Source organism: Arabidopsis lyrata (assembly GCF_000004255.2).
Source record: "Arabidopsis lyrata subsp. lyrata unplaced genomic scaffold ARALYscaffold_7, whole genome shotgun sequence".
Classification (NCBI taxonomy): domain Eukaryota; kingdom Viridiplantae; phylum Streptophyta; class Magnoliopsida; order Brassicales; family Brassicaceae; genus Arabidopsis; species Arabidopsis lyrata.
The window spans coordinates 23,404,104-23,546,770 of NW_003302549.1; the positions used below are offsets into that span (position 1 = coordinate 23,404,104).

A 142,667-nucleotide genomic window follows, 5' to 3' on the forward strand; every position below is an offset into this window, starting at 1 on the left:
TCTCAATATTTGTACTTGCAGTTTTTGTGAATGGTAAGTTCTGCAAGGATCCGAAGCAAGCGAAGGCAGAAGATTTCTTCTACTCAGGCCTCAACCAGGCAGGGACCACTAATAATAGAGTCAAATCCAACGTGACAACGGTCAATGTCGACCAGATTCCAGGGTTAAACACTTTGGGAATATCCTTGGTCCGCATAGACTATGCACCTTATGGACAAAACCCACCTCACACGCACCCTCGTGCCACTGAGATCCTTGTTCTTGTCGAGGGAACATTATATGTTGGTTTTGTTTCTTCCAATCAAGACAATAACCGTTTATTCGCCAAAGTGCTGAACCCCGGCGACGTGTTCGTGTTCCCCATAGGAATGATCCATTTTCAAGTGAATATCGGGAAGACCCCAGCAGTGGCTTTTGCTGGACTAAGTAGTCAGAACGCTGGTGTTATCACGATCGCAGACACTGTGTTCGGGTCAACGCCCCCGATTAATCCAGATATTCTCGCTCAGGCGTTTCAGTTAGATGTCAATGTTGTCAAGGATCTTGAAGCGAAGTTTAAAAACTAAATCTAGTCACCAACAATACGAGTGTTTATTGTTTTAACACTTAAGTAATGATGTATCACGAATTAAAGATTTATGCTTAATAAAATAAAAAGGTGTTTATCACCTGATTTGATATTTAATATTAAATTTCCTTTTCCTATATATGATTCTGTCTTACAACTTTTTAAATGTCGGGGTATTAAAATTTTCTTGGATATTCAATAAGTCTTTAAGAGTTGTTAGAATAATTAAAAATAAAAAAAATGTACAAGCCATCAGATTATCTATATTTCTTATATAATAAAGTAAAGTTTCTTGAAAATGAGTTTTAAGAAGCTCACATTTGGCGCTTGTTTCATATTCACTATATATATTTCTAGACAGTCGCCTAAATATTTATCATTATTTGCAAAATTTTAATAAAAAACAAATTGAAAAAATATTATTTGACATTATCTATATGCAATCAAAATCACAATAAAGTAAAAAGCCTCCATGAATTATTTAACATTATAAATTAATCATAAATTATTTTGATTTTGGATTCCTCCTTTCTTATATAATAAAGTAAGGTTTCTTGAACTGAGCTTTAAAAAGCTGACATTTGGTACTCTATTCTTTTGACACGTGTCTTTTTAATAATTTTAGTGTAAGAGATCTATTCAATAAATTATTTTACAAAACTTTATTGTTTCATATTCACTATATATACTTCTACACAGTCACCTAAATAATTATCATTATTTGCAAAATATTAGTAGAAAAACAAATCGAAAAAATATTATTTGACATTAACTATATGCAATTAAAATCACAATAAAGTAAAAAGCCTCCATGAATTATTTAACATTATAAATTAACCATAAATAATTTTGATTTTGGATTCCGCCTTTATAAAAGTTAAGATAACTCGATACAATAGTAAAAAGTTATATAAAAAATATATGGTTCTACTGATAGCATAAATAAACAATTATTAAATTTATACAAATAGTTAACATAATTTATTGATATATATATATATATATATATATATATATATATATATATATATATATATATATAGATTGATATATGCTTCTAATGTTGTTTGCCTTTTCTTATATATTATTTTCTTAATTTTGTTTTACTGTATTACACATTTTGTAGTGTTTTTTTTTTTTTTTTTTTTTTTGCTCAAAACATTTTGTAGTGTTATGTTTTCAAATTGTCCAAACAATAGTAAATAGTTTTAGGCACTCTAATTATTTTTCACTCATATAATATAAGAAACTATTAATATATTGTTTATGATAATTGAGATTACTAATCATATTCATCACCGTAAATTTGTGAATGTCAGTTTAAGAATTTAACTCATCTAAAAGTAACATTGCATTAACAAAACAAATTTTGTACTAACGAGTTTTTTTGTTATTGTCTTTTCCTGTACATGTCTAGGGTTAGGATCCGAATACAACACAAGTAATTGTCTTTTGTCTTCTTCTTTTGTTTTAGGTATGCCCTTCTCATTACCGAGCTCCTTGGCTCTACAAGGAAGGGTGTTCACTTGTGGAGTGTTCTCTTTCGAGATTCGATCATAGAGGCTATTGCTCTGTGAATCACAGAGAATTAGCTACAGTCTTTTCACATCAAGGTAGGCTACATCGCTGCTTTTTATTTAACCATTTGCATCTTTTACTTTTTGTATTCACCAAATATATATTTTGTGCCTCATAAGATGGGTGTTTTATATTTTTTTTGTGTCTACTTTCAATATTAAAGGTAGATATGAGAATAAAAATGGTTAAATACAAAAATTTGTGAACAATTTTATATAAGACAATAATAAATACTACATAAATATGAATTTTTTTGTAACATCTAATTCATACATGTGTTGACACTAACTAAATGACAGTAATTAATTCATTCAAACATATATGTAACATCAATAATTTACAATAAATTCAAAACCATTTAACCTAAATCTACTTCTATATATATTTAAAAACTTTCCTTCTCTTGATCAAACTCAAACTAAACTAAACAAACTAAAAATTTCACCACCACAAGTCTCATATATTTTATTGTATATAATAAACTAAGGTTTTTGAAAATAAGCTTTAAAAAGCTGACATTTGGCACTCTATTCTTTTGACATGTGTCTTATATAATTTTAGTGTAAGAAATATATTCAATTAATTTTTGAGATCAATAATCAAATCATTCCATGATCAAAGAAATAATTAAAAGCTATTTTTAATTTTGTATTATTTTGAATTTTGTAGGATTAATTTGCATTTTTTGAAGATGAATGGTAAAGTTGCAAAAATGGGCGAGTTGGAGGGTTTTTTTTTTTGCACAAAACCCTTGTGTGTATATATATATATATATATATATAGATAGATAGGGCAATTTTCAAAAATACCATGCTTAACTTTTTGTTTTCTATAGATACTACTTAAGTTTTAGTTTTTCAAAAATACCACTTAAGCTTTAATTTTTCAAAAATACTATAAAATAAACTAAAATTTAACTTTCAACTTTCAAAATTAAAACTTAAACATTAAACCCTACACTTTAAAAATTATACTATTTTTGGAATACCAACACTTTCGGTGGTATTTTTTGGAACAACAAACTAATAGTTATATTTTCTTAAACAAAACTTGAAAGTATGGTATTTTTAAGAATTTCAAGGTATAATAGGATGTAAAGATAAATCATGCAATTGATACAAATTTGATGTACATAAATCAAAGTATCATTTTGATAGAAGCATGAGTTTTTTAAAGCGCGCCTTGTTGGAAAATAATACACAAATTATAATAGTTAATTTTTATGTGACCTTCTCACTGACATGATGGAAATTTGGTCCTTGATTTTGTCCTTGTTGCAATGGTTCAAGTCTAAGATTTATACCAACTACTAGATTTTAATCCGCGGTACACTGCGGAATGATTTATTTTTAAAGTTAGTATAAAAATATTTTGAAATTATATCTTCTTATAAAATATCTATTTATATTATAGTTTACAATTTTTATTAAGTATCGGTATACCACGAGTCCACAAGACAATAGATAATAAACTGAGGATTTAACCCGTATTAAACGGCATGTTAATGATATTTATAAATATTGATTCAAATTCGTCCGCCATATAAACTCGTTCCGAAATATAACCCGTTTCCTAATTTCTTAACCCGTCCCGTGATTTGTTTTTATTTTAAAATTTAATGATTATTTATTATATATAAAATTTTACAAATCATATCATTCTCTAAGAAATTTATATTTTAATAAACCGGAGATTTAATCTGTATTAAAGCGGCATGTTAATGATATTTTAAAATTTTATAAATATTGATTCAAACTCGTCCTCCATATAACTTCGTTCTGAAATATAACCCGTCCTGTAACATCTTAACTCGTCCCGTGATTTTTTTTCTAAAAGTAGTAATTTTAAAAATTTAAAGATTATTTATTATATATAAAAGTTTGAAAATTATATCATTTTCTAAGATATTTATATTTTATAGTTTACAATTGTTATTAAGTAACATTATACCACGGGAATTTTTTTGGTTTTATACAATATTTTCTAAATGAGACTGATTTAATATGTCTAATATTGGTGGTATTAAAAAAAAAACTTAAGGATTTAATCCGTATTGAAGCGGCGGATTAATGATATTTTAATCTTTTATTATTGTTGATTCAAAAACCTGTCCCGCCAAACTCGTCCGGCCAAAAAAATCATTTATTTTATTAATGTATCTTATTTATGATATGATTCTGAATCATTGTCTAAATATTTTAATCGATGTAGAACGTGGAACACACATTTTCGTTAATTAGATAATATATGTCCGTTTTTAAAATTTCGAATCATAATATATGCAGAAAAAAATTGATTTTTGTTTTTACTTTATGTATTATATGATGATTCAAAACAGTTAAAAACAAATCAAACAAAGATGATAGGAGAATAATAATTCTAAATCTTAATCAAATCTTCTAAATATATAATTATTAAATATGGAATATCTGGTGTATGAGCTGAGTTAAATATAAGCCGACCCAACAAATTTTTTATGACCAAAATTTGTAAACGGGTCGGGTATCCAAATAACCCGTGAATATTTTTACCCACCCGTCACCAAAATGACTGCAAAAATACTAGTATAGATATTCGCTTAATTTGATATTTTACTGTTAACATTACTTTTGGTACATTGAATTACCCTTTTTTCCCCAACAAACAACATTGAATTAGTCTTTACATTTTATAAGTTAAAACTATTCCAAAAGACCAAGGAAATTCGAAAATAACCAACACTGTACACGTAAAAAAATTATATTATCTAGCTATAGCAATCGATTTAAAATAAAAACAGAAGTTTACATAGAAGACTTGTTCGTGTTTGTTGTAATTTTTTTAATATCAAGGCTGATTAAGCAAGTCTTCCGATAAACATAAACTTGACGCAGTCATAAATACCTTACATAAAGTATGCTCTAATTTTACTTACGTCATAACAGACTTGCATATGTTGTATTTTTATTAGGGCTGGGCCGGATTCGGATATCCGGCTTTTTTAGGGTATCCAGATCCGGATCCGGATCCGGCCGGATCCGCCTTTTCATTATCCGGATCCGGATCCGTTCCACCCGGATATCCGGATTTCGGATATCTGTAAAAAGAGCCTGATATCCGCCGGATATCCGGATCCGGATTTTTTTTATATAATTTTTTTATTAATATAAAATTTCAAGAAAAATATTTAAAAACAAATAATTTAATATAAATAATTAAAAATATTATTAAAAAAATATTATTCTTATATAAAATAATAGAATTTATTAATAAAATTTAAATAATAGTAATAAAATATTAAAAATATTATTATTATATAAAATATCCCGGATCCGGATATCCGGCTTTAAATTTTCTATTATCCGGATCCGGATCCGGCCGGATCCGCTTTTTCATTATCCGGATCCGGATCCGCCCCACCCGGATATCCTATTTTTCGGAGCGGATCGGAGCGGATCCCGGATAATTGGTCTCACCCCTAATTTTTATCTATGATATATCTAGAAGACAAAGATATAAATCTGTCATAAATCTGCTAAACTATATTTTGTAAAAGCTTTATCTTTTTTTCTTCTGAAAAATGAAACATTTGTTTGGCTTCATGTATATAATGTTTGGATGGCAGTTTTGTAGATACTGACAAGTTGACTAATAATAGTTTTAGTTTGTCAAAAAATGTTATTAGAAAAAATAGTAAAAAATAAGACATTATTTTTTTTTTTGCCATGAAGTTCGAACCTAGATAGTAATCGTGGACCCAAAAATAGTCTTTAGGACTTGATTGGTTCTCCTGCTAGCACCCTGCTAGCGGTTGCTAGCGGTCGGTTGCAGTTGTTAGCAGTTTGGTAACAATCATAGAAATCGTTCCGTACCGTTTCGAACTGCTCGAAATCGCTGAATTTTAAAAGGTTCTTCCCGCAAGCATTTGCGGTTGTGGGCGGTAGCGGTTGAATTTTAAAAAAATTAAAAAAAATAAAAAATTAAACGTTTACTTATAATTATTATAATATATATTAATCCTAGAGTAAATTTGGGAAAATCCCTTTTTTTTGTTTACACTTTTGAAAAATACATTTTCTTTAATTTCTTTTAAAAACTATTTTAAAATATGTAAAGTTACTAAAATTTATTTAAACTTAATAACAATTAATCAAAATATCTATATTTTAAATAGAACATCAATTTATTGATAATAATTAAAATTAATTTTTACAAAAATTTTATATAACTAACAATTCCGAAAATTTACTATCATAAATTATTTTTTAAACAATAATAAATAACAACATTCTACCGATATTAAGTCATGATTTTTGTGAAGTCATATGGTATTGTTTTGATGTAGAAAACATATAAAATACTTTATTTCACACAAAAAAAATCAAAGAGAATCATTGAATTGAAGCAAAGTTTTGTGATATGTTAAGTTGAAAAATGTGCTTGGAGTGTTGGAGATTATTTTACTTTATATAACATGAAAAATATTTAGTGAAAGATTTTATAATATTTTAGATGTTATCTTGTTAAATTTAAATATATAAAATTAATTAACCATCTTTGTGTTAAAAATATATATAATTCGTATTAATATTGAATTTTTTTTCTCTAAATTTTGAATTTAGTTTTGATTTATTAAAAATGTAGCTTTAAATTTAAGTTAATACCAAACTATCATTTTTATATATAAAAGATTGTAGTTTTCATTAAAAATAGGAAAAAGGGGTATTTTCAAAGTATAACTCAAAAACATGGTATTTTTCAAAATGACCCTTAATCCTATATATATCTTTCATCTTTGCATCACGTTCTCATCAGAAACCCTAATCAATATTATGAAACCCTATTCGCTCAACGTCTTCCACCCAAACTGATGAAAATCAAGAACCAAACGTAAGTATCATATATCCTTTTATTCATTCATCACCTCATGTGTAACTCTTTGAATATTTTTCATGACATCGTTTTTTTGCTTTTCATTATGTATTGTTTTATTTTTTGATTGAATATATGTTTCGATTTATTTTCTCGAATAGAAACTCACTTGCTTTTTTATTGAATTCAACGTTATTTACAGTTTGTCCCATTACTTGATGCAATTTTTGATGTTAAACAAGATGCATAAAGTACTATCTTGTTACAAAATTTCTTTATTTTTGAATAATTATTTAGTACTTTATTTATGATTTTAATTATTAAGTATGTTTAATTTTTCTAATATTATCATAATAATATACTGGTGTTTTTATTTTATTTTTTGTAATATTTTTTATTTAGTTTGGTCATTTTTCATTTAACTGCTACCGCACCCGCTGGTTTACTAGTCATAAAACTCCCGCAAATGTATCTATTTTCAAACGCTAAACCAGTCGTTCAAAACGTTTGGTAATGCTTGAAGCCGCAACCGTCCGCTTCCGCAAACTCCCGCAACCGCAACCGCAACAGCTGCGTTTAAACCAGTCAGGCCATAGTTTATTTCTTTCGGAAATATTCCTTTTCGCAAGTGAAGTGATACTAGGATTTTTTTTTCTCTTACGGAAACCACTAGATCAAGAACCAGTTTGGTGCATTTATAACGATAGCATAACAGCTGCAAATTATCGTACTTTGTCACCATTCACATATACTAGTGTAGGCGATCGAACACCCTAGATGATGAAAATGCCCTTTGATCAAACTAGAAGAAAAATGATGAGAGGAGAAGGAGATGTTCAAGTTTGTTATGTTTGAGATGTTTCACTTTCACTCATAGCACAAAAGATAATTTTCGTTTCACTACTAAAAGAATTTTTTTTACTTTTTTTAGAACTATCATATATTGACAAGTTTTTTGAACTAAATAATTCTTGTAGAAAAAACCTTGTTTATTACTCAAAGTACTAAAAAAATTAGCACATCTTTGTTAGTCATTATGAATCAGTAGAAGCTTAAAAAGCCTATATTTAGTAGTATTATTGAGATCCATGTCAGCCATTCCATGTTATAAGTTTTTGAATGTAACTATGAGTTCTCTGATTTGGGGAAAATATGGCTTCTTTGACATTTTAATTAAACTACCATTTGTTGTAGTGGAAATAGTCGTGTCTCGTATCTAGGAAACTTCTTGACTCTAGAAGGTGATTCAAAGATAACACTATTATAAATCAATATAATCTATGGGTATGGTTTTGCGTATATAGTCATGCAAATCCAATTTTAATTAAAGATAGATTAAGTTATCGATAGACTTGTTAAACGATTTTGAACTACCTCTTTGAAACATGCGGCGAATTACAAATTTATAGAATATCTTTGGACCACGTCAAATATGACATGCGCTTTTGTCCTATAAATACTGAGCTCAAATGCTTCACAATTCACAAGCAACACACACATTTATAAAAATCTTTAAAAAGCATTAGCATTAGCTTTTCTTTGAAAATGAGGGTTCCCATGTCTCTCGTCTTGATTACCATATCGGCTTTGGTCATTTCCTTTGGCGAAGCTTCTGATCCAAGTCCACTTCAAGACTTCTGTGTGGCCATTAGTGACCTCAAAAATGGTGGTAAGTTTAAAACTCGAATTCTTGAACTCTCAACTAATTATTATTCTCCTTTATTATTTTGTAAATTGGAAGTTGTAATAAAAAGTTTTTCTAATTAATTTTTCTACTTGCAGTTTTTGTGAATGGTAAGTTCTGCAAGGATCCGAAGCAAGCGAAGGCAGAAGATTTCTTCTACTCAGGCCTCAACCAGGCAGGGACCACTAATAATAGAGTCAAATCCAACGTGACAACGGTCAATGTCGACCAGATTCCAGGGTTAAACACTTTGGGAATATCCTTGGTCCGCATAGACTATGCACCTTATGGACAAAACCCACCTCACACGCACCCTCGTGCCACTGAGATCCTTGTTCTTGTCGAGGGAACATTATATGTTGGTTTTGTCTCTTCCAATCAAGACAATAACCGTTTATTCACCAAAGTGCTGAACCCCGGCGACGTGTTCGTGTTCCCCATAGGAATGATCCATTTTCAAGTGAATATCGGGAAGACCCCAGCAGTGGCTTTTGCTGGACTAAGTAGTCAGAACGCTGGTGTTATCACGATCGCAGACACTGTGTTCGGGTCAACGCCCCCGATTAATCCAGATATTCTCGCTCAGGCGTTTCAGTTAGATGTCAATGTTGTCAAGGATCTTGAAGCCAAGTTTAAAAACTAAATCTAGTCACCAACAATACGAGTGTTTATCGTTTTAATTCTTAAGTAATGATGTATCACGAATTAAAGGTTTATGCTTAATAAAATAAAAAGGTGTTTATTACCTGATTTGATATTTAATATTAAATTTCTTTTTCTTATATATAACTCTGTCTTACAACTTTTTAAATGTTGGGGTATTAAAATTTTCTTGGATATTCAATAAGTCTTTAAGAGTTGTTAGAATGATTAAAAAAAAAAAATGTACAAGCCATCAGATTATATATAGATAGGGTAATTATCAAAAATAACACGCTTAACTTTTTGTTTTCTATAAATACCACTTAAGTTTTTGTATTTCAAAAATACCACTTAAATTTTGTTTTTTCAAAAATACCATAAAATAACTAAAATTTAACTTTCAAAATTCAAAATTAAAACTTAAACATTAAACCCTACACTTTTAAAATTATACTATTTTTGGAATACAACCACTTTCGTCGGTATTTTTGAAACATCAAACTAATAGTTATATTTTCTGAAACAAAACTTGAAGGTATGGTATTTTTAAGAATTGCAAGGTATAATAGGATGTAAAGATAAACCATGCAATTGATACAAATTGGATGTAAATAAATTATAAGATAGAAGCATGAGTTTTATAAAGTGTGTCTTGTTGGAAAAATATACACACTAATAATAATAGTTGATTTTTCAATCATCAGTTTTCTATTTTCGTTGATTTAAAGCATGAACTCTGCACATGATGATTAAAATGCTTAATTTTATGTTGATTTTCAATTTAATCATGAATTTTCGTTGACAAAAGCCAATTAAAGCACAAAATCGAAATCGAAAAAAAAATCTTGATGAGAAACTAAGATTAAATCGGGATTTGTGAAAAAATCCAGAAGATTAAAGAGGAAATCGAGAGAATTTTTAATTTGAAAATTCTAATTTTGATATCAATTTTCTTATTTCGATACCGATATTGTGCCTCAATTGGCTTTGTCAACGAAAATTCGTGATTAAATTGAAAGTCAACATAAAATTAAGCATTTTAATCACCAGGTACAGAATTCATGCTTTAAATCAACGAAATTGAACAACTTATGATTTAAATGACATTTTTCCCATTGATTTTTATGTGACCTTCTCACAGACAAGATGGAAATTTGGTCCTTGATTTTGTCCTTGTTTCACTGGTTCAAGACTAAGATTTATACCAACAATATTCGCTTAATTTGATATTTTACTATTAACATTACTTTAGGTACATTGAATTACCCTTTTTTACCCAACAAACAATATTGAATTAGTCTTTACATTTTATTTTTTTTGTCAAACAGTCTTTACATTTTATAAGTTAAATCTATTCCAAAAGACCAAGGAAATTCGAAAATAACCAACACTGTACACGTAAAAAAGAAATATATTTTCTAGATATAGCAGTCAATCTAAAATAAACGCAAACGTTTACATAGAAGACTTGTTCGTGTTTGTTGTGATTTTTAATATCAAGGCTAATTAAGCAAGTCTTCCAGTAAACGTAAACTTGACGTAGTCATAAATACCTTACATAAAGTATGCTCTAATTTTACCTACGTCATAACAGATTTGCAAAAGATGTTGTATCTCTCTCTATCTAAGAGATATCTAGAAGACAAAGATATAAATATCTGACATAAATCTGCTAAAATATCTTTTATATAAGATTAATTTCTTTTTTTTCAGAAAATAAAATATTTGTTTGGCTTCATGTATATAATGTTTGGATGGCGGTTTTGTAGATACTGACAAGTTGACTAATAATAATTTTAGTTATTGTCAAAATAAAAAGTTATTAGAAAATAGTGAAAAACAAGACATCTTTTAATTTTTTTGTCATGAAGTTCGAACCTAGACTCTAGTATTCGTGGATCCAAAAATAGTCTTTAGTCTATCTTTCGGAAATATTCCTTTTCGCAAGTGAACTCATACTAGGATTCTTTTCTCTTACGGAAACCACTAGATCAAGAACCAACCAGTTTGGTGCCTTTATAACGATGGCATAACGGCTGCAAATTATCGTACTTTGTCACCATTCACATATACTAGTGTAGGCGATCGAACACCCTAGATTTACTATGTTTGAGATGTTTCTATTAGGAATGTGGCCTAATTTAATTCAAATGCTAGCTCAAGAGTTAAGGATTGCTACATCCTATATATATTGCCCAAATATCTTAATCCCAAGCAATGTGGGACATTCTAATAGGCCTCCTCGAGATGTGGGTAGGAAACGGTCCAACGGAAAACAGCCCAAGCCCAACATCTCGGAAATACAACAAGACATGCCACTTATATGGGCCACATAGGTGGAAAAACATTTTGCTTAGATTAAGATCTTTGGGTAGTATATAAAGGATGTGACAATCCTTAACTCTTGAGCTAGCTTTTAGGTTAAGTTAGGTTATATTCCTAATAGTTTCACTTTCACTCATAGCACAAAAGATAATTTTCGTTTCACTACTAAAAGAAAAAATTTAACTTTTTTTTAGAACTATCGTACATTGACAAGTTTTATTTAACTAAACAATTCTTGTCGAAAAAACCTTGTTTATTACTCAAAGTACTAAAAAAACTAGCACATGTTTGTTAGTCATTATGAATCAATAGAAGCTTAACAAGCCTATATATTTAGTAGTATTATTGAGATCCATGTCAGCCATTCCATGTTAACTTTTTGAATGTAACTATGAGTTCTCTGATTTGGGAAAAATACGGCTTCTAAGCCTTGTTAATTAAACTACCATTTGTTGCAGTGGAAATAGTCGTGTCTCGTATGTAGGAAACTTCTTGACTCTAGAAGTTGATTTAAAGATAACACTATTATAAATCAATATAAGCTATGGCTATGGTTTTGACTTTTGCGTATGAAGTCATGCATGCAAATCCAATTTTAAATTAAAGATATATAGATTAAGTTATCGATAGACTTGTTAAACGTTTTTGAACTGCCACTTTGAAACATGCGAATTACAAATTTATAGAAATATCTTTGGACCACGTCAAATATGACATGCGCTTTTGTCCTATAAATACTGAGCTCAAATGCTTCACAATTCACAACCAACACACACAATTATAAAAGTCTTTTAAAAGCATTAGCATAACCTTTTCTTTGAAAATGAGGGTTCCCATGTCTCTCGTCTTGATTACCATATCAGCTTTGGTCATTTCCTTTGCCGAAGCTTCTGATCCAAGTCCACTTCAAGACTTCTGCGTGGCCATTGGTGACCTCAAAAATGGTGGTAAGTATAAAACTCAAATTCTTGAACTCTCAACTAATTATTATTCTCCTTTATTATTTTGTAAGTTCGATTCTCTTCAACTAAATTATTACTCTCAATATTTGTACTTGCAGTTTTTGTGAATGGTAAGTTCTGTAAGGATCCGAAGCAAGCGAAGGCAGAAGATTTCTTCTTTGCAGGCCTCAACAAGGCAGGAAACACTACCAATAGAGTCAAATCCAACGTGACAACGGTCAATGTCGACCAGATTCCCGGGTTAAACACATTGGGAATATCCTTGGTCCGCATAGACTATGCGCCTTATGGACAAAACCCGCCTCACACGCACCCTCGTGCCACTGAGATCCTTGTTCTTGTCGAGGGAACATTATATGTAGGTTTTGTCTCTTCCAATCAAGACAATAACCGTTTATTCGCCAAAGTGCTGAACCCCGGCGACGTGTTCGTGTTCCCCATTGGAATGATCCATTTCCAAGTGAATATCGGGAAGACCCCCGCAGTGGCCTTTGCTGGACTAAGTAGTCAGAACGCTGGTGTTATCATGATCGCAGACACTGTGTTCGGGTCAACGCCCCCAATTAATCCAGATATTCTCGCTCAGGCATTTCAGCTAGATGTCAACGTTGTCAAGGATCTTGAAGCCAAGTTTAAAAACTAAATCTAGTCACCAACAATACGAGTATTTATTGTTTTAACACTTAATGATGTATCACGAATTAAAGGTTTATGCTTAATAAAATAAAAAGGTGTTTATTACCTGATTTGATATTTAATATTAAATTTCCCTTTCCTATATATAACTCTGTCTTACAACTTTTTAAATGTTGGGGTATTAAAATTTTCTTGGATATTCAATAAGTCTTTAAGAGTTGTTAGAATGATAAAAAAAAAAAAATGTACAAGCCATCAGATTATATATAGATAGGGTAATTATCAAAAATAACACACTTAACTTTTTGTTTTCTATAAATACCACTTAAGTTTTGGTTTTTCAAAAATACCACTTACATTTTACTTTTTCAAAAATACCATAAAATTAACTAAAATTTAAGTTTCAACTTTCAAAATAAAAACTTAAACATTAAGCCCTACACTTTAAAAATTATACTATTTTTGGAATACCAACACTTTCGTTGGTATTTTTGGAACATCAAATTGATAGTTATATTTTATGAAACAAAACTTGAAAGTATGGTATTTTTAAGAATTTCAAGTTATAATAGGATGTAAAGATAAATCATGCAATTGATACAAATTGGATGTACATAAATCAAAGTATCATTTTGATAGAGGCTTGAGTGTTATAAAGCGTGTCTTGTTGGAAAAATATATACACAAATTATAATAGTTGATTTTTATGTGACCTTCTCACAGACATGATGGAAATTTGGTCCTTGATTTTGTCCTTGTTGCACTGGTTCAAGTCAAGACTAAGATATATACCAACTATATTTGCTTAATTTGATATTTTACTATTAACATTACTTTTGGTACATTGAATTACCGTTTTTCCCCAACAAACAACATTGAATTATTCTTTACATTTGATAAGTTAAATCTATTCCAAAAGACCAAGGAAATTGGAAAATAACCAACACAGTACACGTAAAAAAATTATATTATCTAAGCTATAGCAGTCGATCAAAAATAAAAGCAGACGTTTACATAGAAGTAGGCCTGGGCAATCGGTTTTATCGGTTTGTTCGGTTCGGTTTATTCGGTTTTTCGGGTTTTTCGGTTTTTAAAATTTCTGCCGAATTGAACCAAATAAAAATTCGGTTCGGTTCGGTCGGTACTCGGTTTGTTCGGTTCGGTTATAGGCCAAAAAATCAATTCCGAAATAAACCGAAATTTTTTCCAATTCGGTTAATTCGAACCGAATTAGACCAAAATAAAGATAATGGGCTTTTAATAAGCAAAATTTTACGGTTACAAACGAGTAAAATAATGGGCCATGACTAATTACAGAGTTAAGCCCAAATAAAACTAAAACCCAAGTTCAAAAAAAAAATTAGGGTTGATAGACTCGCCGCTACTCTCTTCCTCCGCTGTGACAGTGACGGCGACGAGATGGCGGTGTCATCAAACAATGCGATCTCTCCGAATAAACCCTCAACGAAAGCTATCATACCATCGTCAAAATCACATGCAGTAAGAATCCAATATCTAAAATTGAGAAAATAGGAAAAGAAAAACAAAATTGAAAATCGATTAGATCTGAAGTTTTACATGCCGTGTGTTTGGTGACGAGGAGGAGCGTAACGGCGACGCCAGCGATAAACGGCCAAAACATTTCGAATCTGAACCACAGACTCGATGTCGGAGAGAATGATTCAAAATAGCCATGGGTTAGGATGATATGGCCAACAACGTTTCAAATCTCTCTTGAATAACACTTGCCATGGATTGATGTCGAGGCTGAGAAAGAAGAAGAGAAGAAAAGAGATGGAGAAGAAGAAGAAGAAGCTATAAAGTTAATGAAGGAATGAGAAGAGATCGAAGGAGAAAAGAAGAAAGGAGATGGACATGAAGAAGCTATAGAAAATAGATCTAGGGTTTTTGTTTTTTATATGGGTGTCTATTAACCGATAAAACCGATCGGTTATCGTCTGTCGAACCGAACCGAACCGAGAACCGAAGTCTAATTATAATTCTGCCGATCGGTTTAGCCTTTCCTTCCTTATCAGTGGCGAAAACCGAAAAAATCGGTTTGTTCGGTTCGGTTAATTCGGTTTATTCCGATTGCCCAGGCCTACATAGAAGACTTGTTCGTGTTTGTTGTAATTTTTTAATACCAAAGCGCTGATTAAGCAAGTCTTCCGGTAAACATAAACTTGACGTAGTCATAAATAACTTACATAAAAGTATGCTCTAATTTTACCTACGTCATAACAGATTTGCAAAAGATGTTGTATCTCTATCTAAGATATATTCCCTCCGTTTCATTTTACTTGTCGTTTTAGAGTTAAAATTTTGTTTCATAATAGTTGTCGTTTTAGGTTTTCGATACAAATGTTTGGTGAAAATTCCAGTTTTATCCCTACTGTTTTAATGTTTCGGCCAATGAATTCTTTTATAAAATATATTAATAAAGGGTAAAACAGAAAATTTAATGTTTTTCTTAATTTGTGTGAGAAAACCTTAAACGACAACTAAAACAAAACGGAGGGAGTATCTAGAAGACAAAGATATAAATCTGCTAAAATATCTTTTATATAAGATTAATTTCTTTTTTTGGAAAATGAAATATTTGTTTGGCTTCATCTATATAATGTTTGGATGGCGGTTTTGTAGATACTCACAAGTTGACTAATAATTTTAGTTATCGTCAAAATAATAAGTTATTAGAAAAATGAAAAATACTTGGTCTACCCTAGGGGGGTGAACATTTATATTCACCCCTTTTATTTTATCCAATCAGAATCTGCCACCTAATAATAATAATTTTTTTTAACTATAAAATCTAATTTGCCACTAAAATGAATGAAATTATGTATCGATTTGGATTTATTACAAAAGATTAGGATTTAGATTTTATGATTAAACAAATATCGGTTTGGGTTTATAAACGGATTTAGATTTTACAATTAAACAAGGTTAAATGTCGGTTTGGGTTTAGAAAGTACGAATTAGGGTTTAGATTTTTTACGATTAAACGAGTTTAAATGGCAGTTTGGGTTTACAAAGGAAAATTAGGGTTTAGATTTTTTACGATTAAACGAGTTTAAATGGCGGTTTGGGTTTACAAAAGAGAATTAGGGTTTAGATTTTGTAATTAAACGAGATTATATATCGGTTTGAGGTTACAAAAGAGTGGTTATGGATTAGATTTAATAATTAAATGAGTTTAATTTTTTATTATGTGGCGAATTCTGATTGGTTAAGATAAAAGGGATTCTCCCTAGGAGTGAACCCAAGTATTGCTAAAAAAAAAAAGCGAAAAACAAGACATCTTTTAATTTTTTTTTGCCATGAAGTTCGAACCTAGACTCTAGTATTCGTGGACCCAAAAATAGTCTTTAGTCTTTCGGAAATACTCCTTTTCGCAAGTGAACTCATACTAGGATTCGTTTCTCTTACGGAAACCACTAGTTCAAGAACCAGTTTGGTGCATTTTTAAAGATGGCATGACAACAGCTGCAAATTACCGGACTTTGTCACCATTCACATATAGTATAAGCGAACACCGTATATTACTATGTTTGAGATGTTTAACTTTAATTCACTCGTAGCACAACAGATAATTTTCGTTTCACTACTAAAAGAAAAAGTTTTAAAATATTTTAGAACTATCGTATATTGACAAGTTTTATTGAACTAAACAATTCTTGCCGAAAAAACCTTGTTTATCACTCAAAGTACTAAGAAAAATAGCATATGTTTGTTAGTCATTGAAAATCAATAGAAGCTTAACAAGCATAAATTTATATTAGTAGTCTTATTAAGATCCATGTCAGCCATTCCATGTTAACTTTTTGAATGTAACTATGAATTCTCTGATTTGGGGAAAATATGGCTTATTTGCCTTGTTAATTAAACTACCATTTGTTGCAGTGGAAATAGTCGTGTCTGGTATCTAGGAAACTTCTTGACTCTAGAAGCTGATTTAAAGATAACACTATTATAAATCAATACTATGGGTATGGTTTTGCGTATATAGTCAGGCAAATCCAATTTTAATTAAACATAGATTTAAGTTATCGATAGACTTGTTAAACGTTTTTGAACTGCCACTTTGAAACATGCGGCGAATTACAAATTAATAGAATATCTTTGGACCACGTCAAATATGACATGCGCTTTTGTCCTATAAATACTGAGCTCCAATGCTTCACAATTCACAAGCAACACACACATTTATAAAAGTCTTTAAAAAGCATTAGCATAACCTTTCGTTTGAAAATGAGGTTTTCCAAGTCTCTCGTCCTGATTACCTTATCGGCTTTGGTCCACTTCAAGACTTCTGCGTGGCCATTAGTGACCTCAAAAATGGTGGTAAGTATAAAACTCAAATTCTTGAACTCTCAATTAACTAATTATTATTCTCCTTTATTATTTTGTAATTTGGAAATTGAAATAAAAGGTTTTTCTAATTAATATTTCTACTTGCAGTTTTTGTGAATGGTAAGTTCTGCAAGTATCCGAAGCAAGCGAAGGCAAAAGATTTCTTCTACTCAGGCCTCAACCAGGCAGGGACCACTAATAATAGAGTCAAATCCAACGTGACAACGGTCAATGTCGACCAGATTCCAGGGTTAAACACTTTGGGAATATCCTTGGTCCGCATAGACTATGCGCCTTATGGACAAAACCCACCTCACACGCACCCGCGTGCTACTGAGATCCTTGTTCTTGTCGAGGGAACTTTGTATGTAGGTTTTGTCTCTTCCAATCAAGACAATAACCGTTTATTCGCCAAAGTGCTGAACCCCGGCGACGTGTTCGTGTTTCCTATTGGAATGATCTATTTTCAAGTGAATATCGGAAAGACCCCGCAGTGGCCTTTGTTGGACTAAGTAGTCAAAACGCTGGTGTTATCACGATCGCAGATACTGTGTTTGGATCAACACCTCCGATTAATCCAGAGATTCTGGCTCAAGCATTTCAGTTAGATGTGAATGTTGTCAAGGACCTTGAAGCCAAGTTTAAAAACTAAATCTAGTCATTACGACACGAGGTTAAACTTCCGATATATAATATTCAATTTATCCAAATTTCAGCTCAAGCAGGAATCCAAAATCCATCTAAGGAATGTTAAACTTCCGATACTTTTACACGATCGATCAAATGATTATCTACATTGCAGAATGATTTTTTTTCTTTCTAAGAAACCTATAACCTGTAAAAACTAGAGAAAGGATCTAGCATGTAATAACAATTACTATAGCATATACAAATGTTACAACAAAACAATATGCAACACTGAACCAATGCTATAATAATAAAGCAATATATTAGCATTAATACAAAAAGCTATGGTAAGACAGACCAAATAATAGCATGTAATAACAATGCTATCATAAAACTTATATAGCGTCAAAATAAATTGCTATTAAAGATGGTAAAATATCATAGCAAGTGCAAATCAACGCTACTATAGATGAAAAATATCGTAGCATTATCTAACCGCTCTAATAAGGATGCGACCTATTATAGCTGCGACGAACACAGCATTTGATAATGAGCTATTAATCACTTTTAATAGCGTTAATCGTATGCTAACAATATTAATATTTCTTGTAGTGGGATTAAACCTACAAAAAAAATAATTTTTGACTCCAATAAAAGACACAACAAAAATAAAAGAACGGTAAAACGTAGTACATCACTCTAGCATTGAAGATTGCATGTTCTTGTTCTTCTCCATCCGAGTAAATTAGACTATTGCAAGATGACACACTGTATGAGAAAAATTAAAAGTACTTAACTCAATAAGGTTATATAAATAACCCAAACCATTATCTCACTGGTTTATATTATCGATGTCGATGTGTCACAATCTAAATTTAAACTCACTAGTTACTATAAGCAGGGCCGGTCCGGTTAAATCCGGGGCCAAATACGAAAAAAAAATTTGGAACATTTTTAAGAGATAAAAAATGCTAAAACATTTTTTCGCCAATTATGGGGTATTAATAATTTTTATTTAATAATTTTTCTTTTTTTTGGACATTGTTTGCTAATTATAGGATTTTTTTGCTAATGATGGGGTATTTTTTTGCTATTTATGAGACATTTTTGCTAATGTTAGAATTTTTGTTTGCCAATTATGAGGCCTATTTTACAAATTATGAGGTGATTTAGCTAATTTTGAGGTTTATTTTACTATTTGTGGGTTTTTTTTAAAAAAAAAAAAAAAAAACTTTCCCACAAAATGGGCCTCAAATTTTTGAGGCCCAACACAAATGTATCGTACAAATCTGTCAAGGGCCGGGCCTGACTATAAGAAAGTAGATCTTTATGATATAGTTTTTCATGCATGGATACCTAATCAGGTGATAAAAGTTGGTATAAAAGATAAAACTACTCTTTGTCCAAAAAAAATAAGAAGATAAAACTGCTCAAATAAAAGAATCAAATAAGTTGCGAAAACAAACCATAAAATATTAATATTTAATTTATTTTTCGCAAATATAAAATAAGGTTGCATCTGTTTGCTGATAAATCACATCTAAAGTCATAAATATTAATCTTTTTAAATAAAAAATTGTATAAGGAAAATTTCACCATTGAAATTTTTTTCTTCTTCATAACTTTAATCTATCTGGGTAAACAAACTAACTAACTTCAATCTCTTAAAACGAGCCAAAAACCACGTAAATCATGCTATTGATTTTTTTTTTTAATAAACAGGATATAAAGATAAAGCATGCGATTGATACGAAATGGATGTAGATAAATCAAAGTATCATTTTGATACAAGCATGAGTTTTATAAAGTGTGACTTGTTGGAAAAAAATATACACAAATTATAATGGTTGATATTTGTGAGACCTTCTCATATACATGGTGGAAATTTGGTGTTTGATTTTGTTCTTGTTGCAGTGGTTCAAGACTAATATTTACCAACTAAATTCTCTTAATTTTATTTTTAACATAAATTTTCCTACATTGAATTAGTCTCTTTTTTTTCGGATACTCAACATTGAATTAGTCTTTACATTTTAAAAGTTAAACCTATTCCAATAGACCATTAATGAATTTCGAAAATAACCAACATAGTGGATGTAAAAGTTATTATATTATTCTAGCTATAGCAGTCTATCCATAGAAGACTTGTTCGTGTTTGTTGTAAATATGCTTATCAAGGTTGATTAAGCAAGTCTTCCGGTAAACGTAAACTTGACGTAGTCATAGATAACTTACATAAAGTATGCTCTAATTTCATCTAAGTCATAGCAGATTTGCAAACTTTGTTGTATTTCTATCTTAGATATATCTAGAAGACAAAGATAGAAATCTGTCATAGATCTGCTTTCGTCACAGACTTGCATGGTCTACAAATATTTCATTTTCCAAATTTTTGGATGGCGGTTTTGTAGTTACTGACAAGTTGACTAATAATAATTTTATTTATTCAAAAAATAAATTTTATTAGAAAAAAATAGTGAAGCCATCTTTTTTTTTTTGCCATGATGTTTAGACCTACACTCTAATCATTGTGGATCCGGAAATCGTTTTTAGTCTATTGAAATACTCTTCTTTGCAAGTGGATAGACTTGAACTAGGATTCTCCAATTTTACGGAAAAAACTCGATTACTAACCATTTTGTGCGTTTATTACAGTTAGTTAGGATTGCATAACTGCAAATTACCGTACTTTGTCACCATTACCATATTCTAGTTTAGGTAAACATCCTGGATTTACTACGTTTGAGATATCTTGCTCGTAACACAACGGATAATTGCCGTTTCACTATTTAAAGAACAAGATTAAAAGTTGGGAAATTGTTAAAAATATCCCTTTTGGTGTGCCTCTTTTCAAAAATGCCCCTTTTAGATGTCCATTTTAAAAAATGCCCCTTTTTAAATCTGAAATTTTTATAAAGTTTTATTAGGTTTATAAGATACTTATAGATTGTAACTACTACTTGAAGACTCGATCCAAGTATTTATAAGGTTTTATAAGGTGTTTTTAAAGGTTTTACAAGTTATTTTAAAGAATTTTTAAGTTTTTTCAAAGGTTTTACAAGATATTTTAAAGGTTTTTAAAGGTATTTAAAATGCATTTATAAGGTATTTATAAAGTATTAATAAGATTTTAGATACATAGAAATGTAGTTTGTGTATATTTTAATAATATTACATACATATTTGGGTAAATCTTATATTTTTAAGAGCATTTTTTATAAGGTTTTAAAAAAGGGGTATTTTTGAAAAGTGGCATTGAAAAAGTGGCATTTTTGCAAAAGCCCCACAAGTTTAAGAACATTTGTATTGACAAGTTTTGTTGATCTTATAAACAATGCTTGCCAAGAAAACATTGTTTATAAGTCCAAGTACTAGAAAAATTAGCTGATGTTTGTTAGTCACCATTCAACAAAAATTCTATTGAACTAAGTAGTAGTGGTCTAGTGGTTTCCACTTGAGGAAGAGTTGTCTTGTAGGTCCAGACAAGAAATCAATGTCGCTCAAGCGCAAAATTTATTAAATCACTCTATTTGGCATGTCAAAGTGGTATCATCATACTCTAGACCTATTAGAAAATCCGGTAAATGAGCGACTTGACAGCCAGAACCGTCCAAGAGAACAAGCAAAAGATGCTTGTGTTTGCGGCCTTCTCTTATATAAATAATCGGCCGCTAACCCATAATTTTCGTAAGGTTATGGGTTCGAAACACAAATCATTAAATTTTCAGTTTTCCCGGTACACTCATTCCGATCGTTGTATAGTTACACTACGTCCGCTCAGTTAATTTCATACATTACTATGAGCTTACTGTTTTCAGCTTACATTGTGCCTATATATAGCATGCGGTTATGTATTCATATTTATTTGCTAATAATTACACACTCATCTTCTATTATTTATATTTAAACGAAAATACGCATCGTCTAGAATACTTGAATCTAGAAGGTGATACAAGAATAACACTAGTATAAATCAATATAAGCTTAACAAGCCTATATTTGGTGGTCTTATTGAGTCCTTGGCTCGTTTATAACTAACCAAGCACTTCCATGTTAACTTTTAATTGGAATGTAACTACAACACGGCTTCTTGGGCACCTTTCTATTCAAGTCATGGTAATCTCCAAGACTTGATCAAATTACTTGTTAAACTACTAGGGAACTCCTGGAATCTAGAAGGTGATTGAAGGATAATTACTAGTATAATCAATATAAGCTGTGGCTATGGTTTCATGTATACAGTAATGCAAATCCAATTTTAAGTAAAGATTAGATTAAGTTATCAATAGACTTGTTAAACGTTTTTGAACTGCCACTTTAAAACAATGTATAAAATTATCTTTGGACCACGTCAAATATGACATGCGCTTTTGTCCTATAAATACTGAGCTCAAATGCTTAACCATTCACAAACAACACACAAATATATAAGTCTTTAAAAAGCATTAGCATAACCTTTTGTTTGAAAATCATGAGGTTTTCCAAGTCTCTTATCCTGATTACCTTATCGGCTTTGGTCATTTCCTTTGCCGAAGCTTCTGATCCAAGTCCACTTCAAGACTTCTGTGTGGCCATCGATGACCTCAACAATGGTGGTGCGTATAAAAATCGAATTCTTTAACTCTCTACTAATTACTGTTCTTCTTTATTATGATTAAATTTGAACTTGTAATATATAAAACATTTTTCGAATCAATATTTGTAATTGCAGTTTTTGTGAATGGTAAGTTCTGTAAGGATCCGAAGCAAGCCAAGGCAGAAGATTTCTTCTTCTCAGGCCTCAACCAGGCAGGAAACACTGATAATAAAGTCAGATCCAACGTGACAACGGTCAATGTCGATCAGATTCCAGGGTTAAACACTTTGGGAATATCCTTGGTCCGCATAGACTATGCGCCGTATGGACAAAACCCGCCTCACACGCACCCGCGTGCTACTGAGATCCTTGTTCTTGTCGAGGGAACGTTATATGTCGGGTTTGTCTCTTCCAATCAAGACAATAACCGTTTATTCGCCAAAGTGCTGAACCCCGGCGACGTGTTCGTGTTCCCCATAGGAATGATCCATTTTCAAGTGAATATCGGGAAGACCCCCGCAATGGCCTTTGCTGGATTGAGTAGTCAGAACGCTGGTGTTATCACGATCGCAGATACTGTGTTTGGGTCAACGCCTCCGATTAATCCATATATTCTAGCTCAGGCATTTCAGTTAGATGTCAATGTTGTCAAGGACCTTGAGGCCAAGTTTAAAAACTAAATCTAGTCACCATAATATAGTGTTTATCGTTGTAACACTACAGTAATGATGTAACAAGTATTAAAGATTTATGCTGAATATAATAAAGAAAGGTGTTGTTCACCTAATTTGATATTTGATTCAGTCATCCATTCTTTTATTGTCAGGGTATTACCATAGTTTGGATATTTAAACAAGTCTTTAAGAGTTGTTAAAAGGATATTAAAAAAAAAGGTTAGGAAACACAGGCCATGAAATAAGAAGCGATTAGATATAAATAGCATTAGTTTGCTACTAAATTACATAAAACATCATAGTTTTTTAACGAATTTTTAAAATTTTACAAAAATTGTCGTGAGAGTTTTTTTTTTTTTTTCGGAATGTCAAGAGAGTTCTTACAGCAAAAGTTTGATTAAAATAAAATATTAATAACAAAATAAAATATTATTAAACCAAAAGTTTGATTATTTGGTAAATAGCATATGATGCAAACAATAATTGGCAATCATTTGTACAAAAATAAATAGAAATTATGCAAATAATTTTAATAAAAAAATTATATGCATATTAGTCTCCAACCATAATAGTGTCATTGGTTTTAAACACTAAAAATAACATGATCTTAATCTCCATCCATAATAATGTCATTGTATTTCAAACTTTTTGTAAATGGCTAGTGCTAATTGTTCTTTTGAAATGTTAACATTTTGTTGTAACCCCAATATTTTATTTTCAAAAAATTCAATCTGTTTTAAATCCGTCGTCGTTTCCTCAATTTCTTTTTGATTAAAAGCGTTTGATTCCACTTGAAATTTGATACAAAGATTACTTATCTCATCTTTTCATTGTGAGATATATACTATATTTTTGCCCCGGTAGATGCTAAAGATAAGAAATCGATGCGGCCACCCAAAAGCTTATATACAATTCAAACAAGATGAAAAAAAAAAAAACAAATACAATAAAAATTTTATTGATACTTGTAAAAAATTGAACAGTTTAGAGGATTCACAGAAAATGAAAACGAAATCCGAGATCTAAACCTAGTCCAAGAGAGAGCTTATCTCTCAATCCAAGACTCCAAGTCCGCGAATTTTTTTTGTTAAATATATAATATTATGTTTTAATGTTATATTACGTTACTTCTCTTTTTTGAAAATTTAATTGACTCGTTTTTTTATTTTGCCTGTTACATAAGTCAGATTTTGTTTTTCTAGTACTTATGAAAATTTAATGCATGAGTTAGTTTCAATGTTAAATTGATGTTACTTCTTTTCCTTTTTGTTTGTAAATTTTTCTTCCACTAGCCCACCACCTCTGGTTTTGTTTTATAAATTGAATTGACCGTTACATAAGTTAGAGTTTTTCTTGTTAGTAAAGAAAATTGAATACATAAGTTATAAAACAATTAATGTGCCTAGTTTTGTTGAATTGAAGTTTTTTTTTTTTTTTTTTTTTTGTTTCTCTACTAATACGTTATAAACAATTGTGGAGAAGTCTTCTAGTTCCATGCAAAAAAAGTGAAAAAAAAAAAAACTATCCTAACTAGGACCGTAGGACCATTAGTTTCAACACGGCATATAAAGTCATGAAAAGCTTTCGAACTCTCTTCCAAAATGAAGGAGATCGTATCTCTTCATGTGGTGATCAGGAAAATATATGTTTTTGCATGAAAATTCAATAGACACGCTTGATAGTGTGTCTAACAACAAAACACAGACTTTGAACATTCATAACTAAACAGCAATTCGGAGATCACTTCCAATTCAAACAAAGAACAGCAAAAAAAAAACAAATGCTAACAATGACGACGAAGAAAAGATTGAAAGAGATCATGTGTATGTGAGTGAGCTAGAGAAATCGAAGATGAGGGATTCGATTAGGTTAGATCGAAGCAGTGGCGGAGGTAGCATAGAAACATGGGGGTCAACTGACCCCGGTGAATTTTCAAAATCAAACTAATACTATGGCATATTTAAACAAATACATAGATATTTGATTAAATTCTTATAAATTGACCCCATTGCCGAATATGAAAACTACTCTTTTGACCCCTTAAACCATAACTTTTTTAATATTAACCATTAATTGTTATATATAAGTTTCTTTGTTTTTAATTTTATGAACAATGTTTTCATGTAATTTAATAGCATATTACTTTTTTCTTTAATTATTATAAATCTAATTACATGTATTTCACTATATCGTTTACTTTTATTATTTTTGCTTTTATCTATTTTAAGTTTTCTCCCATTTATAGTTATGTATATTAATTATCATGTTTTAGACAAACCAAATTTTTTTAGAAATATCCGAATATTATTTTTGTAAATGTAATAAAAAAAACATAAGCTATATGCAATATAATTTGAAGAAAAAAAACAACCACATCTATTTTATTAAAATAATTTTTTATATTTTGACCCCGGTAAATTTAAATTCTAGCTCCGCCACTGGATCGAAGATGAGAGATTCAGTCGACAATAGACGACAATGAGAGTGAGATATACTAGTTTGGTTGAATTAGGTTAGATTCAATTTATTAAATGTGGTTAACACTATTGATTACAGTTTGCACATTTAATTCAGATGATTATAGATTAGGCTTGGTTCAGTTTCTTAAAACAAAATTTATGGTTAAATAAGTGACTTGTCAAAAAAAAAAAATTAACCCAACTCATTAGACTCATTTACTCATTTGGCCCATAAACTCAGTTATAAGATCCAAATTTCTAAGTCATTAGGGTTCATGTATTGGGTTCACCAATGAGCTTGGACCCATTTTGACACATCTAGAAGGAGACTAGGTCTTAAAAAATCCTCTTAAGTTTTCGAAATTAAGCCGCTAAAAACCACACAACGATGAGTCTTGGCGACCACTTGTTAGATGTTTTTTTCTGTGTTATTGTTGTCTGAAATGTTGATATTGATATGCATACTGATACTAGTGTATACGCATGTTGAACTTAAGAAAAAATAGATTGAGTATCAAGAACAAGAAATTAATAAAAGAAATTAATAAATGGATGATAATGTGTGTGAATATGCATGATTCTATATACATGTGGATGTGTAGAAAATGTTGGAAAGCGATTGATAATTGAGAAAGAGGTGATAGAAATGTAGTAATTGATGGTAACTTATGAATTAGTGAAAATGATAAGATACAGAGAGTGTACCTCAAGAGAAAGAAGACAGGTAGGAAAGAGACAGGTGCAGAGAAGGATTGAAAAGAGAACATATAACAAATTGTAAAAGAAATATATTTTTTTAGTAGTAGAAGCCCTGTTCTAAAAATCTCCGCCTAACCCGATTACTCCTCGCTTAATCGCTAGGTCTATCCTATCCGCGTCGATTAATGACTAACCCCTGAAGAAATCAGTTACCCGGTTACTCTCCGCCTAATCCGATTACTTTCCGCCTAATCCGTTTACTCTCCGCCTAATCTTACATATCCCGATTATTTTTAGATTCCAAGTATAAAAAAACTTTTAATTTTTGTTATTCAATCATTTAAATTGGGAATTTGTGATGTTTTACAATAACTTATGTTCAAACTTTAATAAAAATCATAAAAAATTTGTCTCAAAAATACAGTTTTATGTGTTTACTGTAATTATGAAACAATATTGGATTAATATGTTTTAAAAATACTAGGCCAATACCCGCACAACGTGCGGGTTTTTTCATCCATAATTTATTAGTTATAATAATTTACATCGACTGAATTAGTTTGATAAATAATCTTTTAGATATTTTTTTTTCTAATAATCATTTTGATAAATAATTCATTCATTTATTTTAGTTAAATTATTTAACACTTATGTACAATTACTTACCTTGAAAAAATATCTTTCAAGTATTCTTAAATAAACGAAAAAATAGTATTGATTTAGTATTTTATATTTGCCTTAAAATAAACCGTAAATTCAACTAATTTTCATTGTTACTAATCCTATATATATTATGAAAACATGAAATAAATTCTAATATCATACTATTTAATTTTTTTACTTTAATAAAATTATAAATTTTAATTAAACTTCCATTGATTTTATTTTTATGCATAAATTTATACAATTTATATAGTTAAATTTAAATAAGTTAATTATATATGAGTTTGATATACTTTAGTAGCTAACTAAATTAAATTACTTAATTAATAAGTGAAAACATGTAATTTTTTCATATAAACAAGAACAAATGCATAATTTAAAATTTAAATTAAATTAAATAAAATCATAAATGTAATATGTTGATGTGACACGTGGCACTCTCTCCACTGCTGACGTGGCGGAACGATGGAGAGAGTTGGCCAACTTTCATATATATTATTAAAATAACCCTAAAACTAATCTCGATTAATCTCCGATTTTAATCCGATTTTCCGATTAATCGCTAGGCCTATACCGAGCGCCCGACTAGCGCCTAGCGATTTTTCAAACAAGGAGTAGAAGTAGTTGTGGAAGTCGAAACTAACACAATCGAGATTTGTCTAGGGTTTTAATTTAGGGATACGATTCGCGAAAATTCTCAAAGAACGACAGAATCAATTGATACCAAAGATGGTGTTCTTGATATTATTAAGAAAAAGATGACTTTGATCGTACAAGAGTTTGATCGTAAAAGAAAAAGAATGTTTGTGCTGTGAGAGCTTTGCGTAGAGTAAATTCTAGAGCGATATTGCATCTCCTTCTGCTTGAGCCTTGAGTCTCTTTATATAGGGGTAATAAACCGCCTCTCCAGCGATATTCTCGGAAGATTTCCATTTATCTCGAAGTCGGTTTAGAATATCGCGGATTTAGGATAGTTTCCTTATTCTTCGGAGTTTCTTGGGAGATTTCCTGATTTGAGTTGATCCTTCGAGATTCTTCCTTATCATTTCCGGTTTTATCGGAAATGATCCTTCGGAAATGATCCTTCGGAAATGACGCCTTGCTTGGAAATGGTACTTTGAAGACGAATATTTACTAAGTCTTTGCCTCGGGTGATGATGAAGACTTCGCCTCGGAGAACTTGTGCAATCGGCTCGGGTATCCAGGAGAGACTAGCTCGGGTACCCTGAGATGTCTTGTTCGGGTACCCCCGAGGTGATGGGCTCGGGCACTCCGAGGCGATTGGGTGCGGGTACCCCCAATGTCTTGTCCGGGTACTCCCGAGGCGATGGGCCGGGTACCCCCGATGTCTTGTTCGGGTACCCCGAGGCGATGGGTTCGGGTACCCCGAGGCGACCGGGCTCGGATACTACAAGATGATGGACTCGGGTACCCTAGACTGATTAGGTGGATAACCCGAGGTGGATGACGCGATTTCCCGAGGTAATCACTGAAAAACTCCCGAGGTGTTCTAAGTCTGGCTCGGCGCCAAAGGATGGAATCCGATCCCAACAGTTAGCCCCCCAGCTTGTTAGTTTGGAAAACCTAGCGTGACGAGCTTTATGACAATTAGGCCGAGCCGTTTAATTCGGACAGTTCGGTCCCTTTAGAGTTTTTGGCGATTCGAATTCCTCTGTCGTTTCATCTTCTCTTGGCGTGTGACGGTTGGGATTCTTTCTCGAGAAGTGGAAAGGTCCTTTCGCTGATTCCCGAGATTCGTGCGGATGTAAAGTATCCTATTAAATTCATGCGTGCCCGACGCGCCTTAGACGCGGACCCGATGTGTTTTATTTGGCTCGTTCGTACCCGACGCGCCCTAAATCTCTATAAATGTTAAGTCTCCGACTCATTTTTTCATTTCGCAACTGCAAAGGAAAATTTTCAAGGTTCATTCTCTTCTCTCTCTGATCTTGAGCTCTTGCATTTTATACTTTTTCCGTTATACTTCCGTCGTAGCGCCACCGTTATTAGATCTAGATTGATTTCTCCGATCTGCCAAGCTTTGTTCTTCCGATCAACTTCTTCAATTGCCCGAGGCAGAAAATGTCTCTCTCTGATTCCAGTGATTCGCCCCGAGGCGACACTCTTCTTCCTGTTTACAAGAGAAAGATGGTCTGGAGTTCTTCAAGTGATCCCGAGGCGGACACCACGGACCGTCAGATCGAGTTGTACCGTGGTAGTGATGCAGAGTCGGCCTCACGGGAAGAAGACCCGAGCCGTTTCATGGCTCGGGAAGACACGATTGCAGATGTAGCTCGGGATCAGGATTTGCCTGATGATCCCGAGGCGATTTTAAGTAGGAGGAGGATCCATCCACCGGCAGTTGGTGAAGCTGGAGTCTCGTGCTGGCGAAATGCCCCCGAGGCGCCTCTACTTCCTATTAAGGCCGAGGAGGTTCATTATGATTCTGACGAGGCGGCTAGGTTGCTCCAAGCTAAATTTCAAGCAGCCAAGGGTCAACAGAAGAGAAAACGAGCCAAGAAAGCTAAGAAACCCGATCCCCCGGGTTCCACTTTATGCACGGAGGATTCCCTTCGGGATCTCAAGGCTCGATTCGGTTTTAGCAAGGGGATTGAACTGAGACTTCCAACTCCGAATGAGCGAGCAGATGATCCACCCGAGGGGTTTTTCACCCTTTACGAGGGGTTCTTTCACCATTGCTACCTCTGGCTTCCGATTCCGAGGCCTATATTGGCATTTCTATGGTCGTACAAGATCGCTTTGTCTCAGATCACAACCCGAGGCTTGCGCCATCTTATAGGGATTCTAGTCCGGAGTATTGAGACGGTCAACCTTGTCGACCATAGCCACTTAAGGAATCTCCTAGAGATCCGGCGCATACCAGGCCCTGTTGAGAGATTTTACATATCTCCGAGGCCAAATAGGAGGGTTATCGGTGGTTTCCCGAGCAAGGATGAGAAGTACACCGATCATTCTTCTACGTAGCCTTGAATGAGTATAGTGTCCACGAGGACTACTTAGGGAAAGTTGTTGGAAAGTGGAGGAAAATTGGTACTATGCCCGAAGCCGTATTTGCTGTTTTGTTTTGCTTTAAACTTTTCACTGAACGTTTTCTTGTTTACGCAGATCGGAACCCGTCATTTCTCGAAGACGTTCCCGAAGGCTTTCTAAATCTACACGACGAACTAATAGCTCGGAAGTGCGATTGGACGAAACACTTCTCCCAAGAAAGAATCGAGAGAGCCCTGCGTCTACTGCACGGAGCTCCTTGCCAATCCTCTTCTGAATCGTCCGATCATCGCTTAGATCATCTTATCGAGATGCAGGGCGCTGCGCAGTCTCTGAGAGCCAGGAAAGCTACCGAAAAGAAGGCGGCTAAGGAAAAAGCTGTTTTGGAGGCAAACTTCAGACCTCCTACTCCTCCCGAGGCCAGCCTTGAGGTCGTCGTTGGTGCCGAGGCGACTGATGAAGCTCGGGATATGGCTTCGATCGTGCCCGAGGTGGCCGGGCATATCTCCCCTACGATCGATGTCCCCGAGGTGGTAGGGGCTCTGGTTATTGCTGCTCCAACCGCCGAGACGAAATCCAAAACTAGGGGAAAAAGACCCCGAGGTGATGGCTCGGGAGTTTCTAGGAAGGAGAAGAGGAGTCGTAGTGAAACTCCATTATATAAGGATAAGATCGCTTCGGCGAATCTTGTCGCTTCTTGCTCGGGTCCACCACTGTCTGCTCCCGAGGCCTTGTTGGAGGCTCAGAACTACCGCAAAACCGCTGCTGGATTCTGAAGGTATCGATCTGTCCCTGACGTGTTTTACTATCGTTTCCATATTTGTTTGCTAATGATTGTCGTTCAATTTCAGGTCTTCCACTCGATGAACTCCATGGTTCGGGCCTATGATTTTGGAGCTCGGAAGTCCGAACTGGCCCGTGAGAGATCGGAGATGTCCCGAGTTGAGGTCGAGGCTAGGTTTTCCGAGGCGATCACGGCTAAACAAGAAGCTGAGGCATTGGCCAAGGCCGAGAAGGTGGAGCGGTTGAAAGCTTCTGAGGATAGCCTGCGGACTCAGAGAAAGCTCGAGGCCGAGATTGCACGCCTCCATCGGTTATTTACCGAAGAGAAGGCTCTCCGGGAGAAGGAGATTATCAGAGAGCGGAGAGCAGCCAAAAGGGAGTTTGCCGAGAATGTCAAGGCTATCGAGGCGAAGATGGACCAGTACGGGAAGGTATCCACACGCTATATGTACTTGGTGCAAGCGCGGGCCAATGCCGAGCTGATAGCCGAGCTGGAGGAAGGGAAAAAGGTGGAGGATGAGAAGGCCGAGGTCCTTCAATGGACGGCTGAGTATGGGGACGCCGAGGATGAGTACGTCTGTCTCGGGACCGAGCTGCGAGAGGACTTGAAGCTTCCTCCGGTTTCCCCGGACTCTGTCGACGATAGCTTCGGGAACCGTTCGATCGAGGGTGCCGCGGCTGCGATAGGTGTTGCCGACCAGTCGGGTTCGAACCGAGGTACCGAGGTAGCTCAAGTTTCACCGGTTAACCAAGATTCGATCTGATCCCGAGATGTCTTTTTATCCTCTCTTTTGCCTTTTTTGTAAGACATGCCTGGACGGCTTTATCCACTGAATATTATGTTAAGTATTTTTTTTTTTTTTTATCTAAAAAATTTTCCGAACTGAATCCAATAATAATGTCAAATAGCTGGGTTTAACTTTCGAGCCAAAATCGAAAAGAATCGTGCACCAGTGTTGAGTTAACTGGGTTTATGATTTGCTCGTTGAGAAGTTAAATTCAAACGTTTTAACTCCCGAGCCAAAAGCGAAAAGAATCGCGCACCAGTGTTAAGTCAACTGGGTTTATGATTTGCTCGTTGAGAAGTTAAATCCAAACGTTTTAACTTTCGAGCCGAGGAAAAGAAATATGCGCCAATGTCAATGCTGATGAGTAGCGTACCAGTGTTAAAGTAACTGGGTTTTGATCACGTGGGACTAATCTTTATCGGTTGCGACCCGAGCTGATATAGTCGATGCCAGTGTTTAGAAGCGAACCAGTATCGAAGTTAACTGGGTTTTCTGAAGACAATTTCTTTGGCAAGATATCTCCGACCGAATTGTCTTGAATGCTTATATAGCGCGCTGTAACCGAAGCGGTGAAGTGGGCTCTTTGTTCGTAGGACATGGCCATCGTCTGAACGAACTGTCGGCTTTGTGGGTCGATAAGAAGACCTTAAAGGTTCCCGAGATGAGTTTCGGGATAGATGTCGAGGTGGATAAAATTGAAAATCCGAAGAGTAAAACTTAGAGAATTTAAGAAGTTCAGTGGGAGTATATGTATACGGACCCACTATCCCCCTTTATTAATTAGGGGGGGTAGCTGAACTCGTCCGAGGACGAGCTGCCTACGTACCCTTTTCAGGGATCAAGCCACCCCGTAGTTCAAGTACATGCGTACCTTAGGTTCTTAGCGATAATATTTCATTAGATGCATTGCGTTCCAGGATCTGGGTACCGCTTTGCCGTTCATGTTGATGAGTTCGTAGACGCCGGGACGGATCACCTTTGCAATCGTGTCAGGTCCTTCCCAATTCGCGCCGAGCTTACCAGCGTTCTGTTCGGCGGTATTCTGGAAAACTTTGCGCAGTACGAGATCTCCCTCGTGGAAACGGCGATGCTTCACATGAGAATTGTAGTACCGAGCTGTAGCATTCTGATAGTTCTGCATACGGACCAAAGCCAAATCTCTTCTTTCGTCAATTAAGTCTAGTTCGTCCAGCATCATCTGAGTGTTGGAATTTTCCTGCTCGGGGAGCATACGCCTTCTTATTCCCGGGATCTCGGCTTCAGTGGGAATTACACACTCCGTGCCATAAACGAGGGCGAAAGGTGTTTCTCCTGTGGCACGCCGCGGCGTTGTTCTGTGCGACCATAATACTCCTTCCAATTCATCGGCCCAGCGGCCCTTCTTCGCGTCGAGGCGCTTTTTTATTCCGTCGAGAATCGTTTTGTTTGCCGCTTCGGCCTGTCCGTTTCCCTGAGGGTAACGAGGCGTAGACTTGCTGAGGCGAATTCCCCATTTCTCACAAAATCCTTCGAATCGAGCCGAAATGAACTGCGATCCGTTGTCTGTAACGATCTCGTAAGGTATCCCGTGACGGCATATGATGTTCTTCCAGACGAAGTTCTTGACCTGCGTGTCTTTGATGCTGGCATAGGAGTCCGCCTCGATCCATTTGGAGAAATAGTCTGTTAGTACGAGGACGAGTTTCTTCTGCTTGGAGTTGTGTAGGGGTCCGATAATGTCCATGGACCAGCGCATGAAGGGGTAAGGCGAGGTGATGGAAGAGAGGAGCTCGGCGGGTTGATGAATGGTTGGTGCGTGTCTCTGGCATTTTTCGCACCGTTGAGAAAACTTCTCGCAGTCCTTGACCATCGTCGGCCAAAAATACCCGTGGCGCTGGATCTTTATGGCTAGGGCTCTACCGCCAGAGTGATTCCCGAAAGATCCACCGTGTACTTCTTCCATGACTCTCCGAGCTTCGTTTCCTTCGACACAGATGAGGAGGGGTCCGGAGAATCGCCATTTAAAGAGTTCTCTGTCGATCAGAGTATACCGCGCTGCTTTTGCCTTAAGCTTCCGAGCTGCCCATTTTTCAGCAGGAACTTCTCCATCGGCTATGTAACTTCAGATGGCTCCGATCCATTTGGCATCTCTTCTATATTCAGGCTCGGTTGCGTCTGTAGTTTGCTGGTCTAGCAGTTCGATGTCTATTTCTTCCGGTTCTTCCGTCTCCCGAGCTGCTAGAACTTGATCCTTGCTATTGTCCTCAATGCTCGGCTTTTCGATGAATTCAACCGGTATGATTCTCTTCAGATTCGGGTCGGAAGTTGAAGCTAGAGCCGCTAAGGCGTCGGCTGACGTGTTCTCGCCTCACGGGATTCTGGTTAATTCGAACTCTTCGAACTGTTTCGCCAAGTCTTGCGTGAGGGCAAGAAATGCTCCCATTCGTTCGTCACGAGCCACGTATTCTCCATTGAATTGATTGGCCACGAGCTGGGAGTCGCAAAAAGCTAGCAGCTTATTGATCTTAAGTCCCCGAGCCAGCTTAAGTCCTGCTATCAGTGCTTCATACTCTGCCACGTTGTTAGTCGCGTCGAAATTTAGCCGAAAAGATTGTTCAAGGATTTCACCCTCTGGTGATGCTAAGCGGATTCCGACGCCAGAACCTTGTTTCGAGGATGAGCCGTCGACGTGGAGGATCTAAACAGCGTCGGGCGACTCTTCTCGAGCGTTTTCCGTCGGCAGTTCGATGAGAAAATCGGCGAGGACCTGAGATTTTGCGCATGTTTTGTTCCTGTATTCGATGTCGTACTCACTGACTTTTACTGCCCACTTGGCCAGGCGTCCGGACTGGCTCGGACTGTGCAGGACAGTTCGGAGTGACACGGGCGCCATGACGACGATTGAGTGCGACTGGAAATACGGTCGTAACTTCCGAGCTGACATTACTACGGCAAGAGCAAGCTTTTCTATTTGCGGGTAACGTGTTTCTGCGTCGGTGAAAGTTTGCGAGACATAGAATATTGGCTTCTGCTCGCCTCTGTCTTCTCTGACTATGACTCCACTAATTGTTGTATCCGAGACTGCGATGTACAAGAATAATGGCTCGCCCAGGACTGGTTTTGCCAATACCGGTGGATTAGCCAGGTACTTCTTCAGTTCCTGGAAAGCCTCTTCGCAGCGATCGGTCCATTCGAATTTCTTGTTTCCGCGCAGAGTATCGTAGAAAGCCAGGCATTTGTCAGTGGACCGAGAGATGAATCGGTTCAAGGTTGCGACTCTCTCGGTGAGACGTTGGACTTCGCGCTTGTTCTGTGGTGAGGGCATGTTCAGTAGAGCATCGATTTGCTTCGGGTTTGCTTCGATGCCTCGGTGAGTTACGAAATATCCCAAGAATTCACCCGATTTTACCGCGAAACGACATTTTGCCGGGTTGAGCTTCATGTTGTGCTTGTTGAGCTGGCGAAAACAGTCGCGTAGATGGGCTATGTGATCTTTTTCTTCAAGGGATTTGACTAGCATGTCGTCGATGTAAACTTCCATCGTTTTCCCGAGCTGCTCGGAGAACATCCTATTGACGAGCCGTTGGTACGTTGCGCCTGCGTTCTTGAGTCCGAAGGGCATGACTTTGTAGCAGTAGATACCTCGGTCTGTGATGAAGGCTGTCTTCTCGCGGTCGTCGGGGTGCATGAGAATCTGGTTGTATCCCGCAAAAGCGTCCATGAACGATAGTAACTTATTTCCTGTAGTTGCTTCTACTAAACGATCGATGTGTGGGAGCGGAAAACTATCTTTGGGACAAGCTTTGTTCAGATCGGTGAAGTCGACGCAAACTCTCCACTTGCCGTTCTTCTTTTTAACCACGACAGGATTCGCTAACCAGTCTGGATATCTTGCTTCGGAGATTGAAACGATCTTCAGAAGATGGGTCAACATTCAGCTCGTGGCAGATTACGTCGATGCTTACTCCAGGTAGATCTTCAGCCGACCAGGCGAAGGTGTCAATGTTTTCCTTAAGGAATGAGATGAGCTCGGTCTTGATCTCCTCGGTTAAGTTGCTGCCGATTTCCACGCACCGTTCAGGCCGTTCCTCATCGAGGCTAATGGAGATTACAGGATTCGAGGTAGGCTTCTTCTCCTCGCGTGCCTCCTCGATCTGTAATTGCTATAACTGTTTAGATATAGCCTTCTCTTCGCTCCGGCCGAGTTTCGATTTTTTGTGGTCAGATTCGGCCTTGGCTTCAGTGACCGGGTTTCGGAGCTTGTGTGCTGCCATGAAGCACATCCGTGAATTTTTCTGACTTCCCCAAATCGTTTTCACGCCATTGGGGGTCGGGAATTTGACGCAGAGATGATACGTTGATGCGACAGCTCGCATTAGATTTAGCCACGGCATCCCCATTATGACGTTGTAGATGGTAGGTTGATCGGTGACCGAGAAGTTGACTATTTTTGTTACCCCGCCGGCTCGGACTGGTAATTGGATGGTTCCAAACGTCATTAAAGTTTCTCCTGAAAACCCGAGGACTGGCCTCGGGGTCGGAGTTACCTGTGACATATCGATGTTCATTTGCCGGAGCGTTTCGCGAAAGATCACGTCGATGGTGCTGCCGGTGTCAATTAATACTCGGTATATATCATAGTCTCCTATCGCTAATGTGACGACGATTGGATCGTTATGAGGCATGTCGAGCCCGTTTGTCTCGCTTTCTTCGAATGTGATCACGTCGTTAGGTCGATCAAAGCGTTTTGTCCAGTTGCTAGGCGTCTCGGCTCGGTGTTGATAAGCTTTGATTGCCGCTACGGTGTCAGGACAGTATGGCGATCCACCAATTATGGTGAGAACCTTCTGCCACATACCATCTCGGTCTACGTCTTCCGTTCCCCGGGTTCTTTTCTGAGACTCCTGGTTCCTTGGTTCGGGGTCTCTTCCCGGGTTGGTCTACTCGGGCTCTGGCTCTGGCTCGAGGTCCTTAAGAGTGACGTTCGTCCCGAGCTCTCCAGCTAGGAATTTGGTTGCTAACTTAGCGCCGAGGCTTCGACATCTCGAGGTATGATGGCCGAAAATTTTGTGGTGTTCGCAATATTCTTGATCATTGCTCGGTGGCTGATCCCTTGTCCAGGTGAAAGACTCTCTTCCTCGCCCACGGCCTTGGCCTCTGCCGCGGCCTCGACCTTGGGGCGTGTCAATCTGGTAGTTATGGTATCCTGAGAAATTGCGCCCTTCGTGATGCGTATACGTACCGCTCTCACGCGTCTTCTTCTGGACCGGAGGTGTCGCTTGGGCTTTCTCGGTTTTCTCGGCTCGGGGCACCTGCTTCGTTGGCTCATGCCTCTTTGCTAGCAACGCCATCTCTTCTTCGTGGGCGACGAAATCCGAGGCTCGATGCAGCGCGTCGCGAATTGTTATCGGTTTAGACAGGTTCAACTCTTTCCTGAATTCTGACTTGTACCAAAGAGCTTTCTTCAAAGCCGAAAGAGCGGCTACAGTGTCGACAGCTCGTCGAAACTGTCAATCGAGTTTCGTTCCAATCTTGAAAACCACTCTAATGATGGTCCTTTGAGGTGTTCCACGAATAGTAAGCATAGACCTGCATCCTTCTCCCCGGGCTTGAACCTGGCTCGGGCCACGGATATCACGAACGATTTAATGTGACACTTCGGGTCGGTTGATCCGTTGTAAGAGTCGATTTTGAACTTCCCCAGATTGGACATCGTCGTTTCGGAAATTCTTTTGGTGAAAGGCGTATTCCAAGATTCTTCCAAAATTCGGTCGATGTTAGGTGCAGAGGATGAAACGCTATGTATCTGGGTTTTGACGAGCTTCATATCGGCTTCCGCCTTGGCTAGGGAGGCTTGGATCTTGCTAAGCTCGTCCTCTCTTTCGGATTCTTCGGCCCATCTTATGTTTTCCTCAGTTTCTTCATCGTCGGTGAGATCCGTTCGCTCGGCGGAGTTAGCTCCGGCTCGGGTGCGCTCGTCTTGCAAATCATCTGGCTCGTCTGTCAAGTCCACTGCGTCTGGCTCGGTGGGATCATCTTGGTTCTCGCGTCTGGCAGGGTCGGCTCGGGTTGCAACTCTGGTGTTGTCGGTTGGTGTCGCGAACGTGAGTCTTGTTGGGTTGATGCCAGGCAAGTCCCTCCGAGCTCGTGGCGGCCGAGTCTGGAAACGCGTGGTTTTTGGTTGCCTACGTGTTGCGATTTCGTCGACTCGCTGCGCCAAGGTTTTGTTAGCTTTCTCTTGGTCGTCAGCTTTCTTCTGGAATTTAACCATCAGGTCTTTCAGTTCGGCTAGGGTCGCTATAATCGTCGGATCGGCTTGAGGATTTTGAGGGTTCGGAGGGTTAGGGTTCCCTCCTCCGGCTGGTGGTGTCTGACGACCGTCTTCGTTCATCGTCCTTTTCGGTAATCGAGTTCTGCGTCTTAGGGTAAGAGAATTCCCTAGTAATCCCCACAGACGGCGCCAAACTGTGGAAGTCGAAACTAACACAATCGAGATTTGTCTAGGGTTTTAATTTAGGGATACGATTCGCGAGAATTCTCAAAGAACGACAGAATCAATTGATACCAAAGATGGTGTTCTTGATATTATTAAGAAAAAGATGACTTTGATCGTACAAGAGTTTGATCGTAAAAGAAAAAGAATGTTTGTGCTGTGAGAGCTTTGCGTAGAGTAAATTCTAGAGCGATATTGCCTCTCCTTCTGCTTGAGCCTTGAGTCTCTTTATATAGGGGTAATAAACCGCCTCTCCAGCGATATTCTCGGAAGATTTCCATTTATCTCGAAGTCGGCTTAGAATATCGCGGATTTAGGATAGTTTCCTTATTCTTCGGAGTTTCTTGGGAGATTTCCTGATTTGAGTTGATCCTTCGAGATTCTTCCTTATCATTTCCGGTTTTATCGGAAATGATCCTTCGGAAATGACGCCTTGCTTGGAAATGGTACTTTGAAGATGAATATTTACTAAGTCTTTGCCTCGGGTGATGATGAAGACTTCGCCTCGGAGAACTTGTGCAATCGGCTCGGGTATCCAGGAGAGACTAGCTCGGGTACCCCCGAGGTGATGGGCTCGGGCACTCCGAGGCGATTGGGTGCGGTTACCCCCAATGTCTTGTCCGGGTACTCCCGAGGCGATGGGCTCGGGTACCCCCGATGTCTTGTTCGGGTACCCCGAGGCGATGGGTTCGGGTACCCCGAGGTGACCGGGCTCGGATACTACAAGATGATGGGCTCGGGTACCCTAGACTGATTAGGTGGATAATCCGAGGTGGATGACGCGATATCCCGAGGTAATCACTGAAAAACTCCCGAGGTGTTCTAAGTCTGGCTCGGCGCCAAAGGATGGAATCCGACCCCAACAGTAGTGTCTGACTAACGAGTGGCCCTAGTTTAGTCCGGATCCCACTATTCAAATCCATGCAGCTATCATTAACGAGTACTAGTGATAGTGATTAATTAAACCTAGAACTTATGAAATATTATTCGTAACATAAGAGCATGTGCAATGAGAGTATCTCATGTAAAAAAATAATAATAAACTAATAAAAATATTATTTAATTGTGAGAGTCTTTAAAAAAGTAGCAAGAGACTTTGAGAGATTTTCTCTACTTTTTTTAGAGACTCTTATAATTATATAATACTTCTTATTGTTTTATTATTTCTCTTTACACGAGAGACTTGGGTGAGAGATTGGTTACTGCACATGCTCTAAGAATGATCTAAAAGCCTAATCACTTAGGCCTTTTTTAAATAATGAAAGAAAAATGTGCATCTCACTCTTCTTCAAGCATACTTCCATCTCCATACCACCTTGCTCATCCCTTCTCTCCGACATAGAGAATGCTTCATTGCGGTCAATAGACACAACCCCGGTCTTAGCGGGTCTGCCCCACCCAAAATCTGATCCGTACAGCCCAAATTGGGGAGACCATGCAACTGACCCTATCTGTGCATCTGGTATCATGTCCTTCGATCCCTCCACAAAATCCTCACAGATGGACTTTATCCCTCGTGAACTCAAACTTTTGACTGAATCGCTTAGGATCTCGACAAGTTTAACAAAACCATCTTTTTCCAAAAATGTCCTCGCTTGGTATTCGAACCAACTTATCAGAAACACATAGTTCCCGAAGTATCTAGCTGGAACTTGCGGGTCTAACTGATGCCTAAAATCAGCTGCATATAAAAATGTACTGGTCTGTTCGCGTTTCCTCCACGCGCTTTCACCATGCATTTCCATGCATGAGCGTACGAGATGATAAACGTTGACAAGTGAAGCTCGAGGGGAGAGCGAGCTGATTCGTTCTTGACTCGTTCCCGCAATTTCTGAATGTTTTTTGGAGTTAACTCAAGCGTGGCACGAACGACGTCTGAGCTGATATCTTTGATGGGAGGAAGCTTCAAGCTTCTTAAGTCGTCAATGTCCTTTGAGAGATACAACAACAGTTCCAACATCTTTGTCTCAAGTCCGGACACAACGTTGATGACCGTACGATCAAAACATGGAATTAGATCGTCCGGTAGAAGAGGAAACTCCGTGGTTTTATTATGTTCTTGTAAACTGCAAATATGAGCCCAAGATTTTATAAACATTGTTAACGTTTTACCGTCTAAGACAGCATGGTGGGATGCAATACCGATGCAGAATCCTTGATTCGGAAATAACGTGATTTGCAAGGAAAGCACGGCCGCTGAGTCCTTAGAGCTTGATAACTCGGGTACAAGAGGATGTAAATAGGTGGCGGGACGTAGTCCATTGCCCGATACAAAAGAGAAGTCTGAGCTGGTCTCTGCAATGGTAAGGGATACTGTGTCATGCTTGGAGACAACAATGCATGGCTTTGGATCATGTGGCTTCCACAGGAGGCAACCAGCGAGTGGGAGGTAATGGTGGAGGACAATGGAGAGAGAGCGCTCAAGTTTTGGGAGGATTAGAGAGTGGAAGGACTCGCGTGATGATGATTCGGCGAGTTTGTAGAAAATGATTTGTTGAGTAGGAAGGGATTTCATAAAGTGTAAGTCAAAGAAGGTTAGAGGGAGATTGGGGATGTTGAATGAGCCATTGGACAAGTTTGTAACAGGGGATACACAAACGGTCTTGATCACGTTTAGCTCCATTGGTAGCTAACAACATTCTCTTTTCCTATTAGTAAATAATCTCATTCTCATTAATTGAAGTAAAATGTACAATTGTGAAAATGTACAATTGTGGGTTTATATACAATTGACCAGGCCTAAACCAAAGCCTCTAAACCAGACTTAACCATCCTATACAGACTCCAATTAAGCTAAGTAAAGCGTAACATATATAAAACTCTATACTAATGAACTATATACATTAATAGTCCCCCTCAAGATGGGGCAAAGATATTAAGGAGACCCATCTTGCTTAGCATTTGTCTGAAGAGGGATGGATAAAGGGGTTTTGTGAAAGAATCTGCAAGTTGAAGATGAGTATTGATGTGAAGCAATTTAAACAAACCTGCAACCAACCTTTCACGCACACTGTGACAGTCGGATTCTATGTGTTTGGTGCGTTCGTGAAACACAGAATTATTGGCAATGTGGATGGCAGCAGTGTTGTCACAGAATAGCAGAGTTGGCTTACTGAGTGGTATGCGGAGTTCTTTGAAGAAATGATTAAGCCATACCAATTCATCTGTTGCAAAAGACAAGGCTCTGTATTCAGCTTCTGCAGAAGACTTGGAGACCACTTGCTGCTTCTTAGATTTCCAAGAAATGAGAGAAGAGCCCAAGAACATGCAGTAACCATTGGTAGAGCGTCTTGTATCTAGGCAAGATTCCCAATCTGCATCTGCAAATACTTGAAGTTGAAGTTCAGCTTTAGAAGAGTAAAACAAACCTTGGCCAATAGTCCCTTTGATATAGTGTAAAATCTTGTAGACTGCCTTTTGGTGAGCATGTCTAGGAGCTTCAGAGAACTGACTGAGTTTGTTGACTGCAAAGGCGATGTCAGGCCGTGTGATTTGGAGATACATCAGTCTACCAATAAGACGTCTGTAAGACTTAGCATCAACAAGATCTCCACCAGAATCTTTGGAAAGCTTGACACTAGGATCCATGGGTATACTTGAAGGTTTGCATCCCAATAGACCTGTTTCATCCAAAAGATCCAAAGCATATTTTCTTTGACAAACATGAATGCCAGCAGCGGATCTAGCAATTTCAAGACCAAGAAAATATTTGAGAGGACCAAGATCACGGAGCTTGAAACAGTTCTTGAGCTGAGACTTCAAATTATCTACTGCAGCATCATTATTGCTAGCAATAATAATGTCGTCAACATACACCAAAACACACAAGAAGAGTTCAGTGGTGATTTTGAGAAAACATGTATGATCAGAATGGGATTGAATGAAACCCAAACCAGTAAGAGTGACAGAGAACTTTAAGAACCACTGTCGAGAGGCTTGCTTCAAGCCATATAAAGATTTCTTCAATCTGCAAACAGCATTGGGTGGAAGAGAGTCCCCCTGTTTTGCTGCATATCCAGGAGGAAGCTTCATATATATTTCCTCATCAAGGTCCCCATCAAAAAAGCATTAGAGATATCTAATTGATGGAGAGTAAACCCATAAATGGCAGAAACAGCAAGGATGAGCTTCACAGATGTAAGTTTGCAGACTGGTGAAAAGGTATCATTAAAGTCAATTCCTTCTTGTTGAGTGTAGCCTTTAGCAACCAACCTAGCCTTATACCTCTCTATGCTTCCATCAGAGTTGTATTTGATCTTAAAAATCCACTTACAACCAATTGGCTTTTTATTAGGAGGTAGGCTGCAGATTTCCCATGTATGGGTAGTTTCCAAAGCACCAACTTCATCATCCATAGCTCTACACCACACAAGAATTTCTTTTGCTTCAGTGTAGGTAGAGGGTTCTTTTGTTTTGTCTATGGAAACCAAGAATGAAAGATAAAGCGCTGACACTTTATCATAAGAAAGGAATTCAGCAATTTCATGGATGGTTGAAGATCCTACTGAATGACAGTAGTAATCTTGAAGGTAAGCTGGTTTTTTAATTCTCCTATGCGATGTTTGAACAGAAGGTTCATGGACATCTATAGAACTAGCAGAAGGCATAGTGTCTATGGAAGATGAGGATATAGAAGTATCCTCAGCAGATATAATAGGAGACATAGGAGAAGTACTAAGGAGGTCAGGAAAGAAATTTTTAGATTCCTGTGAAAGACCAAACTTAGCAAAAGGAAAGAGCTCCTCATGAAAAACTACATGTCTGGAAATGAAAATATCATTAGTTTCCAAGTCAAGTAGCTTATATCCTTTGTATCCGGAAGGATAACCAAGGAAAACACATGCACGAGCTCGGGGATCAAACTTAAGTCTATTCTTGGGAGAGGTTGATGCATAACAAAGACATCCTAGAACTCTCAATTCATCATAGTTAGGAGTTTTCTTTGTTAAAACCTCAAAAGGACTGATATCCTCTAGCACAGGAGCCGGGAGACGATTAATGAGATGCACAGCAGAAAGAATACAATCTCCCCAATAAGAGAGAGGGAGATGTGACTGAAATAGAAGAGATCTAGCAACATTAAGAATGTGCTGATGCTTTCTTTCTACAACAGAATTCTGCTGTGGGGTTTCAGGACATGAATGATAAGAAATGATGCCTTTAGATTGGTATAACTGAGTGAAATTGAATTCGTGAGCATTGTCAGATGTAACCCCCTTAACTCTAGTCTCAAATTGAGTTTCTACCATGCTAAGGAAAGCAGGAAATAAGTGTAAGACATCAGATTTATTTTTCATTAGATACACCCAAGTAGCCCTAGAATGATCATCAACAATGGTTAAGAAATACTTAAAACCATCATGAGTGGGAGTAGAGAAGGGACCCCAAGTATCTATATGAACTAATTCAAAAGGAGTCTTACAAATATTTTGATGAGAAATAAAAGGAATATGTTTTTGTTTAGCCAAATGGCAAGTTTTACAATGAAAATCTTTTTGGATTTTTGGTTCTTTTTTAAACTGTAAAAGAGTAGAAAGAGACTGAAGTTTATAAAAAGAAGGGTGACCTAACCGTTTGTGCCAGAGATCATGAGAAATGACAGAGGCTGCTACCATAGAATCCTTATTTATAGGCAGATCAATGGATTGAATATCCAGAAAATAGAGATTAGCCACCTGTCTACCCAAGCCAATCATTAAGTCCCGAGAAGGATCCTGAAGGACACAAGAAGTTTCATCAAACCAGATTTTACAACCCATAGACTTAGTTAGACAACTGACACTAAGAAGATTGAATTTGAATTGGGGAATGAAAAGAACATCATGAAGCACTAAATGTCTACCCAAATGAACAGTTCCTATTCCAACAATGCTCACTAGACCACCATTAGGAAGATTGACATTGGTGTTTTGAATAGTTTTGAAAGTGGAGAAGGAAGATTTATCATGGCAGATATGGTTAGTGGCTCCTGTGTCTATAACCCAAGCATTAATAGCTATGATATTGCTATTTGTAGAACAAGTATAAGGCCTATCAACACTGGTAAAAGAACAAATGATAGAAGGATAAAAGGTACCAGGTGTTGGGCTAGTGGAAGAGGAAGAAGGCAAGGAAGACACTGAAACAACATGAACTTCAGGTGTGATAGTAGAGCTATGGATTTTGGTGTTGAGAAAGGAAACTATCTTCTGCATTTGTTCTGTGGAAAGATCTTCACTCAGCTTGACATTATCAGCAACTGCAGAAACCTTAACAATACCATCAGCTGTGACGTTTGCTGCAGAAGGAGATCTTGAGAACTTAAAACGAGGATGACCAACTGGATATCCATTCTTTTTGTAGCATTTGTCCATGACATGTCCTGTCTTACCACAGAAAGTACAGATAGGTTTATCTTTTCTCTGAAATTGATAATTACCAGAAGGAAAGCTCTGAGTAGACTGCTGTGAGACTTGAAAAGCTGACGAATCTAGAGCACCAGTAGGAACACAGGCTGACCTCTGAGAGTCATCTTGGTCTAGCAGATTATAAACCTCAGACAGAGTAGGCAGACTCTTCTTCATCAAAATTTGACTTCGAACTGTGTCATAGGTATTATTGAGTCCCATAAGGAAATCAATAACACGATTGGTTTCTCTTTCAGCTAACAAATCTTCAACACTCCTTGCAGTAACCTGAAGACTGGAGAGTTCTTCCCATAGAGACTGAGTCTTAGTATGATATGTAGACAAATCCATACTACCTTGACGAAGTGAATGAATCTGTTGACGCAATTTGTAAAGCCGTGGAAGATTTGATTTGTGAAATCGAGTGTGTAGATCTTTCTAGATTTCTGTTGCAGTCGCAAAGTACAAAATGCTAGAGTAGATCTGCTTCGATACACTATTCAGCAACCATGACTTAACCATGCTATTACATCTCTTCCAAATAAAGTAATAAGGAACATCTTCAGCAGGTCGAACAATAGATCCATCCACAAATCCAAACTTATTCTTAGCTTCGATACTAGTCGTTATCGCTACAATCCAAGTTCCATAGTTGGTTCCATCTAAGAGATCAGGAACGAGAACTAAACCTGGATGATCGGAGCTATGAAGATGAAAAGGACTGTGAATGTTATCCGGAGAGTCCGAAACTGTAAACGGAGTAGAGGAAGACCGAGATCGAGTAGCGATTGGCTGATGTGTGGATCCAGAGGCAACACGCATCGGCGATGAGCTACGAGTCTTGGTATTGGAGATCGGAGAGCTAATTTCCGGCGGATCTGGTGTAGATGCGCGATACTTCGAGGTCGTCTTTCGTTTTCCCATTAGAGCCAACAACGAGCTGAAAAAGAGCAAAGGAAGCTAAAATCGAGCTCGATCTGACGAGGAATCGGAAGAGAGGAAGTCGCAAAAGGTCTACAGCGAAGATCGGAATCGGAATTGAGCAGAAGCGACGGAGAACAAACTTTTCCGGCGAAAATGGCCGTGGAAAGTTGTTAGAGAGAGATTTGTTTACGCTCTGATACCATATTAGTAAATAATCTCATTCTCATTAATTGAAGTAAAATGTACAATTGTGAAAATGTACAATTGTGGGTTTATATACAATTGACCAGGCCTAAACCAAAGCCTCTAAACCAGACTTAACCATCCTATACAGACTCCAATTAAGCTAAGTAAAGCGTAACATATATAAAACTCTATACTAATGAACTATATACATTAATATTTCCTGAATATATAGCAGCCGGAAAATGTTGGTTGGCTTAAGAAAAACAAACTTTTTTTTCCCGCTGAAAAACAAAGTTGATAAGGTTGAGAATATGATTGGTTTTATTTTGGAATCTAGTAGCGAATGTGATAAGGTTGAAATCGATTGGTATTAAACGGTCCTAAACAATGGTCCTGTAACACTCCCATTTTTGTTTCGTTATGTTAAGGAGTTAACGAATGTTACTCCATAGAGAAAGTGACTAACGAAACAATGCTAAGGATATAACGAAGGTCACTCCATAGAGAAAGTGACTATCGCTGAGTGGAAAACAATCTGTTGCTTTTTCCAGCGACTAAAAAAATGGTCGCAGCATCACCGTAATCACTAACAGTGGCATGCTCCCCACATTCTTGGGTCACAAAACCCTTGTGTTTACAGCTTATTTCCGGTCGCTTATTTGGGTCGTTAGCGACGTCTGAACACCGAACATGCCCAATATCTACCATAGAGCGATATATATTCCTTTCCAGCTGGAGAACACGAACCTTTTCTTTGTTTCTCAGTCTTCCACTTGACATAAGACTCACCAAACATCAATACGAAACCACTTAAATACCGCATGTATTTTCTCAAACTTGGTTACTGTTGAATTTCATTAAAAAAAACTTTTTCGATTATCACTTTGGAAAAATCTGCAAATTGTAAATAACTTTTACAACAACAAAAATAACAAAAAAAAAAAGGAAAACCAAAAGAAAAAATAAAGCAGAAAAGAAAATAAGGATGGGTATTTAAAACACACGAACCAAATTGATGAATACAAGCAAACAAGAGAAACAACACTGGATCAATTTTGATTTTCTTCCAATATTTTATTTGATTCCTTTATGAAGCAAATCAATCAAAACATTCATTTCTTCTTTCTTGAGGGAGAAGCCAATCTCAACACCTCCACTTCCATCTCTACTCTCAGCCATTGATATCTTTCCTCTTTGATCAATCGACACCAACAACGACTTAAAAGGTTTTCCCCACCCAAAATCCAACCCGTACATACCGAACCGGGTTGACCCGGCAACCGACACAAATTGTGACTCCACTGGAGCATTCTCACACGTTTCCAAAAGCTCTGGAATCTTCCAAGCCACATTTGAATCCAATTCCTCAACCGAATCACTGATCAATCTCGCAGCCGCCACAAATCCTTGTTCACCAAGAAACAACCCCGCCATTAGCGGGATTTTCACAGCAGAGTAAACACAGTTTCCGAAATAAGTTAACGGAATCGGTGGATCATCGATAAGTCTTCGACAATCCACCGCGAATCTATACCCGACGGGTCTATCCGGATCATCGCCTCCGGATCCGATTAAACACGTGAAAATGTACGAAAACGTAATCACAAACGTTGACAATCTAAGCGAGGAGGAAGAAGAAGACTCTCTCTTGAGTCTTTCACGAAGCTTTTCGATATCTTCACGAGTGAGTTCGTATGTGTATCGAACGACGTCGGAATCTATCTCCGGTTTCGGTAACAGCTTCAAGCTTTTTGGTTTATCAATAGAGTGCCAAATTTTCAAGACTTTAGTATCAATCTCCGGTGGACCTTTAATGACCGTACGATCGTAGAACGGGATTAGATCCTCCGGTAGAGAAGAATCTTGATGTTTACATAAGTGAGCCCAAGATTTGAGAAAAGTGGTTGTCGTTTTTCCATCGGAAACGGCATGGTGTGCGGTGACACCGATGCAAAACCCTTGGTTTGGAAATAACGTGACTTGAAACGACATGACGGAAGCCGAGTCGTCGGAGTTTTGTAACTCGGGGACTAATGGGTGCAACTCGGTGGAGGAGAATGGTTCTTTGCCTGTTAAACGAGAGAAATCGGCGTTGGACTCGGCGACGGTGAATGAAACGGTATCGTTTGGTGAGTAGACGATGTTTGGTTTTGGATCAAGTGACTCCCAGAGGATTTGGCCGGCGAGTGGGAGATAGTGAGAGAGGGATGAGGAGAGAGAGGATTTGAGGTTGGGGACGATGACTAATTCGAAGAAAGGACGAGTTACGTCGGTGAGTTTGTAGAAGATGACTCGTTCGACGGCTTTGTGTTTGAGCCATAGAAGGTCAAAGAAGGTGAGCGGGAGAGTGAGTGACTCGGACGAGTTAGAGTTTGAAGGAGCGACTCGTGACACGTGGATCATGTTTAGTGATGGACTCATTTTTTGGTGAGATATGATTATTTTCTCGGGGACCATACGATCATTGTATAGCGAGACAGAGAATTAACTATTTTTTGATATTTTTTCATTTATTTACGTCAAGTTGGAATTAATGGTCAATTATTTTTTATTAGATTTAATCAATTTTCTCAGAGAAAATTAAGAACAAGTCTTAAAATAATGAGAAACAAGGGAGGAAACATATAATATCGAGAATATATCGTTTTTGTTGTTATTTTTGGATCGATAAAATTTGATCTAAAAAATTTAGAATAAACTTTCTCAAGTTTAGATTACGTATTTATATATTTTTTTACGAAATTTAGACGGTGTATTCTAGAGACTCTACATGGTCTACGAAATCTAAAATTCATTTATGTTCTACGATTTTTTATCTAGAAGTCATTTATGTTCTACAAGTTTAAGAATTCAAATTTTTAGGAAAATTAGAATTAGTATTCTATATTTAACTCTATTGTCTACGAATGTTAGAAAACGTTGCCTAACCTTTACTCTACGTTCTGTATTCGTATGTTATCCTCCATATTCTACAGCAATTAGAAACTAAATTCTGTGTAATTTAGAATTTCTTAATAAGGAAAGTTAATATAATTGATTTGATACCTAACTCAACCAAAAATATGACCAGAATTTCATACAATAACACAACACACAAGTAGCTTCCGACCAACAGTATAAATTTTCGGTTTTTTTACTCTCGGATCTGTATAAAGCGTTTAGTTAAAATAGGAAGTTACCATTTTATTTGAAGGAAAAGCAATTACATTTTTAGTCCGTTATGGAGCAAATCAATGAGAACATCCATTTCTTGTTTCTTCAGCGAGAAACCAATCTCCACACCACCATTCCCATATCTACTCTCCGCCAAGGAAATCGCTTCGCCTTGATCAATTGACACAATCACCACTTTTTCCGGTCTGCCCCACTCGAAATCCAACCCGTATACTCCAAACTTGGTCGACCCGGCAACAGAAACAATCTGTGTACCTAGTGGAAGTTGTGTCCAAAATGCTACAAAATCTGGGATCTTCCACACCACACTCTCGTTCAGTTCCTCAACCGAATCGCTCACCAACCTCGTAGAAGCCAAAAACCCTTCTTTAGCCATAAACGTTTCTGCTCGTAATGGCACTTTAAAAGTACCGGTGGCGCAATTGCCGAAATAACTCGATGGGATTGGCGGATTGACTAGTTTTCGACTATCCGCAACAAAACCAAACCCGGTAAGTCTATTTGGATCTCCGCCTCGAGCTCTGATTAAGCACGTCAAAGCATAAGAAAACGTTATCACAAACGTTGACAAACGAAGTTCCTTTGGTGAGTCTCTCTTGAGTCTCTCTCGAAGCATTTGGATATCTTCGCGAGTGAGCTCAAGAGTGTATCGTAAGACGTCTGGATCAATCACCGGCGATGGAGGAAACTTCAAACTCTTGGGGTTTTGTGGTTCTTTACCGCCGGAGAACATTTTGGCTAAAGAGTGCCATGAGTTCAAAAGTTTTATATCACTATTCGGTGGATTTTTTATGACCGTACGATCGTAAAACGGAATCAGATCCTCCGGTAGAGAAGAATCTTGGTGTTTACAGAAGTGAGCCCAAGATTTGAGAAAAGTGGTTGTCGTTTTTCCATCGGAAACGGCATGGTGTGCGGTTACGCCGATGGAAAACCCTTGGTTTGGAAATAACGTGACTTGAAATGACATGACGGAAGCCGAGTCGTCGGAGTTTTGTAACTCGGGGACTAATGGGTGCAACTCGGTGGCGGAGAATGGTTCTTTTCCGGTTAAGCGGGAGAAATCAGCGTTTGACTCGGCGACGGTGAATGAAACGGCGTCGTTTGGGGTGTATACAATGATTGGTTTGGGTTCAAATGGTTTCCAGATGAGTTTTCCGGCGAGTGGGAGATAGTGAGAGAGGGATAAGGAGAGTGAGGTTTTGAGATTGGGGACGATGACTGAGTCGAAGAAAGAGCGAGTTGCGTCATTGAGTCTGTAGAAGATGACTCGTTCCACGGCGTGAATCTTGAACCAGAGGAGGTCGAAGAAGGTTAGTGAGAGAGTGAGTGACTCGGTCGAGTCAGAGTTTGAAGGGGTGACTCGTGCAACGTCGATGATGTTAAGTGATGAAACCATTTCTTTTTGGTAATATTGATTCTTGTGGTGAGAGATATTATCGTCTATTTTTGTGTTAAAGGAGATACAATCGTTTATACGAGAGATGTAGAGAGGTTGAAAAATAGAGGCTAGCGAGCCACATATTAATGTTGAAAAATAGAGGAGTATGAATTCAAAGCTGGTCAACGTTTACAATTTTCAAAATTAGTAATAAGTATTTTGCTCTCCTAGTTTCTAGCCTCTACTCTCTAGCGCCATAGCTGCTGCTAGGCTTATCCGTTATCCGCGAATATCCGTATCCGGTTTTTGATACAAAAAAATAGATATCCGGTCAAACGGATACGGATACCAAAATGACGGATATCCGGAGTATGTCTAAGTATTAAAGCCCCAAAAAAATTGTAAGCCCAAATTTTTTAATTGTTTTTATTTTATTTTTCAATGTTAATAAATAAATAATATGACAAAAAATAAAAATAATTTCTAAAATACTAAAAAAGTTGATTAATGTCTTTTATTTTTATTTTCAAAACATCACTTAAATCGTTTGAACTTTTTGATACTTTAATAAATTTCTTGTTTTTGTAATGTTTTTTTATGTTGAATCAATTTAACTACTTTATGAAATTTTTAAGCTTTTTATATATGATATTAATGAATTTAGGATTTGAAAACTTTATTTCTGGATATTCGCATATATCCGCGGATATCCAAAATTTCCGAATCCAGATACGGATACGGATATTAAATTGGCGGATAATACAGATACGAATAGCCTAAAAAACTGGATATCCGCTCCGTTTACAGGCCTAATTGCAGTATATATAGCCTATATAAAAGAAAGAGAAACCTAAAAAAGAAGTTAAAAAGCTATCCATGAAAAATAACAGAATTATATTACTAGTAATGAGAAAAAAATTTATAATTCAAACTCTAACACTATCATAAAACATTTCTGTGATAAAGGACAAAACGAACAAAAAGAAATAGAGACAAGTTTTTATCCATTTATTAACTAAAATTTAATATTAGAAAAATTGTATACAAATTCATCAAGAATTGAAGTTTCCAAATACATTTGGAAAACTTTATTTAGCTCACACAGCATTAAAAACACTGGTCTAAACTTTTTTAATAACTCACTACTGTATTTTGATAGAATGCATGGACTTTTAAAGAAAAATAAAGTTACACGTTTTGTCTGTAGAATACGCATGCCTGAGGAAGAAATCTTTAAAGGGGGTAGCTTCTACACTTCTGCTTTTAGACACTCGGCACTCGGCACTCGGCACTCGGCACGTTGAAGTTATGATTGAATGAATACTCAAAGTATTTGAGTTGGGTCCTTGACATAACATACTCAATGTATTTTTCTTGATAGGGACAGTATGGCTGGGCATTTGGTACGCGGGTCGGCTTCGGGTAAAACCTGATCGGGTAGAGGAGTTTAGGATCCAATAGGGTAAATAAAAAAATCGGTTCGGTTTTGGTTCATGTCTTTTCGGGAGTGGATCGGTTCGGGTATAGATATTCAGAATTGCTAAATACCCGCTATATAAATGTTCGCGTAAATTCTCGGATTTTCGAGTAAATACCGAGTTTTCGGTTAAAAATCGGGTTTCAGGTAAAAATTCAAATTTCGGGTAAAATTTTGGGTTTTCGAATAAAAAATTCTGGTATTTACGCGTTCAGGTTTAGGTCGGATTCGGGTTCGGGTTTTCGGATATATGAGTTTAGGATCCAATAAGGTAAATCTAAATTTTCGGATTCGGATTCGGGTCGCTTCTAATTCGGATACTCGGTTTTGGTTTTTTTTTGCCCAGCCCTAGGGGACGGGGAGACAATTATTATAGAAAAAAGAACAAACTATTCGCGGATATGTCTTGGAAACGCCATTCCTCGACCATCATCCTGACAAGCTCCTCCACAAACGTCGGAGCCAACTCTAACAAATAAAAGCCTAATGGCAAAGTCGATGTGGGACGTCGAACACATACCTTTTTCATTAATTGAGTAATAGATTTAAAATTTGATTCACATGCAGAAAAAAAAATTGAGAAATTTTCTTAAGATTATGTATTATATGATGATTCAAAACAGTAAAAAAAAAATCAAACAAAGATGATAGAATAATCATAATTTTATATCTTAAGCAAATCTTCTTAATATTTTTATTATTAAATATAAAATATTATATGGATATCCAGTTCACAATTGCGGATATGCTTTGACCCGATCCAAGTACAAAGTGTACTTCAAAAATATTAATATAACTTTCTTATTGATTTGCTTGCTTTGTTTATTGAATGAATGACATTAAAACTATAAGAACCTTTATTACAAGCCCAAATATTGTCCCATAAGAAGCCAATCATCCTATGACATTTGGGTTGTCTAGTACTCTTAGTTTCATATATATATATATATGATATTATAAGAATTAATGTAAGTAATTTTGAGAGTTGTCTCAAAAACAACTCTCCTTATCTATCTTTATAAAAGTATCAACCTTAAATCATTGTATTCCTCGTGACAACAAAATAATCTTTGGGTGTGACTGGGAGTATTTAGAAGAAAAATGAAGAAAATAAATGAGAAGAATTCAGAAGAAAAGAAAAATGAAAGTTGAAAGAAAAAAAATTTCTATCATGTATTTATTGGTGAATCTTTTCACTTGTTTCTACTAAAAGTCGAGGAACTGAGAAGAATTTGGTGGACAATAAATTCTTTTTGACTCGTGAAGAAGTAGACTAACTGAGAATATTTTGTTTTCTTCTCATTTTTTTTCCTCTATCTAAGCTAACCAGTCATACCCTTTCTCTTTTAGTTTCTTTGCATGATAAAGCTATTAATGAGCTATCTAATTTCAGTTTTACATTTCTATAAATAAGCTCATTTGAGCATAAATCTTCTTGCTTTAGATATCTATTCAAAAACATATGCATTGCATAATCCTACCTAAAAAAAAAAACATGCATTCCATCAATAAACAATTTATTGTATACATATTTATGTTTTGATTTTGTGATATTAGTTATTTCCATACATAAGTTGAGCTACATTTTCTTATATAGACTGTATATACATCAATTTTTTAAAAAAATACCAAATCCGTCTTGACAGGCCAACGAAGGAATGGTGCAAGCTTGTGTGGTTTTCGCAGGAAAATATCCTCGATTCTCTTTTATATGTACATTGGTTTCAACATTCAACACCCTCCACATCATATCTCTCTCTTCCACATCATCTTCTCTCTCTTCCACCTAATTATTCAACATTCACTAAAATTTTATACCCTACAATGGTTTGTTTAATAAAATTCAACACCCTACCCCACTTCTTTTTATTTCATTATTTTTAATTTCTTTTATGTTTTAGTTTTTTCGATTGGGTATTAATAACGATTATCGCTTAAATTTTAATTAGCGTAATTAAGAGTTAAATATTTTTTTATTTTTAGTTTATTTAAATTTTATGTTTTTAACTAAAAATGTAAATAAGAAAAACGAAAATAGAGAGAGAGTCATTATTAAAACAAATAAAATTACGAAAAATTCAAAACGACAACATGTATTCTTATCTATATTTTTATCTAAACGCAATTTTTTCACCCAATTAATGAATGCCACGTGTCATAATTTTATCCTCTCTTGTACAATTCAACAAGTCGAAATAATTGAACCAAATAATTTTTATCTAAACGCAATTTATTTTATTTTATAAATAATAAAAATGAGAAATACAAATAGTCGTTAATAAAACACATACATTGATGAGAAACTTAAAATGCAATACAATAAGCACACAATACAAGTAAGGAAATACTCATAACTTAATTAGTATAATAATCTCAACTCACAAACTTATAAATCTCATTCACCACCGAACATTCCCCTCTGTGCCCATATGTGTTTGACTAGATCTGCTTGAAGTTCGTGATGTACATTTGAATCACGCAAATCGGATCTAGCACGCACATGATTTGCAAATACGGGTAGCACTTCGGTCGAAAATGGTTGTTGTGTACTAGACCCACTTGCCTCAGATTGATCATAATCATTCCAATGTTGAGCATATGTCTCTCGTTCATCCTCAACAATCATATTATGCAATATGATACATGACCTCATTGTTGGTGTCGGATCCCGCACCAGAAGTCCGAGACCAACCAAAGATTGCCACGAAGACAAGATAATGGCCCATAAAGGATAAAGCCCATTGGACCCGTGAGCCGAAGGAACGGTCGAAGTGGTTATCACCACTTCGAGAATCCGAAGTGATTGCGCTTCAACATGAGTTCGGTGTAGAAGACACGGGTAAGTCGGTTCAAGGACACTTGGGCCAAAAGGCGAGGCCCATAAAGACCAGAGTCAACTCAAATTCAAACGTTGAGCATTAAAGTCAAGGAATCAAAACAGACACATTTAAGAGAGAATAATTGTACTTAATTATTCACTTTAAATGTCGTTTCTCTATGTATAAATATGAAGGCCAATGGCCATGTAAAGGGGATCTTCCTCTCGAGCAAGAAATACGATAGCAATTTTTTGTATTCATAAGCCTTTTTACGTTCTTATTTTTTGTCCCTCAAGAATAATCTTTCCTACTAATAAAAATACTTGAGTGTGTGAATCCGACATCCACATTTTGGCGCCGTCTGTGGGGATAGAAGTTTCTTGAGTGGTCAGATTTTTTCTTTATTACACTTCCGAGATAAGCAACAATGTCCGGAGGAGACGCCGTTGAGACATCATTGGCCGAAACCCTCAAAGCTATGCAGCAAACCATGTCGGACATATCACAAAAGTTCTCGGATGTGGAAAAGGCCGTCGATACGTTGCAAACATCCCAGGTATCTCTTAGTCAAAACGTCAATACTATACAAACTCGTGTTCGCTCTTTAAGTGCAGGAAACCTTGTGGGAGTCAGAAGAGGGATATTCAACTCGCCAAGTTCCGCTGCACGAAATGAAACCAGCGGACAAACAACTCCCGGTGCTAATAATAATGTAGCTCAGACGTTGGAAGAGGAGACACAGCTCGGAGATGAAGAACAACTTGCAGCTTAATACGAGCAGGAGAACCTCGACCAGTTCGAGACCATGAGGAAGGTTAGCCAGGAATTAAAAGAAATGAAATCAAAATTTCATCAAGCTACAAGTTCGGAGCCAGACATCAATCGAGTCATTGAAGAAGCTAGGCGAACACCTTTCATCTCGCGAATTGTAAGTTTGAGGATCAAAGATTCCCGGAAACTCAAGTTGGACCCTTACAGCGGATTGGAGGATCCAAAAAGCTATATCGCAGCTTTCCTGATAGCTGCTGGTCGAGTCGAATTGGATGAAGCCGATGAGGACGCAGGTTACTGCAAGCTTTTCTCGGAAAATCTATGTGGCCAAGCTCTAATGTGGTTCACCCAATTAGAGCCGGGTTCAATCAGCAATTTCGACGAACTATCAGCCGTATTCTTAAAGCAATATTCCATCCTTATGGATAAAAGCGTTTCGGATGCTGATCTTTGGAACTTATCGCAAGGGTCAAATGAGTCACTTCGAGTTTTCATCACCAAGTTCAAAGGAGTGCTGTCAAAGCTCCCAAGAATCTCACAGCAATCAGCTTTATCTGCCCTACGAAAAGGATTGCGACATGATTCAAGGTTTAAAGAAGACTTAATACTTCATAAGCCAGACACAATTCAAGATGCACTCTTCCGTGCAAACAATTGGATGGAAGTAGAGGACGAGAAAGAAAATTTTGCCAAAAGAAATAAGCAAGAAAAGCTGGCAATTACCGTCCCTACCAAGAAGTTCAAACCTAGGGAGAGCAAAGGACCAAGAAAATTCGGATCGCAACCCTTCAACAGTACTGTCGGAAAGCAATTCCAAGGAAAAGGAAGGTCGAACACTTGGGTCCGCGATGAAAGTTTATATTGCGATATTCATAAAGTAACTGGACATTTAACCAAGGATTGTAGTGTCCTTAAAAGGCACCTTGCGGAGCTTTGGGCCAGTGGAGATCTTTCCAAATTCGATATTAAAGATTTTGTGAAGGAATACCACGAAGCAAAGGAAAACTCCAAAGATCAAGATTCCAAAAGACCAAGGTTATCCAACGAAGAAGAACCAAGAAGTTCGAAGGGTAAGATCAATGTGATTCTAGGAGGCTCCAAATTTTGTCGAGATTCGATAAGTTCCATCAAAAAACATAGGCGAAATGTCTTACTCAGAGCAAGCTTGAGCAAAGAAGTTGATTTTCAAGGTGCCTCAATATCATTTAACGAAGAAGAAACGCAGCATCTCGAAAGACCGCATGATGATGCTCTAGTCATTACCCTTGATGTTGCTAACTTCGAAGTATCAAGGATCCTTATCGATACAGGCAGTTCGGTCGACTTGATCTTTTTAAGTACTCTAGAAAGAATGGGAATCAACCGAGGAGACATAGTAGGACCCCCATCTCCATTAGTTGCGTTCACAAGCGAGTCAGCCATGTCTCTCGGAACAATCAAGCTACCGGTCCTTGCCAAGAAGGTATCGAAGATCGTGGACTTCGTCGTCTTCGATAAACCCGCAGCTTACAACATCATCCTCGGAACTCCCTGGATTTATCGAATGAAAGCAGTCCCCTCTACATACCATCAATGTATCAAATTTCCAACTTCAAATGGGGTGGAAACAATTCGGGGAGATCAAGAAGCTTCACGGACGTGTTACCTAGCTAGCCACCGTTTGAAGATCCAATAGCAATTAACAAAGCCCGCAAAAGAAGGACTAAGGCAAAAATTTCCTAGTGGGCAGGAAAAAGAGGATGTAGTAATCGAAGTGGTATTGGAAGAAGACAAACCAGATCGGAAAGTCCGAATTGGAGCAACTTTGACTGGCCAAATAAAAGAAGCTTTGGTCGAACTTTTGAGGAGAAACAAAACATCGTTTGCGTGGTCAGCGGCGGACATGCCTGGTATAGATCCAAATATAATTTTTCACGAGCTAAACGTGGATCCGAGCTTCAAGCCGGTGAAACAGAAAAGAAGAAAGCTTGGAGTGGAGCGAGCCAAAATAGTAAATGACGAAGTGGATAAACTTTTGAAGATAGGGTCCATAAGAGAAGTACAATACCCGGAATGGGTAGCAAAGACTGTCGTTTTCAAAAAAAAGAATGGGAAAGATAGGGTTTGCATCGATTTCACAGACCTAAATAAAGCATGTCCCAAAGATAGTTTCCCGCTCCCACATATAGATCGACTTGTAGAGTCCACCGCTGGGAACGAGCTGTTAACATTCATGGACGCCTTCTCGGGTTATAATCAAATAATGATGAACCCCGAAGATCAAGAAAAGACGTCATTTATCACAGATAGAGGTATCTATTGTTACAAGGTAATGCCTTTTGGTTTGAAAAATGCAGGAGCAACTTACCAACGGTTGGTTAACAAAATGTTCCACAATCACCTCGGGAAGACAATGGAAGTCTACATAGATGATATGTTGGTTAAATCATTAAAGAAAGAAGATCACGTTAAGCATTTAGAGGAATGTTTTGATATTCTCAATAAATATCAAATGAAGCTGAACCCGGCGAAGTGCACATTTGGAGTCCCATCCGGAGAATTTCTTGGTTATATCGTGACAGAAAGAGGGATTGAAGCCAATCCAAATCAAATTAACGCCTTTCTAAACATGCCCTCTCCAAGAAACTTCAAAGAAGTACAACGGTTGACTGGGCGGATTGCGGCTCTGAATCGTTTTATCTCGAGATCAATAGATAAGTCGTTGCCTTTCTACCAAATTCTAAAAGGGAACAAAGGATTCCTTTGGGATGAGAAGTGTGAAGAAGCTTTTGGGCAGCTTAAGGCATACTTAACCACTCCACCTATATTGTCCAAACCAGAAGTGGATGAAAAACTTTATTTGTACGTATCGGTTTCAAACCACGCGGTTAGTGGAGTCTTGGTTCGGGAAGACCGTGGGGAGCAGAAACCAATTTACTACGTGAGCAAGTCAATGACGGATCCGGAAACCAGATACACAATGATGGAAAAACTTGCACTCGCTGTGGTAACTTCGGCTCGGAAGCTGCGCCCATATTTTCAATCCCATCCGGTTGAAGTATTAACTAACCAACCACTCCGAACAATACTTCATAGTCCAAGTCAGTCCGGACGTTTGGCGAAATGGGCGGTGGAGTTAAGCGAGTACGATATAGAATTCAAAAGACGGATCAGTATGAAAGCTCAGGTTCTAGCAGATTTCTTAACCGAGCTACCAATACCTGGAACGATAGAGCATTCGGAGAACCAAACTTGGAAATTACACGTAGATGGGTCTTCAACAAAGCAAGGATTCAGAGTGGGAATTAAGTTAGAATCTCCAACATCAGAAATTCTAGAACAATCATTCCGGTTGTTATTCAATGCCTCCAACAACGAGGCAGAATACGAAGCCCTGATTGCCGGACTTCGATTAGCACAAGGAGTTGGAGCTAAGGAAATATTGGCTTACTGCGATTCGCAATTAGTAGTTAACCAGTTTAATGGAGACTATGAAGCCAAAGACTCAAGAATAGAAGCGTATCTCGAAGTGGTGAAGGATCTATCTAAAAAATTTTCAAAATTCGAATTAATCCGCATACCTCGGGGAGAGAATACAACTGCGGATGCACTTGCCGCATTAGCGTCAACATCAGATCCTGAGTTGAAAAGAGTTATTCTAGTGGAATGCATTTCGGAACGAAGCATTCAAGACAACAAAGAAACCCTCGTCGTTACAAGGTCTCGAGCAGCGGCACGCGACCGTGGCGAACCAGAGATCGAACCGCCACCCAAAAAACGGAGGAAGTCAAGGGGATCAAATACATCTAACAAGAAATCCGTTGTCTTAGCTGAAGATGTGATTCCAGAAACAATATTAGAAACCGAACTGTTAATCGAGGAGGATGTTCTTGAACCAAACGAACATCCCGAGCCAGAGCCACGAGTATTTCACAAGGTTGACCAAATTCCGGCTAAAGACTGGGGGGCTGACTGGAGGGAGCCAATAAAGCACTACATTATGACAGGCGAGCTCCCAAAGAATAAGTGGCAAGCCAGAAAAATGAGAATCGTTAGCGCGAAATTTTGTCTGTCAAAAGATACATTGTATAGACGAGGTGTCAGTGACCCTTACCTATTATGCATTTTTGGGCCCGAAGTCGAAGTCGTTATGAGCGAAGTGCATGAAGGATTATGTGGGAGTCATTCATCAAGAAGGGCTATGGCTTTTAAAGTTAAAAGGATGGGATATTATTGGCCCACTATGATTACAGATTGTGTTAAGTTCGCCCAAAGATGCAAGCGCTGCCAACTCCATGCACCATTGATCCATCAACCGTCGGAATTATTCTCCTCCATTTCCGCCCCAAACCCGTTTATGAGGTGGTCAATGGACATCATTGGACCATTGCACAAATCAACTCGAGGTGTACAATACCTTTTAGTCCTTACGGACTACTTTTCGAAATGGATTGAAGCTGAGGCGTATGTTGGTATCAAGGATTCGGCGGTGAAGACCTTTATTTGGAAAAACATTATCTGTCGACATGGAGTTCCATACGAAATAGTCACTGATAATGGACCACAATTCATTTCACACGAGTTTGATGCCTTTTGTGCGGACTGGGGAATCAAAGTTAGTTATTCTACTCCACGATATCCGCAAGGAAACGGTCAAGCTGAAGCCGCGAACAAGACAATATTAAGCAATCTCAAGAAACGCTTAAGTCATCTAAAGGGAGGATGGTATGAAGAACTCCAACCCGTCATGTGGGCCTATCGTACAACCCCTAGGCGACCTACAGGAGAAACTCCATTCTCTTTGGTTTATGGCATGGAGGCGGTAGTACCAGCTGAACTCAATGTGCCCGGACTTCGCCGAACAGAAGCACCGTTAAATGAGGAAGAAAATTCAGCAATGCTTAATGATTCATTGGATACCATAAATGAAAGGCGTGATCAAGCTCTAATTCGGATCCAGAATTACCAGCAGGCAGCAGCCCGATATTACAATTCTAAGGTTAAAAGTAGACCGTTCTTCGTGGGGGATTATGTATTAAGGCGCGTCTTTGACAACAAAAAAGAAGAAGGTGCCGGTAAACTCGGTATTAATTGGGAAGGACCTTACATTATTACCGAAGTGGTTCGGAGCGGTGTTTACAGGTTGAAAGACTTAGAAGACAATCCAGTCAAGCGACCTTGGAATGTGATCAACCTAAAGAAGTTTTATGTTTAAAGCTACATGCATTGTTTATGTACATGAACTACGGTGTGGCTTGATCCCGAGATGGGTACGTAGGCAGCTCGGAAACGAGTTCAGCTATTAATAAAAATTTGTTTTATTTCTTTATTAAAGGAAAAAGGTTCGACTGTGCGAACAATTGAAGCAAATAAAGGTTCGGCTATGCGAACATACAAGAGATTGGAAATAGAGCGTTTATTCAAAAGACGGAATGTCCCTCATTGTACACTTCGGACTATGAAAATCTTGTTGACGAGCAGAACACTTCAACTCCTTGACCAGCAAGATCGAGGATTGGCATCATGCAGTCCAGGATTCGAGCAAAGTCAGAGATTCCAAGCTCAATCCACTCTCCGGGGTGAGATTCAAGGATGTGAAGATCTCTTGACACCGTAGTAAGCCTGTGTTGCATCCGGTTAATCCTCTTCCGGAGTCTCCTCTTTTCCAACATAAGCTTCCGGTGTTGAAGCTCGAGTGCCTCTATGAACGCCATCGCTGTTCCTTGGTCTCTGATTGGGAGATCCCTGATCAAAGCACATGGGGCTCGGATCTGAGATCTCAAGAAGCCGCGAAGTGGAGGAGGCTGCCTGCTTGGCTCATTTGGAGCATCTTCGTTTATCATTCCGATTCTGGAGAAGTCGGGCATAGATTCTGAACAGCGAAGATTGAACTCCATACCTACTAAAATAAAAAGAATGGTGAGGAGTAAAGGGAAATTGAAACTATAATTTATAGGAACCCCATATCCCTAGCAAGCTGCGGATTCTATCCAAGGAATGGAGTGATTCGCGGAGAGATTTATGCCCTCGAACAGATCCTGCATTAAAAGACGCATCTCCGAGAATATTTGAAAAGAAAGGAAAGTTGCAAATGTTTCCATAAATAAAAAGGGGCCGAAGCCCATTACGAGTTTAAAATAAGGGAAGAAGTTAGAGAACATTTATGGGAGAGGCTCAGGAACAGGCTCCTTCATCGCCGGTTTAGCCTTCGAAGTGGACGCCTTGTTCTTGGCATCCACTTCGGGATAATCCCGAACGCGTTTCCGACAGGTGCTGGCCTCCTCTTCGTCTTCTTCTTCGCTGTCAGATGGAACGGCGCAGACGGGGGCGTTCACGGGACCCGGGACTCCTTTAGCGCGGAGATACATCCGAAGCATCTTCGGGATCTCAGCGACAGAGTCAAAGTTCCGCCATTCCCATTGAAAGGGGTCACTTTCAAAGGCCCGTATCTTCCTTTCCACCCGAGCAATGCGAGCCTCGAGTGTTTGCCTTTTGAGGCCCAGCCGCTGCCTCTCTTCACACAAGCGACGGTGCTTGTCGGCAACCTAGCATAAAGATGAATGAATAAGATGAAATAAAAAGTTTTTAAATCAAAAACTTTAAATATTTACCTTGTCAATAAAATCGCAAGCCTCTTTCTTCTCCTTTGAAGGAAAGTGAAAGACGGCGTGAGGGAAGAGAACGCCGGCCGGTTCAAAGCCGTCGCCGGACAAGAAGAGTGGGCTGCCGGGATCAATGGGGGCTACTTTTTCGTTTTCCATTCTCGCAATATTACTCAAGTAAGATTCTAAAAACGTAGTTAAATAAAGCTTGGAGGTAGGTAAGCCATTATTTATAATGATTTAGGGTTTGTCTTGGAACTATAAATCCAATAATGGTAGTGTGCCCGAGTGGTTTAAACCATTTTTGGAAAATCGAGAAAAGGCAGTTATTGCATTAAAGACGAGCCGTTTTCTTTACTTATAAGAAGGGAAAGAGCAACCGTCGCATTAACTACAAAGTTTCTAAGGCCCAAGCCCAATAAGTTTATCGAGTTGACTAAACCCGAAGTGTGGAACTCGCTTTAAGCCGAGCTCAGTTCTCGCATTCTAAAGAGAAAGGTCTGATCAGCCTAAAAATCTCGAAAGCATAACCACAAGGCCACAAAAGGTTAAAAGCGGACTTTGCAAACCCGCATATAATTTTAACCAAACCCGCTTGGGGTCAAAACCTAGAAAGGTTTAAAAGCCTCCTCAGGCAAATATCTTGTTCAAAAGAAATAATAAAGCTTCCTTAGGCAAAAACAAGTTCGAAATTAAGTCTTAAAATTAATGGGACAATTCCCAATTTAAAGTGGACGCAGCCACTACGGGGTGATATCCACCTCGGACTCCGGCTCAGCAACCGAAGTTTCATTCACCTCCTTGACTGGTGCTTGGTCGGATGGAGCTCTTGGTCCACCCTCTACATTACAACCATCCTCCGGAGTGACCGCCGGTGCCGCAGGTACTTCGGGTGGGACGACATCCTCCGCCTCACTTGAACCTGGGAAGGACAGTTCCAGTCAACTTTTTTTAAAAAAAACACATAAGGTGAGAAAAAGGTAGTAAGTATCGGGAGCCAAGCATTACCTGCCCAGTCTAGGCCCGATTCACTTATAGGAGGCGATTCAGTGAAGAATTCCTCGAAGTCCTGCGGGTTGAAGGTCGAAGTAGGAAGAGCTGCCAAGCGACTCCGCTTTTCAAAAAGATTAGCCGACAGTTCGGTCCTCTCTTGCTCCTCGGAGAAATCTGTATCATGGATTTGATCCAACAAGATCAGGTTGCTCTCGTGCTCCTTGATATCTGATTCCAAATCTGACCTAGCTTTCTCAATCTGCATGAATCGGATGGCCCCTTGGATCAACTCCATCCCGCGTCCCTTAACCTCCTTTCTGGCTTTTGATGCCGACCTCGCCAACTCGGAGTCACGCAATTTGGCAATCGCCTTGTACTTCGCGTTAAGCTCAATAAGTTGGTTGTTCAGGGTGTCGGCGGTTGATTCGGATTCATGAAGTCTACCCTGAACACCGGAAAGCTCACCCTGGAGTTTGAAATTTTGGTCGTATTGGTCCTGTAGCTCCCCCTTTATCCTCGCAAGCTCGGATGATAGACCATCAACCTTGTCCTCCAAATCATGCTTGGAGTCGGTAGAAGAGCGGAGGTCAATCTCGAGATTGGAAAACTTGTCCTTCCACGTGTCGATCTCTTTCTCCCGACCAATGACCAACCCTTCGTAATGTTCAATTATGTCATTGAGCTCGCCGTTCGACTGATATCACACATAAACCCGGAATGACGGATCAGTTTGAAAAATGACGGTAAAGTCAGAAATCGAAGCGGAACTAACCCGAGATGAATGATGAGCATGAAGTAGGTATCGTTCACGAATTGCAGAGCGCCACTTGTTGAATTCCGGCAGGATCGCACCTGACCGGGTTTTGAAGCACCGAAAAACGTTACCTTCTTTCTCCATGGCTACGAAAGCGAAAGAGGAAAGGTCTTAGAAATTCAAAATAAGTACAAGACAAAAAGAATACATGTGTATCGTCATACCTGAGAGCGATTTGATCTGAGGAACAAGAGCAGGCTTTGTCTTCGGAGAATCATCTCGAGACTCAGAACTATCCTTCTGAGAAGCTGCACCCAGGTTCGTCTTCTCACCACTACGTTGAGAAGAAGAAGACATGTCAACAGGACGAGGCGGACCCATTGGTTCAGTAGGAGGGGACGATCGAGGAGAACGGTCAGTCCGGGCCCTTGACTTCTCTCTTCGCGGAGAAGAACCACTGCGGGATGACCTGTCCCTCTTTTTGCGAATTAAATCCTTGAGCGGTTCGTTGCTAAAGTCATCCCGGGAAGAACGATGAGAATCACGGTTAGGAGATTGAAGCCTCCGGGGAGGACGGTCATCGTGACATTCATGTCGAGGTGTCAATCTGAAAACGGCGACGGATCTGGCTCCTTCGGTGCTACCGTCGTCAACCAATAAGGTTTTGCTATAATCTTTTTTGTCAATGGCGGTCGCAAGAAACGCCTTGTTCTCGTCGCAAGCCTCAGCCATCGGCTTGGAGATCATTTTTCGCTGGGCAGTGAGAGCCCGAGCTGACATTCCCTGGGTTGAGGGAGGAGGCGGTTGGGAGGGCTCATCCTGAGTTTTCGATTGGCTTCTATGAACCAATCGAGAGTGAAAGAATTCCAAAGGGTTTCCCCTTCGAGGATTATCTTGAAGAAGCCAATGAATTCTTCAGTTGGTAAAGTCGGAGCGACGAAAGCTGCGAAGTGAAAATAACAAGTTTAATCAATAGGAATAATAAAATTGGAGGAGTGTATACGACCTAATTTCTACCAGGTTTCGCGGACCACTTCGATGGAAGTAAATCTGATAGACTCCCAATCGAAGCAGGGGTTTTCTTAATCAGGAACCAAGGGTGATGCCAATTTTCATCCTTGTTTGGAAGATGTGAAATGACGTTCCTGTTAGCATTAGGGTATGCCGAGAAATACCCTGTCTTCTTCGATGAACTTCTCACGCTTAGAAGCTCATTCAACTCGGCGACCCCTATAATGTATCCGGCTTCCGCCGCTACTGTTATAATTCCAAGTATGGTTCGGAGAAGATTGGGGGTCAATTGAGGAAGAGCAATCTCGAGAACCGCCAAGTACCGAACTAGGGCTTCGGGAAGCGGGAAGGTTAATCCGCAACCCTTGAAATAAATCTCGTACACACAGAAGTAACCATCGCGATGGTTCTCTGGGGATTCTGTGGGGGCAGCTATTTGTGCTTCCGCCATAATTTCCGGCGGAATCCGGCAAAGCTCTCTCAACCGCTCGAGGGATTGAAGAGTACAAGTGGATCTATAGTGCGGACCGGCAATATCGTTAGGGCGAGTGCACTCGTCATTACTAGGGCGCCTATCGTCGAATGACGGAGATTCGGGTCTCTCGGAATCAGAAGTCATCGGAGAATATGAGAAATTTAAAATCCGGCAAAGAGAAAATCGGCGAAGAAAGAGAAGAGAAAGTTTTCGATTAAAGCGTAAGAGTAAAAGTGATGATGAAAGAAGTTACCTCACGAAAGCTAAGTGATAATGATGAAACCGCCTTGGGAATCGTGGGGGAAGTGGAAAGGTTTCCCGCTTTAATAGAAAATAATTAAGATACGGTCATAATGGTGACATATGTCACGCGACTAAATATGGGTAGCGCCGAAATTAAAGGACTGATGGGATCTTGGCGGGAAGAAATCAGAAGATTCCTCGGAACGCAATCTTTGGTTATTAAAGCATTTAAAGTCCTCCGAATTGGAATAGCACTTCGAAGAACTTGGGGGGCTAATTGTTGGTGTCGGATCCCGCACCAGAAGTCCGAGACCAACCAAAGATTGCCACGAAGACAAGATAATGGCCCATAAAGGATAAAGCCCATTGGACCCGTGAGCCGAAGGAACGGTCGAAGTGGTTATCACCACTTCGAGAATCCGAAGTGATTGCGCTTCAACATGAGTTCGGTGTAGAAGACACGGGTAAGACGGTTCAAGGACACTTGGGCCAAAAGGCGAGGCCCATAAAGACCAGAGTCAACTCAAATTCAAACGTTTAGCATTAAAGTCAAGGAATCAAAACGGACACATTTAAGAGAGAATAATTGTACTTAATTATTCACTTTAAATGTCGTTTCTCTATGTATAAATATGAAGGCCAATGGCCATGTAAAGGGGATCTTCCTCTCGAGCAAGAAATACGATATCAATTTTTTGTATTCATAAGCCTTTTTACGTTCTTATTTTTTGTCCCTCAAGAATAATCTTTCCTACTAATAAAAATACTTGAGTGTGTGAATCCGACATCCACACTCATGATGATAGCCAAATCGGTTATGTCCCACATGCGAGCTGGTTCACGAATAATTTTAAATCGAGCCTGCAACACTCCAAATGCACGTTCAATGTCCTTGCGACATCCCTCCTGACGTTGTGCAAATAACTTGTCTTGTTCACTTTGAGGCAGCCTAATCGATTTAACGAAAGTGGGATAAGAAGGATAAATACCGTCAGCTAGATAGTATGCCATATCATATGGACGTTGGTTCACGAAGAATTTGACTCTTGGAGTATTTCCCTGTTCAACATCATCAAAAACCGGTGAACGGTCTAGAACGTTTATATCGTTCAAGGTGCCGGGACATCCAAAAAAAGCATGCCAGATCCATAGATCATGAGATGCCACTGCTTCAAGAATAACAGTGGTGGTTCCCTTATCGCCTCGAGTAAATTGACCTTCCCACGCCGTAGGACAATTTTTCCATTCCCAGTGCATGCAATCAATACTCCCAATCATCCCCGGAAACCCTCGCATCTCACTAACACGCATAATTCTCTGCAGGTCATCTTGAGTTGGGGCTCTGAGATACTCTTGCTCATACAGTCGTATGATTCCTTTAGAGAATCTTCGCAAGCACTCCAAAGCAGTAGTATTATTTCATCAATTTCAGATTGATGATATACCTCTCTTCAATTTCAGATTTTCTTTTGTAAGCTTCGATATCAAAAGAAAATTTTGATGGATCCATTGATTTTTTTTTTAACTAGTAAGGTGAGATTTGCGATATTATTTCATCAACGGGAAAATGAGGTCCTATTTATAAAAAATCGAGTGGTTGAAATCTAAAAGAGAAGGATAAGATACAGATTCGATTAAAACATCATGTGGTTGAAATTTAAAAGATAAAAATAAGATAAAGATTCGATTACATAAAAATCCAAGGTGACAGATTACATTGTCGGAAAATAATGAAATACTGACAAACAAACATTATTACACGAAATGACAAACAAACATTATTGCACGAAATGACAAACAAACATTATTACACAAAATTATAAAATACAGAGATAAACATGACAAACATTCAAGTAAAAAGTGACAAAGTGTAGCCATACACTTGACAAACCTCTAGTTTCCAAATAGATCGTGGCTCAACTTCTCCAACAGCTCTTTGCTCCGATCATCAAGATGCTCCTTTTCACTTAGCTTCATAAACATCTTCATCTTCTTAGTTTGAGTCTTTTCTTTCATCAGTTGGTTTGCTTCCTCTTGTGTCTTGGCTATTTTTACCAATTGTTCTAGCTCTTGCTCCTTCAATTGCTTGAATTCATTCCACTCTTCGGTAACGACTTCCAAGATTTCTCCCTTGCCTTTTTTTCTAGTTTTCTTTTTAGCTGAATCCCTCCCCATGGGACGAACACTAGATCCTACCGAGTTGGAGTCACTTGCATCACTCTCGTGGGCCCTCTTAGATCCACTGCTTCCAGATCCATTATTTCCTCCTACCTGACTACCATAACGTGGTTGATCACGGACAGCAAGCCATTCTGACATTAAATTGAATTTCCCATTCTTACCACTTGAATATAGTTCTTGTGCTTTCGCCAATACATCATTCTCCGACCACCCACTTTGTTGCATACGTTTAGCATTATCGTAAGCGCCAATCCATTTGCCCAATTTTTTGTTCACGTAGTTGAAATGATTTCTACAGGAAACTCCATCACGAGGAGGATCAAATGAGCAATGCTCATTACAATACTCAGCAATTTTGCCCCAATATGAGTCACTCTTTTGGTTTCTGCCAACAATGCTGTCTGTTCCATATTTAATCCATCCGCTCAACAACACCAAATTTTGCTCAGTTGTCCAATTGGGGCTTTTCCGGTGAGTAGAGGTTGAATCTTCTGTATTTGGAGTGGCTTCATCAGCACCGCTCATCCCTCCAAGAGTCACTTGTGTAGAAAATTCGGGAAATTCAATTGCTCTAACATTTAAAGCATTTTCATTATCAGTTGGAGTGGAAGAATAAGGAGGTGGTTGAGATGAATATAGAATCATCGATCCATAATATGGATTATAGTTTGGAACAGATGAGGGCATAGAAAAATTTGGTGGAAAACCATAATTTGGGACATTTTGAGGTTGGTTGAAAGATGGATTTTGAAATTGATAATTGTTGGGATTTGGATAGGGAAAAGGGTAATTAGTAGAATTTTGCGTAGGATTATTGTTGAAATTTGGATAGAGAAAAGGAAAATTAGTAGAATTTTGCATAGGATTATTATTAGAATCCATTTCAAAAAAAAATTAAGGATATAACCATGCGTTTATGGGAGAAGAATAAGAAAATTATGGTAGAAATTGTGTTTTTTTTTATGTGTCCAAATGAAATGAACCAAGTCTCTATTTATAGAGTTTAAAAAGTTATAAATTTTCATATAAATATTTTTTTTTTTAAGTTCGTTTGGTATGTAATAATTGATTGTAAATAGATAATATGAAATAAAAATCTCCAAAATCTCAATATCCAATGAAAATATAGCAAGTGTCAGCATCTAAAAAATTTCTTCTTTTTTCGAAAAAAGAAATTAAAAAAAAGGTTTTAGAGAGTACACTCTCTTTTCCCCGAGTTTGAAACACACCTACCACTCACTTATTGACACGTGGCATGCGCGGACCCAAAAATTTTCTTTTCAACATGTTGAATACTTTCAACCAAGTTGAATCCACGTAAGGTTTTTCAATTATTCAACAGATGCAATGTGGAAATTCAACAGTTGAATAAATAATTCAACACACCTGCATTGTAGATAGTCTTATTACTTGGCTAACTTTCAAAAACGGACTTTCAACTGAGGGTGTACAAGTAGATGAGAAGCTCATTCATTTGTCTTTTTTTTTTTTTTTTTTTTGCATTCATTTGTCTTCTTTTCTCCATGATGAAAACTAGACAAGACTAGGTACCACATATAAGTCACTTTATCATCAGGGTCTGGACAAAATAACATTCAATCACATGTTTTTTATATACTATGACGCGTTCTAAACTAAAATCATATCTTCATTTCTCGAGTAATTTTTGTTTGTTTATCAAATATAAATTAATATATTAAAAAAAATGTTTGGTACTAAAATCGAGAGATTGAGTCCATTTATACGTTCGTATATATCCAAAAAGTTGTAGAAATGTTACATATTTTTCTTTTTGTCACCAAATGATTATACTAGTCATTTTCTTAAGCATATACTGATATACACAAATATGGATATCTCACAATATTACTAAAAAGAAATTGATTAGATAAGTTGGCGTTATCGTTTTGAAGATATCATTTAGGAAAAACAATTTTATTCATGTGAAGAAGAAAAGGTGGTTTAATTTTTTAGATCATATTGGAGCAAATCAATTAGTGTGTCCATTTCTTGTTTCTTGAGTGAGAAGCCAATCTCCACACCGCCGTTTTGGTCTCTACTATCCGCCATGGAAATCCCATTGCCTTGACTGATCGACACAATCACCACTTTATCCGGTCTGCCCCATCCGAAATCCAACCCGTATACTCCAAATCGGGTAGACCCGGAAGCTAAAATAATTTGTGTCCCTGGTGGAAGAGTTGCAAATGCTAGGAAATCCGAAATCTTCCATGCCAAACTCTCGTCCCATTCCTCGATCGAATCGCTGACCATTTTCGCAGCAGCCAAAAGCCCTTCTTCACCCATAAACGTTTTTGCCTTCAACATCATTCTCAAGCAACCAGAGATACAATTTCCAAAATAACTTGGGGTGGGTGGATTGATGAGGCTTCGACAATCTACTGAAAATGCATATCCAACCGGTCTATTCGGTTCTCCGCCTCGAGCTCTTATTAAGCACACTAACGCGTATGAGTAAACAATAACAAATGTAGACAAGCGAAGGTCCTTTGAGGGTGAGGGTGAGGAGGAAGAAAATTCTCTCTTAAGTCTCTCGCGAAGCGTTTGGATATCTTCACGAGTGAGCTCGAGAGTGTACCGGACAACGTCAGGACCAATCTCAAATGACGGTTTAAGCTTTAAACTCTTGGGGTTCTCAGGTTCTTTACCACCCGCTAACATTTTGGCTAAAGAGTGCCACTCATCCAAAACTTTGTTTTCACTATCCGTTGGACTTTTTATGACCGTACGATTGTAATTTGGGATTAAATCCTGCGGTAGAGAAGAATCTTGATGTTTAACATGAGTGTGCCCAAGATTTGAGAAACATGGTTGTCGTTTTTCCATCTAAAACGGCATGGTGTGCGGTTACGCCGATGCAAAACCCTTGGTTTGGAAATAACGTGACTTGGAACGACACAACGGAGGCTGAGTTGTCGGAGCTGAGTAACTCGGGGACTAACGGGTATAACTCGGTGGAGGGGAATTGTTTGTTGCCGGATAAACGAGAGAACTCCGCGTTTGTCTCGGCAACAGTGAATGAAACGGCGTCGTTTTGGGAATAGACGATGCTTGGTTTGAGATCAAGAGGTTCCTATACAAGTTTGCCGGCGAGTGGGAGATAGTGAGAGAGGCATGAGGAGAGAGAGGTTCTGAGATTTGGAACGATGACTGAGTCGAAGAAAGGGCGAGTTGCGTCAGTGAGTCTGTAGAAGATGACTCGTTCGACAGCGCGAAGTTTGAAATAAATAAGGTCGAAGAAGGTGAGTGGGAGAGTGAGTGACTCCGCCGAGTCAGAGTTTGAAGGAGTGACTTGTGCCACGTCGATGATGTTAAGTGATGAATCCATTTCTCCGACAATTTTGTGGTGAGCGATGCATTACTTATCCGGTGATGATACTATAAATAGATAAGAGAGATGTAGAGGTATTCAATTATATTCTACTATACATTTTTGCAGCAGTTTTTGGGGTCCCTAATCGGATCAAAATTTTGACCCGGAATTAATTGTTTTCGACCCGCTTTGGAGAATCTCGGATCTTACCTTCTTTGTGATTTTCTACCCGAATTCTCTCAATCGAATTTTACCATATTTGATGCTTCATACATTCAAGGCAAAATGCATTTAGTTTCTCATAATCGAAAGATATGGAGAATATATAGTTATAACAAATTGATCCAAATCGTTTCCTAAATAGGTGCTAATGAATTAAGTGCAAAACATTTTTCTTTCCTAAATAAATGAGCTATATAAATTCTGGAATCAATCAACCTTACATATTTGGAAATATCTCATATATAAACGATTTTAACGATATTATCCTAAATTGGTTAAGAGTATATGACGATTTAAAGATTTTCAAAGATATTCAAACCTTGCTAATCAAGATTATTTTTATTCTCTAACCCATAACCCTACTAACCTATCAAAATTCTATATATAATCGCTCATTTCTCCTACCTCTAAACACAGAAAAAACCAATACAATTCTGATCTCTAGCTTAAGGTCAAAAACCTTACCAACACCAATGGCCGCATCCTTTGCTTTCTCTGTATATACACTACCTCTGGATATTCTAGATCCACAACTGAAGGCGACTGAATATGGTACAATGTCTTTCACTCCAACGGCCACAGTTTCAAAGCATTTGATGTGGTCCATCAACATACATTGATCTATAATCTCAGGAGCTTTTTTCTGAATTTTTCCTTTTGTGCATGTCCTCCACACCTATACGCTGATACCCAGCTGCAAACTATATGGTGGTATGTGGTTAATAACCATTGCCATGAATCTAACAATATTCTTAGCATATAATCCTATATAACAAAAATTTGATTCTACATACAATCTCTTTCTTACCTTCACGGGTTTTGATAGTATATTGTCTTTATCATTGCCAAACCCTTCAACAAGCTTTCATATTATTCCCGAAGTTCTTTCTCTGTCAAACCACAAGTGGCTGCATCAATCGATTCATAAGTTATGTTTTTTCATGTATGACCAAACTTTAGAAATTGGTTTCACAATCAAATCGTATTCGGAATAAAGACATGCAAAATGAAATCGTCTTTAAAATTAAACCTATGTACAAACAACAAATCTTTGTTTGGAAAGCAAAAAATTCGATATCTAAATTATCGGTAACGATTGAAATTCTCTTACCTATTGATTCAGCTTTGAACATGTTCTTCGGAACCGATTATAATCCTTGAATAGGAAGTCATGTAGAACGGAATCGAATTGGGATTCGATCGGCGAGACACCGAGCTTGTTGTCGATTTTCAGTTTTACATATTTTTGTGTGTTTTTTTTTGTTTCTCAGGAAACCATCAATTTTTTTTTTTTTTTCCAATTTTCGTTTTTCTTAATTTTTTTCTGGAATAATATGAGCACAAAATATCTACTCAGTTTGGGTTTTGCTCTCTTGGCATATTTGGGCTTGCCTTTTGTTTATTGGGCTTGAGATGATTTATTGTTTTAGTTATAATAAAATGATTATAGATCAAATTACATTATTAACACACATACAACACAATCTATAATTATGCTAACAAATATATTTGATGCAACAATCAATTTATAAATAAAAACTTTGATATATTAATATAAAGTACTATGTTAGCATAATTTATTTATAAATATATAAATTACTATGATATTAATATAATCAATTTATAAATATAAACTTTGATATTAAAACTATAATATTAATATAATATTTGAACCTCTATAAATAAACTTATATATTATGAGAACCATTTGAAAGCAAATTTTTAAACTGATTCGAATTATGTCTCCAAAATAAAGTACTATTAAAAAGAAATAACAAAATGATATTTAATTTCACCGGACGGGGTTATATGGTGGGACGGGTTTGGATTTATATTAATACGAGACAGTATATCATGGGTGAAATCCTAGAATTAAGAATTAAAATACAATTATATAATTTTAAACACTAAACAAAACAAACAATATTACCAAAACAAATACAACCTATAATTTAAATTATTTTGTAACAAAAAAAATTAACCCGCGGTGTACCGCGGGTCATATTCTAGTTATGTATTAAAAAAAAAAATCTTATTATATAAAGTATGGTTTTCAAAGTTAATAATTCATAAGATCGTGCCACGTGTCAATTTATCGATCTCAGATTTTGACAAGTGTAAATAAAAAATTTCCTTTTGTTTATTTAAGAAAATATATATATATATATAAGGAAACAATACGTATGTGACAAATTTATCGATCTCAGATTTTAACGTGTAAAACAAAAACTTCCTTTTATTTATTTTTAAATCTTATTATAAAATAGAAATTATAAAATTATTTACTTATTTTAATTTGAAGTTACTAATTCTAAAAAAAACAGGATTACACTTTTCTTTAAAAAAGGATTTAAGAAATTATATAATTAATTAATATCCTAAAAGATAAAAGATTGTAAATACTCACCTCTATATAAACAAATAGAATGTTCATATTTTTTCACCAAACAAAATAAATTCTTCAAAACACCACTATTGATTCAATTTCGTTTTATTGGTAAAACTTTTATTTTTTTGTACGTTCAACTTTAATATTTAGATGACCATGTAGTTACATAGCATACAAGAGTAAACTGAATCATTGCGATCCTCAAGTGAAAATACACACATGGGCAAATGGAGTTTTCTAAGAAAGGGGGTAAGAGTGTGGTCTAGCTTTTTAATAGTGAGAGGTGGTGGATTCAAGGTGCAAAGCGAGTGTAAACTAAACTTACAAACAGAACAATGATAGTATACACCGTAAATATATTTACTATATAAAGTTTGGTTTTCAAGGTTAGTAACTTATTATATAAAGCTTAGTTTGTAAACTTAGTAATTCATATGATCGTGACACGTGTAAAAAAAAAAAATATATATATATATATATATATAATGGTAAAATAAATAGTAAATTTGGTAATAGATGTAAATAAGATGATGGTTTAACCAGTGGTTTGCATCTAAAATATTTTCTAGAAATGTTGTTAAATTATTTTGGGCGAGATGATAAAATTATGGTTTTCGAAATTTGAAAATAATAATAATGAAAAATATTTGGAGAAAGTTTTGGTGATTTTAAATTTAATTTAACTGGATTTTTGTAAAAACCATTACAATAAATTTAAAATTTACAAATGCAAATTGTTTCTTAAGACAAAAGAACGAATACAAAAATAACTTTTTCTAACTAAAAAGAATTCTATATATTTTAAAGATAATTTTTACTTACAACCAAAATTTAAATTTAATTTATTTTGGTAAATTTAATTTTAATTAAAAACTTAAACCCGTCCATCGGACGGGTCCTAATCTAGTTTACTAGAAAGGATGGTTCCCCTATATTTTAGAGTATTATTTTTAATTTGGTCAATTTATTTTATTTAATGGAATTTTTATGTAAAAGAAATAAATTAAATGAGAGTTTTTTGTTTTATTAATTTGTGTGTAAAAATCTTAAACATCTTAATTGATACAGAGAGGTATTATTTTACTCTTATGAAGAAGGAAAAAATATGATTTAATTTTCTAGCCCTTTATGAAGCAACTCAACAAGAACATCCATTTCATGTTTCTTGAGCGAGAAGCCAATCTCTACACCACCATTCCCATCTCTACTCTCCGCCATAGAAATCGCTTCGCCTTGATCAATCGACACAACCACCACTTTCTCCGGTCTACCCCACCCGAAATCCAACCCGTATACTCCGAACCGGGTCGACCCGGCAACAGACAAAACTTGTGCTCCTGGTGAAAGAGTCGCAAACCCTTCCAAAAGCTCTGGAATCTTCCATGCTACATTCTCATCCAATGCCTCAACCGAATCACTAACCAATCTTGCAGCAGCTAAAAACCCTTCTTCACTCATAAAACTCTCTGCCTTTATCGGCATTTTAAAACAAGCAGAGACACAATTACCAAAATAATTAGAAGGAACTGGTGGAACCATAAGGCTTCGACAATCCACTGCGAATCCGTACCCGACTGGTCTATTCGGATCACCGCCACGAGCTTTGATTAAACACGTTAAAGCATAAGAGTAAACAATCACAAACGTTGATAAACGAAGCTCTTTTGGTGATGAGGAAACAGAGGAGGAAGACTCTTTCTTAAGTCTTTCTCTAAGCTTTTGGATATTCTCTTTAGTGAGACTGAGAGTGTATCGAAAAACGTCGGGACCAACTTCCGGCGACCATAAAAGCTTTAAACTTTTAGGGTTCTCTGGTTCTTTACCACCGGTGAAGACTTTGCCTACTTTGTGCCAAGCGTTTAAGACTTTTGTATCTAAATCCGTTGGATCTTTTACGACCGTACGATCGTAAATTGGGATAAGATCGTCCGGTAGAGAAGAATCTTGATTTTTACATGTGTGAGCCCAAGATTTGAGAAACATGGTTGTCGTTTTTCCATCTAAAACGGCATGATGTGCGTTAACGCAGATGCAAAACCCTTGGTTTGGAAATAACGTGACTTGAAACGACACGGCGGCGGCTGAGTCATCGGCAACTTGTAACTCAGGGACTAACGGGTATAACTCGGCGGTGGGGTATGGTTCGTTGCCGGATAAACGAGAGAAATCGGCGTTTGACTCGGCGACGGTGAATGAAACGGCGTCGTTTGGGGTGTAGATGATTTTTGGTTTGGGATCAAGTGGTTCCCAGACGAGTTTTCCGGCGAGTGGGAGGTAGTGAGAGAGGGAGGAGGAGAGAGAGGTTTTGAGGTTGGGGACGATGACTGAGTCGAAGAAAGGACGAGTTGCGTCAGTGAGTTTGTAGAAGATGACTCGTTCGACGGCGTGAAGTTTATACCAGAGGAGGTCGAAGAAGGTGAGTGGGAGAGTGAGTGACTCGGACGAGTCAGAGTTTGATGGAGGGACTTGTGCCTCGTCGATGATTTTAAGTGATGAATCCATTTCTTTGGTCATTATGATGTGTTGTGAGATACTCATGCGATGATGCTTCTTTTTATATGTGAATGAGAGACGAAGAGAAGAAGAATTCAAGTTTGTAGACTAGGCATGGGCGTTCGGGTATCCTTTCGGTTCTGGTTAGATTCCGGTTCGGTTCCGGTTCTTTCGGTTCTAGAGTTTAAGATCCATATAGGAACCAAACAATTTCAGTTCGGTTCCGGTTCTTTTGGTTCTGAAGTTTAGGATCCATTTGGATATTTTATTTCAGATATTTTTAGGTACTTTGGATATTTTTGGGTATTTTCGGATATTTTCGAGTATTTTTTGAATATTTTAAGTATTTTTATATATTTTCCAAATATTTGTTGGTATTTTAGATATTTTTGGTTAATCGATCTAAAAATAACTAATATTTTTAGATATAAATTATATTTCGGGTATTTTCGGGTATCCGAAATATTTCGGTTCGGTTCTGTTAAGGTTCTGGTTCTAAAATTTAGGATCTATTTGAGTATTTAAAATTTCGGTTCGGTTCCGGTTCGGTTCTTTTTATTTCGGTTCCGATTCGGTTCTTATGGTTCGGTTATTTTGCCGAGGCCTATTTGTAGTAATAAACAAGAAGATATTCTAAAACAAATATAGGAAGGATAATAAAGAGAGCCATATATTGTAGAACATGAGAAATCGGCGTTTGACTCGGTAATAAAGAGAAGACGATAACAATAATATATTCTGAAAAAGAGTTTTGAAAAATATGTATGAATTCAAGCTGGTCAATGGTAAAAGATTTTAAAAACGAGTATTAAATTATTTGTATCTTTTGAATTAAATAGTTTTTGAATAACTTTTTTATATTTTACGGTTAGGTTCAAATTCAGATTTGGTTTTTAGATAAATAAAAAGTAAATCAATTAAAACCATATTATGATATGATCCATTTTTCGGATACTTCAATTTTGAATGGATTGGCCTATTACACACTTTTAATCCATTAAAAGTATTTTTAAAAAAATTAACTTAATTTTTAAAAACATTATGTTTACTATGTATATACTTAAATTATTGATGTGAGAGATAAATTTCAAGAATCAAAATACCGACACATGGTTCTCAAATCCTTTGAAAGGACATCAGAATAAATGGCCTCCCACATTGGTGTTGAAAGGTTAGCTTAGAATATTGGGGCATACAATTAATCAACTGCATAGCGAATCAGATCATTTTCCAGGTGGTGGTGACAATAAACATAATTACACTAACCTATTGGTCCTATTCATGCATATATTCTAGGCACGTGTTTTCTTTTAACTAGAAGATGATATGCATTTTTACCACCCAATTAATTTTATATGATAAATGTAACAGTCGAATAGGTTATACACTAGGTTTTTACCACCCAACTCCTAATCAAATAGGAACCACTAGATCACTATCATTTGGTTTATTCTAATGACGTGTTAGTTTTCTATTCCAATGACATAATACAGAAAGCTCATATGCCAATCCTACTTTACCCATATTTTTTAAATAAAGCTAACATTGAACAATTCATATACCAATCTGAATTGTCTTATATTCGGCTGAAGTATACGATACTGATAATTAATGTGTTGTATTTGTTGTGTTTTATAGCTATCTGCTTAATATACGTGAGTAACATGAAATTCGTTATTTGATTTGCTTGCTTTGTTTGTCGAATATCATGATAATATATGCTTAATAAACAAGTCTTTCATGTAGACATAAATATCTTTTGTATGTATCATATTGAGTTTTTTTTGTTTGTTTCATATATACTTAAGTTAAGCTGTTGTACATAAAATCGGTGATTTCTATCAATCTGGTATTTCTATCAATTAGAATGTCAAAAATGGACTACTCACTTTCATTTAATCTATTTACATATTTTGATAAATAAAATTAATGATCTTAAGAAATGGAGGGAATCATACTTTGTTGAAAGAAATTGCTTAATGGAGTTTATTTTAGAGTGATGACCAATTAATTTGATCAAGACATATAAATAGTTGTTTGTATTCTTCTTGTCTAGTTAGAATTTAAATTTGATGTGTAGAGATGATAAAAAATAAATTAACGACCAATTAGTCAATAATAAGGATCATTGGATTTTTTGGGTAATATAATGACAAAAGGATTTGTTTTTGTTTATAGCACTAAGACAAATCGTAAAACATCCTATTCTACACATCGTTGTCTACTTGCATCACTCGCCCAACTCTTTGTTCTGTGAAAAGATAGAGAATATACCTTGCCGACTTATTAAAGTTTCATTGAATTTTGGACTTTGAAAAGACAAATCAAATTTTGGTATAAACATGCGTTCGATATGAATTATGCATGTATGGCTATAATTTTGTTAATTTTCAATAATATGTGTATATATTGTATTGGAATCTTGAGATAATGTGTTAGAAAAATATGAGTAAGATATGATCCTACGCTACGTTGCATGGAAACGGGAGCGGGTATGCGGAAGCGGAAGCGGATTTTTTTATAAAATATGGGAAGCGGATACGTGTTGGAAGCGTATATACATACATATATATATATATATATATATATATATTTTTGTTAAATGTTTAATTTACACTACTCTATAAATAATAGAAAAAAAAATCAGAAGATTTTAAAACAAACGAAAACGTAACACACATATGATTAATGATATAATATACAAATAATTAAAAAGTTGATTTAGTCCGCAAAAGTCAAAGAGATTGGGGGAAGAGGTTCAAAGCCCAAATTGAAAGAAAGATTAAAAGCCCAGTTAAGCTTCCTCTCCCGATGAAATCGCCGATTAGATCTGAAAGCAAAACCACCAGAACTTGAATAATTGAAACGAGATGATTCATGGTCATTTGATATTTTATTCTGAAGCTTGAGAGAATTTCGAACATATGATTCAAAAGAGACAAGAAACCATATCCACACACCAATAGAAAACCAGGAGGCAATATAAGCATCAAAAGAAAATTATTGCGCTTCCGTTTATACATCACTACGCTTCCAAATACGAATCGATCGCTCTCCAGCCGCTTCCAATAACTGATTTTTCAGAACCGCGATTCCATCACGCTTCCAGGCGCTTCCGCTCCCGTTTCCGATTCCGGAGCGGGAATCGGACGTTGAGTGACGCTTCTGTGCTTCCTAGATCCTACGCAAAGCTTAGAGGTCGCCGGTTCGAGTGACGCTTGGGACGAAACTAATATTACATGCTGTGGTTTCGGGCACGAGGGATTACGGGCTTTGGCCCAGAACCTTCTGATATTCAAAAAAAAAAAAATATGAGTAAGATATGACGCTATTGACGTTGAATAGTAGAGTGTTATCCACGAAAATAGAGTTCATAGCAAATTTGGATTCTTGACTGTCTTTACTCTGGCTTTTGCCATTATTGTCATTTATTGTAATTTGGAACCGTTTTCCATTTGACAAAAAAAAGTCTGACAAGATATTATCTACGCTTTTCGATGTTTTTTTTTTTCAGACTTTCTGAATTGTAAAATTTCATGAATCAAATAAATTTACCCAATTCATTCTTAAACACTTCTTAGAAAAAGAAAATAGTTAAAGAAAAGTAAGTGCCAACGTTTTGGGGTTGAAAAGGTGGGTTTCTTACGTCTTCCATTTGGACTTTAGATTGGACGAAGATTGGATGAACCATTTTTGTCTTTTTTCTTAACAGAAAAATAGAGCTTTTTCGCAAGATCTAGCGACTTTTTAGTGAGTCTAGACTATGTAGATATTTTGTCCATTTCCTTTGGAAATCTGGAAGGAAGTAGATGGTGCTTTTTTCAATAAAAATAGCATTTATCCATTCGAAGAAAGACTACATATTGGCGAAAAAAAGAAAAAAAAAAAGAAAGAAAGATTACATATCTTTAGCGGAAAAAAAAAAAATTCATATATATAAGTGTCTTCCCGTGATTTTCACTCGATGGGGTTGAGATAGAAAAACTAGTGGACCACATGCATTTTTTTTTTTTTTTGTTTTGGGAAAAAGGATTTTCTATGTTTAAAAAAGGCTGGAGAAAAAAAGAAAATTACATGTCTAAGGGCCATAGAGTGTAGTTGGACAGACCCAACTTAGAGGGAAAAGCCATAAACTTAAAGCCATAACACAGCCCAAATTCAAGGAACTAATAATAGTAAACCAATGATAGTCCATTGTCAAGGAAAGGTTAGAAGTTCTAACTTAGAACACATATGACATACCCAAATAGTTGAAGAGATTGGAGGGTTTCTAGGTAGTTGAAGAGAACCATAGTTGGAGGCTGGAGCACCTGCCAGGCCAGAATAGAGTTTGAATTACTGAAACTTGAAACTCGGAAGATGGAGTTGATGATAGAAGACGCTGATCTAAACTACTGACGATGAAGCCTACTGTTCTGTTCAGACAAGATGTGGTAGATTGAGCTTTTTTTAGGTGATAAATTATTTGATTATAAAAATTTATTTTTACTTCGTAAATTGTTAAAACTGTCGGATGTTTATCTTAATTTATGCACCGATTGATTTAGTCTATTTAAAATGTTTGGTAGGAAGCTTTTGTTATAGTTAGTCCTCTTAACACCGTACAATCTTCTACCATATCCATTTATGCGGAAAGATTCATTTTCTTGAGTAATTTAGTCCTTGGTCGGAAGCATCCTAATCGATGCCTCGATATATGAAAAAACTTTAACAAATTTTTATCCAAAGAAACATTAAAATTTTGAGGCCCGAATCAGTGGCTTCAAAGGCTGGCTAGGCCTGAAAACTCTCATCTTCAACAATAGCAAACTAGACGGACATTCTCAATGGCTCATTTCTATTTTATTTGTTAACTGGATTGAAATGTCTCATTACAATTTTATGCCTGCATTAAAGGGTTCAGATTTCATAGACAATGATAGTAGCCAGACTCAAATTATACAAATGGAGTTTTCGAATCGAATCGAAAATTTCTTCATTTTGTTGTCAGAAGAATGATATTATCTCACAAGCTGGTAACAGAGGAAGAACTCTGAAGCTGCCTCTTGACAAGATTAGTGTAGATTCCATTAAGACTGAGAAGCTCATTATGAGTGCCTTTCTCAGCCACTTCACCATCTGATATAACCGCCACACAGTCTGCAGTCTTGACCGTCGATAACCTATGAGCTATCACCAACACTGTTCTTCCTGCCATCAACGAGTCCATCGCATCCTGCAAACAGATTCAGAAAATTAGGATAGGAGTATGATTCTTTTTTATGTTTTTTAGTGTTTTGAGATTTGATTCAAGAGTTATGTTTTATTACCTGAACAAGATATTCACTTTCAGCGTCGAGTGCACTTGTGGCTTCATCAAGGAGCAAAACACTTGGGTTTGTAAGAAGAGCCCTCGCTATTGCAATCCTTTGCTTCTGTCCTCCTGAGAGCCGTAATCCACGTTCTCCAACAACAGTGTTGTACTTATCCGGAAACGCTTCGATGAACTCATGTGCATTCGCCATTTTCTGTCAGTGTTTCATTTTGATCCCGATCAGAATATGCTTGTTCAATCCCTTAGCTTCAGTTCGGGCTTTAGAAAAATACTAATCTAAATAAAATGAATCTAATTCGGTTTTTGGATCGGGTCAGTTTATCCATATTGAATAGCCCTATGTGCCAATGAGCACAACAAAAATGGAGAAAGAAAGAGAGTTTTGATGTGCTTACAGCTGCATTTTCTATATCGGAAAAACTAGCTTCACCGTCAAATCCATATGCGATGTTCTCTTCTACTGAACAGTTGAAAAGAATTGGTTCCTGACTTACAATGCTGATCTGAAATGAAAAACAAACCAGGATAAGAAAAATTCAAGATTGGGGTTCTACCAAAAATATGCATAAACACGACACTTATTCAATAAACAGAATTATTTTACCTGTTTGTGAAGATATTGATGGGAAATTTCCATTAAAGAAACTCCATTAAGCAAGATCTTTCCCTTGAGAGGATCATAGAATCTCTCAATCAAATTGGCTATGGTCGTCTGCATATAGCAAATGAAAGATGAAAAAACATTCAACGGACCTCGCGAAAATTTGCTCTCATTATGAGGGTCTCTAATCCAGCTCATCAGATCCAAACTGAATTGTAAATATATCCAAAAACCAAACTAAAGAGAAAATTAAGTGAGTTGGAAATAAAACCGACTAAAACTGTAAAATCTTTCAAAATTCTTTCCTATTTTTTCTACGAAAACCGAACCCAAGCCAAAAAGGTATTGAACTATTTGGTTTTGGCATGCTAAATGGTATATGGTCTGAACTTACTTTTCCTCCACCACTTGGTCCTACAAGTGCAACTTTTGAGCCTGGTGTCAACCTCAATGATATTCCCTGCAAGTTTTGCGTGTTTAAGCGATGGTTAAAGTTGTAACAGGTTTACGCATCCAGTTATCATCCTCAGAAATATATAGTCATGATTCATTAGTTCAAGAATCTGCTATATTTGTAACTATTAAGTTGAAAAATTACAAACAACCAAACCTTTATTTGTTCTACCAAACTTTCAGTAATGCATTATATTTGTAACTGTGATATATAAACAGAGTACAAACAAAGATTTAGTGTTACGTACCTTGAGTATCATGTGACTAGGGCGAGAAGGATAAGCAAACCAGACATCATTTAGTTCCACATCTCCATCAGGAACACTGCAGCCATAATTTTCGAGGACATAAACCGATACTGTTTTTTTTATATATAAAATTTTATTAAGGAGTATGAGAGGAAATCTCACCCGACTGGACACTTATCCCCTGAACTTGACATGCTAGAAACACGGTCCAAGATCTGAAAAACTCGTCTACTAGCGCCTGCAGCTTTCATTGCAGTTGTGTACAAACTCGACAAAGAAGACACCGATGAACCAACTGCGAAAACAACATCGTAGTTTAATACAATAATTATTTTTAAAAACTCCATATCGAGAAACAAGAATGCAAACGAAACCTGTGAGGCTATAAAGAATGAAGGAAGTTAGTGCTCCAACGGTCATGGAACCATATATTGTTAAGTATGCTCCATAACTAACAACCGTAATAACAGATAATGTGAAAGCTGCGTTTAGTCCACCGAAGAACAATCCCACAAGTACCTAAATCACCCAAAAACAGATAAATCCTCTCAAAGACACATCAAAATTCAAAGAGTTTAATTTTATGAAATGGTTTGTTCCACAAAAACTCACAGCTTGTTTGAGTCCTAGCTTCAGAGTCTCATCAACTTTCTTGGAATATTGTGATACCATATAGCTTTCTTTCGCAAAAGATCTAACAGTTCGGATTGCACCAAAAGATTCCTGAATAGTAAATATTGATCCAATTAATTTTTAAAAAATGAACTGAAAAAATGAACATCGATAAGCACTGTATGAAAAAAGCAGAGCTAAAACCTCAGCAATTGATGCAGCAACAGCAGCTGCAGCTTGAGTTGTGTGTGAAAGTTCACGCAGATAGCGTCCGAACTGTTTCACAGCAACTGAAATTACCGGAACTACTACTAGCGCCAACACTAAAAGCATAATTGGTGAACAAGAAGATAAGTCAGTTGGTGTATTCATTCCATCTACTAGTACCAAATCCTTAAAAAGATAAAAGAAGCTTCTTACATGTTAATTTCCAAGATGATGTAAACATGAAACCAACTCCAATAAGCGCAGTTGTTACGTTACGAAGAGCTTCAGAAAGATTTGTCGTAGCAGCGTTTTTTATGATCTGGGTGTCTTCGGATAATCTACTTAAGAGTTCTCCGGTTTTTGTGACATCATAAAATGCTATTTCCTGTTAGCAAAGAACAACAATAACAATTTTTTTTCAATTTCTTTCTCAGATAAAAGTTAGTTCATTAGACATCAAAAGTCACAAACAATGCATGAAAGACTAACTAAAAGAATAATGGCAACGGATAAAGCAAATCATAAGAATCTTGAAAAAAGTTTTACCTGATGCATTAGGTGTTTGAACAAATCCTTTCTCAGTCGAGCCACAACTCTTTCGCTGGCAGAGTTAAATAGCCACGCTCGCAAAGCCGTGCATATCGATCTAAAGAAACCCAAACATAAAAAAAGTATGAGTCAGACCAAACCAAAACTCTTAAGATCAAGGAGGACTAATGAAATTTTGCGAAGATGTAATTACCCAATTACAACGATAAGCAAAATGACTACGACGGCATTTCTAACAGCAATCAAGGATTCTGTTTGCTGCTCAGGCGTCTTGACATCTCTGGATACAATGTCTATAATCATCCCACCAAACTTTGGCTGCATAACATAAAAAGTTCAGCTTTCTTAGTTCTAATAAGAAATATGAATCCATCTACGATACCACTTCAGAGATTAACTCCTAAAATGATGATAACGAAAATAAAATAGATAGGAAGTTGAAGATCAAGAAATGATACATACAACAAGGAGATTAGTTGTTGAACCTATCAACAAAGCAATGGTACCAATCACTAGCTTTCCCGCATCGGGCTTTGCCTGCGCAACCAAAATACTTGAGTATCGGCATATCTTTACATAAGAATGATATACACTTTTAAATAACAAAAGAATCACTCACCAACGCAAAGACTCTGCCAAATCCAACATTTGCTGCCTGAAAAAACCAATTAAGATTAGATAATATTACTTCTATACATGAAAAGTTTCTGTAAAAACAACACAAACAAATACCTCAACAACACCATGCTCAAGATCATTTGAACCATTTTCGCTTCCATTCGCTTTCGGTTTATCCTGCACATGTTAAAGAATGAAAACAAATTTGGAATCAAGGTTCTCACTGAAACACATGTCCTAGTTTTCAAGCATATAAACTTGGAAACTCATAATTTGGCAAAATCAAATTTCAAGAATCAAACTTTAAGAATATTTCTTCTGTTGTAACAATCCAATAGTTCCAATCAAATGATTACATGTCAAATGAGAACTCTATGCTTCAAAAGCTAACAAGTAATTTCAAGTCACATGACACAGGAAATAGAATCCATCACCACAATTTCTTTAGGTTCCAGAAACTATTGGTGAATAAAGGTCGAAACTTTACAAAAGCAAGAATCATCAGACATGAGAGTGAGAAACAAGAAAGGTTTATAGAACAGACCTGATTCTGCAACAGAGGATCTCTGTAGCTACTACCACCACTACCATAAGTTTTGCTTGACCCACCAGTCAACAGTTTCTTGTTACCCATCTCAAAGAAAATAAAAAAGGTCTCAACTTTTGTTTTGGGTTTCGATAGAGAGAACTTATAGATTCTTATTTTCTAAGCCATGAAATAATCGAATTGGTGTTTTTGTTCTCTCCACTATTTGGTTTCTTCCTGTGTAATTTAGGGAATAATTTTATTTTATCAAATGAAATCTAAATTTATATTAAGGTCAAGAGTCAAGATTACACGTCAGACTTTATTTGGTAAGCCCATTAACCATTACTTTTTCTATTTTTAAAGACTTTATTTTGGTCAACATATGTATATTAATTGAAAATTTGGGTATGTACATGAACATTTTGTGCTAACAGATCCGTTTTAACATTAGTATTACGAAAACAAAAGAAATAGTAAAAGACAAGAACACTTCCTTATTTTTCTCTATTTTTTCAAGATAAATCTCAAAGGCTTACCCATATGTTAGCATAAATATTATCTCACTAGTTCAGAGCAGTGTGACAAAAATAACATCAATCTGTTTGTCTGCAATTAGATTTCTCATCGTCTATACTAATGCTTTCACTTCAAAGTATAGTGGAGGAAAACTCCGACGAAGATTACATGCTTCTATAAGTGGTGTTTCATTATTGGCTATTTTTATCAATATTATTATTTAAGGTATTAAATAAATTAGAAACTTTTTAATTCATAGTTGTATATTACTAAGTTATAAGAATAATCACTGAAAACTTTTTTCTTTTTTCTTTTACAGTTATTTCTATAAAACAACAAGAGTAGGATTTTCATGCTAGTAAATATCAACAAATCTTTTTATCCAGCTTCCTCGTCATCAGAAAGTGAAGAAGATTCGGGAATAACCTCATTGGAGATATGCATAGAAGGCTTAGGGGGAATGTCAAGAGCATCTAAACTTCCTTCCATCATTTCAACGACTCTAATCATCGGTGGACGATCTGATGGGCATGGTTGAATACACCAGAGACCTACCAATATCATCTTCCTTGCAATCTCTTTTTCTTCTTTGGTTATTTCATCACCAAATATCCATGTTTGTTCTCCATCTTCAAGATCCTTATAGATCCAATCTGGAAAGTAAGTCGAACTAGCGGCGGAATCAATAGTTGCTACTATTTCTTTGTTCCTTGCTCCAATCATGTCGAGGACCAACATTCCATAGCTATACACATCTGACTTATGGGAGACTCGGCCATACATTCTTGAGAAGACCTCAGGTGCAATGTAACCTATAGTTCCTCTCGTGTCCATCAATGACAGAACACTTTCTCTTTTCTCACAAAGCTTAGCAAGGCCAAAGTCTGAGACTTTAGGACAAAGATTGCCATCTAACAAGATATTCTGAGGTTTAATGTCGAAATGCACAATTCTTGTTTTGCAGCCATAATGCAAGTATTCCAATCCCCGAGCAATGCCTAACGCGATTCCATACAGCATTGTAACATCATGAGTCAATGACTTATTTCTAGAGATGAACTGATCGAGAGACCCATTCTCCAAAAACTCATACACAATCGCTCTTTTAGATCCTTCATAGCAGAAACCAAGAAGAGAAACAATGTTGACATGAGACGTTTGGCTCATGCTTGCAACTTCATTGATGAAATCTTCAGCACTTCCCTTCAAATCTTTCAAGACCTTTACTGCAACCTTACGACCATTACTAAGGTTTCCCCCATAAACAGTTCCAAATCCTCCTTTCCCAATTATGTAAGAAAATGACTTTGTAATTTTCTTTAATTCTGCATAAGTGTACATAATCAGTAGTTTCTTGAACATGACGACACTTTCTTCCTTTTTATTCTTCCTCTTCATCTGACGCATCGAAAACATGAGAACAACAATGAAAGTCGCCAGCCCAATTCCGGAACCAGCGGCTATGAAGATTTTCACCAGAAGATGTGAAAACTTACCTTTCATCTCCTGCTTTACACGGTTTTGTGTTAAGTTCGATGACAATGGAGGATTTGGGTTAGGTCCGGCCAGATTACCGTATGAGGTGTTAAGCTTGAGAATCTCTACACCATTCAGAATAGCGTCATAATACATTGGCTTAATTTCCTTTAAAGGATACAAGTCAAGTCGTAGATCAGGTCTCGGCCCACTTTCAGAATCAACATATACTCTGAAATCTAGATACATTGGAATTAGAGAACCACCGCTCAACCCAATCACGTCCATCTCTTTCTTAGCCATCTGACTTCCAAGGAAGATGGAGAAGACGCGTTGATTCACTTGCTGTAGAGTCTCACAGAAATGAAGCCTCACGAGGTAATTGAACCCAGCATCGACTGTAAAGAGCCACGTCAGGTTGAAATTCAGGTTTAGTTCAGAGGCTTGGGCGTTCCCCATCGAGCGCCACGTGGCGTACACGGACGCTGGCGCAACATATGCTGGAGTTTTCTCTGTGTAGTTGATCAGTACATCTGGTAGGTACGAATTGATTCCACCTTGTAGGAACTCATCATCATCAGAAAGCCACCGCCGGAACATTCCCCAATCGTGGACTTCGCCCACCATTTGTCCACCTACGTTTACCCGATAAACGGTCTCGAAAGCCGTGGAGTTATCTATCTCGAAGTCAACATTGCTACCGACGTTTGTTATCATGTTGTCAAATCCTCCCTTTGAGTAAAACCGGTCAGGCATGGAGACAATCTCGATACCGTTAACAAAAGCTAGCGAATTCTTAGACGGCCTGAACGTGAGATTCAGCGATTGGTAAACGGGAACGATAAACTCTTTGATAAGAGTTGACTTTTTGGAAGCTTTCATCGTTAAATCGGCGCTGAAGTTCGTCAAAAGAGTAAAGCAGTTTACACTTACGGAGAAGAAGGAACTGGCGGCGTCAAAATCCTCGTCGAAATCGGGTCCGTATAAGTATTTGGCTGGATAAAAATGTAACCGGATGAATTTCCAGCCGGGAGAGGTTGGAATACTGTACGTAAAATCATATCGGAAAATCCGAGCGGTCATGTACAGAACTTGAGGAAGAAGCCTTGATTCTTTGTATGATACAAGTGAAGAGAACGACGCGTTGTCTGAATTCGACGGAAGAATTTTCTTCTGCTCCGGCGTCCAAGTTCGACCGCTGTTGTCGATGGTGGAAGAGTTTGTACCGCAGTTGATGAGATAAACATCGGCTGGCTTGTATGGCGCCGTTGCTTCTTCTCCTCCTCCGCCGGAGACGGAAACGAGAATCGAGAAAACAAAGCAAATGAAACAGATCATCGGTATTTTTGAAAGGTTAATGGATGGAGAAGAAGATTAGAGATGAGTCTATAATTGAAGTTTTAAGTCATAGGTAGTGGAGTGAGTCTATGGGTCAACAGTTGACTGATAAAAGATAGAATGTTTCCATCAGCTCAAACTAGCTCATTGGAACTACTAGATTTTGTGCCTGCGCGTTGCGCGGAATTTTAATTTAAAATTTCTTTTATTAATAAAATTTTTTGATCATAAGATATAATCATTTAAATTTAAAAGATAAATATTTGAGCATAAATATAACAATTCAAATTTTAACATCATTTAATATAAAATGTGAATATACCTAGTTTCATGAACATTATTTAGTGTAAATGTACATCTAAAAAATCATGTTGCTATAACATTAGCAAGCATGTTTTACCTATTGAAGCAAGTGCATTGTGCCATAAGAGAATTTTCGACGAAGTCATCAATGTGCATATTTTATATAACTTTTCATCATTAAACCACCAAATGGTTAAACCCAACTTTGAATCTAATAATCTGTTTAATAATATATGTCATGTATTTTTCCAAAAACTCATTCGTTTCACACAATGAATGAGATCTCAAAGAATTTAACCTTAGTCATGTGCATTATCTTTCTAAGTTTTAGAATTTATTTTTAAACACTTTTAACTACCAATTCTTTCGTCATCTTCTATGATGCACTCGTTGACTTTCGACATCTACTTTCTTTTTACCTTCTATTGACTCACATATTATATATATTGGACTATGAATTGATTTGCAAGACATATTATTAATTATTTTCTCCTTAATTATAGTCTTTCAATACTCAATTTTTTGGGTCAAAAGCATTTGATGAAATATCAATCTCGTTTTGCTTTTTGATCATGTTTTAAGTTCCATTTGAGAATATGCTATACAAATTACATATCACTTTTCTAACGGCTTTCATTTTCATTTTCTGTATATTTTGTGTAGAACTCATGAATAATATGATCATTGATTATTTATTTTTTAAAGATGGATGATAATGTTTCAAAGTTTTCAAAATTTTTTTATATAATTTCACAAGATAAAGTGTGATTTTTACAATACCTTCGTCTTAAATTATAAATTTAAGTTGAGTTTAGTAATTTTTATTTTTCTTAAGTATAAATTTAATAATAAATACAAATATGTAGTATATTGTTCTTAGAAACTAATGTTTCACTTTAAATTTTATTTTTTTGTTTAAAATTTTATATACAGAATTACATAAATTAATTTTTATTCTAGCATGTATTTAAAATTTACTTCCATTCTAAAACTCATCAAAATATTTAAAGATTTGAAGTATGATCATTTTTAATTTTTATCTATTAAAAGTGGAAGTATATTATTACTACTAATAGTAATAATATTTTTATAGTTTTTTTTTTTTTTTTTAAATTTTTATTTATTTAAAATTTCTATTAATTATAAGTAACATACATATGCCCTAAATAAATGTTTAAAGTGTATTTTAATGTAAAATAAATAATGTTGCTTAGGTGGATGCTTAGGTGGATAGGCTAGATGGAGAGATAACTCTCCCATTATATATATAGATTATTCAGCTTTAGTTAAGCCTGTCGTGGCCATATATTTGGTATTTTGACGAGTTAGAATCGAATTGCTGATTTTCTGGATAAAATTTGAGCTTATTCTTTTGGCACAATGCTAAAGATGAATATTGAAAACTCTAGCTCAAACCAATCATCCTCTGTTTTTTATTTTAACAAATTTTTATAAGTTTAAAATCTTTGCCATATTACTTTAATGTAAAGATGGTTTTTTATTCAATACTTATACTTCTCAAGATTGATTAATAAAAACGTATAAAAAAGAGTTTCACAACGTTCCTTGTATTTTAAGCATTCTTTCTATCGAACCAACGAAAACATGAAAAGGTTTTGCGCTAATATATAGAAAATCAACGGTTCAAGATTTCTATGAAGTTTTTTTTTCTTTGTATGAATGTAAAATCATATACAGTATAAAATATTGTTTACATTGAATGCTTTCTTTCATCTAAGAGTTGATTTTTATGAATATAATCGTAAGCAGAAATGAAAACAGAGGAGCGTGAAGATGTAGCTGCAGTCTGATGAAGTTGTTGAATGAGTTAAGAAGTAATACAAGTTTTTGTCTGATGGAGTTCCTGAATAATTCAAGAAGTAAGTCAAGATGCGACTGTTTTTGTGTGTGTGTCGGTTTCTAGAAGGTTTGAGAAGATATGTTTGGAGCGTGTTTAGAGGATGAATCACAAAGGAAAAAGGACTCAAAGAGATTTGGAAGACTTGATGAAAGTGGAGTTTGATGAGAAAAAGGAAAAGTATAAAAGGAAATTTACTTTTTCATATGGAAATTGGAAATCTTCTCCTATGGTGATTAGGAAATCGTTTTGGCTATATAAGGAGGAGTGGAGGACGTCTTGGAGAAGGAAGAGAGCTGAGGCATAAAGAAGAAATCTTTGAGAGCTTTCGGTGAGATTGAGTGCAACTTAGTTTTGCGGGTTTGTGCTTGTGTGATCAAGTGGTTTGTTTTGAAGTCTAGGCTCAAGGGGAGTTTAGCTCAGGGTTAGGTTAATTTGCGGGTTTGTGCTTGTGTGATCAAGTGGTTTGTTTTGAAGTCTAGGCTCAAGGGGAGTTTAGCTCAGGGTTAGGTTATCCTGATTAAATCTAGACTCAAGGGGAGTTTAGTTAAGGGTAGAGATTATCCTTAAGGTTTCACATTATAGAAGGGAGCGGTAAATCAAGAGGGTTGGGCTTGTTTTATGCGTTTGCGAATTAGTTGTAATTTGCTTTCTTGTTCTAGTGAAATCGAAATCTGGACTTAGTCCCGGGGAGTAGGGAAAACCGAACCTCGTTAACAAATTTCTTATCTCGTTTACTTTCCGTAATTTATTTGACCTCATCCGCACTTACAATTGGTATCAGAGCGGGTTCTCGATAGAGATTTAGTCTTGTTTCGGGTAGATCAAGGGTGAGGTTCAGGAGATCGTTCAGAAAGTAAGACAGAGCTGAGAATCGTGTGAGATGGAGTCATACAAGGAAGGTACGTCTATGACAAGACCACCACTTCTTGATTCAGCGAATTATGGATATTGGAAGGTTCGTATGCAAGCTTTTATTAGTAATCTTGATGAAGATTGTTGGAATTCGATTGAACTTGGTTGGGAGGCTCCTAAAGTTACGGATGATGACGGAGTTGTAAGTCTCAAGCCAAGAGATAAGTGGACTGCTGCAGAGAAAAGGCTATCAAGTTGCAATTCTAAGGCTAAGACTGCTATTTACAATGCTATTGATTCAAGCCGCTTCAAGTTAATTTCTCAATGTGCATCAGCTCAAAAAGCATGGAAGACATTAGAGAATATGTTTGAGGGTACTACAAGCGTTAAGAGAACAAAACTGGATATGTTGGCTTCGCAATTTAAGAATCTAAGAATGGAAGAAGAAGAAACTGTGGCTGATTTCAGTGCAAAGTTATGTGACATCTCTAATGAATCGTTTTCTCTTGGAAAGGTTTACAAGGACAAAAAGCTAGTGAAGAAGTTGAAGAGATCATTACCTGCAAAATTTGAGTCAAAGATTTCTGTAGTTGAAGAAGCTCATAATCTAGATGAGATGGCTTTTGATGAGTTTGTTGGGATTCTTCAAGCATTTGAGTTAAGCAAAACATATGAAGCTAAAGGAAAGATGAAGAAGGTAGATGAAGTGAAGAAGGAAGTTGACATTGGAGTTGCTCTTAAGGGATCATCAACTGAAGATTCAATGGCTATGTTGTCAAGACAGTTTACTAAATATCTGAAGCGAAAAGGAAAAGAGAAGAAGGATAGAATTGATGAAGAATTGAGAAGTTCATCAAAGAATGTGCAATGTTTTGAATGCAAAGGATATGGACATGTTCGTTCGGAATGCGCCAATCTACAAAAGCATAAGAAGAAGGCCATGAATGTTGTGACTAGTGATTCTGAAACTGATTCAGATGAGGAAGAAGAACTGAAGAATTTTGTGGCGTTTATTAATTTTCTGCCAGAAACTGCAACAGAGTCTGCATCAGCGTCTGCATCAGCATCTGCATCATCGTCTGTGTCAGGGTCTGCATCAGTGTCTGCAACAGGAGCTGTAATTGAAAGTGACAATTATCAAAGTGATGACGATTCTGCAAGTATCAATGATGAAGAGTTTCATGAGAATTACAGAGCCTTATATGAGCATTGGCTTAAAATGGTTGAGGAGAATTCAGTGTTAACTAAGGAAAAACTCAAGTTAGAGGCTAAAGTCGTTGAAGCACAGAAATATGCAGCAGAAAAAGAAGAAGAAGCATCACAAGCTAAAGTACAACTTGAAGAAACTCAAAAGAATTTGAGGATGCTTAATAATGGCACAAAGAAGTTGGATCATATTCTGAATATTGGCAAGACTGATAAGTGTGGTCTTGGATTTGAAGGAAAACTTTTAAAATCAGATCCGATGTTTGTTTCTAGTGGAAAAATCACGTCTGGATCAGGAAGTGTGTCAGAAACTGCAACTGTGGCAGAGACTGCATCTGGTACAAGAACTACTACGAGAACTGGCACAAAGACTGCATCAGCTTTAAGGAAAAATCAAGAATTGAAGAATGCACCTCAAAAAAATTTTCGACCTGTTTGTCATCATTGTGGTGTTGTTGGGCATATTAGGCCAAGGTGTTTCTAATTGTTGATGGAGAGAAATCGAATGGAGAATGCTTTTGATGTGAGATTTCATGGTCCTACATGTTATCATTGTGGAGTTCAAGGGCATATTAAGAGGAATTGTTTCAGATTCATTCGAGAATCCAGTCATGTAGGCTTAAGGCGCATGAAGATTTGGGTTAGGAAAGATGATTTATATGGAGGTGGTGAACTAGGCTATCAACCTCGTATTGCAAAGCGGGGAGAATTTTCCAAGTAGTTTTGACCATGTTGTGACTCATTCAGAGGGAGAATGATGATGTGTTTCGTGATATTGTTTTGAGTTAGAACTGTTGAGTTCACAAACATAGTCAAAAAGAGGGAGAATGAAGATGTAGCTGTAGTCTGATGAAGTTGTTGAATGAATTAAGAAGTAATACAAGTTTTTGTCTGATGGAGTTCCTGAATGATTCAAGAAGTAAGTCAAGATGCGACTGTTTCTGTGTGTGTGTCGGTTTCTAGAAGGTTTGAGAAGATATGTTTGGAGCGTGTTTAGAGGATGAATCACAAAGGAAAAAAGACTCAAAGAGATTTGGAAGACTTGATGAAAGTGGAGTTTGATGAGAAAATTAAAGGAAAAGTATAAAAGGAAATTTACTTTTTCATATGGAAATTGGAAATCTTCTCCTATGGTGATTAGAAAATCGTTTTGGCTATATAAGGAGGAGTGGAGGACGTCTTGGAGAAGGAAGAGAGCTGAGGCATAAAGAAGAAATCTTTGAGAGCTTTCGGTGAGATTGTGTGCAACTTAGTTTTGCGGGTTTGTGCTTGTGTGATCAAGTGGTTTGTTTTGAAGTCTAGGCTCAAAGGGAGTTTAGCTCAGGGTTAGGTTAATTTGCGGGTTTGCGCTTGTGTGATCAAGTGGTTTGTTTTGAAGTCTAGGCTCAAGGGGAGTTTAGCTCAGGGTTAGGTTATGCTGATTAAATCTAGACTCAAGGGGAGTTTAGTTAAGGGTAGAGATTATCCTTAAGGTTTCACGTTATAGAAGGGAGCGGTAAATCAAGAGGGTTGGGCTTGTATTATGCGTTTGCGAATTAGTTGTAATTTGCTTTCTTGTTTTAGTGAAATCGAAATCTGGACTTAGTCCCGGGGAGTAAGAAAAACCGAACCTCGTTAACAAATTTCTTGTCTCGTTTACTTTTCGTAATTTATTTGACCTCATCCGCACTTACAATTGGTATCAGAGCGGGTTCTCGATAGAGATTTAGTCTTGTTTCGGGTAGATCAAGGGTGAGGTTCAGGAGATCGTTCAGAAAGTATGACAGAGCTAAGAATCGTGTGAGATGGAGTCATATAAGGAAGGTACGTCTATGACAAGACCACCACTTCTTGATTCAACGAATTATGGATATTGGAAGGTTCGTATGCAAGCTTTTATTAGTAATCATGATGAAGATTGTTGGAGTTCGATTGAACTTGGTTGGGAGGCTCCTAAAGTTACGGATGATGACGGAGTTGTAAGTCTCAAGCCAAGAGATAAGTGGACTGCTGCAGAGAAAAGGCTATCAAGTTGCAATTCTAAGGCTAAGACTGCTATTTACAATGCTATTGATTCAAGCCGCTTCAAGTTAATTTCTCAATGTGCATCAGCTCAAAAAGCATGGAAGACATTGGAGAATATGTTTGAGGGTACTACAAGCGTTAAGAGAACAAAACTGGATATGTTGGCTTCGCAATTTGAGAATCTAAGAATGGAAAAAGAAGAAACCGTGGCTGATTTCAGTGCAAAGTTATGTGACATATCTAATGAATCGTTTTCTCTTGGAAAGGTTTACAAGGACAAAAAGCTAGTGAAGAAGTTGAAGAGATCATTACCTGCAAAATTTGAGTCAAAGATTTCTGCAGTTGAAGAAGCTCATAATCTAGATGAGATGGCTTTTGATGAGTTTGTTGGGATTCTTCAAGCATTTGAGTTAAGCAAAACATATGAAGCTAAAGGAAACATGAAGAAGGTAGATGAAGTGAAGAAGGAAGTTGAAATTGGAGTTGCTCTTAAGGGATCATCAACTGAAGATTCAATGGCTATGTTGTCAAGACAGTTTACTAAATATCTGAAGCGAAAAGGAAAAGAGAAGAAGGATAGAATTGATGAAGAATTGAGAAGTTCATCAAAGAATGTGCAATGTTTTGAATGCAAAGGATATGGACATGTTCGTTCGGAATGCGCCAATCTACAAAAGCATAAGAAGAAGGCCATGAATGTTGTGACTAGTGATTCTGAAACTGATTCAGATGAGGAAGAAGAACTAAAGAATTTTGTGGCGTTTATTAATTTTCTGCCAGAAACTGCAACAGAGTCTGCATCAGCGTCTGCATCAGCGTCTGTGTCAGGGTCTGCATCATCGTCTGTGTCAGGGTCTGCATCAGTGTCTGCAACAGGAGCTATAATTGAAAGTGACAATGATCAAAGTGATGACGATTTTGCAAGTATCAGTGATGAAGAGTTTCATGAGAATTACAGAGCCTTATATGAGCATTGGCTTAAAATGGTTGAGGAGAATTCAGTGTTAACTAAGGAAAAACTCAAGTTAGAGGCTAAAGTCGTTGAAGCACAGAAATATGCAGCAGAAAAAGAAGAAGAAGCATCACAAGCTAAAGTACAACTTGAAGAAGCTCAAAAGAATTTGAGGATGCTTAATAATGGCACAAAGAAGTTGGATCATATTCTGAATATTGGCAAGACTGATAAGTGTGGTCTTGGATTTGAAGGAAAACTTTTAAAATCAGATCCGATGTTTGTTTCTAGTGGAAAAATCACGTCTGGATCAGGATGTGTCAGAAACTGCAACTGTGGCAGAGACTGCATCTGGTACAAGAACTACTACGAGAACTGGTACAAAGACTGCATCAGCTTTAAGGAAAAATCAAGAATTGAAGAATGCACCTCAACGAATTTTTCGACCTGTTTGTCATCATTGTGGTGTTGTTGGGCATATTAGGCCAAGGTGTTTCAGATTGTTGATGGAGAGAAATCGAATGGAGAATGCTTTTGATGTGAGACTTCATGGTCCTACATGTTATCATTGTGGAGTTCAAGGGCATATTAAGAGGAATTGTTTCAGATTCATTCGAGAATCCAGCCATGTAGGCTTAAGGCGCAGGAAGATTTGGGTTAGGAAAGATGATTTATATGGAGGTGGTGAACTAGGCTATCAACCTCGTATTGCAAAGCGGGGAGAATTTTCCAAGTAGTTTTGACCATGTTGTGACTCATTCAGGGGGAGAATGATGATGTGTTTCGTGATATTGTTTTGAGTTAGAACTGTTGAGTTAACAAACATAGTCAAAAAGAGGGAGAATGAAGATGTAGCTGCAGTCTGATGAAGTTGTTGAATGAGTTAAGAAGTAATACAAGTTTTTGTCTGATGGAGTTCCTGAATGATTCAAGAAGTAAGTCAAGATGCGACTGTTTTTGTGTGTGTGTCGGTTTCTAGAAGGTTTGAGAAGATATGTTTGGAGCGTGTTTAGAGGATGAATCACAAAGGAAAAAGGACTCAAAGAGATTTGGAAGACTTGATGAAAGTGGAGTTTGATGAGAAAATTAAAGGAAGAGTATAAAAGGAAATTTACTTTTTCATATGGAAATTGGAAATCTTCTCCTATGGTGATTAGGAAATCGTTTTGGCTATATAAGGAGGAGTGGAGGACGTCTTGGAGAAGGAAGAGAGCTGAGGCATAAAGAAGAAATCTTTGAGAGCTTTCGGTGAGATTGTGTGCAACTTAGTTTTGCGGGTTTGTGCTTGTGTGATCAAGTGGTTTGTTTTGAAGTCTAGGCTCAAGGGGAGTTTAGCTCAGGGTTAGAATAATTTGCGGGTTTGTGCTTGTGTGATCAAGTGGTTTGTTTTGAAGTCTAGGCTCAAGGGGAGTTTAGCTCAGGGTTAGGTTATCCTGATTAAATCTAGACTCAAGGGGAGTTTAGTTAAGGGTAGAGATTATCCTTAAGGTTTCACGTTATATAAAGGAGCGGTAAATCAAGAGGGTTGGGCTTGTTTTACGCGTTTGCGAATTGGTTGTAATTTGCTTTCTTGTTCTAGTGAAATCGAAATATGGAGTTGGTCCCGTGGAGTAGGAAAAACCGAACCTCGTTAATAAATTTCTTGTCTCGTTTACTTTCCGTAATTTATTTGACCTCATCCGCACTTACAGAGCGAACAGAGAAAAGAAACAAAACGTAACAGATCATCGGAATTTTGAAAAGTTTAGTGGAGGGAGAAGAAGATAAGAGATGAGTGTATGATTGTAAGTGTAAGCCGTGGGTGGTGGAGTGAGTCAACCATCGACTGACTAAGCAAAACAAATAAATGTTTCGAAACTAACGAAAAGACTGTCAAATCTGACATTTGCTGCCATAAAACCAAATAAATATATTCACTCAACAAGTTTCTTTCAACCAATAATAGTCTTTTTCTTTTAGGACCACAACAATAATAGTCTTTTTCTTTTGGCTTTAGACAAATCAGTAACATAAAGGACATCAGGATGAGTTTGTTGAGTCTGAGCCAAGTCACCTTCAGAGGGAGTTTGGCTCAGGGTTAGGTTATCCTGATTAAATCTAGGCTCATGAGAGTTTAGTTAAGGGTAGAGATTTATCCTTAAGATTTCATGTTAATAGAACGGAGCAGTGAATCAAGAGGGTTGTGCTTGATTTACGCGTTTGCGAATAGGTTGTATTTGCTTTCTTGTTCTAGTGGAATCGAAATCTGGACGTGGTCCCGGAGAGTAGGAAAAACCGAACCTCGTTAACAAATTTTTTGTCTCGTTTACTTTCCGTAATTTATTTGACCTCATCCGCACTTACAAGACATCGGTGGGCTCGTATGCGGCATTAGCTCCTCCTCCTCCATCGGTGACAGAAACAAGAACAGAGAAAAGAAACAAAACGTAACAGATCATCGTATTTTAAAAAAATGGTTTAGTGGAGGGAGAAGAAGATAAGAGATGAGTGTATGATTGTAAGTGTAAGCCGTGGACGTGGTGAGTGAGTCAATGGGTCAACCGTTGACTGACTATGCAAAACAAATAAATGTTTCGAAGAAATTTCTTACAAAGAAAGAAACACTACTCACTAACGAAAAGACTATGTCAAATCTGACATTTGCTGCCATAAAACCAAATAAATATTTTCACTCTTCAAGTTTCTTTCAACCAATAAGAAAAATAGCACAGCAAAAGACAGCAACTATGGTTTTTGTCTAAAAAAAAAGAAGAAAAAAAAACAAATATACAGCAACTTTGGGACCATTTTATTCTCTCTCTTTTTTTTTTAGCATTGGCCATATTATTCGAAAAATGAGAATTTTTATTGTTTTACAATGGTTTCTGGTTTTCAACAGTCTAGCTTTGAAGCGTAATTGGTTAAATTTCTATGCAATCTTTGAGCTTCTGTAAGGACCACAACAATAATAGTCTTTTTCTTTTGGCTTTAGACAAATCAGTAACATAAAGGACATCAGGATGAGATTGTTGAGTCTGAGCCAAGTCACCTTCTGAGTTGAACTTATACGTATCTCTTAACCTCTTTAGACTTTCCTTCACCAAGACTGAGGATCAAGAGGTTCATGACTTGAAATTATTTCTCCTTTGTCTTTTGACCAGTTGCGATCTTGGTTCAATTACTTCTTCCTTTACTCTACTTCCGTCTTCTTCTACTTTTGATCTTGGCTTAAGAACGTCAGTCATATACCTAAACTTCCTATTTTGCAAGACACTTGCGTTTCCAGAGGCCAAAGTTTGCATATCATCAAAAATTTCAATATCGAACATTGCCGGAAGACATACCAGTCTGTTGAGAATTGATTCAAGAATTGGACCACTTTCTCTCTAATTTCACTATTTGAACGAACATGAATCGCAAACCGGAGAGCTACAAGACACAATCACTTTTTTACGAGTTTAGCCACCATTTCGGGTAATCTACTTCTCCCAGGTAACGGTACACATGCAAAAGTTCACATTTTCATAGCAATGGTCAATGGAAGATATAACACACAGCTCAAAAGGATCATTGGGACTCTGGTTTTATACTCGAAACAGAGCCAACGATTTACAGAGCCAATTACGATTCTCTCCCTAAGCTTTAACGGCCCTTGTAAACAACCCGTTACGTGCCTATCATATGTTTCACTTAAACCCTGAACGCAAACCCTCCATCTGGCTTAGAATGTCTCACACACTAAAAGAAAACGTTGCATGCCATGGTAGCTAAGAAAACGGTGTCACAATTTCAATGTTCATAGTTTTAGACATTAATCAATAAAACAGTAAAAGGAGAAACATTCTCAATGTTTTTGTTGTCTTTTGCATTGAAATTGACAACAACAACAACAACAAAATTGATTATGTGTCATATGCATTGAAATTGTTATCAAAGAATCGAAAACTACATACGCATTGATTTTGTGTCAAACTGCTTTACTTTGCTTGATAAGCCCCATGCCCACTTAGAAGAATCTACGCCAAAGCAAGGCATATGATTTATCATCAACAAGACTCCCTGTGAAGAAACTTCATGATTGATTATTGTATAGAAATATATTTTATTGATTTGTTATAGTTTTTGAGATTTATTAATTATTAATGAATCAGAAAAAAGTTTGCAAAATGTTTCTTATCTTTTTAATTATTCTTTCTATCAAATCATCAAAAACAAAAAAAATCAGAATTTTGCGCTAAATAGTAGTAGAATCAAAGGTTTGAGTTTGTTTTCCAGCTTCCTCGCCATTAGAAATCGAAGAAGATTCAAGAATAAGCTCTGTGGAAATATGCATAGAAGGCTTAGGGGGGGGGGGGGGGGGTTTTCAAGAGCATCCAAACTACCCTCTATCATCTCCACGACTCTGTTCATCGGTGGACGATCTGATGGGCATGGTTGAATACACCCAAAGACTCACTAATATCATCTTCTTCACAATCTCTTTTTCCTCTTCATTTATATCATCTCCAATTATCCACGTTTGGTCTCCATTATCAAGATCTTTGTAGATCCAATCAGGAAAGTAAGCTGTACTAGCGTTGGAAGTTGTGGTTTCAACTTTGTATCTTGCTCCGATCATGTCAAGGACCAACATTCCATAGCTATACACATCTGATTTATGGGAGATTCCGCCGTACATTCTTGAGACCACCTCTGGCGCAATGTAACCAATAGTTCCTCTTGTGTCTATTAATGACAAAATGCTTTCTCTTTTCTCACAAAGCTTGGCAAGGCCAAAGTCCGCCACTTTAGGACAAATTGCCATCTAGTAGAATGTTTTGAGGTTTAATTTCGAAATGCACAATTCTTGTTTTGCAGCCATAGTGCAAGTACTCCAATCCCCGAGCGATGCCTAGCGCGATTCTATATATTGTTGCCACGTCCAGAGTCAATGATTTCTTTCTAGAGATGAACTGGTCCAAAGACTCATGCTCCAAAAACTCAGATATAATCGCTCTTTTGGACCCTCCATAGCAGAAACCAAAAAGAGAAACAATGTTTACATGAGATGTCTGGCTCATGCTGGTGACTTCGTTGATGAAATCGTCACCGTTTCCCTTCAAATCCTTCAAGACCTTTACTGCAACCTTACGCCCATTAGAAAGGTTTCCTCTATATACGGTTCCAAACCCTCCTTTCCCAACGGTGTGGGAAAACGATTTTGTAATTTTCTTCAATTCTGCATAAGTGTACTGTTTCAGTAGTAACTTAAACATGATGACACTATTTTCCTTTTTATTCTTCTTCCGACGGATCAACAACATGATGATAACAATGGAAGTCGCTAGCCCAATTACAGAACCAACGGCTATGAGGATTATCACCAAAACATGTGGCTTACCTTTTATTGGTGGCGTTACATTAGAATGGTTTGGTCTTGAGTCCTTAGATTCTATAAGTTTTGGATTTGGTCTGGGAAGATTACCATCAGAATCATTCAGCTTGAGAATCTCTACACCACTCAGAATAGCGTCGGTTAGATTAGTATCCTTGAAAGCATGCAAGTCAAGTCGTAGATCAGGTTGTCTCATCCCACTTTCGAAACCAACATACACACTAAAATCTAAATACATTGGAATCCGAGGACCACCACTCAACCGTACCACGTCCATCTCTTTCTTAGCCATCTTATCTTTGACGAAGATGGAGAAGACGCGTTGGCCTGGTTTAGTCACTTGTGGAAGAGTCTCACAGAAATGTAGCCTCACGAGGTAGTTATACCCGGCATCAACTGTGAGGAACATACCCGTCAGCTTGAAAATCAAATTGGTGGAGTAGCCCATTGAGCGACTAGTAGCGTACACATCATATGGGGCAACATACGCCGGAGTTTTCTCCGTATATGTGATCTTTACATCCGGAACATTCACAATGGATCCTGAATTTCCGAAAGAATCATCCGGAAGCCACCTTCGGAACATTCCTGAATCATCGACATTATTGACCATTTGTCCGCCAACGTTTACTCAGTGAACTGTCTCGAAAGCCGTCGAGTTATCTATCTCGAAGTCAACGTTACTACTGACGTTTCTTACAACGTCGTCAAATCCTCCCTTTGAGTAAAACCGGTCAGGCATGGAGACAATCTCGACTCTGTTAACGAAAGCTAACGAATTCTCAGACGGTGTGAAGGTGAGATTCAAAGTCTGGTAAACCGGAATGATAAACTCTTTGATTAGAGAACTTGACTCTGTTATGGATGCTTGTACCGTTATATCAGCGTTGAAGTTTCGCAAGAGAGTGAAACCGCTGACTTTGACGGAGACGAAAGAGTTAACAGCGTCAAAACCGGATTTGTATTGAGTCGGGTAAAAATATAAACGGAGGAATTTCCAGCCAGGAGTGACTGGAAAACTGTAAGTGAACTCAGATCGGAATATTCGAGCTTTCATGTACGGGATCCGAGAAACTCCTGTTTTTTGGTATGATGCTTCTGAAGTGTACGAAGCGTTGACTAAATTTGACGACAGAATTTTCCGATCTTCTGCTGTCCAATTCCGGCCATTGTTGTCGACGTTGTTGGAAGTATCACCACAGTTGAAGAGAAAAACATCGGTGGGCACGAACGCCGCCATAACTCCATCGGTAACAGAAACGAGAACAGAGGAAAGAAACAAAACGTAACAGATCATCAGAGTTTTTTTAAGAAGAAGGTAAGAGATGAGTGCATAACTTAAGCAGTTAAGCTCAAGTCATGGATGGTGGGCTAATCAATGGGTCAACCGTTGAACTGACAAAGCAAATCAAATAATTGTTTCGAAGTGTCAATTGCTGCATTAAAACCAATAAGATAATCAAAACAGCTTAATTATTCATCAACTTGATCATTGGGACCATTATTCACCTTTTGTTAAGCCATGATAATTACTAGTCCATTCATGTCTGATGCAATAATGGTCTGAAGCCATTAGTGGTTGAAATTGTTGGACAAACTTTGAGCTTATGTTTGGTGCCTATGCTTAAGATGAATATAGAAAAGTCTACCGCTCCAACCAATCACACCCTTCTTTGTTTTCTTTTTCATTTACGAACTTTTAGATTCTCTATATATTAAACAGTATACAAATTTCAATTAGAAATAATGCATAGTATGCTATGCTTCATAAACATCTCTACATAGGGCTTGTTCTTTTTGATGTTGCTAGAGACTCTAAAATAACGCACTGAATTTTTGCTTAATATTAAATCCAGCGACCAATTACTTTGATAGAGATGAATAACAATGATGGATAGAAAAAAAAAAAAAATGATGGATAGATTGTTGAAAGGTGTAGCTAGAATGTCTATGGACTGATAAAAAGAGAGAAAGGCAGTGTAATGGGTCGCCTGAAGGTGTCGCTAGCGACAATGAAAAGAACAAGACCATATATATAGGTATATAACGAATAGATCTGACCAAAAAGAAGTTATACATAGATATATAAAGCATAGATGTGATAGAATTAGAAGGATAACTCATATCAAATCAACCACAAGTTATAGAAAACTTTTAATATTAAGGCCAATAATTCTTATAATAATCCCCGAAAAAACATAAGAAAAAACCCTAATCATCCAATGCGACATACCTATGAATTTTCATAGCATATTTTAGGTTTCCCTTTTTCACGACACATTGATCACTATTCAAACCGACGAGATCGATGTCACCGGAGACCACCTTATAGCTGGTAAGAGGAGGCAATCGAATCTTTGCACGACCCATCACAACAGTTCCGTTGGATGTTCCAGGATCTCTATACGAGAATCCTTTAAGCAATTCTATGTAAAGATACTGTGCAGGAAAATCTAAAGGAATCTTCATTTCTTGATTAACCGCAAAAGAGTAGTCTTTGAAACCTTTTACCACATATGTTCCGTATTGTTTGGTATCGTCTAACCATGCCTTGATAAAATAGTAGTTACTGCCATAGTAAGGTTTCAAGAGATCTCTGTCATCGATTGCGAATGCTTCAAAAATCTTCACGAGTAACGTTGTATTTACGTGATGATCAATTTTTCTTTTGCCATCACGAATCTGCTTTCTTTTGGCTTCTTGCTCCAAGTTTATCATCGAGAAAAAAGTAATATAAGATTGTGATCCCTTTGAGATTTGGTGTGTTAGGGTTTTGAAAGTTTTAGATATATATACTGAGCATTTCCTTCTCTTTTTGTGATTATTCGTATTTCCTTTTTTCTAGATGAAGTTTAATCCTTTTTTAATTTATATAGGATTTTAACAAATTCTAACGAGAGTATTATTTCTTTTGCTTCGTTATATAATTGATACGGACGTTATACTATGGAACGTATTAGATTTCTTTGTTAATATTCCACAAATATTATTTTTATATATGTTTTAGAAAGATATTGATGAGATCTATTGTTATCTAGACCATGTTTTAAGAAAAATAATAATTAAAATAGTTATTTATCGATTTGGCATTAGTAATTATCTTCAGGTAAAATATACATACACTTCATAATTCAATTTAGGTCTCTAGTATTCTCTAAATATACATAAATTTACCACACAACCTAGCCTTAACACTAAAATTTAAAATAATTAAAGAAAAAAGGAATTTAAATTTCCTAAAAAAAAAAAGACTTTATCGTCTTTGATAAAATCTATCATAAAGAATCTTTATTTACTCGTAACCATATTAATTAAACTAAAAATTATGTGTACCCATAGGAATAATATTTGTACATAAGCAAATGTTATAAACCTTTATAAAAATTTATTTGTAGTTTTGATGATAAGATTTCTTCGGGTTAAAATTTGTCATTAAAGCTTTGGCGAATCCTGTTTGTGATTTAGATTAGGCAAAAAATTTAACACCACTCATTAGACAAACTTCTTTGTTCTTAATGTCATTGCTTAGCTTAACTCGATGACTATAATTTGTACTTGCGCTCCTTAATTATCACTAGGTAGAGGAAGTACTCGTAGGAAGAAAGCGACATTAAACTCAAACAAACATCAAGATTATTTATTTGAAATTAACTTAAACTGCCAAATATTTATATACAATAATTTTTTAATTCAACAAGTATACGTACACAAATATATTAACCGTAACCAGAATGTAATACTTGTTTACCAAGCCATCAAATCTACCGTGCTTTTGGTTCATTGATCTCCGAAAATACTCCCCAGCTCGAACCACTCCTCTCATCACCAACAAGTGGAACAGAGTCATCGGTCGTGGTCGATTTCGCCACGTCTCCTGTAGTCCTACTAAACAAGTCATCTTCTCCGTCCGTCGTCGTACCAACTTCACCTCTTGGCATTAGATCCAGAGACTCCACGTTGTCACTCTTCTTCTTAGCGGTCTCGTGAAGCTGAAGAGCAAACGCAAGCGCCCAAACGACGTCGTTCATCGATGGCCGTTCGATACCGCGATCTAGAACACATCTCACGGCTATTTCACAAAACTTTTCCATCGATGTCGAAGTGATATCATCGGTTAAATCTGAGTCAATGATCTGATCAACGGTTCCTCTTTTGTAATTTGTCTTCACCCATCGTATCAAATCTGCTTGCTCTGGTGGAACACTTTGCATTTTGATCGGTCTACAGCACAAAACCTCCAACAGAACAACTCCAAAGGAGTACACGTCAGATTTTTCAGTCAAGATTTGACGGCGATAGTACTCGGGGTCCAAGTAACCAAACGTTCCTTTAACGACTGTGGAGACATGCGTTTGAGAAGCACTAGTAGGACCAAGTCTTGATAAACCAAAGTCAGATACTTTAGCTACGAAGTTCTCATCGAGAAGTATGTTTGTGGTTTTGATGTCTCGATGTATGATCGTGTGCTTCGCGCCAGTATGGAGATACTGTAGTCCACGAGCTGCTCCAATGCAAATCTCTAGCCTCTGTTTCCACGACAATGGAGGATCAGAGGCCTTGTCCCTCTTAAAAAGATGATCTTTAAGTGTACCATGTGGCATATACTCATAGACAAGTACCATCTCGTTGTCATCGTCGCAGTATCCGATTAGAGAGACGAGATGTACATGTCGGAGCTTTGAGAGCATCTCGAGCTCTGTTTCGAACTCTTTAGCACCTTGGTTTGATGTAATTTCCAGCCGTTTAACCGCGACAATCGTGGCTCCACCGTCTATTCGTCCTTTATAGACAGAACCAAATCCGCCTACTCCAACGATTAGTTTTTCCTCGAAATCGTTTGTGGCGGATTTGATTTCGGATATAGAGAATCGACGGCAAAGATCTGATGGGAGAGATGTGGCTGATTTTGTATTTGTAGAACCTGTCCCGTGCGGAAGAGGTCCCCATGACGAGTTCGTAGATGGCTTGCTTGTGGTATGTACACTAAACTCGTTGCTCATCTTCTTCCTCTTCATCACAACGAGGACAACAACAACAACAAAAATCGCTAGCGCAACTACAGAACCAACCACTGCAAGTGAGATAGTCAAAAGATGTGACTTATTACCTTTTTTCTTCAGCGGGCTTACACGGTTTGGTGTTGAGTCCGTTGGTAATTGAGGATTTGGATTAGGTCCTGCGAGAATACCTTGAGAATCATTCAGCTTGAGAATCTCCACACCATTTAGAAGAGTTTCATAATAGGATGCACCATCATCCATCATAGGATGAAAATCAAGTCGTAGATCAGGTCTCGGCCCATTTTCAAAACCAACATTCACATGGAAATCTAGATACATGGGATTCCGAGGACCACCGCTCATCAGAATCACGTCCACAGATCTGGTAGCCATCTGATATCCCACAAAGATGGAGAAGACGCGTTGGTTGGTATTGTTCACTTGCGGGAGAGTCTCACAGAAATGTAGCCTCACGAGGTAGTTAAACCCGGCGTCGACTGTAAGGAAAAACGTCAGATTGAAATAAAGGTTGAGTTTAGGGTCTTGTAGGTTCCCCATTTGGCGAGACGTGGCGTACACATCTTCCGGGGCAACATACCCCGGAGTTTTCTCAGTGTAGTTGATCTTGACACCTGGAATGTTCACAATGATTCCCGAATTATCCAAATCATCATCGGAAAGCCACCGCCTGAACATTCCTGAATCGTCGACGTCATTGACTGTTCCTCCGCCGACGTTTACCCGATAAACGGTCTCGAAAGCCGTGGAGTTGTCTATCTCGAAGTCAGCATTGCTACCGACGTTTGTTATCATGTTGTCAAATCCTCCCTTTGAGTAAAACCGGTCAGGCATGGAGACAATCTCGATTCCGTTAACGAAAGCAAACGAATCCCGAGACGGTGTGAACGTGAGATTGAGAGTCTGGTGAACGGGAACGATGAACTCTTTGATAAGAGACTTTGACTCCGGTTTGGAAGCCTTTGCCGTTAAATTAGCGCTGAAGTTTCTTAAGAGAGTGATACCATTGACGTTGACGAGGAAGAAGGAACTAGCAGCGTCGAAACCGGAACCGTAACGGGTCGGATAAAAGTATAACCGGAGGAATTTCCAGCCGGGAGAGACTAGAAAACTGTACGTAAAGTTAGATCGGAAAATCCGAGCTTTCATGTACGGCACTTGAGCAATCCCTGAGTCTTGGTATAACGCATCTGAAGTGAAGGACGCAAAGTCTGAATTTGACGGCAGAGCTTTTACCTCCTCCGGCGTCCATGTTCGGCCACTTTGGTCGTTGGTGGCTGAATTATCGCCGCAGTTGATGAGAAAGACATCGGTGGGCTCGAACGCCGTCGTTGCTCCTTCTCCTACTACGGTGACAGAGACGAGGATAAAGAAAAGTAACAAAGCGTGACAAATCATTGGAATGGAAAAAGGAAGAAGAAGAGGAATGAAGAATTTGAGAAGATAAGACATTCGAGTGTATCATTTAAGCCAAGGGTGGTGAGTAAGTCTATGAGTCAACCACTGACTTTTCAGGTCAAGCGAAAGAAGAAGGTTTCGATGAAATTTCTTTGGTGGGGACGTCGTCGATGTCATTTTACGTCCAACTTGTATTTTTGTCTTTAACATTAAGGTAAGTAATTAAAGATGATAATGAATTAACAAAATAAAACAAATGGACTCATCTGTTGGTATAGGGGAAAATTGTATAAAAATTTCATGTACAAAAAAAGGCCCTGGTAAAAGATGTGGTGCCGATTTTTATTTTATTTTAATCGTATATGCACATTATCATCATAGATATTGACCTAATTCTATTGCAAATGACGATCAATCTATCATATCTATCCACTATATACGATTATAATGAACGACTCCACGGGTAATTCTATGACGTGAAATTTTTATTGCATTGCTCGGGTTTCTTACTGACCTGTACCTACTAACGATGGACAATCTTACCTTTAACTCAAGGTTTTTTTTCATGTGGTGCTAACTAAAACTAATAAATCGCGACTTAGCTTAAATGTGATAACGTTTTAACTAAAATCGAGGGTTTTAAGACCACTTGCCTAGATTCAACGGAATTAATTTGACATAAATTAGATTTTAATTCATTGCTAGAAATCATAGGAATACTTTTTGACTGAAATATTTTTAGTAACTAAAACGATACATTTACTGTGTTACCATACAGACTTTAATTTTCACTAAAGAAAAATTTAGGATTTAATTTGCACTAAATTGAAAACGTTAGTTTTAGTTAGCACCAAGTTTTTTTTGGTTAGGTTCTTTCACGTGAAACAAAAGATTCTCATTCTGTAATTTTTTTTTGTTTGTTGAATATTCTCCGTTGATTTATTTTTGATGGCTCAACTGGTTTAAGCATATGTTGCATGAAACCTCATTTTGAGATCTGTTTTCTGTTCCTTTGTTTTCTAATCGGAAATTTGGAATGTTTCAAGATTTCCGAAAAACTCAATTTGAAAACACAACAGTTTAACTCAAACCAGAGTAGAAGGGAAAACTCAATCTTTCATATTCATTTCACTTAGCCAAAACCCTAATACAAGCTAGAGCTTTTATACAGACACAAAGAACAATCTAGACTCATGATGAGCTGTCAGATGGCTCTAGATCCGATAGAGATGCGAATCTATTGTTGAGCTGGATTTGGTGAGCTGTAGGTGCCGTACTCTTCCCACGGTGATGGTGTGAGTTTGTCGTCATTGTTACCGTTGGAGTTGCTTTTGACTGCAACTTGGGCTCTTGATGGGCTTTTCGGTTTTGGACTGAACTTGAGGCTTTAACATCCCCCCGCAAACTCGAGGTGGGTGGATAATCCACACCGAGTTTGAGTCTGAGAGATAGAAAGCTTGCTTGAGGAAGGGGCTTCGTGAAGATGTCAGCAATTTGAAGGTGAGCTGGTAGTATGTGCTTGACTATCAGAGTTCTCATAGCTACCATTTCTCGGGAAAAATGAAAGTGAGTAGCAAAATGCTTACTTCTTGTGTGTAGCACCGGGTTTGCTGACAAGAATACTGCTGCTAGGTTATCACAGTATACCTCTGGGGTCTTTTCTTGAGGTAAGCCTATTTGTTTCAACACTACAGTGATCCATGACATTTCTGCTGCAGTATTTGAGAGAGTTCTGTACTCTGCTTCAATGGAGGATCTGGCAACTGATTCTTGGCGCTTAGCAGACCAGGATATAATGTTAGAGCCTAAGAAGGTGCATAATCCTCCTGTTGATCTCCTTGTTTCTTTGCATCCAGCATGATCACTGTCACAATATGCTCTGAGGACTGAATCTGTTTCTGATGATAATGACACTCCCATTGTCAATGTTCCTTTCATATACCTTAAAATTCTCTTGAGCAGGTTGTAGTTTGATACCGAGGGACTATGCATTTTCTGACATATGAAGTTCACTGCAAACTGAATATCATGCCTAGTCAGTGTCAAATACTGCAGTTTACCTGCCAAGCTTCGGAAGTAAGTTGGTTCTTGAAAGAGTTCATCTTGATGAGGCATGCGATCAATTTGAACTGGTAATGGTGTTGGCATGGGTGCACAGTCCAGCATCCCTGCATTTATCAACAAGTCTGTGGCATATTTCTCTTAATTCAGAAACAGACCTTTAGGCGTAAACTGAGCTTGAATTCCCAGAAAATATTTCAGGGGTCCCATATCTTTCATCATGAACTTTTCATTCAACTTGCTTAGCAACTTAGAAATCAAGCTTGAATCATTTCCTGTGAGTACCATGTCATCCACATATATTAGCAGTAGCATCACACTCTGTTGTTCTTGATAAATGGACACAGAAGGATCACCAGTACTGCATATAAACCCAAAATCAACCAAATAGGAGCTGAACTTATCGAACCATGCTCTCGGAGCCTGCTTCAATCCATAGATAGCTTTATGAAGTAGACACACATAATCAGGCTTCTCTGGATCTTCAAACCCTGGAGGCTGTCTCATATAAACAGTTTCCTGAAGATCTCCATGCAAAAATGCGTTTTTCACATCTAACTGCTTTATATCCCATCTTTCACTTACTGCAGTATGTAGAACCATTCTCACTGTAGCAGTTCTTACAACAGGGCTATAGGTCTCCAAGAAATCTACTCCTTCTTCTTGTTCATACCCCTTAGCTACCAATCTTGCTCTCAGTTTGTCTAAGGTTCCATCAACATTAATCTTGGTTTTGAAAATCCATCGACAGCCTAAAAGATTGATCTCTGCAGGCTTAGGTACCAAACTCCATGTTTTGGTGACATGACATGTGTCAATTTCTTCTCCCATTGCTGCTATCCAACCAGGATGGTTTAATGCTTCTTTCACTGTTTTTGGTTCCTCAGGTAATCCTTTGACAGTATGCATGACATACCTTGGATTTGGTTTGTAAATTCCTTGTTTTGCTCTAGTCACCATTCCATGAGTGTTACCTACTGGTTCTTCTTGAACATTTTCTGAGTGTTGACTGTCAGAAGCAGAGCTATTTGACTGTTGTGGTGAGTTTATAGCAGAGTGTTGTGGTGAGTTTGTAGGAGACTTTGAGACTGGAGATAACACTGATTCTGAAGTTACTGTAGTTCTCGCTGGCTCATGTTGAGATGCTTGAACTGACACTTCTTCTACTGAATCTTCAGATGCAGTTGTTGACGCATATTCCTTGTTACCTGAGTACCAAGCTTGTAGCAGTGGAGTATTACCAGGTGTGAGAAGATGTCTGTACGTCTCTGAATAAGGAAATCTCGTTTCATCAAATAGCACATGCCTGCTTATGTAGACACGGCCTGTTGGTGGATGCAAGCATTTGTAACCTTTGTATTTTTCAGTATATCCAAGAAATACACATAACAGTGACTTATGATCAAACTTGTTTTCAGTGTATGGTCTCAGATATGGATAACATGCAGAACCAAAAACTCTTAAAGCAGTGTAAACTGGAGAGATACCATTCAATACCTCATAGGGACTCTGCAACTTGTCGTGAATGGTTGTAGGAAGCAAATTACTCAAGAAGTTTGCAGTGAATAGAGCATCTATCCAAAACTGTTGTGGAAGTTGACTGTGATATAGCATAGACATTCCAAGCTCCAAGATGTGTCTATGCTTCCTTTCAGCCAACCCATTTTGTTGTGGGGTGTGTGGACATGAAATGAAGTGTTGAATACCACAGAGTTCAAAGTGAGACTGCATTTGTTTGTTTACAAACTCTCCTCCTCCATCACTTTGAAATATCTTTATTTTCTGGTTAAACTGATTCTCTACCAAAGACTGAAAGCTCTTGAATATTAAGAAAACTTCTGATTTCAATTTAAGAGGATAGAACCAACAAAATCTTGAGTAATTGTCAATGAATATAATGTAAAATCGGAAACCCTGAACTGAAGTTACTGGTGCAGGACCCCAAACATCACAATGTATCCTCTCAAGTGGCTTGCTGGCTTGAAATTCAGATCTTGAAAAGGGTAGCCTGCATGTCTTCCCCAACTGACATGCTTCACACATTGACTTAGTAGTCTTATTGTAGGAGATTGCACTAATAGTAGATAAATGCTGCATAACTTGATGATGTGGATGCCCCAATCTTCTATGCCATATGACATCACTGGTTGACTGCTGTCTTGATGAGTAATAGGCCAAGAATTGTGTGTTCTCCAGTTTATACAAACCATTAAGCTTGCTTCCCTGACTTAGAAGCTTGTTTGTCACTTTGTCCTTAACACACAGAATCAGAATCAAACTCAAATTTGCAGGGGTAATCATCAGTCAGCTTAGACACAGACAAGAGAGACTTTGCAATTTCAGGACATACTAAAACATCTTTGAGGGGTAATGTACCTGAAATACCTGGTAAAGCAATGGATCCAACATGTGTTATTGGGAGAAAGTCCCCATTTCCCACAATAACATGTTCAGATCCTTCATATGGCTGACTGGTGTTGAGATTTGCAGGAGAGTTGGTAATGTGATGAGTGGCTGCTGAGTCAGGATACCAGCCTCCTCCAGGATACTGAGGTGAATCATTCAGTTTCATAGCCGCCATTGCTTGAGGAAAGGTCTCTACTTCAGTCTGATAATTCTCATCGAACCTTTTATAACACTTATAAGCAGCATGACCGTATTTTCCGCATACTGGACAATCCAATTTCGTTTTAGAAACGCAACGGAAACTTACATATTATCATTTATGTTGCTTGGGCAATCTTTTTTTTTCTTTGTGTGCATCCATTTGGGCAATCTAACAGAATTGTAGTACTTACAACTTTACACATTATGCATATGCACCAACAAAAAAAGATTGATCCATAGACAACAGTAGGCCAGATTGGTAGTTTGGTACACACTAAACTTCATCTTATATTTAGGAAAAGTCTTGCTTACAAAGATGTTTCCAATTATATGTAGGATGTTGCATGTGACCTATTTAACTAATTGGATGAGATTAATTTTGCAAAATATGAGTTTGATAATCTCTCTTTTGACGAACCATAATCGGAGGTTGTTTACTTTGATGGAGCTAATGATAATGAGAATGAAAATATTAGTCTAAATCTTTGATTATGATCGTTATAACCTTTATATTATTTTAAGTTATTTAATATACATACATTATATGTTTTGGATTTGAGTTATATTTCAAACAATTACTTTTAAAATATATCCTCGAACTCTAAAACATTCATCATGTCAATTATGTGAAAAAGTAATCCGCTAAATAACCTTCTTATATTTTGCAACATATTGCAAAATCAAGGATTAGAACCCTTGATTCCTTCAACCAAAGGAGTTATTTAACCATGTGTTAGATACCATTTTTATTAAACTAGCAATTGAAAAAAACTTATAAACTTCAGCTTCTAAGATCTTCGTCTTTCCCACCGGAGTTCGACTCCAGTAAGTCGCGTTACCCCGCGTAGTAGGGATTGGCTATGATTCGGGCCTTGTCGATCCAAAGATGTCAAAAGAAAAAAAAAGATCTTCGTCTACCACTACCACGGCCATCATCGCTCCTCCGTCCTCATCGCCATTGACATTATTGTTAACTTTATTAAACTATGATAAATGACATATCAAATCAAACTCCTCGCACTAAAGAATTCAAATTTTCTATTTGAAATTTAGAAACTCTAAAGAATATGGTCGTAAAGGCTCTTAAAAGTTTCAGATTCTAAAATCAACATGCCCAAAATAAATAAAAACTAGTAGCCTTTGCTAAAGTTGACCTTCTGAATGCAAATTTGGTCTCATTCAGCAAAATCTCCGCGTACTATTGCTAGCAACATGTGACCTAGGTGCGGACCGTAGTTACTATTCCTCGGGTAGTAAAATAATGTAGTCCACAATCTATATATACGATAACAATTTATTTAATAGAACATATACTTCGCCGACGTTACAGAAATTTATTAACGAAAACAACACTTGATAATTCTAAAAAACAAACAAACACCACAGCTTCGTTTAAAACATTTAATTAGAACGACACAAACAAATGACACATATAGAGAACATATCAGGGAACAAAACACATTTGTTAATTACCTCCCACGCTTGCATCTGTTGAAGGTAGTACAAGCCCTGGAATTATATATCTTACCCTGTTTGATACAAGCTTCATACGCAGAAGAAGTACATATCGCCGTATGTTGCAAGGCCCTCGTGGATATGTAATTATTTCTCCCTGAAAGAGAATCCCAAAATTCATCAGCTCCCCCATCTTCATGAACAGTGAGATTTCCCCAGTCACTTATCATCTGCCCTGAGGTTACAACGCCAAGGAGCAAGAGAAGGACGAAGACTATTGACTTCATTTCTTCAATTATTTGTCTTTTTTTTTTTGTTTTTCTGTGGTGTGAGGAGTGATGGATAGGGAAGATAGATATAGTGGTAGTATGATTACTTTGGTTGGTCCATATTTAATATGAACTAAATGTATCCCTGAGCATATGTAAACAATTATATAACATGAAATTTTTAAAATGTTTTTGTATTTGGTTATCAAAACTATATTATTTAATTAAAAACTATATTAAAATTTTCAAATCACTTTTTCGATGAAAACGCCAGCCAACTTCTTTTTTTGTTCATGGATTGTTTTTAAATTTGTTTTTCTAGATTTCCAAATAATATTTAGAGAATTACTCGTTCTTTTACCTCTATTTTGTTGTTTACCAATAATTTCCACCGAATATTGGCTTTATTACATACTGACATATACCTTTGTACAATTTCGTTTTACAACTTTTGTCGTAGCTTTTTTAGGTTTATTAAACTGTAAAAATTGATGATATATTTAGCTGAAGTTGATGTTTAAGCTAGTGGAAGTAACAGTAGAGTGACTAGATTCCGTGAAGTAAAAATCCCACTACCGACGATGCAAAGTTAGTGGCAGTAACAGTAGAGGCCTTATCCACTACTGCATGTTTTGCGATAGTACAACGTAATGCCTAATGAATGATTAAAATCAGGGCCTGAATATCCAAGGCCCATTATATAGTCAGTTTTGATTGAGTCGCAATTGGACTTCACCGCCATGTTCGTTTGGCAGTCGTTAGCGACCAACGACTATTCGTTTGACAGTCGTTAGATCCAGCGACCAATCACAGTAACTGGTCGCATCAATCAGCGATACAAATTTTTAGTCGCTAAATTTTTCAGCGATTGGTCGCCAGGACCAACGACTGCGAAACGAACAACATAGCGACTACAAAATAATATAAATAAAAATAATTTAATTTAAAATAAAATAAAGCAAACCAAAATACAATAAAAATAAATAAAATAAACTTGGTTTTAATTACATTGGTTTGAATTAGCTTAAATTAAACTAAAACTAGATTAAATTAAATTTAATAAAACAAAACTAATTTAAAATTTTATAATTTAATTTAAAATAAATGAATTGTTTAATTAAAAATTAAAATATATATAATTAGTTTTTTAAGAATGTATAGTATTTAACTTAAGTTTTAATGAATTAAAATTTTCAAAAAATAATAAAAAAAAATTTTAAAAATCAAATATATATATATTGCGACTACCAAACGAACAATACATCGACATCTGTCAAACAAACAACAAAAGCAATCGCTAGTCGCAGTCGTAGTCGCTAAACGAACATGCCAACATCAAAAACAACAAAATCATTTTAATTACCAGATGAGTTCTTTCCACGGTATAGTCCATTATTCAACATTAAACTATATTTGCCAATAAATTTAGAGTACTATAAATATTATTTTATTAGTTATTTCCAAAGCCTAAAGGTACCCCAACTCTAGACAGCATGAAACTATTTTTCTCAAAATTGTAACTATTTCTACTTTCCAATGTATATATAATACTACTTTTTCTAATTATTAAAAAAAGCAGTAACTAGTATTCTATCATTAATATTTGAAAAAAAAAAAACATTTTCCTATCAAGAACAAAGATGTGTATTTTACTAAAATAACTGATTACGTAGGCTAATGGTTTAATCATATACAAAATAAAATCGACTTAACATTAAAGATTATTATTATTTTTTTGTTTTTTTTTTGTCAACCACACATTCATTAAAGATTATTCATTAAAGATTATTATTTAGAAGTTGAAATTTTCAGACATTTTAACCATTTTCCATATTTGATCAAACAAATATATAGCCTTATGAACATGAAACGTAAAAAAACTAAAGAGACATCATTTAATTGCAAACATGAAACATGATTTAGTCATTGGCGTGTTAGGATTTGATTTCCAAATCCGGCCCTTCTAAAATGAATTAAGTAAACAATAAATTTACATAATTTATAAAGGGCTCACTTTCAATGTGGGAGATCATTTGAAAGATATACGTACCTTTTTTTCTCCTTTTTCGCTCCTAAGCAATAAAAGATGATCACAACAGCTTAATTAATAAAGTTGAACAACATATTATCAGAATGTTAGATTACAACATATTTGTCATAGGTTCCACCCATATTTTCAGTCTTTTTCCAATTCCACTTAAACAACTTATATTTTTTCCAATTCTACCCAATTTTATATAATTCCTCCTAATTAACCAAAATCAATTATTCTCCCTAATTGCGTTTTAAAATCATTAAATCGTGAAAATTAGATTTTGTTTTGAGGAAAGCTAATCTTTTGTGGCAATCAGTGGGTTTTGTTTCGGATTGCTAGATATTGGTCGGGTCAATGTCTTCAACTTTCGGGTTACAAATTTTGGTACAGTAATCGCGATTTATCAATTTAAAACACAATTAAGGAAAATAATTGATTTTGGTTAATTGAAAAGAATTATATAAGATTAGGTGGAATTGGAAAAAATATAAGTTGTTCTGATGAAATTGGAAATAGACTGAAAGTATGGATAAAATCTAGTTGAAACGCTATATTACAGGGGACAGAGACATGCAACCCTAGTTTTTTAGCCCCATCACCACAAATTTTGTAGAGATATTAGTAATTTCGCTATCTTATTATCTTGAATCGTGGTGGTGCTCATATAAGCAAGCCATGAGCCAACGCAAACGGTTCTTTTGATCATAACGAATGACTTCTCCATTTCAATTTTTTTTTTTTTGAAAGTCTTCTAAAATAGAAACTTAAGTTGCGTTAGTCGATTAATGTTTACGTCATATATGATGGTAAATGTTGACATATGATTGATCTAACCTATCACATTCACAATCTCAACGGTTTCAATCTATGCATTAATGATCTGAGATTGACATGCCTACTATGTTTAGAGTATAATTGTGATCGATAACATGTGATATTCGACTTGAGTTGCATCAAATATAATTTGATATATCTTGTCAAATTGTTGTAAAATATATACGTGCATTTTTCTGTAATTATAACTTATCGTTTTTAATAGGTTTGCTACTTGAATAAATTCGACTAAAATATAATAATAATGACAATGTTAACTCCCAGGAATATAATTTACCCAGGTCATAAAATAGACTAATAATAGAAAAAATAATTTTTTTTCATAACCAACAAAAAAAATATACTAAATCCTAAAATATATGTAGTGATTTTCGAGACTAAGAGAAGAATATACAGAAACATAAAACAAAAACGTACCAAAACAGTCGTTGGAGGATTCGAACGTGGGTTCAAGAGGTACCATACCTCAGGAACTTACCAAATATGCTAGATGTACTTTATGTCTTTATATGCATTCAAACTTTTTTAATATTTTGACCAGGTCATGTGACCTCCTTAGTTCCTTAGTGGGTCCGCCCCTGCGTACACCTATATCTAAATTACTACTAATATTTATTTCCTAGTTAATTTGCTATTTGTTTTCCAAGAATAGGTTTCGTTATTTATGAATATATTTATTTTCTAATTTCAAGTTTGCATTCTTCAAGCTCAATCTCTCTGAATGGACTCTGGAACTGTTGGCAATTTAATTTGGAGTGATAATCTAGAATACTTACCTACGAATTGTGGAGTTTCTTGAATTTATTGATGACGCTATTACTACTTTACAACATGTTTAGTTGATGCAGGTCAATGTTATGTATATGTAGGTTATGAGGAGAGGGTGCAGCTGCCCCTGGTGGACTCTACTATCGATCGTTGACACTTGACACCCTCGTGAAAAGTCTTAGCTCCCAATGTTTTTGCTCGGTGTCATGTTTTTTTTAATGGGTTTGATTGGTAATCATGTACCAATGTGGTATACTATTTTGATTATTACCAGTCACAAAAATGTTACTAAAAAAGATGTTAAAAACCATGCTTTTAGTTTTGTTTGTATCATAATCTCATACCGTTATTTTGTATCGTTTTTAACTATTTTTGTATCATTTATCATTTTTTTATCCGTTAAAAAATGTTTCCGTTTTATGTTACCAGTCGGATCCACTAATTTTAGAAGTTAATTATTTTTCAACTTGGAAAGTCCCATTTTGTAGAAAAACAATATTTCTCTCATAATTGTATGATATAATTTCCATTAATTAATTGATTTTAATATAGTTTTATCTACATTTTCCCAAAAATTTTGCATTTACATCATCGACTTTCATGCCTCGGCTTTCATGCTATCGATTCTAAATGGACTCACGCCTCTGACTCTTGCCCATTTTACACCATTTGTGTCTTCTTCTTACTTTTTTCCCTACAGAATTGACTTCACAAAAATCACCCACATGGACCCAATCACATCTAAGAGGAAGATTCTTACACAACATGTGAGTGAAAGAATGCAGCAGCCAGCAGCCCACACATCATGGAAAGTCTATTTAATTAAGGTTTTTCCATACGTTTACAAAAATAAACAAAATTCCATGGTTCTTTAGCTATATACATTACTGCTAAAATACATGAACAAATAAGAAAAATTCGTAAGTATAAATAAAATTTTACCTTTATAAAACATAATATATTACTAAACCTACGCAACGCGTGAGCCATTTTCTAGTAAAACATAAATAGAACATGTTTTTCTATTTCCAAATCTTTTTCCGTCTCGTTTCCAAAAAATCTGTCCCGAATTTTCGTTTGTCCACCCCTAATCAATCGTATCAATAAACTCGAACAAATTTTAAGTTGACTTTACGTATGTATGCTATTGCGCATTCATTTTGTGGGTATGTAATAGTATATGTCTTCTAGCGAGTTAATGTAAACATTCTTCTGTAGGAATATATTTGTTAGAACATACACGTGAACTTTCTTTGTTAGTTCTAAAGAAACAGTTTTGAATTTTATCTATTATCATCATACCTTCGATGAAATGGTTATTTCGAATGGCGCCCATGTGCCCGTCTTCCGAAGTACTTTATTAAACTCTTTTCGTGAAACAATCATATATTATTATTTAGGAAATCATACATATAAAATTAGGGTTTCACTCTCCCATAATTGGTCCATTTGGCAATTCACTTTTTCAAAAAAAATTATAATAATATTTATATCTTCCTAAACCACAAATACAACACATTTATTCATATACATTAATATACCATTTAATACCAAATTGTAACCATCATACAAATTGTGTATTAATTGTATATTTCCCCACTCAATGTCATTCAAACACACTATAAATTCAAATTGTAACTCCTATAATTTTATTACTATTAAAATGTAACTTCCATCACTTTCTATACTATAAATAATCATTCTCACATCTTCTTCCACCATATCTCAAATCCTAAATATTTTCTTTGTTTTTGTGTTGTTGCATGAGTTGAAAAATCAATTGAAACATCATTGTAAAGGTTTGATTATAAATTTTGTTTTTAGAGACTATATGGTATATATTTTACATTGTTTTCAATTATATTTTTATTCTCATGTCTTACTTGAATATACTTATTCTTTCTTTAATTTTCATATTTTTAGTTCAAAACTACAAATGTATAATAATAAATTTGATGGCTATAATTTCTGATTTTAATTCAAAATTACATACTTTGAAGATTTAACAATGAAGTTTTCAAATATCAAATCAACCATTGCACAAGAAGAAAATCAAGTTGAGAAGATCCATCTCTATTTTCTACAATAAATAAATTATTGTAATATCAAATAATATTTTTGCTAAATTTCTTACATACTTCTTTCTTATCTCAAATAATGTTTTTTTTTTTTTTTTTTTTTTTTTTTTTTTTTGGGCGAAATCTCAAATAATGTTTTGTATTATTTTTAATATACTCATCAGATTAATTTTTGTGATCCAATCAATAATTATATAAAAATCATTAACTAAAATGTTTATTCTCTTCAAAGCTTGTGGTTTAAGTTAATTTCTAAAATAAAAGAATTTATTTACAAAATTTTATAATCCAACCTAGCAATTTAAATCATATAAATATTTAAATTGAGTTGAATATAAAATATATTTGACATAAATATCTTATTGTTGTATAATTAAAATAAATAATAGTCTAACAACATTTTCTGTATATCTAGAAAATACATTATATGACTTTCACTCTCTGCTTTTTTAATATTTTCAAATATTTAATATTATGATATAATACTATCTATTATTAACTCACATTTAACTTTATACGTAATTTGCATACAAAATAATTATAAGAACATCAAAACCCCACTAAAATACATTTATTACTTGACTAAAATCATTGACCATAATTTTTAGTTTGAATGGTTTTCCTACTAATTTTAAAAAAAAAAACTGTAACTCCCTAAATGTATTTATTTTCTAAAAATAACTTTCAACACTCATCATCCTACAAATAATCTTTCCTTCATTTTCCTCCACCAACATCTCAAAATTTTAATATATGAATAATGATCTAACATATATATATTATTTATTTATTCAAGGTTTGTGGTTAATAATATCATTATTATTTTAATTTGAATTAAAATGGTTTAATAATCTTAACTAGTAGTAAAAAATTTATAAAGGTGAAATATCTAAAAAAATTTTTATCAATATAACTTGAATTGCGTGAGATAATGAGAAAGAAAGAAAATAGTCTAAAACTATTCTCCAAATATTATATATATATATATATAGTTTTTACTCAAAAATTATTTAACTTTTTATTATTGTAAATCAATCAAACGAGTTTTACATGAACAAACGAACAAAAAGTTTAAATACCATATTAATATATATATATATATATGTAATTTTATTCCTATTTATAATTAAATTTAGTCCAATCATTTGATTGTTTACACTACTATTAAAATCTATACAAAAACAACAATAAGTCACAATGGGAGCTGCCAACCTCCGTAGAAGCCTATCTCCGCTACATGCCGAATTCGAGGCCCTCCTTTGGGCGATGAAGTGTATGATTGGTGCAGATAATCAAGAGGTAGCATTCCTTACAGACTGTTCTGACCTGGTGAAGATGGTGTCTTCCCCAACCGAATGGCCGGCCTTCTCAGTGTATCTGGAGGAATTTCAGAGCGACAAGGAAGAGTTCTCTACCTTCTCTTTATCTTTAATTTCTCGTTGTGCAAATGCAAAAGCGGATAATCTGGCACGAAAAATTCGTACGGAACCGCTTCATATCACTTATGTAAACAACATTCCACAAGAATGGCTCTTTTGAGTAATATTTAATTACAGATGACAAAAAAAAAAAAAAACAACAATAAGTCACGCGTAGCGTGGCTACATATACCTAGTACATAATAGAAATAACATCGATTTTTGTAAGTTATAATATTAAAATACTATTAAAGATAAAAAAAATTTAGACTAAATTAATTCATCGTATTAAAGATAAACAAGTGAAATATAAATTTTGTAATTTAAATTAAATTTAGAAACGAAAATTTATACATTTATTTTTTTAAATGTATAATTTTATATATTGCGATGCCCATCTCCTCTATTTTGGAGACATACATCGGAGCAAAATAATTCTAAAATAGAATTGCTTCTAAAAAAAAAAAATAGAAGTGGACATTAAAGATGGTATAAGACCTCCAACTGACACGATCTTTCACGCACTTTGGAATGCCTTTGCATCCAAAAGTGCATCTCTTCGTCCATTTTCAAGCTCCATTCAAATGAGGTGTTCTCAAAAACAAAAATAAACAAAAACAAACGAAAAAAATGCAAAACAACCTTGGACTCCAAATCCATTAAGACTCACTAATACTCGAAGTACAAAATAACACAAATATAAAAAGAAAAAAAAATCACCAAGAAAATGGTGAAATCAAGAGAGTCAAAGTGGTAAAATCTATGAATATCAAATATGAGTGATTATATCATGTCCTATTATGTTCTAGTAAGAGTAAAAGATCCCGCCGAGAATCCGTCTGGACCCAAAGCAATCAAATTTGGTTCTTTTTAGACACTATTTTTTTTTAAGTAAATAACTGAAAATACAAATCGTGATCAAAGTTATCACTTTATCACAGCGATAATTGAAGTACATGATACCTAAATATTAATTTCTACCAAACTCTACTATAATAACAAATTATTTATTTATAACAAAACCCATCACGATTCAATTATAAAGCACAAACTTTAATATGAAATGAACAGAGGAATCTTCCTCATCCAACTAACTACCGAACAACTTATTCATGTCAAAGATCTTGAGAAATTAACTTTAAATTCTACTATTTCTACTTCCTACTTTTTCACCTTTTTAGTATTAAAATATGCAATATTATTTAATTACAACCTTTTAATATTTTTAAAAATTCACCTAAAAAAGTAAAACTTGAATCTAGTTATTTTTAAGTTAATGGATCAAACTTGTTGGACCCCACACTTCACTTGATCTGCAGTTTTTTTTGGGTATGAAATTGTATATGCTAATCTAAAACGTAAGAAGATATACAAGATAAATCATTTTAAATTTATGTTCTTTATAATTAGTTGAAAATGAACTCAACCGTTATCACCTTTTTTACGGAATTGTATTTAATACTCCCTCCGTTTCATAAAGAGTGTCGTTTTAAGGTTTTATTTTTGTTTTACAAAGAATGTCGTTTTAGGTTTTCAATGCAAAATTTAATGATTTTTTATGTTTTATGACTATTAGTACTCTGCAGATTATTTTACTATTGGGCAGATTATGTTTAGGTATATAGTTAATGATGTTTTTGTTTAGAAAAAACAAAAAATTTAATGTTTTCTTAATTTGTGTGCAAAACTCTAAAATGACACTCTTTGTGAAACAGAGGGAGTACATATTACCAATTTGTAGAAAAATAGTACTAAAAAACTCTTATTATCATTTGGAAACATATGTGGAATTTTTTTTGTCTAGTAGTTATCAAAAGATTTAATGGTTCTACACCAGATTCGAATCCCGTGTATTATCGCATTTCTAATTTAGTCTTCTATTAGTATTTCTACAATGTATGATCAATGATTTCGTTGTAAAACCTTGTGGTTTGTTGGATTAGATGAGTTATGTTGACTGACACTCGACATTTGGTTGTAATATCTGTTTTTTTAATTTCGTTTATGACAAGTTTATAGTTTAGGACCTTCAGGTTAAGCTTTTTTTTTTTTTTTTGTAACATTTCATAGTTCATTTTAAATAACATTAGGTGAATATCTACAATAGGCCGCACTCTTTAAAAAAAAAAATCAATAAATTAGGAAATAAATACAATTATATTCAAATAGATTATTTGTCAAGACTTCCTACGATAATGAGATATTCAAGATCGAGACTCTGTTTATTATTCAAAAAAGAAGAACAGAAAGACAATATTTGAGTATCAAGAGCCAATAGAAAACCATACATTGATTTGGATTGTTTTAAACTCCATATCTCCCTCAAAACTAAAAGGCATATAACAAACCAAATAGTCAAAGACCCCTAATTTGTATTCCTAATCCTTTAACTATAGTCTATTTGTAGAATTTGCCAACTGTTTCCCTGTTTGAATCCAACGCTTACTCTGACTGATTATGACGTTAAATCTTGAAAGCTCTACATTTAACATCTCCAAGAAAATTATGATGTGGCAGACACCTTCTTCCTCCTGTATATATTTTGTCATTTGGGTAACTTATTTTCTCTGCATTGATTGGCGAAGACAGATTTAAAGTCCTGCTTCATCATCATATTTTCTCTTTAACTTGCTCCTCCTTGTCCTATGCCTCTCCCTCTCACCCTAAACAAAACAGATGAGATGTGAAAACACATTTAAACCTCTTGGTTTGCCATCCAACTCTAAAACTTGATGGTAACATATATCTATATCCTTTTCCTAAGAGTTAGTTATAACTTTTAATATGATATAACGTTTAGTTATGTTATATATATAACAAAAAAAAAAGACGACCGAACCTGATATCGTTCAATTGCTCAGTTCCGTTGATTGTGACCGGTGCGACGAACGGAACCGAACAATGGAAGAACCCTTTTGTGATGGTGATTGGGTCGATAGATCATTCCTATATATTAAAAAAAAAATTTTGTTTAATTAAAATCAAAATTTACCCTCGAGAATTCACACATGCATATCACCGTGGTTTAATATATGTCTTGACAGATCACATTATTATTACAAACGACTAACAATAATTCATCATCAAAAATATATTATTCTTTGAAATAACTCTTTGGTCACCATCATGCATATTTTCATACTAGGAGACAACAAAAGTGACAAATATGTCATGTTTTCCCAAATACTATCAGAACTCTTAGAATAAGAAATATACTCAGAGTTGGTGTAATTCTTTATTATTTTTTCACTGGTTAGTTCATTATCTATCTCCTCTCTGCTCCCTCTATCTCTCTAAGCATGCTACACTTGGGACTTAACTTAGCTTTCTATATAAACACTTGCAAACACATCCTCCTAGTGTCAACCACATTCCATAGCCATCTCTCTCTCCCTCTCTCACTCACTCTCTCTTTCTCTCTGGTTTGTTTCAAAACAGAGTACAAAACAGAGAAAACAAGAGAAGAAAACAGATTGATCTGTTTTTAAAACAGAGCAGATAACAGAGTGAGATGGGAACAATGATGGTGATGATGGGTCTTCTCTTTATCATTGTCTCGCTCTGTTCCGCTCTTCTTCGATGGAATCAGATGCGATATACCAAGAATGGTCTCCCTCCTGGAACCATGGGCTGGCCAATCTTTGGTGAAACCACCGAGTTTTTCAAACACGGCCCCAACTTCATGAGAAACCAAAGACTCCGGTAAGAATAAACTCAAACAATCAAATCAAGATTTTGTTTTCCTCTACCAAACCAACTAACTTGGGATCAACAGATATGGGAATTTTTTCAAATCTCATCTTCTTGGTTGTCCAACGTTAGTCTCGATGGACTCAGAAGTAAACAGATACATTTTAAAGAACGAATCAAAAGGTTTGGTTCCTGGTTACCCACAATCCATGCTTGATATTCTCGGAACTTGCAACATGGCTGCGGTTCACGGTTCGAGCCACCGGCTTATGAGAGGTTCACTTCTCTCTCTTATAAGCTCGACCATGATGAGAGATCATATCTTGCCTAAAGTTGATCACTTCATGAGAAGCTATCTTGGTCAGTGGAATGAGCTTGAGGTTATTGATATCCAGGATAAGACCAAACATGTATGTTTTTACCTTTATCTTTTTCCTTCTCTGTTTTTACTTTTTTACCTTCTCTGCTTCTTCAGTCTATGCCTTACAAGAGGATGTACTGTTTTACTATGTCAGATAAATTCTTTCAAAAATAAATCAAGTAGTTGTAGTTTAGTGGTTGAGGATTGATTATTTCGAAATTTTCTGTTTTTTAAGTAAGTGATGTTTTGGTATAATAAATTTTACAGTTACATTATTAATTGATTCCCACCGATATGGTTACAGTTTTTGATAGAGACTGATAAACAAACTTATAATCTTATATATTTTTTTTTTTGTTAAAGCACTTATAATCTTATATGGATGGGTGTAATAGTAAATAACTGAGAATGTTTGTCTTCGCTTAAATTCAAGAATACTTGTCAGACTTTTTTTGTTTATTTATGTATATTTTGTGTATTTTTAAATATTTTTTTCTTGAGTGGGTTTCATGCAGATGGCATTTTTATCTTCACTGACACAAATCGCTGGGAATTTAAGAAAACCATTCATTGAGGAATTCAAAACTGCGTTCTTCAAGCTTGTTGTTGGAACTTTATCGGTTCCGATCGATCTTCCCGGCACAAATTATCGTTGCGGGATCCAAGTAAAATACTTGATCTTCACTAAGAAAAATTTTAAAAGTAAAAAATTTGACACAAACTGAATTTTTTTCGGTTGCTTTTCAGGCAAGAAAGAACATTGATCGGTTTCTAAGAGAGCTGATGCAAGAACGTAGAGATTCTGGAGAAACATTCACAGACATGTTAGGTTACTTGATGAAGAAGGAAGATAACCGATACCCATTAACCGATGAAGAGATAAGAGACCAAGTCGTGACGATTTTGTATTCGGGTTACGAAACTGTCTCTACGACCTCAATGATGGCTCTTAAGTACCTTCATGATCACCCAAAAGCTCTTCTAGAACTCAGAGTATGTCTCTAAGAAAATAGCATAACGGTTTTTCGATTGTCTGGTTTAATCCGGTTCGGTTATTTGATTCCGGATTGTTTTGGAAAATGCAGACAGAGCATTTGGCTTTAAGGGAAAGTAAACGACCAGACGAACCACTTGGTCTTGAGGATGTAAAGTCAATGAAGTTCACTAGAGCTGTGAGTAACATTAATGTTATACTAACAATAACTAAGCATTAGTTGTTAGTTGTTAGCGATTAATTAATCATTACTAATTATTTATTACAGGTTATTTTTGAGACATCAAGATTGGCAACGATCGTTAATGGGGTCCTAAGGAAAACTACTCGTGACTTAGAAATCAATGGTACGCATATATATAGTTTTATTACAAATCCTTTGTCGGGTTGATTATAAATTTATAGTTTTAAATTTAGGAAAAATAAAGAGAGAAATAATGTGAGCATGTGGTGGACCTTAGTATAGATCAATGATTTAGAATGTATTATGAATACCAACCAAATCCAGCTATGAAAGCATCCTCTTTTGAGTGAGCCATCTTTGGGTATTTGAGCTCCAATAATTTTGACAGAATATAAACCTTTTTTGTGTGTTCTTTAATTGATTTTAGTATTCTGATCTAGTGATCATGAATCTTTAATAATTGCAGGTTATTTAATCCCAAAAGGATGGAGAATTTATGTATACACGAGGGAAATTAATTACGATGCAAATCTATATGAAAACCCATTGATCTTTAATCCATGGAGATGGATGGTAAGTATTGTACTTCATATATTTAATATGAAACGTCGTTTTAGAGTTTTATTTTTGTTTGAATGTCGTTTTGAATTATCAATGCTATTTAAGCCAAATTTATGATTATATCACTACTTATAAAACTTATTGTAACTAGAAAGATAATTTTATAGTCTTAGTCAGACAAAATGATCTTGTACTAATGAAGAGTAAAATTTACATTTTAACATCTTTTACATATATGTAGATTTTTGTAAACGAGACTTAATTTAAAACGGAAAGACTATTGTGTCGTCCTCGTTTCCTTTGGTTCTTTCAGTGAACACTTATGATTTAAAATGAGGGTTTTATTAATGCAGAAGAAGAGCTTGGAGTCACAAAACTCATGCTTTGTGTTTGGAGGTGGGACAAGGCTTTGTCCTGGTAAGGAACTAGGGATTGTCGAGATCTCGAGCTTCCTCCATTACTTTGTTACGAGATACAGGTGTGTTCTTGGTGATGATCTAATGTATTTGTTTTGTTTGAAGTTATTGTTGTTTGATATGAGAAGTTTTTGTTAATACTAATTCCTTTGTGATGAATCAATTATAATGGCAGATGGGAGGAAATAGGAGGGGATGAATTAATGGTGTTTCCAAGAGTTTTTGCACCAAAAGGCTTCCATCTTAGGATTTCACCCTACTAATTTTAACTTTTTAAAATGAATAAATAAAAATTTAGAAAATAATATAGATTTTATGCACAAAGGTTACAGAAGACGTATATGAAGCAACAAAAGAAGATAATTATATATATTTTTCTTTCTTTTTGACCCATATTTTTGTTCTCATTTAAGAGTCTTCTGGTCATATGTACATAACCATAAGCAGTTTTATTATATCTATTTCTCTGTAACTCTATTTGAACTTGAAGTATATCTCTGGCTAATTCTTGATGATGTTCTATATCAAATCTAAATAACTTCTCCATCCAAACATATGTAGCTGACTTAGTTAAACCTGGCGAAGCCCATGGGCCAGCAATAATGCATAGACTTTTTTTTGTGGTACCAATCAATTTTATCTGATATTTTGAATTAAACTTAAAGAGTAACAAAGGTTCAAGCAAGAAATCAAGCTAAGAAGTGCAAAGGCCAAAACAAAAGCGAATAGGGGAAACACAACGAAAACGTTACACATTGCTAACATTTCCTTGTCAAAGAGGTCATTTAGCCATCAGAGATGACCTTATGTTTAATGAGCTAGGGTTGAACTTAGAAATAACTATAAGTATGCGGTCATAGTTATGTGATTTACAAAGGATTTTGGCTGGAACCAAAATGATTCGAAATTTAAGATGCAGTCCTAAAGGATATGTGAACTCTCAAATTTCCTGATTGATATTTCGTTAAATTAAACAATTTTGTTATAAAATTAAGATTTTCTGTTGAAATTAAAATAAATAAATAAATAAATAAAAACAAAAGTGAAATGAGATATTTTCTCCATCTGGAGTGTTACATCATCACCAATTTTTTTTTTCTTGTTTGCTTCCTAATTATAATAGTTTCTTTAAAATTTAAATTACTAATAGTTGAGTTTAAGTATGGTCAAATATACATGTCATTATTAAATTTTTTTTTTTTTGGCTTCCTAACAATCATTTGAATTTTATTTAAAATTTATATGACTATATAGTTGAGTTTTTTTTAATGTAATTTTAAATTATATTCAAAAGAAAAAAAAACGTATTTACATCAATTGCAACATTTGGTAGAAAGAGTTGTAAAACAAATTATTATAGGTGAGTTTTAAGTGTGGTCAAATATACATTTTACTATATAAAATTAGTTTTTATTTAATTGGTGAAATAAAAATGAGCAACTCATATCCCATATTAAAATAAAGCATATACATTTCAAATACGAAGGCGGTCTTCAACTATGGTTTGGATCAAGACAAGCTCAAGATTAATCTCTTTATGCGAGAAACTGTTTTATGAAAAGTATATGCATTAAGTTGTAAAACATGTTTTCTTTCTCTTTTTGAATATAATTTAACATCTATTCAAAAAAAAAATGAAGATTATATATATATATATATATATATATATATATATATATATATATACTTGAAAATCCAAAAATGCGACACTAGGAGTTTGAAATGGTTATACAAAAGTTTAAAATCGTGTTCTCTCAAGTCTCACAGCACCCCACATTTATTATGGTTGTAATATTTCAGTTCATAATGCATTTGAAGTTTGAAATGGCATTGTTTGCTACTTTGCTTAATGATTCTATTTTCTCAACTTGTCATGAGTTTATACGTGCTTGTTTCAATGATATTTCAATTGCACGTGCTAGCTGTTGAGTTGACTCGAACAATTGTCAATGTTAATTTGTTCGTTTAATTTTAGTAACATGCCACGATTGTATAAATCCATGTCCAAAATTGGAATAGATAAGGCTTATCATCGATATGGAGAGACAGCAGCTTGAGCAGCAGACAAGTGAGATTCAAACGGTGTTTTTTTTTCTTCTTTTAGATTCAAACCCTATCGTGATCCGGTCAGCCAATATGGTATTTAAGCCTTGAATCTGGTTAACATTGACGGCTGCCACATTAAACCCGACTGCATTAGTTACGGTTCTTGGCCTATTTAGCCCAGTGAAAAAGAAGTCATACGCGGTTGCGAGCTTTGGGTCCTTGCAGAACTTTTCATTCACAAAAACTGAACATATATAATAACAAAAATGATAAGAGAATATTATAAGGTATTGAAATATCAGTGAAAAATGAGTGTATGAAACTATTACGAAATCAACATGAACATACCGCCATTTGCTGGGGTGTTGACACAGATACAGAAATATTGAAGGGGGCTTGGATCAGAAGCATCGGCTGATGAAAGTGCTAAAGCCAAGAAAGATAGAATTGCAAGAAATGAGAAACTTTTTTAATAGCCATATTCAAAGTGATTCTTAGAAGAAGATAATGCTGAAATAGTCCATACAAATGTATATACACCTGTAAATCCAAGAAATTCTAAAATGTATACTCTAAAAGTCTGAAATAGTACTTATGAATTTTTTTAAAAATCGTGTTCCCTCAACGCACCATGTTTATAGTGGTAATATTTCAATCTAAATACAATAAGAAATTGTTAGCGAAGTTTTAATTTCAAATGCAAGTTGACGTTTGAAATAGAAAGTGTTGACAAGTTACACAAAATGCATTTGTTTGATGATTATATATTCTCAACTTGTCATGAATTTATATGTGCTCATTTTGACAATATTTCATTTGCACATGCAGCTGAGTTGACTCAACCAAATGTCAATATGAAACTGTTACTTGAGTTTGATTGTTTCTTTAAGTGAGTAGGCACGACTATATTAACTTACATGTATGCATGTAAATAAAAAGTGATGTTAAAAATTTAAAGAGATAATTAATGCCTCTAATGTTATTACGTAATCTTAACCTTGTCACATAAATTTCAACCCATACCGATTGTGAATCGCTCATCATAGTTTTTATATCTTTCCAAATGAGTTTAGTACTTATAATTTCAAAAACAAGAGAAAGTTACGTTCATAACTTTCTTGGCAGAGTATATTAAACCTGCTAAAAGCCATATATATTCTTGTAACAAAACTTTTCATACTAAATGAGTTTTCACATCCATATCTAAGAGAAAAAAAAAAAAAAGAAAAGAAAAATGAGTACAGAATTTTAAGTTTTTTCACAACTTCTAACAAAGGAAAGTACATGTATATTCAGCATCTGAACTAGAGTTCTCGTATAGATTCTTGGGTGGCCATTTGCTTGCTTCTCTATTATCTCGTGTATAATTGTACATATTGTGAAAGGAAACTCTTGTCACTAAAGAAAATATTTATCGTGAATTCCGAAATATTGACGTGCAAACCATTTATCCATTACTTAGAAAGGAAATGCATTTTTTTTTATTTAGAATCGAATCAAGGTAAAAGCAAAAAAAGACATCATGTCAAAATACAATAAACGGAAATACAAGATCCTTATTCAGGCACAAGTACGTAAAGGGAAATCAGTTACGATATTATTATTTCTTGAACTTGTTTTGCAGATCCACGACAGTCCTTGGGTTCAACTGGAACGCCTTTGCAAGAATAGTTGGGTTTATGGCTGGGTTAGCCCCAAACACGGTGTTGGCAATAGTGATGACACCAGGGTTTTGGCTGCTTAGAGCGGCGAATGCAACCGCTGGTCCCTTGCCAATGTTTGCTTGGAAATGGATGAGTCCCTCTGGAAACACAAATACATCACCCTCGTTGAGAACTTTAGTGAAAAGGCGATTATCCGGGTTTGATGTGACAAACCCTACGAGAAGTGTTCCTTGTTCGACAACCAAGATCTCCGTGGCACGTGGGTGGGTGTGAGGTGGGTTCTGTCCGTTAACCGCATAATCAATACGGACAAGGGAGATTCCAAGAGTATTTAACCCGAGAAGGTTGTTAACATTGACGGCTGTCACGGTCGACCCAACTGGACTAGTTACGGGTCTTGCATTTTGAAGCCCTGAGAAAAAGAAGTCATCTGCTGTGACGAGTTTCGGGTCCTTGCAGAACTTTCCATTAACAAAAACTGAATATAGTAACCAAGAAGAAAAAGTGTTATTAAGATATGAGAAAATTTATCAAAAAATATGAGTAAAAGTGATTTGCAATCATCATGTACATACCACCATTTGCTGAGGTGTTGGCGCTGACACAAAAGTCTTGAAGTTGGCTTGGATCAGATGCAATAGCTAATGGAAGTGTCAAAGCCAAGAGAGAGAGCACTGCAAGAAATGAGAGACTCTTCATTGCCATAAAAGAGAGAGGAATAAGATTTTAGTGAAGAGATAAGAAACTTAAGTGACATAGACTTCAATTTATAGATGAGTTTACGTGTTGAACTAATCCAAGAAATTAATTAATGAACTTGATATTTGAAATGGTTAAAGTATTTAAATTTGTTTTCTTCAACACATTATGTTTAATTGAAAATTCAAGTTAATAAAATATATATATATATATTTCCAACGAAACATGATGCACTTGAAGTTTTATATACATAGTTCAGTAAATTATACGTTTATTGAATGATTACTCGAAGGGAAGGTCAATGTGAACGTGTTGGGGTGTGTTAAAATGTTAGCATCTGATTGTTTCTTAATTATATGATAAGACACTAGGAATAGTATAGAGATAAGATATAATAACTAATGTTTTCAGAGAATATTGTACTTTTTCACATAAATCTAAACCCCTATTTCGGTTTTAAAATCCATCGTAGAGCACTAGCCATATGTATATGTGTGTCTCACCGATGAATTCTCCGCTTATATTCATCATTCTGATTTCTTTTTGTTTTCTTTTGTTTTTTTGGGTTCCAGTGCATCTTATTATCAAAAGAAACATAACTAGCTATATTATACACACTTTCGAGTAAAACTAAAATGTTTGATAATATATACACGGTTCTACTTCTACATATTCTTGTTTGAAAAATCGTTAATGCGGAAAATGGAAGAATTTAAACTAGTGGCCAGTGGAACCAAAATATATCATATTATCCACAACCCACACCTTGGCAAAAATGACAGTCATACTATTTTTTTTTTATAGTATTTTATTATTATAAAACATACTAGAGGTTATCTAACGCTACGCGCCAATTTTTTTAGCAGCAAAATTTCACTGTGTTTATAAATAAAAATTAACCTTTATTAGTATTTTAACAACATAAAATCTTATTATTTGACTTTTGAAATATAGTATTAGCCAAAATATATATGTCAATGATATTTTACATCTATATTGGTATATGTTGATATGAATTTATTTTCAAATAGTTTGTGAGAAGCAATCATATATACGAAATGCCCAAATAGAATACCATAATTGCTAAATAATAGCTACTATAGGCGACTAATCTACGACTATTTTCATCATTCTTCAATTAGAGACTGATTAGCGACTATTGTATAATACTCACCGTTTGTTCGCCAAAACATCGCAAATCAGTCGCAAAATTTACCGACTAATTCATTAGTCGCCGAATAAAGTCGCTAATCCGTGTTTTCTTGTAGTATAACGTCCTGAGAGAACTCCATAGTTAAGCGTGCTTGTGCTAAAACAATTTCAGGATTTGTGACCTTCCGGGAAGTAATTACATGAATTGTACAAAACACATAGAAAGATTATGTGGTGATTTGTAGGGTCGGTAAACAAGTCTTTAAAGCTTTTCGGACGTAACGAACCGACCGTCGGACATGAGTGGGACCCACGGACCCGAGAGAGGATGTGGGGGCTCACTAGAAGGGGCGGTCGGGGCGTTACAAGTGGTATCAGAGCCGAACCCAGGCGAGTGTGGAGTCAAGAGGGCTTACACCGTCGGGGTGACGGGCTTGGTGTGCAACGAGGACATTGCGATCTATTAACGGGGGTGATTGTAACATCCCGGTTTTAGAAATATGGTGGTGCATGTGGAGAGGTTTAAAAGAATTGATTTAGCCACCTATGTTACAAAAGTGCACTTATCTTTTCGGTCAAACGTCCTGAGAGAACTCCATAGTTAAGCGTGCTTGTGCTGGAGCAATTTCAGGATGAGTGACCTTCCAGGAAGTGATTTTCGGAATTATGTGAGTGAGAACAAAACACAGGGAAATATCATGTGCTGATTTGTAGGTCGGTAAACAAGTCTTTAAAGCCTCCTGGACGTAACGGACCGACCGTCGGATAGGAGTGGGACCCACAGACTCGAGAGAGGACGTGGATGCTCACTAGAAAGGACGGTCGGGGTGTTACAAAGATATATTGCAAAAATTATTAAAAGCATTTATCTGGGAAAGGTTAGATCGTGCATCGCGAGACTTTATCTGGGGAAGTACAGTGGTGCAGCGGAAACAACATTTGGTGGGCTGGGAAAAAGTTTGCAGGCCCAAATCAGAGGGGGGCCTGGGTGTTAGGGCTGCGCATAATATGAATAAAGCCTTGATCTCGAAACTGGGCTGGAGGGTGATTAATGATCAGCATAGTCTATGGGCAACGATTCTGCGAAAAAAATATAGAGTGGGAGACCTACATGATCAGTCGTGGACAGTGGCCAAGAGTCATTGGTAATCTACCTGGAGAAGTGCAAATGTCGGGTTGAGAGAGGTGGTGTTGCCGGGTTTGCACTGGGTCTTGGGCGATGGCAGGCAAATTAAATTTTGGACTGATACATGGTTGTTCTCTACTCCGTTGGTGGACTGTACGAGTAGTGATCTCCCGGAGACGTTGGCGGGAAGCTGTGTTCGAAATTTCTGGAGTAATGGAGCGGGATGGGACTTTAATCAGATTATGGGATATTTGTCGGAGGAGAAAAAACTGCAGCTTCTAGCAGTGGTGCTTGATAATGTCACCGGCGCTAAAGACAGAGTCTCATGGGGAGGGACTACGGATGGGAGATTTACGGTGAAGTCAGCCTATGCTTTCCTTACTAAAGATGAGACGCCGAGACCGGGTATGAGTAAGTTTTTTGAGAAGATATGGAGGCTGGTAGCACCGGAAAGAGTAAGAGTTTTCCTATGGCTAGTCACACATCAAGTAATCATGACAAATGTGGAAAGAGCCCGACGTCATTTGGGAGACTCATCGGTTTGTCAGATTTGCAAAGGAGGGGAAGAAACTATTCTTCACGTTTTACGGGACTGTCCTGCAATGTCTGGTTTGTGGGCTCGTATCATCCCTCAACGTGTCTTGAATACTTTTCTCGCAGACCCTATTGGAATGGTTACACACAAATTTGAGTGCAACCGTGGAAATAGGTGAGAGCCCGTGGCCTACTCTTTTTGCAATGACAGTGTGGTGGGGATGGAAGTGGAGATGTGGGAATGTGTTTGGAACAAATGGTCGATGTCGGGATAGAGTGTGTTTTGTGAAGGATATCGCCAGAGAGGTTACGGCTGCGAACTTGAGTGTTAATGCAGGAGGCCGGGATGGTCCTACTCGGGCGGTAAGACAGATTGCTTGGATACCGCCAGAGGAGGGTTGGTTGAAGCTGAACACGGATGGGGCCTCTCATGGCAATCCGGGTTTAGTAACTGCAGGTGGAGTGCTTCGGGATTGTGATGGGAATTGGTGTGGCGGTTTTGCGGTAAACATCGGGGCTTGTACGGCACCTCTAGCTGAGTTATGGGGAGTCTATTATGGATTGTTTATAGCTTGGGAGAGAGGAGCTAGACGGGTTGAGCTGGAGGTGGACTCGGAGATAGTCGTGGGATTTCTTAAGACAGGGATTAATGATTCACATCCACTGTCGTTCCTAGTACGTTTGTGCTATGGCTTTATTACGAAGGACTGGATTGTCCGTATTTCACATGTGTATAGGGAGGCTAATCGTCTTGCGGACGGATTAGCTAACTATGCGTTTTTCGTTACCGCTGGGCTTCCATATGTTGGGGTCTACGCCGGATTTTGTTTGAGGATTCTATAGGACTCTCGCATCCGCGAAATGTCCGAGTGTAGTTCGTATTTCTTTTTTAATAAAATGGGAGACTAGATCTCCCTCTTGTTCAACAAAAAAAACAAAAACAAATGGTGTTGAAATAATAATAATTTATAAGCCAAAAAAAAATCGAACGGTTTACGGTTTTAAACCCAACCGAACCGGAACCAAAATATTTTAAATAATTGTAACTGAGTATGTTGTTGGAAGAAACCGAAACCAAAACAAATCACTTAATTACGGTTCGATTCGATTTTGATAAGGTTTTTTCTGTCCACTCTTAATTTATTACTGCAGACATAGGTTTATAATATATTTTTATCGATAAAAAATTTATAACAGAGAAAATACAATGTATAGAAAATGAATATATATAACAATACTAAACACAAACTTGGTTAACAAAAATATTCAACATTAATTAAAAAAATAAAGCAAAAGTCCACTCGTAGAACGGAAACTTACCTAGTCAGTTATTATCTGAGAATAGGGCCACCAACTATCAATCGATTTGGACTTTTCCATGTTTGACTAACAAATTAGCTTAATTTTTTTATCAATTATTTTAGAGAAAACATATATATTCCATAAATTCATAGATGCAGATATCAACACCCTATGATTTTAACTTATCTAATTTCTTAATAAATCCAAGAACATAATTCAAGACAATCCTAAAAAAACCACATAAACTATCAATTGAATCTAAGACCACATGCAACATCACACTAAGTTTCTGCGTTAATTTTCTTTTTATCATTTAAGATTTTTGAACAATGAAAATAGCAAAATACTATCAATTAATTAATTTTTACCGCGAAATAAGATTTTATATCATTATATATTAGTTACTTTAATATGTCCCTTTTTTTGGACAAAATTTATTTTAGTATGCCATTGTGTAGGATTTCACCACTAATTGTTATGTAGTTCTCAATAGTTTTTTCAGAAGAAAAAAATGTAACAATTCGTTCACATAGTATTTTTTATATGGTAACTGTAGATTAATGTTAAAATTTACATTTTATTTTCAAAACATTAAAAACTCTGTAAAATGATACTCCGTTTGTTTTAAAATATAAAATAATTTAAAATTCTTCTCCCTTAAAGAACGGAAAAAGAAACGTAGTCGATTAGAAGATAACAATGGAAAAATGAAAAATAGGTATCATTTTACAGACTATGACATCATAGTACACCTTGTGCAAATCACTACAAATACATTTTTTCTAACTTTACCTAACAATGCGATATTTGGCCCTCTATTTTTATGATAGATGTAATTTTCATTAATTTTTTAGTTTGACATTCTAAATTTACAAAATGGTCATTAATAGTTTTCCCACATTTATATTTTTAACCAAAAGTGTGACTTTACTACTTAATTATTTTCGGTTACAAATGTCAATATTTATTACATATTAAACTATAATTTTGAGAAGAACTATTTTTTACTATAATTGGAACTCTCTTAATTAGTTCTATTAAACGCATCATGTAACTTTGACAATGTTGGTGTTGTAAGAGAGGCCTTGGAAGCTAGGTAGAAGAAGGTGAAACACTAAACGTCTTTATGATTTTGTTAGAAGATTGTTGATGGGTATTTATTCTTTTGTTATCGATGAAACATATATAGTTTAAATGGGAGCCGACATATTGGAAACAACAGAAATTGATGAACACTTGCTGTAACCCTCGAAATCTTTGTTGCACATGTATGATTTTGAATTCAAAATGTTTTGTTAAAACTAAAAATGAAAGAAAACTATTCTTGTAAAATGGAAAAAATATTTTTGAAGTAAACTATCATATTAGAAAAAAATAAAAATAGAGTCAAATTCTTACCATCATTATGTCTCGATTGATTTATCAACCCATTAGATTTCATGCTTGGTAAGGTTTATGCTCTCCATAAATTTTGGGATTAGGACTAACATAGATCAAAATTTTCTATACAAATTTGATTTTAAGATATGGTGGAGGAGGAATAGTGAACAAGCAGAAGAAGAAAAGATAAAGTAAGCAGAAAACCTCCCAGGCACGATTATCGAAACAATTTTTCTGAGCTCCCTTTCTGACGCCGGTGAAGCTTTGGCTCGCCGGCGTCGGGACACCTCTTCTTCCTTTAACTTGCATCTCCTATATCTCTCGATAATCTTTGTTAGGCCATTTTCTCAATCATCCCTAAACTCCAATCTTTCAACGTGTTTCGATGGCTCCGACCGAATCTGTGACAGAGGACTAAGGCGGTCTCCGGCGACCTTCTCCCAGCCTTACCCTCTACTTAATTCAATTTCGAAATCGAAGAAAGAAGTCCACACTTTTCCCAGCGGTGCTTTATCTCACAAATCGGAACCTTGCCTCATCGATCCGCCAAGATACTCTAGCTCTCGACCTTTACCAGAAGGTTCCACGCACCAGCAGATGTTGTTCAGCGTTCCAATTCTTGGAATGACTTCTCCGGTGATGTTGGCGGCGGTGTACGGCAGAGCTCCTCAAACCAGAGGTATGCTAGGGTTTCCTTTATTGGACTGGACTCAATTGGGCCCAATTGACTATATCTCTCGGCCCATTACCAAAAGTTGCAACCCAACTTCTCACTTTGCTTGGCCCAGGTCTGCTTTTCTTAATTTTTTGCTTAGCCCATCATCTTTGACATCTCGATATAGCGACTTGACTGGCCGAGGACTCCAACTAAGTCCTATGTCGTTATCATTGCGATGGGTGTGTAATTATATTTCTCGAACCTTGGCCATTTGCAAATCTGCGATTACTTCATCGTTTCATCAAAGCTTCAGGCTAATCGATTTGTTGTCTCTAGTTTCTAGATATGTTAACAGACTGAAGAATAACGGCATTATGATCTCCTCTCTAAGGAGAGGTGATTACCGGAACTTCTTCAATCTTTTTTCCATGTTTCCTCTGAATACCGAATCCGAGCAAGTGTTATCCTATGATTATAAGGTTGATATTCATGAAATCAAAGGTTGGAGGAACTTTGGCATTATGATCCCGTTCCCATGGAACGGTGGTTACCAAAGCTTCCTCAACTTTTTACCTCCGAACCCGCCCGACGACAGAACCAGTTTAACTTCTCTCCTTGCTGATGAGCAAATCCAGCTCGCTATACTCGTGCCGGCGAGAACCTCGGCTATGGAACCCTATTCAACGTCACTTAGTCTATTGACCGTGACCATCGTATCGTCTAACGCTTCGTTCGTGGATGATTCTTCGACAAACCGTGTTATCACTTGCACCAATTTGCTTCATTCCTTTGGCCTCCAAGCTCTCATGGATCCTTTGTCGAATTACTTTTGCTATCTATGTGTAGCATTTGCTTTAACCTTTGTTTGTTGTTGCTACTTTTTTTTAAGCCTTCTTATCCTTGTACCTTTGGCTACTTTGAACCTTGTCTCGTTTGAATGAATGAAAACAAGTTGTTTGACAAAAAAAAAAAAGATATGGTGGAGGAGGATAAGAATATGATTATTTATAAAATGAGAAATGGTAAAAGTTACATTTAAACAAATAATTTAAGTAATTAAGTGAGTTACAATTATGGTAAAAATAGTTTATCTCAAAATTCTAGTTTAATATATAGTAAATATTGACATATGTAACTGAAAAATAATTAATTAATAGAGTTATAATTTTTTGTTAAAAATAATATATGTGGGAAAATAATTGGTGACCAATTTTTTAAATGAAGAAATGTAGAAAGTCAAACTAAAAATCAATGAAGAGTTTATAAGCAATCAAGAGTACATGTGTCACAAAAATAGAATGTCAAATGTTGCAATGTTAGGCAAAATTAGAAAAAACAATTTCATATTATATAAGACTAGGTGAGTATCCGCTCTACGAGCGGGCTTTCTCTTTATTTTTTTTTCTAAATTAACATTGAATATTTTTGTCGATCAATTTTTGTATTTATTAGAGTTATAAATATTTATTGTTTTATACTTTGTATTTCTTCTTTTAAAATTTATTTTATAAACGTAAATATCTAGTAATAAATTAGGGGTGGGCAGAAACCTCATCAAAAAAGTTGAACCTGTGATTCATTTTGGTTTCGGTTTTTTCCAAAAACTGTTCGGCTACAAATATATAAAATAAATTGGTTTCGGTTCGGTTTAATTTAAAACCATAAAGCCATTCGGCTTTTTTGCAATATTTTTTCCTTTTCTTGGTAATAAAAGCTACATGAATAAATTTTCTCAATCTAATGACATTTGTTTTAGAAAGTTTATAATTCCTATTAGAAAATAAAAAAGAAAAATCTTTGGAAGATGATATATTTTATAATAATATTATGTTTAACATTTAATTGGTGAAGTATGTTGGAATGTACTCATGGGTTCATTGATCTAAATCAAAGATGATACAATTTAATATAAATATTTAATGTTTTTTATTTTTTGAAAAAATTATGGAATAAACAAAAAATAACCGAAATCGAACCAAACCAAATTTTATAAGGTTTTTATGTGGTTTTCTATTTTTTATAAAACCAATTAATCGTAAGACAAAAAAACAATTTGTTTTTTTATAGAGAAAGCGAAATTTTGTTTTCTTTTTTTATTTAATTTTGCTTCAAGCCATTCAACTCATATTACCCGTAAGTTTAGAGGGGGTTATTGGTTCATTTGTTATTCAATCATTGATTTTACAATCCTAATTAAAATTATGTGTTATTGGTTCTATGGTTTATAAATATTAGTTAAAATCCTATCTCATTCGTTTAGTCATTTGATTTTGGATTTCAAAATCCAAATTAATTATGTTTTAAATGGATTTGAAAGAAAAAAATAGAAGGATTCAAATCCATGGGTAAACACATGTTATTTCAAAACTCATATGTCTTGATTTCATAATTACTAAAGATTTTCAAATCCTATAGGGATTTACAAATCAATAACTAATAACACCCCCTAAGTTTCTGTCCAATTCACTATGTACTTTTAGCCTCTGTCTAGTTCACCACATACTCTTCTTCATCTTTATAATCACATCTCTATTAAAAAGTAAAAATCTCAATTCAATTTTATTACCTTATCATAACACCAATATCAATTGAATCTCATACTCTTGAGCTACTTGCCATCGATGTAGTACCCTCAATTCTATAAGGCGAAACATCTCTCCTTTTTTTTTGTTAAAGGATTCTCAAGGCGAAACCTCTTAATGAGCTAGAGACTTTAATATATTTTGGAATGAATATAGATTGTTTTTTTGTTGAAGAAAACTCCATCAGAATAGAGATAACTTGTCGTGAATTTTTAAAATGACTTTAGGAACATGAATCCATTTCTGAAAAATACAAATGTTACTTTATTTAGAATTGAATCAAGGTAAAAGCAAAGAAAGACATCATGTCATGATGATACGATGAACGGAAATACAAGATTGTTATTCATGCACAAGTACATAAAGGGAAAGCAATTCAAATCACAATATTATTATTTCTTGAACTTGGTCTGTAGATCCACAACAACCCTTGGGTCCAACTGGAACGCCTTTGCAAGAATAGTTGGGTCTATGGCTGGGTTAGCCCCAAACACGGTGTTGGCAATAGTGATGACACCAGGGTTTTGGCTGCTTAGAGCGGCGAATGCAACTGCTGGTCCCTTGCCAATGTTTGCTTGGAAATGGATTAGTCCCTCTGGAAACACAAATACATCACCCTCGTTGAGAACTTTAGTGAAGAGGCGATTATCCGGGTTTGATGTGACAAACCCTACGAGAAGTGTTCCTTGTTCGACAACCAAGATCTCCGTGGCACGTGGGTGGGTGTGAGGTGGGTTTTGTCCGTTAACCGCATAGTCAATACGAACAAGGGAGATTCCAAGAGTGTTTAACCCGAGAAGGTTGTTAACATTGACGGCTGTCACGGTCGACCCAACTGGACTAGTTACGGGTCTTGCATTTTGAAGCCCTGAGAAAAAGAAGTCATCTGCTGTGACGAGCTTCGGATCCTTGCAGAACTTTCCATTAACAAAAACTGAAAATAAGAAGAAAGAGTGTGATTAAGATATGAGAAAATTTATTAAAAATTATGAGTAAAAATGATTTGCAATCATCATGTACATACTTCCATTTGCTGAGGTGTTGGCGCTGACACAAAAGTCTTGAAGTTGGCTTGGATCAGAAGCAATGGCCAATGGAAGTGTTAAAGCCAAGAGAGAGAGCACTGCAAGATATGAGAGACTCTTCATTGCCATAAAAGATAGAGGAAGGTGTTTTTGTTTCTTGAATAAGATTGTATTGAAGAGATAAGAAACTTATGAGACATAGACTTCACTTTATAGATGAGTTTACGTGTTGAACTAATCCAAGAAATTAAATAATGAACTTGATATTTGAAATGGTTAAAAAAGTTTTTTTTTTTTCAACCCATTATGTTTAATTGAAAACTCAAATTAAAATGTATACATAAATTTCTCCAACGAAACATGATGCACTTGAATTTTGAAATGGCAAGTGTTAGCGAGAATATATACATAGTTCAGCAAATTGTACGTTCAAAGATTAGTTTGTTGAATAATTCTTCCCTCAATTTGTCATTTATTTCACTGAGTCAAACAAAAGGTCAATGCGATCGTGTTGAACTAATCCAAGAAATTATGAACCTGATATTTGAAATGGTTAAAGTATTTAAACTTTGTTTTCTTTAACACATCATGTTTAATTGAAATTCAAGATAATAAAATATATATATATATATTTCCAACGAAACATGATGTACTTGAAGTTTGCTATACATAGTTTAGTAAATTATACGTTTATTAGTATATACATAGTAAAATTAAATATGAATCAATGTTTAGGAAATTAACATATATAGATCGAAAAAAACTAAGGTGATTTAAAATAAAACAAAAAAATATCCTAAACATCAAAAATCAAAACAAAATAATTTTATCGAATAATAAAACTGTGTAATAATAATATTTGAGAATGTATTTGGAAATTAGAATAGTATTGGTAGATTGAAGAGTTTTTCATTAGAAATAAAAAGGATTTTGTTTTTTTAAATAAATATATTTTAAAATTAGAATAATTTTTATGAGTTCGTAAGTTTCACATTTTAGAAAAATAAACATTAAGAATACAATCTAGAATTATAATATACGTTAAATTATATATGTAGAAACTGCAAAATTTTACATTGAAATCATATGTTTGTGAATAGGAATGAGTCCATATATGAGATTTCTTGTCTATAAAGCAATTTTAGATGCACCAAAACATGGTAGAAAAAAAACTTATGACAAACATCTCCTCAGATTTCTGTTTCTGATGTTTACTT

The 142,667-nt window shown here is 36.1% G+C and overlaps 17 protein-coding genes, 2 long non-coding RNA genes and 5 pseudogenes across 20 annotated transcripts in view; 9 read left to right on the plus strand and 15 right to left on the minus strand.

The window, feature by feature from the left end:
• Positions 1-9,424, plus strand: part of LOC9304814 (germin-like protein subfamily 1 member 14) — a 9,705-nt gene extending 281 nt beyond the window's left edge. Inside the window, exons 2-3 of the mRNA XM_002868696.2 lie at positions 8,549-8,666; positions 8,780-9,424. Coding sequence (XP_002868742.1) covers positions 8,549-8,666; positions 8,780-9,324 — 663 coding nt within the window. The 3' untranslated portion in view covers positions 9,325-9,424. The remainder of the gene's footprint in view (positions 1-8,548; positions 8,667-8,779) is intronic.
• Positions 9,425-12,406: 2,982 nt separating this feature from the next.
• Positions 12,407-13,382, plus strand: LOC9304815 (germin-like protein subfamily 1 member 14). The gene is made up of 2 exons (XM_002868697.2): positions 12,407-12,595; positions 12,709-13,382. Exons 1-2 carry the CDS (start codon positions 12,472-12,474, stop codon positions 13,251-13,253), a joined length of 669 nt encoding a protein of 222 aa, XP_002868743.1. The 5' UTR covers positions 12,407-12,471; the 3' UTR covers positions 13,254-13,382.
• A 1,056-nt stretch (positions 13,383-14,438) lies between these two features.
• Positions 14,439-15,084, minus strand: LOC110226291. The gene is made up of 2 exons (XR_002330364.1): positions 14,825-15,084; positions 14,439-14,717 (listed from the first exon to the last, which is right to left on the minus strand). It is a non-coding gene; the product is annotated as an uncharacterized LOC110226291 (long non-coding RNA).
• A 2,413-nt stretch (positions 15,085-17,497) lies between these two features.
• Positions 17,498-18,289, plus strand: LOC9304816 (annotated as a pseudogene).
• A 4,286-nt stretch (positions 18,290-22,575) lies between these two features.
• LOC9304817 (germin-like protein subfamily 1 member 14) lies at positions 22,576-23,601 on the plus strand. Its single transcript, XM_002868699.2, has 2 exons — positions 22,576-22,821; positions 22,938-23,601. The coding sequence occupies exons 1-2, from the start codon at positions 22,698-22,700 to the stop codon at positions 23,480-23,482; spliced, it is 669 nt and encodes a 222-aa protein (XP_002868745.2). The 5' UTR covers positions 22,576-22,697; the 3' UTR covers positions 23,483-23,601.
• A 7,016-nt stretch (positions 23,602-30,617) lies between these two features.
• Positions 30,618-31,853, plus strand: LOC110226580 (uncharacterized protein At3g60930, chloroplastic-like). The gene is made up of 2 exons (XM_021018531.1): positions 30,618-31,046; positions 31,158-31,853. Exons 1-2 carry the CDS (start codon positions 30,618-30,620, stop codon positions 31,851-31,853), a joined length of 1,125 nt encoding a protein of 374 aa, XP_020874190.1.
• Positions 31,854-39,581: 7,728 nt separating this feature from the next.
• Positions 39,582-40,972, minus strand: LOC9304818 (annotated as a pseudogene).
• Positions 40,973-46,817: 5,845 nt separating this feature from the next.
• On the minus strand, positions 46,818-48,466 carry LOC9306871 (phenolic glucoside malonyltransferase 1). The gene has a single exon (XM_002870755.2). It carries the CDS (start codon positions 48,300-48,302, stop codon positions 46,920-46,922), a length of 1,383 nt encoding a protein of 460 aa, XP_002870801.2. The 5' UTR covers positions 48,303-48,466; the 3' UTR covers positions 46,818-46,919.
• Positions 48,467-48,897: 431 nt separating this feature from the next.
• On the minus strand, positions 48,898-50,559 carry LOC9306872 (phenolic glucoside malonyltransferase 1). Its single transcript, XM_002870756.2, has one exon. The coding sequence runs from the start codon at positions 50,416-50,418 to the stop codon at positions 49,048-49,050; it is 1,371 nt and encodes a 456-aa protein (XP_002870802.1). The 5' UTR covers positions 50,419-50,559; the 3' UTR covers positions 48,898-49,047.
• A 12,528-nt stretch (positions 50,560-63,087) lies between these two features.
• On the minus strand, positions 63,088-65,425 carry LOC110226268 (meiosis-specific protein ASY2-like; the record flags this gene model as incomplete). The annotated part of the gene is given in 6 exon segments (XM_021017271.1): positions 63,088-63,735; positions 63,859-63,941; positions 64,020-64,073; positions 64,134-64,598; positions 64,601-64,738; positions 64,813-65,425. Coding segments are annotated over 6 exon segments (2,001 nt in total), but the record flags the coding sequence as incomplete, so codon positions are not given.
• Positions 65,426-69,439: 4,014 nt separating this feature from the next.
• LOC9306873 lies at positions 69,440-71,307 on the minus strand (annotated as a pseudogene). The gene has a single exon (XR_002330328.1). The product of XR_002330328.1 is annotated as a phenolic glucoside malonyltransferase 1 (transcript).
• Positions 71,308-71,354: 47 nt separating this feature from the next.
• Positions 71,355-72,661, minus strand: LOC110226288. The gene is made up of 3 exons (XR_002330359.1): positions 72,373-72,661; positions 72,070-72,169; positions 71,355-71,962 (listed from the first exon to the last, which is right to left on the minus strand). It is a non-coding gene; the product is annotated as an uncharacterized LOC110226288 (long non-coding RNA).
• Positions 72,662-74,649: 1,988 nt separating this feature from the next.
• LOC9306874 (phenolic glucoside malonyltransferase 1) lies at positions 74,650-76,218 on the minus strand. Its single transcript, XM_002870758.2, has one exon. It carries the CDS (start codon positions 76,186-76,188, stop codon positions 74,761-74,763), a length of 1,428 nt encoding a protein of 475 aa, XP_002870804.2. The 5' UTR covers positions 76,189-76,218; the 3' UTR covers positions 74,650-74,760.
• A 4,743-nt stretch (positions 76,219-80,961) lies between these two features.
• LOC9306875 (ABC transporter B family member 27) lies at positions 80,962-85,525 on the minus strand. Its single transcript, XM_021017268.1, has 17 exons — positions 85,290-85,525; positions 84,860-84,922; positions 84,747-84,782; positions 84,590-84,664; positions 84,321-84,445; positions 84,125-84,224; positions 83,792-83,963; positions 83,576-83,694; positions 83,372-83,482; positions 83,134-83,278; positions 82,922-83,054; positions 82,760-82,835; positions 82,453-82,518; positions 82,062-82,169; positions 81,853-81,960; positions 81,453-81,650; positions 80,962-81,358 (listed from the first exon to the last, which is right to left on the minus strand). The coding sequence occupies exons 1-17, from the start codon at positions 85,377-85,379 to the stop codon at positions 81,149-81,151; spliced, it is 1,935 nt and encodes a 644-aa protein (XP_020872927.1). The 5' UTR covers positions 85,380-85,525; the 3' UTR covers positions 80,962-81,148.
• Positions 85,526-86,035: 510 nt separating this feature from the next.
• On the minus strand, positions 86,036-88,749 carry LOC110226266 (probable receptor-like protein kinase At5g39030). The gene has a single exon (XM_021017258.1). It carries the CDS (start codon positions 88,602-88,604, stop codon positions 86,169-86,171), a length of 2,436 nt encoding a protein of 811 aa, XP_020872917.1. The 5' UTR covers positions 88,605-88,749; the 3' UTR covers positions 86,036-86,168.
• Positions 88,750-92,214: 3,465 nt separating this feature from the next.
• On the plus strand, positions 92,215-93,674 carry LOC110226274 (annotated as a pseudogene).
• A 1,078-nt stretch (positions 93,675-94,752) lies between these two features.
• Positions 94,753-96,805, plus strand: LOC110226270 (annotated as a pseudogene).
• Positions 96,806-97,762: 957 nt separating this feature from the next.
• LOC9306876 (probable receptor-like protein kinase At5g39020) lies at positions 97,763-102,617 on the minus strand. Its single transcript, XM_021017259.1, is given in 4 exon segments — positions 97,763-100,112; positions 100,115-100,204; positions 100,206-100,557; positions 100,559-102,617. Coding segments are annotated over 4 exon segments (2,433 nt in total). The 5' UTR covers positions 102,433-102,617; the 3' UTR covers positions 97,763-99,995.
• Positions 102,618-103,135: 518 nt separating this feature from the next.
• On the minus strand, positions 103,136-103,879 carry LOC9306877. The gene has a single exon (XM_002870761.2). The coding sequence runs from the start codon at positions 103,851-103,853 to the stop codon at positions 103,347-103,349; it is 507 nt and encodes a 168-aa protein (XP_002870807.1). The 5' UTR covers positions 103,854-103,879; the 3' UTR covers positions 103,136-103,346.
• Positions 103,880-104,745: 866 nt separating this feature from the next.
• On the minus strand, positions 104,746-107,608 carry LOC9306878 (probable receptor-like protein kinase At5g38990). Its single transcript, XM_002870762.2, has one exon. It carries the CDS (start codon positions 107,603-107,605, stop codon positions 104,897-104,899), a length of 2,709 nt encoding a protein of 902 aa, XP_002870808.2. The 5' UTR covers positions 107,606-107,608; the 3' UTR covers positions 104,746-104,896.
• A 16,192-nt stretch (positions 107,609-123,800) lies between these two features.
• Positions 123,801-127,787, plus strand: LOC9306879 (cytochrome P450 85A1). The gene is made up of 9 exons (XM_021017287.1): positions 123,801-124,778; positions 124,852-125,176; positions 125,643-125,792; positions 125,875-126,120; positions 126,213-126,299; positions 126,390-126,468; positions 126,772-126,878; positions 127,220-127,344; positions 127,458-127,787. The coding sequence occupies exons 1-9, from the start codon at positions 124,588-124,590 to the stop codon at positions 127,543-127,545; spliced, it is 1,398 nt and encodes a 465-aa protein (XP_020872946.1). The 5' UTR covers positions 123,801-124,587; the 3' UTR covers positions 127,546-127,787.
• Positions 127,788-130,824: 3,037 nt separating this feature from the next.
• Positions 130,825-131,712, minus strand: LOC9306880 (germin-like protein subfamily 1 member 11). The gene is made up of 2 exons (XM_002870764.2): positions 131,568-131,712; positions 130,825-131,470 (listed from the first exon to the last, which is right to left on the minus strand). The coding sequence occupies exons 1-2, from the start codon at positions 131,695-131,697 to the stop codon at positions 130,929-130,931; spliced, it is 672 nt and encodes a 223-aa protein (XP_002870810.1). The 5' UTR covers positions 131,698-131,712; the 3' UTR covers positions 130,825-130,928.
• Positions 131,713-137,244: 5,532 nt separating this feature from the next.
• Positions 137,245-138,816, plus strand: LOC9306881. Its single transcript, XM_021018533.1, has 2 exons — positions 137,245-137,251; positions 137,385-138,816. The coding sequence occupies exons 1-2, from the start codon at positions 137,245-137,247 to the stop codon at positions 138,782-138,784; spliced, it is 1,407 nt and encodes a 468-aa protein (XP_020874192.1). The 3' UTR covers positions 138,785-138,816.
• Positions 138,817-140,669: 1,853 nt separating this feature from the next.
• On the minus strand, positions 140,670-141,720 carry LOC9304820 (germin-like protein subfamily 1 member 11). The gene is made up of 2 exons (XM_002870765.2): positions 141,450-141,720; positions 140,670-141,359 (listed from the first exon to the last, which is right to left on the minus strand). The coding sequence occupies exons 1-2, from the start codon at positions 141,577-141,579 to the stop codon at positions 140,818-140,820; spliced, it is 672 nt and encodes a 223-aa protein (XP_002870811.1). The 5' UTR covers positions 141,580-141,720; the 3' UTR covers positions 140,670-140,817.
• Between the last annotated feature and the right edge of the window lie 947 nt (positions 141,721-142,667).

What these genes read in the sequence shown, in the direction of transcription:
- LOC9304815 (XM_002868697.2), top strand. Translation starts at nt 12,472, where the DNA reads ATGAGGGTTCCCATGTCTCTCGTCTTGATTACCATATCAGCTTTGGTC. An exon ending in TGGTGACCTCAAAAATGGTG is followed by an intron (nt 12,596 to 12,708) that starts GTAAGTATAAAA and finishes TTGTACTTGCAG; the next exon opens with TTTTTGTGAATGGTAAGTTC.
- LOC9304817 (XM_002868699.2), top strand. Translation starts at nt 22,698, where the DNA reads ATGAGGTTTTCCAAGTCTCTTATCCTGATTACCTTATCGGCTTTGGTC. An exon ending in CGATGACCTCAACAATGGTG is followed by an intron (nt 22,822 to 22,937) that starts GTGCGTATAAAA and finishes TTGTAATTGCAG; the next exon opens with TTTTTGTGAATGGTAAGTTC.
- LOC110226580 (XM_021018531.1), top strand. Translation starts at nt 30,618, where the DNA reads ATGCAGGGCGCTGCGCAGTCTCTGAGAGCCAGGAAAGCTACCGAAAAG. An exon ending in CTCCCGAGGCCTTGTTGGAG is followed by an intron (nt 31,047 to 31,157) that starts GCTCAGAACTAC and finishes GTTCAATTTCAG; the next exon opens with GTCTTCCACTCGATGAACTC.
- LOC9306871 (XM_002870755.2), bottom strand. Translation starts at nt 48,302, where the DNA reads ATGGTCCCCGAGAAAATAATCATATCTCACCAAAAAATGAGTCCATCA.
- LOC9306872 (XM_002870756.2), bottom strand. Translation starts at nt 50,418, where the DNA reads ATGGTTTCATCACTTAACATCATCGACGTTGCACGAGTCACCCCTTCA.
- LOC9306874 (XM_002870758.2), bottom strand. Translation starts at nt 76,188, where the DNA reads ATGAGTATCTCACAACACATCATAATGACCAAAGAAATGGATTCATCA.
- LOC9306875 (XM_021017268.1), bottom strand. Translation starts at nt 85,379, where the DNA reads ATGGGTAACAAGAAACTGTTGACTGGTGGGTCAAGCAAAACTTATGGT. An exon ending in TTGCTTATCGTTGTAATTGG is followed by an intron (nt 84,225 to 84,320) that starts GTAATTACATCT and finishes GGGTTTCTTTAG; the next exon opens with ATCGATATGCACGGCTTTGC. An exon ending in CATTCTTTATAGCCTCACAG is followed by an intron (nt 83,055 to 83,133) that starts GTTTCGTTTGCA and finishes TTGTTTTCGCAG; the next exon opens with TTGGTTCATCGGTGTCTTCT.
- LOC110226266 (XM_021017258.1), bottom strand. Translation starts at nt 88,604, where the DNA reads ATGATCTGTTTCATTTGCTTTGTTTTCTCGATTCTCGTTTCCGTCTCC.
- LOC9306877 (XM_002870761.2), bottom strand. Translation starts at nt 103,853, where the DNA reads ATGATAAACTTGGAGCAAGAAGCCAAAAGAAAGCAGATTCGTGATGGC.
- LOC9306878 (XM_002870762.2), bottom strand. Translation starts at nt 107,605, where the DNA reads ATGTCTTATCTTCTCAAATTCTTCATTCCTCTTCTTCTTCCTTTTTCC.
- LOC9306879 (XM_021017287.1), top strand. Translation starts at nt 124,588, where the DNA reads ATGGGAACAATGATGGTGATGATGGGTCTTCTCTTTATCATTGTCTCG. An exon ending in ATGAGAAACCAAAGACTCCG is followed by an intron (nt 124,779 to 124,851) that starts GTAAGAATAAAC and finishes TGGGATCAACAG; the next exon opens with ATATGGGAATTTTTTCAAAT. An exon ending in TCCAGGATAAGACCAAACAT is followed by an intron (nt 125,177 to 125,642) that starts GTATGTTTTTAC and finishes GGTTTCATGCAG; the next exon opens with ATGGCATTTTTATCTTCACT.
- LOC9306880 (XM_002870764.2), bottom strand. Translation starts at nt 131,697, where the DNA reads ATGGCAATGAAGAGTCTCTCATTTCTTGCAGTGCTCTCTCTCTTGGCT. An exon ending in CAACACCTCAGCAAATGGTG is followed by an intron (nt 131,471 to 131,567) that starts GTATGTACATGA and finishes TACTATATTCAG; the next exon opens with TTTTTGTTAATGGAAAGTTC.
- LOC9304820 (XM_002870765.2), bottom strand. Translation starts at nt 141,579, where the DNA reads ATGGCAATGAAGAGTCTCTCATATCTTGCAGTGCTCTCTCTCTTGGCT. An exon ending in CAACACCTCAGCAAATGGAA is followed by an intron (nt 141,360 to 141,449) that starts GTATGTACATGA and finishes TCTTATTTTCAG; the next exon opens with TTTTTGTTAATGGAAAGTTC.